We start from the raw sequence: 125719 nt of genomic DNA on the forward strand, positions 1-125719 counted from the left end.
GTGAGTCCACCCCCAGGGGACACTGGGTGACATCTGGGGACATCTGTGGTTCTCACGACTAGGGGGTGTTCCTGGATGAATGGGTGGGGGCCAGAGAGGCAGCTCTACCCTGAAGAGTGGCCTGAACACCCACAGTACTGGTGAGGAGAAAGCCTAGACGGAGATGACCTTCAGATGACAGCGCAATCCGTGGGTCTCAGCACTGGGACCAGAGCGACACCGAGGCACTGGGGCTCTGGGAAGACGAGCTGGGGCAGCTGTGTGCATCCTCGCTCAGCACACTCTACCCTCCGGAGGCCGCAGGGCTGACTGTGCAGGCTCAGGGGAACATGGTTCCGTGAACCCCAGAGCTCAGAGCAGAGGCCTGGCTCCGTCCCATGTGAGAGCTGGGTCAAGATGAGAGTGCAGCCCACATACCTCGGGAGATGGGCTGGCATGCTGCCTGCTGCCAGTCAACCCGACAGTCCCACGCACCTATGATGACATGTGCTCCTCCCGCCAGGGCAGGACTGGCGGGTGGGCAGGGGTCAGACCCCCTCCTGGCCGAGGAGCTGATGAGTCCAGGGACTGGCCTCCTCATCCTGAACCAGGCATAACCAGTCCAGATTCTTTTCACTGCCAGCGAGGCTGCCTCTGCTGTCTTCATTCCTCCAACAAAGTCTTCAGTGAGCGCTCAAGAGTCTGGAAAAACCATGCAGGGCTCTGAGGTGGTGATGGAGGACCTCTGTAAGGAGCCAATAAACTCTGTGAAGGGCCAGCTGGTCCTTTGTAGGCATGAATGTCATATGTTGTTCAGTTGATAAATTGTGTCTGATTCTGCGATTCCATGAACTGTAGCATGCCAGGCTTCCCTGTCCTTCACCATCTCCCTGAGTTTGCTCAAATTCATGTCCATTGAGTCAGTAATGCTATCTAACCATCTTATCCTCTGTCATCCACTTATCCTCCTGCCCTCAATCCCTCCCAGCATCAGGGTCTTTTCCAAAGAGTCGGCTCTTCACATCAGGTGGCCAAAGTATTGGAACTTCAGCTTCAGCATCAGTCTTTCCAGTGAATATTCAGGGTTGATTTCCTTTAGGATTGACTGGTCTGATCTCCTTGCAGTCCAAGGGACTCTCAAGAGTCTTCTCCAACACCACAATTCAAAAGCATCAGTTCTTCAGTGCTCAGCCTTCTTTATCGTCCAATTCTCACATCCATACATGACTACTGGAAAAACCATAGTTTTGACTATATGGACCTTTGTCGGCAAAATGATGTCTCTGCTTCTTAATATGCTGTCTAGGTTTGTCATAGCTTTCCTTCCAAGGAGCAAGCGTCTTTTAATTTCATGTGAATGTCATAGCTGCTATATAAATCAATGGATGTGGCTGTGTTTCAACAAAACTTTACAGACACAAGAGGTGGGCCGGATTTGGCCCTCAGATGCTCACAGGTCAGCACTGCTGCCCCCTCCCCAGGCAGAGGCCTCTCCTTGTTAAATCGTGGTATTGGCCACTCCAGACTACCCCTTCTCTGAGACATCCTCCTGGTCACCAAAGTCTGGCTTTATCGCCTCTCCGAGCCTCAGTTTCCCCATCTGTAGAATGAGGATAATTACACTCCTATGATCCTGTGTGTACATTGTTAGTTGTTGTAAATTATTGTAGGTCAGTGTTTCTCCTCAGGATATCCTGCCCTGGGGGACACTGTCTGGGACATCTGTGGTCGTCAGGACTAGGAGTGCTCCTGGCATCATGGGAGCAGGGTTCAGGGAGGCTGCTCCAAACCCACAGTGCCCAGGATGCCCCAACAGGGAATGACCTGGCCCTAAATGTCTGCAGGGTGGAGAGGGAGAAACCCTGGTCGAGATGAAGGTGTCCAGTAAGTCAGCTTGCAAAGACCAGGATCCATGTCACATCACCCGTCTGTTTGTCTGTCTTTGGACCACGGCTTCACCCTCACGTTCCAGAGCTCTCTATCTGTAAAACCACCACCCTCCCCCAAGCCCAGGCTCTGGCTGTGCACTCAGCAGGCATTGCTCCTGAGCAGATGTGCCTCATTGCCCCTGTCTGCCTGGGACGTTCCAGACATTTTCCTCCTGTGGAGCAGCCCCGGGGCCGGGGTCCACCCTGATTGTCTCGGGAACCACTCAGCCACCTGTCTTTTCTCCCCCTCCTCACTCCTCTCCTAGGAGCCAACTTCCCCTGCTGATTAGCATATCCTGTTTTTAGCGTCTTTCTTCTCTGGGCTTTATATAACCCTGTCATTATCGGATGCTGTCACAGGAACTTAATGTTCCCTCAATCACATTTCAAAGCCTCCTCAAGCATAAGTAGCTAATTGTCGTCACTCCCCTCTCTCCTTTTTCTTCTTAGATGAACTTTTCATTTCAGACTCGTTTTAGATTCACAGGAAAATTGGGAAGACAGTACAGATAGATCCCACATACCCTGTCACCCCTGCTCTTCACATCTTGCATCAGACCTGATACGTTCATCCCAATTAAGAAACCAACACTGATATGTCATTATTATTTTTAATTTTTTTTTGGAGTATAGTTGCTTTCCAATGTTGTGTTAGTTTCTACTGTACAGTAAAGTGAATCAGCCGTATATATACATATATTCCCTCTTTTTTGGATTTCCTTCCCATTTAATTCATCACAGAGCATTGAGTAGAGGTCCCTTGGCTGTACAGTAGGTTCCCAGGTGGCACAGAATCTGTCTATCTATGCAGGAGGCACAAGAGGCGAAGGTTCCATCCCTGGTTCAGGAAGATCCGCTGGAGAAGGAAATGGCAACCCACTCCAGTATTCTTGCCTCGAGAATCCCATGGACAGAGGAGCCTGGCGGGGTGCGGTCCACGGGGTGGCAAAGAGTCGGACACGACTGAGCACAGCACAGCAGAGCAGCAGGTTCTCGTTAGTTTCTATTTCATGCATAGTAATCTATATATGTCAACTCCAGCATCCCAGTCCATTCCCCTCTGCCCCATTTCCCCCCTTGACGTCTGGGTCTCTATTTCTGGTTTGCAAATAGTGTCATTATTAACTAAAGTTCACACTTCATTTGGATTTCTTTAATTTTCCCCTGACACCCCTTTCTGTCCCAGGACGCACACAGATCCATAGGACACTGAGTTGTCACATCTACATCTACACTGAGGTTTTCTCAGTCTCTCCGTCTGCAGAAACCATTTCTCCCTCTGGGGATGGGTTCTTCGGGGCTGTTAGCGGTGGCAGTTTTGCAGATGGTAAACTGCCCTGTCTAGAATGATCGGAAAATAGTTTGCTCACCAGGTCAAGAGCTTTAGGATGCCTTTTGCAACCAAGGTTGATAAAGAGCTTCTATACTTGCTAACAGAGGTTGGCCCATGGATTTTCCCCAAGGTATTGAGAAAGCAGCAGCCCCTTCTCTGAATCTGAGGGAAGTGGTGTCTCTGTGGTGGCGACCTTCTGTGTAGTGGATGGCCTGGGGTGAGGGGCAGCTGAGGGCTTTCTGTTAGGACCCAGGATCCCATTTCCCTTTGCACTGGTGCCCCCATGTGAGGCCTGGTGCCATCTGCTCACAGACCATCTTCCAGTCTCGGGGTCTAAAATTCCAGCCTCCAACCTCTGGGCTGGATCCAAGTCGCCTGGGTTAGTCAATTTCTTTCTTTCTTTCTTTTTTGGCTGGACCTTGAGGTGTGTGGGATCTGAGTTCCCTGACCAGGGATCAAACCTGCACCCCCTGCATTGGAAGCATGGAGTCTTAACCACTGAACTGCCAGAGAACTCCCAAAATCAGATTTCTTTTTTCTTGAACCATGCAGCATATGCAACTTTAGTTCCCCAGCCAGGATCGAACCTGCATCCCCTGCTTTACTGGCACAGAGCTTCGCCCACTGGTCCATGACTGGCTGGTTCAGTAGTAGCGACAGTGACCAAAAACATTTGTCACCTGGTCCTTCACAGAATCACTCTGCTGAGTCCTAGCCTTGTCAACAAAGCAGTTACTAGATGTTCTAGGATTGTGAAAAAGTTCCAATGATAAAGAAGTGATCCGCTATGAACAATATGCTAGGACTGATTTATCCATTTGCTAGATATTCACTTGTTTAATCCAAGAACCCCACCCGCTCAGGGGGTGCCACCTTCACCCCCACCTTGAAGCTTTGGAGACTGAGGCCCTGGGGGAGTTAGTCCATTTCGAAGTTGGGGTAGAATGAAACCACGCTGCCTGTCAAATTCGGGAATATCTGTCCCTACCCACCGCCTTCCGGGGGATGGACAGAAGCTATTTTAATTTCGAGAGGAAAAAGAAATCTGTGCATACACATTTTTTTTTTAATTTGTTAATTGATCCTCTTCCCAAGTCAGTTGCCTGTCCCTCCATACAGGACAGTGCCAGGGGGTGGGAGGTCTGATAATCGATGCCTGGCTCAGCAGGTGATCCTGTCCCCAAGGGGACACTAGTGATGTCTGGCCACATGTGTGTTTGCCACACTGGGGGGCTCCTGACATTGAGTGGATGGGGGCAGGGAGGTTGTTCCACACCGCACAGCTCCCAGGACGGCCCTGCATGGAAGATGATGCGCCCAGTGTCAGCAGGGCTGGGGATGAGACTCTGTGTTCATTATTTGGAAAAATGTTGAGTTTGGTCCCTGCTTACATCATGTTGTTGTTGTTTAGTCACTGAGTCATGATTGGCTCTTTTATGTGACCCCTTGGACTGTAGCCCTCCAGGCTCCTCCATCCATGGGATTTCCCAGGCAAGAATACTGGAGTGGGTTCCCGTTTCCTTCTCCACGGGATCTTCCCAACCCAGGGATTGGACCCACGTCTCCTGCATTGGCAGGTGGGTTCTTTACCACTGAGCCACCAGGGAAGCACTAGCAGAACAAAGCTCCAGTGATTAGAGAGTAAAGCAGGGAGATGCTGAGATTTCCCTGGTGGTCCAGTGGTTAAGACACCGAGCTTCCAATGCAGGGGGCTCAGGTTTGATCCCTGATTGGAGAACCAAGATCCTACTTGCTGTGCAGCTTGGTCAAAAATAGGAAAGTGGGGAGACCCCACCCAGTGTTAGGTGGAGGAGGGTTGAGAGACTCAGGACACAGAGCCAGGGTCAGCACCCTCCTCCCCCTACATCTGCTGGGCTCCTGGAGACCTTTAGCCCCTGAGTCAGCCCTCCGGGCCCTTTTGTCCCATTGGACTGGACTGTGCTGGCCCCTGATCTGGGTCAGTCTCAAGACTTTGGAGTGGTGTGTCCATCCCAGGCACTTCTCCAAGAGACTCCGAGGGCTCAGGGCTGGGAGCTCAGGTGGCGAGGCTCAGGCTGCCGTCCCCCACTCCAGGCTTCTCCTCCTGCCTCATTTGCAATCAGAGCTCCTCGGGGTGACACATTTAGATGGTTGCTGTGGTGATGAGTGAAGGCTGGGGTGATAACTGCAGTGCAGGTCTATATCAAGCCTCCAGCGAGGCAAGGTGTTCCTGCCACGCGCTGGTGGGATGTCGTGTGGGGAGGGAAGGGGGCACAGACATCCCAGGCCCACCTGCTTGGTTCCCAGGAGTGGGGTACTGTACCCCAGGCAGGGGGGCTTCCTGTTGCCAGATGCTGAGTCCCTGCTGTGTCTGTCCATGAGGGATGTGCTTGGAGCAGGGATCTCAGTGGGGGTGATCTCACCTCCCAGGGGACTCTGGACCACGTCTGGGGACATCTATGCTTATTACAATTGGCAGGTGGCTCCTGGAATGAGGGGTGGGGCCAGAGAGGCTGTTCTACCCACCACAGTGCCCGGAAGGATGCCCCCACCTCCAGCAAGGAATGACCAGCCTCCACATCAGTAGCACTGAGGGAGGCCCTGCTTTATTTTTTATTTACTTTAAAAAATATTTATTTATTTTTTGTTTATTTATTTGGCTGCACAGGGTGTTAGTTGCAGTATGCAGAATCTTTAGTTGAAGCAGGTGGGATCTAGTTCCCTGACCAGGAATGGAACCCGGGGCTCCCTGCATTGGAAGCACAGAGTCTTAGCCACTGGACCACCAGGGAAGGCCCAAGACCCTGCTTTAGAAGGAAGCAGATCAAAGTAGTGGATTCGTTTGGTCTCAGAACCAGGCGATGGTATCTCTTGATAATCTGTGAATCCCAAAGGCTTCATTTTCTCACCTTAATTGTTCTACTGCTCCCCCCTTGTTGAATTTACCAAGTCCCTTTAGTCTCTTAAGTCTCCCAGATGATCAGATCTATAGATGGGGGAAAAACCAGAAAGTGAAAAATCCAGTGCTGTTGGTTGCTTGCCATTAGAGAATTGTAGTGGTTGACAAAGAAAAAATAATGTGGAGCTGTCAGGTGGATCAGCCTGGATGACAGGTGTATCAGTTATCTCTTGCTGTGTAACAGATTACCCTGAAGACTTATTTTATTTTTTATTTTATTATATTTTATTTCATTATTTTGACTGTACTGGGTCTTCATTCCACTGCATGGGCTCTCTAGTTGTGGCTTGTGGGCTCAGTTGCAGTATGTGGAGCCTAGTTCCCTGTCCAGGGGTGGAACCTGGGCCCCTGCATTGGGAGCACAGAGTCCTTGCCACTGGACCACCAGGCAAGTCCCTGAAAGCTTAGTGTAAACCACCAGTGTTCCCTTTCTCACAGTTTCTGTGGGTGGGAAACTTGGAAACAGCTTCCCTTGGTGGTTCTGGCTCAAGGGCCCTCGGGAGGTTGTGGAGCACGTGTTAGCCCAGGGCCGCCTCGTCTGAAGGCCCAGTGGGGTCAGAGGAGCCGCTTCCAGGATGGTGCCCCTCGTGGTCCCTGTCCACTACGTCGCTTCCTCACTCCGTGGTGGCTGGCTCACTGAGTGCAGGCAGAAGCCACATGTCTTTTATGACAGATCTCAGAAGTGACCTGCTGTCACCGCAGGTGATCACGCAGAGCCGCCCTGACCCCAAGCGGGAGGAGAACTGATCCCGAGTGGCAAGTGGGAGGAGATAGCACGTAGGACATGAGCTGAATCTCTGGAGGCTGGCGATGTTGGAAACGCTGCCACAGCAGGTGAACGGAGCTCTGGAGATCAGGATGGGGGGGCATTAAGTTACTTGCCCAATGTCCCTAAAAAAAAAACGATGCACCACTGCCACCAAAGGAGAAATGCTCTGCGGAGTGACTGTCTCAGTGATTTCACCAGGAATTAGGGTCACAGTCCGTTCGCGGGCAATCTAGGGAGAATTGCAGTTTCGGGACCCCTACTTGGGACACCTGTGCCCACTTACTTCAGCTGCTTTTACCCTCCTCCCCACAAAGCTTTGGCCTCAGAAACAGGGTGGAGGGACTTCCCTGGAGGTCTCATGGCTGACTCCACTCATCCAATGCAGGGGCCCCAGGTTGGGGAACTAGATCCCACATGCCGAAACTTAAGACCCAGCCAAATACACAAAATATTAAAAAAAGAGAGAGAGGGAGATTAAAAAAGAATGGGTGGAGGACAGATTTCTTCTGTCTCATTTCTGCATTTGCACGCACCTTGGAGCAGAGGGAGGAAGAAGGGCCTGGCCGATGCTGCATGCCAGGAGGTGGAAGGGATGGAATCTCTCCAGGCGGAGTGGCAATGGGAATGGTGAGGGTGGGAATGGTGAATGAGCGGGAAGGAAAGAGGTTGCCTCCTGCCCTCAAAATCTGCAGAAATCGGCTCAGCACCAGCCAGAATATGCTTTCCACTGGCCAAATGGGATTCGGGAGTAATCCCAGGGCACATTCTATTAGGCTGTTGTCTGATCCGCCCATAAGTCCGCCCTGGTCCCCTGGCCTGGGGACAGCTTTGGAGTTGGTTAATCCAGGCTGGAGGGGCCAGGAGGTCTTGATCTGGGCAGTGTGATCCTGTTATGATACTGGCAGGGGCCTTGGGAGAAACGTAGAAAATCCACTTGGCAGGACTGACCAGCTTGTGTCTGGGTCTTGGTTCACAACAGCCTGACCCACCTGCTGGTCATGTGTGTGTGGAGCCTTCACCCGGGCTACGATGGCCTCACTCTTCCTTCCCTCCCTCCTTTCTTTTCCTCTTCAGAATTCCTGGTTCTCAGTATAACTCTCCCAATTCATCCCACTTTTTTTTTCTTCTTTTTAAAAAATGTTATTGATTTACTTTTGGATGCACTGGGTCTTCATTGCTTTGCGAGGGCTGTCTCTAGTTGCAGCGAGCGGGGGTCACTCTCTAGTTGTGGCGCACGGGCTTCTCGTTGCAGTGGCTCCTTGTTGCACAGCGTGGCCTTTAGGGTGTGTGGGCTTTGGTAGTTGCAGCACGTGGGCTCCGTAGTTGTGGTTAGTGAGCTCTAGCGTGCAGACTCGGTAGCTGCAGTTCATGGGCTTAGTTGCTCCTTGCCGTGTGGAATCTTCCCCGACCAGAGATGGAACCTGGGTCCCCTGCGTTGGCAGGTGGGTTCTCAACCACTGGACCACCAGAGAAGTCCAATTCACCCAGCTTTTACTAGGCTGATTTTTAGAGTACTTTAGGGTTATAGAAAAATTAAGCAGAAAGTACACGGAGTTCCTATATACCCCTCCACACACATGGGCACACACACCCACACATACACTTTTCTCTATTATTACCATCCTGCATTAGTGTAACTCAGTTATACTTGATGAGCCAATATCCATATATTGTTACTTTAAAAAAATATTTGTTTATTTACTATTTATTTGGCTACACCAAGTCTTAATTGCAGCACATGGGATCTAGTTACCTGACCAGGGATGGAGCCTGGGCCCCCTGCGTTGGGAGCACAGAGTCTTAGCCACCGGACCACCAGGGAAGTCCCCATATGTTGTTATTAACTAAAGTCCATAGTTGACATCTGAGTCTAGTCTTGGGGCTGTGTGTTCTGTGGGTTTGGACAAATGTATCCATTATCAGTCATTTCACTGCCTCTGGGCCCTACCTGTTTATCCCTCCTCCCCACAACCCCCAAAACCACTGATTCTTCTAGTCTCCAGAGTCCTGCCTTTTCCAGAATGTCCCACAGTTGGAATCACAGTGTATAGTCTTTTCAACCTTTTAACGAATTAATCAACTTTTTTGGCTGCACTGTGGGGCATGCGATATCTTAAGTTTCCCGACCAGGGATTGAACCTGAGCCCCCCTGCACTGAAAGCACTGAGTCTTAACCACTGGACCACCAGTGGAGTCCAGTGCGTGGCCTCTTCTACTGGCTTCTTTCACTTGGTGACTTGTATCTGAGGTTCCTCAGTGTCTTTCCCTGCTTCATAGCTCATTTCTTCTTTAGCACTGAGTAATATTCCTTTGAATGTAGGTCCTCTTTAGTGTGTATATTCTTAATAGTGAGCACCCACAAACTCACCACTGAGCACAAAAACCAGAGCCTTGCCAGCTCTCTTCCGTTCCTGAGACCCTCCCCACCCAGCCCACCCACCTGGCTCCGGTCTCCAAGTCAGCCGAGGTGGAAGCTCGCGTCACATTTCCCGTCCTTTGTCTAATTCTGTCTTGTTTACATGTACTCCTTAACAGCATACTTGGAGTAGATTTTTACTCCTAAAAATCTGTTTTAGAAAGTTGAGTTGTTTTTAGCTTTATAAATAGGATATCATGCTACATTGTACTCTCTTGGGATCTGTTCTTAAATGCAAAGTTCCAGGGCTAGATTCACACATGTCAGGTATTACAGGGTGCAGATGGCAGAATAATGGCCCCCCCAAAGATGTCCGTGCCCCAGTCCCCAAAACCTGTGTGTCACCATACGTGGTAAAAGGATTCTGCAGATGGGAAGAAGTTAAGGCCCCTAGGATGCGGCCAACCCTGGATCCTCTGGGGGGTGCCCAGTGTCATCACAAGGTCCTTATAAGAGGGAGGGGGAGAGTCAGAGGCAGAGAGAGACAGGAGGTGCTGCGCTGCTGACTGTGAGGATGGAGGGAGGGGCCGTGGGCCAGGGATGTGGCACCTCTAGAAGCTGGAAAAGGCAAGAGCTTGTGCTTCCCTGGAGCCTCCGGAAAGACTAGCCCTGCCCAGGCCTGGATTTAGCCCCATGAGGCCCAGCCCATGTTGGAGTCCTGACCGTAGTGCTGTGAGATGAGGGTTCAGCCAGGCCAAGGGTGCTATGTCCTGGCTCTGACCATCCCACTCCTGCTTGGCGTTGCGTGTCAGGCCTCCTGCCCCTGGACACCAAACCATTCCAATCCGCCTCCACATGATGGTCAGGGAAGGTGGTACCTAGGGTGGGCCTCTCCCAGCACCACACAGCTCTGTGTGGGGCCTGCACCCTCTCCCCAGACCCACCGGGCTCCTCACACTGTGCCCTTGGCACCAATTGGATTGTGCAGAATCCCCAGAACTAGCGAGATCCCATCATGGGCCGGCTCAGTGATGGTGGCATGGACTGCATGGCAAGCAGAGCACCCTTGGCTCCTGCAGCCTAGGATCTTGCGTCTCCCTGGGAGCCTCAGCTTTGAACCATGTGATACTGATGAGTGCGACAAAGGTGTCCTGGGATTAGTGTGATGGTTGCAGAACCTGTGATTCTCCTGAAAGCCATCAAACTGGACATTTTATAGTAGGTGAATTCTATCTTAATTTTTTAAAAAGAATAAAGAAAGGAAAGCATGTGGATGAGGTGGGGTGCACAGGTTGTAAAAAGTTTTACTCAGGGGACTACCCTGGCGGTCCAGTGGTTAGGACTCCATGCTTCCAAGGTAAGAGGCACAAGTTCGATTCCTGGTGGGGAACTGAGATCCGAAAGCCATGTGGTGCAGTCAGAAAAAAAAAAGTGCCGCCCACGACAAGAGTGTGCAGTCATCCTATCCTCTTGGGTCCCTGATTGCCACCGTTGTGAGCTTGGCCTCTTTCCTTGCAGTGAAGTCACTTGTCGGCAGTTCCAAGGGCAGGGTATATGTGGGGTCGGCAGGCCCGGCTTCTTACAGCCCCTGCACCCCAGGTCTCTGCTGTCACTGTTTTGAAATTTGTCCTAATTTTTGAATGAGAGGTCCCACAGTCACATTTTCCACCAACTTTTCAGATTAAAAGATGAAAATTGAAAGATACTTGCTCCTTGGAAGAAAAGCTATGACAAACCTTAACATTGTATTAAAAAGCAGAGACATCACTTTGTTGACAAAAGTCCGTATAGTCAAAGCTATAGTTTATCCAGTAGTCATGTACGGATGTGAGAGTTGGAACATAAAGAAGGCTGAGTGCCAAAGAATTAATGCTTTCAAATTGTGGTGCTGGAGAAGACTCTTGAGAGTCCCTTGGACAGCAAGATCAAACCAGTCAATCCTAAAGGAAATCAACCCTGAATATTCATTGGAAGGACTGATGCTGAAGCTGAAGCTCTAATACTTTGGTCACTTGGTGCAAACAGCTGACTCATTAGAAAAGACCCTGATTCTGGGAAAAATTGAGGGCAGGAGGAAAAGGGGACAACAGAGGATGAGATGGTTGGATGACATCACTGTCTTGATGGACATGAGTTTGAGTGAACTCAGGGAGATAGTGAGGGACGGGGAAGCCTGGCGTGCTGCAGTTCATGGGGTCACAAACAGTCAGATACAACTTAGTGACTGAACAAGTGCAGATTCTACAGGAGATCCTCCTGATGGCCACCTCCACAATTCACGGGGGCCTGTCATGGGGGCTTGGAGTTCACCCTGGCGGGAAGGTGAAAACCCAGCGTTTCTGTCGCTGAAGGTCACGGGCACAGCCTGGCACCAGCCGGTGCACCTCGCAGCCTGCTGTCTGTGCGCCCCAGGAATGGATTTTGTCCTCACTGCTCTCTGTTCTAGTCTAAGCTGGTCTGGGCTGAGCATAGCCAGGGTGGGGGGCTCTGTGGGGCTCATCTCCCTGCCCAAGTCCAGCTTCAAGGGCTAGAGGACAGCCCGCAGCTGGCGCTAAAGGGCTGGGGATAGGGAGACTGGCAGATGGTAGATGTGAGGGCAGAGAAAGATGCCGTCTCTGCAGTGATTCATAAGCTGCCCGTGTTCACAGCAGTGTGATTCACAGGACCCAGAAGTGGAAACAACCTGAACATCCATCAGGGGACGGTAAACACAGGGTCCCTCCACGCACTGGAGCATCACTCAGCCACACAAGAGAGAAGCCCCGACACTCGCTACCACGTGGGCAGACCCTGAGAACATGATGCTCAGTGAGAGAAGAAGACACAGAGGGATGCACAGGGTGTGATTCCACTGACAGGAAACATGCAGAGCAGCTGATCCATGGATGCAGAGAGTGGGTTCCTGTTGTCGGGCTGGGGAGCAGGGGAGTGATTGCTGATGGGGACAGGGCTTCTTTTGGGGTAAGGAAAATATTCAAAAATTGGTTGTGGTAATGGTTACACAACTTTGTGAATGTACAAAAAGACCACTGAGTTGTGCATTTTGAATAAGCAAATTGTGTGGCATGAGAATTGTATCTCAGTAAGACTTAAAAAACAAACAAACAAACAAACAAACAAAAAACGGTGCCTAGTTTATCAGTCACTTTCTCCAGTTTGGATAATGTTCCCCAGTTGTGTAAGGAGCGGCCATCAGGGAGCTTGGTGAAGAGTGTTCCCTGGCACCCTTCTGTACTAGTTTTGCAACTTCTCATGAGCCTTTAATTGATTCAAAAATGAAATGAAGAATCAGACGAGCAGATGGTCCCTGCAAGGTTGAGGCAAGTCTTGGCCTCGGGTCTGTGACGTTGCTCCAGCCCTGTCATCTCTCATCCCTGTGGCCCACTGTGCTCTACGCTGTCCAGGGCGCCCCTCTGGCCTCAGTGGCCGGAGAAGCTCCAATCCTAAGGGGCTGGGCCAGGTAGAGCAGATGCTGCTGCTGGCTGAGTTTTTATTAGAGCTGCTTCTAGAGCCCAGAGGGCGTTCCTGAGGCTGCAGCACCACCTGCAGGTGGTGGTGGGGACGTCGCTTCTCCATCCTGGCCTTTAATTGACAACCAGTTAGATAGAGGGCAGGAGGAGAAGGGGGCAACAGAGGGTGAGATGATTGGTTGGCATCACTGACTCAGTGGACATGAGTTTAAGCAAGCTCTGGGACATAGTGAAAGACAGGGAAGTCTGGCCTGCTGCAGTCTATATGGTGTTGCAAAGAATGGACACAACAGCAACTAAACAAAAAAAATAATATAGCATTTACATGTTTTAAATTTAATTTTTATTTTATATTGGGATATAGTTGGTGTACAATGTTGTGTTAGTTTCAGTGTATAGCAAGGTTGTTCAGTTATACATACACATGTATCCATTCTATCTTGTATTTTCCCATATAGGTTGTTACAGAATACCAAGTAGAGTTCCCTGTACTATATACAGTAGGTCCTTGTTGATTATTTATTTTATATATAGTAGTCTGTATATGTTAATTGCAAACTGAATTTATCCCTCCTCCCAAAATCAAAAATTTGTTTTTGAAGTCTATGAGTCTGTTTGTGTTCTATAAATAAGTTCATTTGTATAATTTTTTAGACTCTACATATAAGTGATATCATGGTATTTGTCTTTATGATTCTTCACTTACTATGATAATCTCTAGGTCCATCCATGTTGCTGCAAATGGCATTATTTCATTCTTTTTTATGGCTGAGTAGTATTTTGTTGTGTGTGTATATATATTGGGGCTTCCCTGGTGGCTGAGACGGTAAGGAATCTGCCTGCAATGCAGGAGACTCAGGTTTGACCCCCTGGGTGGGGAAGATCCCCTGGAAGAGGAAATGGCAACCCACCCCAGTATTTTTGCCTGGAGAGTTCCATGGATAGAGGAGCCTGGCGGGCTACAGTCCAAGGGGAAACAAAGAGTCGGACACAACTGAATAACCAACACTTCGTGTATATATATATATATATATATCTTATGTTCTTCATCAGATACACCATATCTTCTTTATCAGTTCATCTACTGATGAACTTTTAAGTTGCTTCCATGTCCTAGATATTGTAAACAGTGCTGCTATGAACACTGAGGTGCATGAATCTTCTCCAACTAGAGTTTCTCCAGATACGTGCCCAGCAGTGGGAGTTTTGGATCCATGGCAGCTCTGTTTTCAGTTGTTTGAGAAATCTCCACACTGTTCTCCATAGTGGCTGTACCAGTTTACATTTCCACCAACAGTGTAGGAGCGTTCCCTAAATTTTTATGTATTTAAGACTTTATTTATTTTGGGGGCACACTACGCAGCTTGTGGGATTTTATTTCCTCAACCAGGGATCGAACCCACACCCCCTGCGGTGGAAGCTTGAAGTCCTAACCACTGACTGGACCATCAGGGAAGTCCCTCCCTAAATTTTTAAACTGAAGTTTTAAAAAAAGTTTTTTAGAATAATTTTAGATTTTCAGAGGTATTTCAAATTACCCATCACCTAATTTCTCCCAATGACTGGGTCATTCATAAGCATAGTGTGTTTGTGATAACCAAGAGGTGGACATGGATACATTTCTGCCACCTCGAGCCACTCTTTATTCAGATTTCACTTGTTTCCCCTAATGTCCTTTTTCTGCCTCAGGACCCCACCTTGCATTTAGTTGGTCACATGCCTCAGGCAAAGCTAGATGACCTGGATACTCCATGGCAGGGAGTTGACTCAGTTCTCTTGCCTTCCTCCCAGGAGACCATGGGGGTCCAATGATGCTGGTGAAAATCTTCTATAAACTATAAAAGGTCATGTGAACATCCAGTCCTTTCATCCAGTTCAGTTTTGGAACACATGGAAACTTCATCACGGGTACCACCACAGATCGCTAGCAAACCTTTCTGGCAAATTGCCGTTATTCTCATCTCTCTGCATTTCTGAAGCATCCTGTCTGTACCATCCCCGATGTCTGGCAGAGTGACCAGAAGGCAGCCCTTCCACACTCCCCACCCCCAGCCAAAGGATTTTTCTATCTCATCATAGTACCGCTGACCCATGTGGCAGTTCAGGCCAAATCAGACCCAGCTAACACGGTTCGTTTTTCTTCCAGGGAGCGGACACTGGGTTTCTGAACCTCGTCGCTGAAGACGGCCAGGACTTAAGAAGCACAGGTTGGTGTCACGAGGTTTTTCTTTTCTCTATGTTTAGAGTTCACTCAGGTGTTTGGCTGGCTGTTTGGAGCCAGGATGAGTTAAGAGGCGACCTCGCTGTGCACGCCTGCATCTTCTTAGCTTTGCTCACTTCTGGGGGTTTGTCTCACCTGCCAAGAGCCTATGGGAGCCACAGGGAATGTCTTCCATCCAGGCTCCGGGGTTGGGGGGACATGGGGCTGACAGGTCAGGTTCTAGCGCACCCAGGATGGGCACATGGCCACAGTGGCACCTGCTTCCCAGCTCTTAGCTTCCTCCTCGAAAGGCTTGATTAGGGTCTGCGGCGCTTCATCCCGTTTCCCATGTGCGTGGAGGGTGACCCATCAATGCCGTTCACTCAGAGCAGAGCCCGTTCATGGGACTGAACAAATATCTCAACCCTATCGCTCCCCTGGTGGGACAGCAGATTGGGAAATGTGCCAGAGGCCTCAGGAAGAATTAAATCAGGAGCAAAATACAACTCAGTCCTGATCTCTCAACTGTTATGCATTTGCTTGTCTCTGGTTTTATTCCCAAGAGGACTTTGAGTGGCTTTTGTGACGCAGGAAGAGGAAACAGCATGGGGATGAATAAGGTGGCTCCATGGCATCCGGTAGTGCCCCGCCCAGTCCATTGACTCTAAGTGTCTGGCGGGGACAGCTGTCTTTAGAATCAGCTTCCAGTTTCTATCAAAAGTTCTGATGGATCTTTGATTCAGATTGTGTTCCATTTAGCAATAAATTCGAGGGAGATCTGATGTCTTTATAACACTTATTTTCATCTAGTGCATGTGTGTGTAAAATAAAAAGCATTAGACAAGAAGGCAGATCCCAAAGACAGCACATCGTATAATTCCATTTAGATGAAGTCAGCACAAAATGTAACTGTGTTGGAACGGAAAGGTGACTTGGGCTTGCCAGGGGTTGGGGGGAATGGGGGTGAACTGTGTTTGGGCCCAGACACGTCTTACAGTGCTGAGGGGACGGCCCAGAACTGTGGGGCTGGGGCGTCAAGCAGCTTGGTGAACTGACTAAGAAGCTTCGAGTTGTGTACTGCCAACCAGCTGATTGTATGACGTGTAAAGCGAACCTCAGTGAAGCTAAAATATATATTTTATCTCAGCCCGGGAGGGACGCTGTCCCCACAGACAGAGACCAGGACTGAGATTGGAGCCCTGTGGTCCATCTGGCTTGTTTATGCTCCTTGAAGGTCCCAAACAGGTTCAGTGTTAACTCTGTGTCACAAAGTCACCAAGCAGGAGGGGGGTTTGGAGAACCACGTGGAGCCGGGCGAGGTCACATAGACTGTATGTGTCATCACAGCATGATGAGTGAGCCCCACTCAACCCTTCTCCAACATGTTAATGTCTGACCAACTGATTGTAAAGAGAAACTGAATGGACAAAGGAGAGACAAGATACCCCAGACCCCACACCCAGCGGGGACCACTGCTCACACCTCAGTGAGCATCCTCCCAGACCTCTCTGAATTCCATTCACTCAAGGGACTTCGGATAAGAAGAGTTTTCTCTTTGCTATGTTCTGGGATGCAAACTTTGTTTGTCCTTGTGCAAACTTTGTTCATCCTTGGTTGGTTGTTGTTTGGGGTGAGTTCCTGGAAGTAAGTTTGCCTTGCCTATGACTTTCAGTCGGGGTGTTCTCATTTTTGTTTTGACCTTTAGCCACAAAGAAATGCACCATTTTCCATCCCAGGATGTGTCTCACCGCCCTCTCAAGTGCAGCTTTATGTCCTGGCCAAGCCAACAAGCCAGGACCATTTTAGTTGCTGTGTCCAGGCCTCCTTTTTACGAGCTCAGCTGTTTCTCTAAGGCAAATGGCCCAGATGCATCCTTTCTGTTAGGGTTTCTGTCCTGTGCTGTGTTTAGTCACTCAGTTGTGTCCAACTCTTTGCGACCCCATGGACTGCAGCCCACCAGGCTTCTCTGTCCATGGGGATTCTTGCTTGGAGAGCAAGAATACTGGAGTGGGTTGCTATGCCCTCCTCCAGGGGATCTTCTCAACCCAGGAATCAAACCCAGGTCTCCCTCGTTGCAGGAGGATTCTTTATCGACTGAGCCACCAGGGAAGCCCTGGTGATGTTTAAATTCTCCCTATTTCTCTGTCTGGACATGGTCCACTGCAAGTGTTTTGTGGAGAGTGTTTCTGCACTCTGCTCACAGTGCATATTGTCATTGGGGATCTGAAACTTTGCACAAACCTGTCTTCTTTATTTTGTGTGGTTGTCTAACACGTCAAGATTATAAAAACACAATCCACCTGCATTTTGTTTTGGATGGTGTATTCTGCACTTCAGTCCTTGAGCCATTTGAAATTCAGCTGTGCTAGGAGGTCTCACCTAGGGGGGTGATTCTGACCCCCTGCTCCCATCTCAGGGGACACAGGTCCATGTTGGGGGACATCTGAGGTTTCACACTGGGGGGGTGCTCCTGGCAACGAGCAGGTGGCTGTTTGCCTTGGCTAGGAAGGTTGCTCCACACACCACAGTGCCCACGATGGCCGAGGGTGACCAGCTGCCTGGTCATCAGTGCCTGGTGAACACTGCTGGGAAAGACAGAAAACACTCCTGAGCTGGTACACATGGCTAGCCTTGAAGTGGTTCCCTGTTCCAAGGGATCCTGCTGTTCTACAAGTGGGGGGAATCAAGGTTTTTCCCGATTGCTTGTTAGTTTCATAGTGACTCGGAGCACTTCCTGTTTGTCAGGCCCCTCACATCCGAGGTCCCTACAGTATGGACTCTCCCATTTCTGGGCCACTGCCTGTCCAGGGGAGACAGAGTGTCACCGAGCAAGGGCCACACTGTCCATCCTGGTGACAGCACCTTGATCCAGTGTGCTGAATGTATGCAGACGCCAGGGCTAAAAGTGGGACCTGGCGTCTGGGGCTCCAGAGGAGGGGTCTGGGGCTGGGGCAATCCCCAGAGTGCTGGGATTCCCACTGATGGCCACTAGGGGGCAGTGAAGGTCCATGAGGTCTCCAGCGCAACTAGCAGGGATGGATGTGAAGAGGGTGCAGGGGTGCAAGTGAGCGCCCAGCTTCTTCAGTCAACCCCTGTGACCCCCTGTCTACATGTTCCAGGACATTCTGGTTCAGCACCCAGAGTCCACTGGCACTCTTTCCTGGGGGCCTTCACCTCACAGACCTGGAGCCTCTGCGAGTTCATTGGATGTAAGAGGAAGGTAGAAAGCACAGACTCTGTGACCTTGGAGAGCTCAGATCCCTGCACCCCCCAACTCTCCCAACCCTGGCACACTCCGGTGGCCAGAGCAGAGCTGGGACCAGAGAATGGAAGGCCAGAGCTGGGGGTGGGCAGCCCTACTGGGATGACTGGATCTTGCTTCTGGGACTCCCCCTCTGTCGCCTGGAACCAGCCAGTGGCTCTGACCCTGGGCAGCAGCAAGGGTGAAGGGCTTCTCCCCAGGCTGGTCTCTTGAAGCACCTCCTTTGGGACTCACCTAAATGCCAGAGACCCTCAAAGCCACCTCGGGTCTCCTGGCTATGGAATCTGCCCAGTGTCTCCTGAGGTAACCTTGGGTGTGTGTCACCTGGGCAGTGACTGCTCGGCCTGGCCAGATGCGGTGACCCTCCCCAAAACGTTCTCCATCCCCTCAGCAAGGGTTTCTGAGTGTCTGCCAGGCCAGGCTCCAGGGGATTCCAGTGTGCACGGTGGATGTTCTAGTGAGAATTGTGCACCCATTCGGAGTCCCTTACATCCAACACTGCTGACATCGGGCTGGGTCACCCTGTGGGGTGAGGTGGGCATCCTGGGTACTGTGGGGGGAGGGTGGAGCAGCCTCCATGCCTCCAACCACATGATGCCAGGAGCCCTCAGTTTTGACAACTGAGCCCACACAGATGTCCCCAGGCATCACCCAGTGTCCCATGGCGGCAGGCCTCCTGCCTCACTGGTTCCTCTCATAATGTCTCTGGATGTGGTTGCCCCCTCCGGAAACCGGATGGATCTTCCCATAAGTTTGGAAGCTCTGGCAGAGGGGAGGTGGGGGGGTGGGGGATAGGGACCATAGCCGGTTGGCTCCCGCCTCGTGGAAGGATGAGAGCATGGGCCTTCATGGCGCTGGCTTTCCTTATGGAGGTGCCACCGCCCTTTTAGCCAGAGCTGGGCTTTCCAATAGGGTAGCCGCGAGTCCCCGGCAGCCACTGAGCTCCTGAAAGGGGGCTCAGATGGAAATGAGTGTATTTTGCACAGACCGGGGTGATGATTCTTAGCTGAGAACGATTTTTCCAGCTTTCCACCAGCCCTCCCGCCTGAGGCAGAGCTCAGTGACCTCCCAGCAGCGGGTGTTTTCCTGATAGCCCCTGTTCTCTGGGAGTTTGTGAACATTTCAGCTGAAAGCGCCTCCCGGATTCTTTATCTCGAGAGGGTGGCCCTCGTGTGAGGGACAAACTCCAACCCGGCGCGCCGCGTCAGAGACCGTTTCTTCCTCCTGGTTGGTCCCCCGCTTCAGATGTGTGTTGAAATGCCCACATTTATCAGTTCTCTCCGCGGACAAGCTGTTCTCCTGAAAGAGCTGCCAAGATAGACAGTTGAAACCTTAAAACGTTCTTGCAGAAGGTCATGGCTGCTGCCGCAGCCTCACGATACATATGTAATTACTGGGTCCCCGCCCAGAAACCCACCAAGGGCACCCCCCCTCCGCAGCACACAGGACCCAAAACCACCCCCACCCCTGTATCCCATGGCTCTGATTCTGGAATCTTGGGGAGAGCAGGCCCCAGGGTGCTTCCCATGGCAGCAGGGGCTGCTCAGACATGACCTCGACCCCCTCCAGAAGGGTCTCACCCTTGTGATCCTGCCCCCAAGGAACACTGGGCAATGTCTGGGGACGTCTGTGGTTGTCATGACTGGAGGGGGCCCTGGCATACAGTGGGTGGGGGGCCTAGGGGTGTGTTCCACCCCCCACAGTGCTCAGGACGGCCCCACAGAGAATGTCCCAGCCTGTGTCAGCAGCGCCCAGCCGGAGTGGGGAGTGGAGACCCTGCTTCCCAAGATTCTTGTTCCCAGGATGAACCAGCATCACTTTCTTTGTGCTCTATGTATGTTATCACACCGGCTCCCACCCTGGCCCCATTATTCCGCATGCTGCAGGCGAATCCCCTCACACACTGGTTAGTGCTGCCACCCAATTGAACCAGCTTGAACACTGAGGCCCAGAGAGGCTCCCATCTGATACCGGAGAGCCAGGCTTCCACCTGTGGGACAGTGAGAACTGTCCCAGCCCAGGCAGCAGCCATGGCTCAGAGACCCACGCATCCCCAGGCGGGCACGTTGCTAGGCAATAGCTTGACTGGTCAGCCTCCCTCAGAGCAGGGGTGATGCACACGCGGTCATCGGTAGTCAGATTCAAGGCCTCCTTTGACTCAGAACACGCATGGGATGACAGTCACGTATGGTAAGGTGGGGGCAGGGGGACAGGGAGCCACGGGGAAGCTGAAAAGGGGCTCATTTGTGGTGGGTAGAAGGAGCCCCTACACCTCAGGGCCCATTCCCACCCCCCGCCACAGTGCACAGACCTGAATTCATCTGAGCCGGTGCACACTGAGGATGTGGTTCTTCCTTTTGTTCCCTCCGCTCTGACTTCATTTGTTGAGTCAGCAGACACCTGTGTGCCAGGCCCAGCTGGCTAAAACACGTGCGTCTGGGTGCAGAAGCTCCCAGTACAGTGTACACGGTGGGTATGTGTAACGGAGGACTGAGGCATGACCTGGGGAGGGCCAGGCTGGGATGAGCTCAAAAGCTGGGGGCAGAGGGAGGGTTCTTGGGGGCTGAAGGTGGGGTGGGGGCTTCAACAGGCACCCCAAATACAGGATGACAGGGAACTGGGGTATCAGGAGCTTGTTTCTAATTGCCACTGGTATCCCCCCAAATTCAAATGTTAAAACCTACCCCCAGTGTGGTGGGAATTGAAGGTGGAGCCTTTGGGGAGTGTGATCTTGGGACTTACATTAATATTAAATACATATTTTGAATTTCAGCCATGGTTCCTAGCTCCCAGCTCTCAAAGCCCTTGGAATTTCTTGAGCCAGTGGAGCATCCCCTGTGTGTGACTAAATGTGACAGTGATTGTGAAATCCCAGGCTCTCTGCTCTGCTATCACACGAGGAGGGTACTGGCTAGCTATTGCTAGCTTCTTGTAATAAACCACCGCAGACTCGGCACCTTATCCCTCCCCTGTCTCTCCAGGCAGAAGTGTGGCTGAGGCCTCTGCTCACAGTCTCCCTGGCCCTGGCCCGGGCTGAGTTCTCTCCTGAGGCTCAACTGGGGAAGAATCCACTTCCAAGTTTGCTCAGGCCATTTGTAGGGTTTGGTCCCTTTCAGTTGTCAGGCCCAGGGGCCCATTGTCTTGCTAGCAGCCCACTAGGGACGGCTCTCAGCTCTTGGAGGCTGCCACCAGGTCCTGGCCTGGCTGCATGATCTCCTCCAGGGGGCCCCTCATCCCTCCAGTCACTGCAGGAAGGGCCCTGCCCTAGGGAGCCAGGGCTCACCTGATTAGGTCAGGCCCACCCATGCAGCCTTTTGATTAACTCAAAGTCAACTAATTTGGGAATTTACTTAATTTGATTTCTTTCTCTTTTTTATTTTTTAAATTATGAAGTTATGATAACACATTTATAGGAGACTTGGAGAATACAGAACAAGGTTACATATAAGTTCCACTGCATATGACAATTATTTTTTAAGTAGATAAATTTTTAGCTGGAGTTTCAATATCAAACTCTCAAAAAGGAATAGAGTGAATATTCAGAGAAGTAGAAGGATACAGTAGACCTGAAAAGCACTATGAAACAATTCAACATAATTAAGATTTATACAATTTTCACAACAGTAGGATACAAATTCTATTCAAGTTTGCATAGATTATAAACTAAGAGACACTGGAACATATCTGGGGACATAAAACAAGGTGCAAAAATTTCATGGTCTAAAGGTATTGAAATGATACAGAGCCTATTCTCTTATCACTGTGGAATTATATTAGAGATCAGTATCAAAAGATATTTGAAAATAACCCCCATATTTTCAAGTGTAATGTAATGTTACCCAGAGAGATCTTTGACTTAGCCATTGAAAGCCTCAATAAAGTTAGAAGACTGAAAAACCACAGAGGATGATTACAGAGAAGAAAGCATTTAAATGAGAAATTAATATCAAAATGAGAAATTAATATCAAAGATACTTTATTTATTGGCTGCACCACACTGCATGTGGGATCTTAGTCCCCTGACCAGAGATTGAACCCACACCCCATGCAGATTCTAACCACTGGGCCACAAGGGTGGTCTCTAATTGGGACTTAAATTACACCCTCGAATTCCTTCCTCTGCAGGAAATCACCTAATCAGGGGAATGGCATCTTATCACCTTCATAGTCCTGCCAACCCCTGGGGCTTGGTCCACCGGGAGCCAAGGGTTTGGGGACTTAGACTCCTCCTGGCCACCAAGGGGCAGCAGGGGGCCTGGTCACTGCAGATGCTGGCACCTGCAGCAGGCACCAGGGCTGGCAGGGGGCCTTTGCACCCTCCTGTTCCTTGCTGGCAGCACCGCAGGCAGGTCAGTGCTGGGTGGAATGGCAGCGGTTGGAGAAGGCATGCCTTGTTTGTCTCAGTCACACCTAGACATACCTATGGGTTCATTTGTTTTTTTGTTTTTGTTTTTTTCTGCTGCACCTCTTGGCTTGTAGGGTCTTGGTTCCCCAACCAGCAATCAAGTCTGAACCCCTTGCAGTGGAAGCTTGTAATCCTAACCACTGAACCACCAGGAAAGTCCCCTCACTTTTTTTTTTAAAAGAAAGCCTATAATTTGAAATAATTCCAGATTCATGCATGCATGCTCGGTCATGTCTAACTATTTGCCACCCAAAGGACTGTAGCCTGCCAGGCTCCTCTGTCCATGGGATTCTCCAGGCAAGAGTACTGGAGTGGGTTGCCATTTCCTTCTCCAGGGGATCTTCCCAACCCAGGGACTGAACTGGCATCTCCTGTGTCTCCTGCATTGGCAGGCGGATTCTTTACCACTGAACCAGCTGGGAAGCCCAATTTCAGGTTCATAGGAAGTTGCAAAAACCATGCAGAGTGATCCCATGCACCCTTTCCCCAGCTCCCCCCAGTGGCCTCATCTTATAAGTAAAGTACGATAGGAAGTGGGTGTGTGTGCAGGCCCCTGCCCTCTGTTTAATCTGTGGGCATGCAGGACCATCACCCATCTACAGAATGGAGAGTTCTTCCATCCTTGAGGTGGGGGAGAGGAGGCGGAGAAAAACAGACACGAACATCTAACCGTGGATGGCACTGGGACCCACGCTCGCTGTGCAGGCCCAACTCTGTGTCTTGTCTGCTACCTCGTGAGGCAGCCAGCCCTTCCAGTGGGTTTATTCTCTTGGGGGGATTCTGCCAGTTTGTGGGGGCTCCCAGCACCAAAGACTCAGGTTCAAATCCAGACACACCCCCACCTGCAGGGCATCCCAGGAGACTCACTTTCGTTTCTGAGCACAGAGCTGGGCTGGCTATCAACCACCACAGTGCTGGCACCCACAGGAGGATCACCAAGTGCTCCCCTTGAGGATTCTCCGGAGGGAGGGGTGACTGTTATTGTGAGGGACCCTAGAGCTTTCTGGAGGTGAGAGTCATCCCCCGCCCTCCCCCAGCCATCTGCCCAGGCTCCGAGGCGGCTGGGACATCCCCACATTGGAGTCAAAGCCTCCTCAACTTCCCCAGAGGTCTCTGCTGTCTTCTCTGTGCTCCACATGGTCGGTCAGTGTTCTGGGGGGTGGGGCGTTGTGTGCTTCTTACTCCCAGGACCCTGGTCAGTAGCAGCATCCCTCACATCTGTGTACCTCCTAGGGGAGGGGGAATTCCAAGATGGTTCTCTAGATCTCCACCCCTGGTGTTGACGCTCTGAACCTGGGATGGGTGGGCTCCCACTCCATGGTTAGGCTCACATGATGTGGCCAAAGGAACGTGGCAGGTGTAACAGAGACCCCGATCAGTGGACTTTGGGGTTCATCCCAAGGGGGATTGTCTGGGTGGGCCTGACCTAATCAGATGAGCCTTTACAAGAGACCAGAGACGTATCTAGAGGAGTCAGATCCACAGAGACAGAAAGTAGATGGTGGGGCCAGGGGCTGGAGGAGGAGGTGGGGAGTTAGTGTTTCATGGGAACAGAATTTCTGTTTGGGAAGATGAGAAAGTTTTGGGTGGTGGTCCAGACAATCATACAACAATGTGAATGTGCTTAATACCACTGAGCTGTGCACTTAGAAATGGTTAAAATGGTAAATTGCTTTTTACCACAATAAACAGAGAAGGAGAGAGAGATCAGAGCAGCAGCAGACACTCCTGCTGACTTTGAAAAAGGCAAACAGCTACGTTGTGTGTGTGCTGCCCGGGGAGAAGGCCATGCAGCTGGGAGCTGAGAGCACCCCCCACCCAACAGCCAGCAGGGAAACAGCACCTCAGTCCCTCCACTGCAGGGCAGTGGATTCTGCCAACCACCTGTCAAGCTTGGAAGGGGGCCCTGCAGTCCCAGATAAGGACTCAGCCCAGCCAGTCCCTGGGTGTCAGGCTTTTGAGACTCCAAGCTGAGAGCCCAGTGAAACCATATCCCCATTTTCTGACAGAGCAACCGGGAGACAACAAAGGGTGTTGTTTTGGAGGCTGTGTTGGTGGTGACTTGTCATGCAGCAGCAGCTGGCTGATGCACCTACCCTGCTGCCTTCCCACACGCTCATTCTGGAACTCACCACAGCCCTGCCAGTTAGAGATGGCTATCTCCACATCACAGAGGAGAAACTGGGAGCAAAGAGAGGCTGAGTAACCTGCCCAGGGCCACGCAGTAACTGTTCTGTGACATTCAGATCAACTGCTTGTATCACCCAGGCTGGACCGTAAGCTCCTCCAGGTCAGGGGTCTTGCCCAACCGCCCAGCCAGATGTTTAGGGAGTGAGTGGAAGAAGGGAAGAAGGAGGCTGGGGGAGGAATCCTCACCTGACCTCCTGCATAGAGAAGTGAGCCTGTGACCGGGGTGGGTGACATGGCAGGGCTGTCGGAGAGCATACTCACCCTACCCGGAGTGATCCCAAATGGTAATCCCTGCGGGCTCCTGGCTGAGTCAGTGGCCGCCCCGAGGTCTGAGCTCCTGAGCCTCCTGGAACGGGACATGCTGTCCCCAGCTATCTGACTAACGTCCCGCTGAGTCACAGTTCTGGCCGGATGAGAGGCAAGAGGTGAGCCAGAGCCCTCTCCCCACGGGAGTCGCAAAGCCAGGCACCCCAGAGTCCCAGAGAGCCAGGCTGCCAGCTCTGGGTTCCTCGGTGCGAGCCAGGGCTGCAGGCTGAGGATGGACTTGCAGGGTAGGCGGTAAGAGAGGCAGCCACACCTGCACACACCCCTGGCAAACCAGCAACCAGATCTCCCTCGTCCCGGGGCCGAGGGGCAAGGCTAGCAAGTCCCCTTGGCAGTGCAGGGACCATCCTGGAAGCTGTGAGGGGTGCCCCCACTCTTAATCCCCCACTCCACTGATGCCAGGAACCCCCAGTCCTGACAACCGCAGATGTCCCCAGACAGCCCAGTGTCCCCTGGGTGACAGACTCACCCTAGTTGAAACCCTGATTGAGGGGCTTCTCTGGTGGCTCAGTGGGCAAAGAATCTGCCTGTAGTGCAGGAGATGCAGGAGACACGGGTTCAATCCCTGGGTCGGAAAGATCCCCTGGAGGAGGAAATAGCAACCCACTCCAGTCTTCTTACCTAGACAGTCCATAGGGTCCCAAAGAGTAGGACATGACTGAAGGGACTTAGCATACATGCATACATGTATTACCTGATAATACTAATAAGAGAGACCCCGGTCAACTGAGCTGATGGTGACAGCCCTGCCTGAGGACAAAGCAAGTGCTCCCTCTGGGGCTTCAAGCAGGGAGGCCTTCCTGGAGGAAGTGACATCTGAGTTGAAGTTGACAATACCCTGGAGTGGATCAGGGGAAAGAGTGGGAAAGACTCTCCAGGTGGTGAGAGTGGTGTGTGCCAAGAACCATCCTGGTTCCAGAATGGTGGGCAGGGATGTAAGGTGAGGGGGAGCAAGGAGGCTTCAGGTGAGACCACTTTATTCTGAGGGCAGTAAGGAGCCAAGGAGGGTTTCAGCCCTACCCATGGCAACAATCAATTGACCTCCTTGTTTTCCGGATTAGGACACCAAGGCACAGAGAAGGTGACGGGCCCTGGTGACCACCAGCAGGGGTGGGCAGAGGCCTCGGGAGCTTCAGGGCCATTTCTACAATGTTTGGGGGTGGGGTGAGCACTGGAGCCAGACCTGGGCTGCAGCACTTCCCAGCTCCAAGACCCCTGGTCAGGAAGGCCTCTTCTCCCACCCTCAGTTTCCCTTCGGTAAAATTCACCCAGGGCTGCTGCCGGAGGGGTGAGGGCAGCGGCTCTGTAGCCCATGTCCTCAGGCGGCGCAGCGAGGGTCCTGGGAGGACGGGAAGTGTGTCCTGTCACCCCGCTGTCCTGGGGTCTCCTGCCCGAGCCCCGCATGCCTCCCTTCTCTGGGCTCTGACTTCCTTCTTCCTGAAGATATCAGGGGTCATCCGGCCTCTCTGGTATCCATGGAAACATGGGCCTGAGTGAGGGACCCAGGCCCTTCAGCAGATTGGTGGTGAGCCCTGACCGAGGGCAAGAAGGAAGCCAGGGAGCAGTGGGGAAACGATATGCCCCTGGCCCAGAGCCCGCACCTCCGGAGGTGACCAGCAGGGGTCTACCCTCCACAGGTCCCGGCCCCACATCCACCAGGAAGGACAGCGGCCAGGGAGGTGCTTCCCTGTCCTGAGCTGAACTTGTTTTCCTGACCTCGGGGCAGGAACTGCCTAGCCTGTGAAGTGGACGCGTACGAGCTCAGTAAACAGCCTGGGAGCCGAGAGTGGGAGCTGAAGTGCGGGGCGCCCTCCCACCCGCCTGCCCTCCGCTCTGTCCTTGGGAATCCTCAAGAACCCTCGGGGAACCTGGTCCCTGCTCCCTTCCCTTAGGACTGAGATGTCAGCCACCTCCTGGGGGGTGGGGGGAATGGCAGAAGTGCCACCTGGGGACGGTCATCTGTGTGGCGAGACCACCAGGACCGCCGTGTTTGCTCACGGGCTACTTGGCTCCACATGCACAACTGGGATGCACACGGGCTCTTGTGAGCATTTGGAGCATCTTTGTGTCTGTGTGTGTGTGTGCGTGTTGAAATACCCATAACATAAAATTCACCCTCTTAATCATTTCTAAGTGCACAGCTCATGGCATTAAGCACATTCACACTGTCGTGCAACCATCCCCACCATCATCTCCAGAACTTTCTCATCTTCCCAAACTGAAACTCTGTTCCCATGAAACACTCACTCCCCGTTCCCTCCCCCAGCCCCTGGCCCCACCATCTACTTCCTGTTTCTGTGGATCTGACTCCTCCAGGGACCTCCTGTGAGTGGGATCAGACAGTGTTTGTCCTTCTGTGTCTGGCTTCTCTCACTGAGCATCACAACCTCAAGGTTCACCTGTGTGGTAGCAGGTGTCAGAATCTCCTTCCTCTTTAAGGCTGCATCATTTTCCACAGTGTGGAGGGACCACGTTTATTCATCCGTCCTTTGCTGATGGACACTTGGGTTGTTTCTATCTTTTGGCTGTTGTGAATTGTGCTGCTATAAACACAGGTGTATAATTATCTGTTTGAGACCCCACCTTTTTTAAAAAAAAAAGTGTTTATTTGGCTGTCTCGGATCTTAGCTGTGGCACGGAAGATCTTCATTGAGTCATGTGGGGTCTTTCGTTGAGGCTCTTAGACTCTAGTTGTGGTGCGAGGGCTTAGTTGCTCTGTGACATGTGGGCTGTTAGTTCCCAGACCAGGGATCAAACCCATGTCCCCCTGCATCGGAAGGCATATTCTTAACCACTGGACCACTAGGGAACTCCCTGTCTGTCCTCCCTTAATAGGGACTGGGTCAGGGCCCACCTTATCCCAGAGTGACCTCATCTCTCTTTAGCTAGTGACATCTGAGAAGATCTTATTTCCAAGTGAGGTGTCTGGACTAGTCTGCTCAAACTGCCACAACCTGATACCACAGGTAGGGACCTTGGACAATGGACACTTATTCTCTCCCAGGGCTGGGGGCTGGATGTCCTGGATCAAAGTGTCTACAGGCTGGCTTCCTCTGAGGCCTCTCTTAGTGTGAGGATGGCCACCTTCTCCCCAAGTCCTCGTGTGGTTTCCTGTCTGTGTGTACCTGTGTCCTAATCTTTTTTTTTTTAAGAATTTTTTTTGGTGTGGACCATTTTAAAAGGCTTTATTGAATTTGTTACTATATTTTATGTAACATAAAATATTAATATCTTCTGTTTTATGTTGTGTTTTTTTGGCTCAGAGGCACGTGGGATCTTAGTTCCCCAACCAGGGATCAAACCTGCACCCTCTGCATTGGAGGGTAGTGTCTTAACCACTGGACCACCAGGGAAGTCCCTAATCTTTCTGATAAGGACCCTTGTCCCATTGGCTCAGGGGCCACCGTTAGGACCTCATTTTACCTTAATCTCCTCTTTAAAGATCCATCTACAAATACAGGGGTTTCCCAGGTGGCTTGCCAATGCAGGAGATGCAGGTTCGATTCATGGGTCAGGAAGATCGCTTGGAGAAGGAAATGGCAACCCACTCCAGTATTCTTGCCTGGAGAATCCCATGGACAGAGGAGTCTGGCAGGCTATACAGTCCATGGGGTCGCAAAGAGTCAAAGACAACTTAGCAACTAAAACCACAGCTCCAAATACAGTCACAGTCCAGGGTCCTGGGGGTCAGGGCTTCTACTCAGGAATTTGGGAAACACAATTCAGTTCAAAACAGTCACCATCTGAGGTTCTGGGTGGACATGAATTTTGGGGGAATTGCTCAACCTACCACGGGGGAGATGGGTTGAACTCAGTAAGAGACTGGGGGGTGGTCACGGGTTTGGGGAGCTTGCAGCAAATAAAAGCACCGTGGATGGGGCCCCTGTTGGCAGCAGCCCTGAGCAAGTCACTTAGTCAAGATATAATCCCCACCCTTGGAGTGTGCTGCCAGCGAGGGAGCCTTCACGCCTCTGTAAACCATGGCTGGAGGAGGTTACCCAAGGTCACGGGACAGCCTCGACTGGAGCCAGCACCTCCACCCTGCAAGGTCATTCCTTGCACGCCGCTAGCTGCCCAGCCAGGGATGATGGTGGCATGGGGACACCCGGGGGTCCCCCTGTGAAGCTGGCACTGTGGTCCCAGGATCCTGCCCACTGCTGGGACATTGCCTTGAAATCTCTTCTGCCTATAGTTGCTTAAAAATGTTGTATTCTTGCCTGAGATCTTTGCAGTTTGCTTCGAGGAGAAACGGCTTTGACTTTTCCCCGTCTTTATACTGTGTTGTGTCTTGCGGTGTGAGCCATCCCTTGGGGTGCCACAGGCCCTGTCCTGGGGTGTAGTTGGGGGAAGGATGAGGCTGTTACTGTGTCTGAGGGGGAATTGCAAGGTGAGGCAGTGGTGGGGAGACCAGGTGTGTAGGAGATGGAACACGGCAGCGTCCGGCAGCCGGAGCAGAGGCCTGTGGGCTCTTTTTCCTTTATTGAGATGTAGTTCACACACCATCAAATTCGTCCTTTAAAGTGTACAATTCAGTGTGTTTTCATGCCTAGTTGTGCAACAACCACCATTAGCTAATTCCAGAACATTCCATCCCCCCAAAAGGAGCCATATCCCCATCAGCAGTCACCCCTCCCCCTCCCCAGCCCTTGACAACCAGGAACCCACTCTCTCTGTCTGTGGGTCGGGCTGTTCTGGACATTTGCCACCAGTGGAATCACACCCTATCTGTCCTTCTGTGTCTGCTTCTCTCACTGTTCTCAGTGTCCCTTCACATGGCAGTAAGTGTCAGGGCTTCCCTCCTTCTCATAGCTGAAAGATAGTTCATGGTGGTGTTTGCTTTCGATTATGTGGTAGACATTTCGATGGTATTTGATGTTTCTGGGGGCTCCACACCCTGATAAGGTTTCGGCCTGATTTTTAACAAGCACTTGCCCCAAACTTGCTATAATGTAGATCAACGGTAGCAAACCTTCTGTAAAGGGCCAGACCTTAAATATTCTCTTGTTTGCAGGTCAAGGTGTCTCTGCCGTAGCTACTCAGCTCTGCCCTTGTATTTTGAAATCACCAGAGACACCACCTGCAGGAACAGGTGTGGCCATGTGCCAATAAAGTTTTATTTACAAAAAGCAAGCAGAGGGCCACACGTGGCCCTCAGGCCAGAGCTTGCCAACTCTGCTTTAGGATGGAAGTTCTCCAGCATTTTGATCCTGCAGGTTCCAAGGAGTTTCTGTGTTTTTTTTTTTTTTCATTAAGAAATATTATTTTATTTTTGGCTGCACTGCATGGCTTTAGGGGTTTTAGTTCCCTGACCAGTGATTGAACCCTGGTCCTCAGCATTGAGAACACCAAGTCCTAACCACTGGGCCACATGGGAATTCCCCACAGAGATTTTTTTTTTTAATTTTGGGTTATATTCATCAAAAGTTACCAGATTCAAAATTAAAACTGAGAAAATTTTTAAATATTTACCAATTAATTTTAAAATAACAATAATAAACCCTAAATGGCATTTTTAAATGGAAAGAAACTTTTTTTTTTTTTTTCAAAACAAACAGTGAGAAGATGGTGAGGAAAACCAAAAGGTTGTCATGACCCAGAGTTAACTAAGGACATGTGACAACTGAACAAAGTGTGGGACCCTGGGGCAGAAAAAGGACACGGTGGGTGGGGGAGCTAGTGAAATCTGGATGCAGCGTCCCCATGTCACTGTCCCAGCTGTGACAGACACGCCCCAGGGAAGAGTGGTCTGGGAAGGACAGATGGCACCCTCTCTACTGTCTTTGCAACTTCTCTGTAAACCCCAGCTCATTTCAAAGTACGTGTTTGTTGAAAAAAAAAAAGGACTGAACAAAACAACTGTTTGGTCTAGTGAGGGCTCCGGCCACATTAGAGGGGGGTGAGGCCAGCATCGGGGGAAGTGGCTGGAGAAGCTGGGGAGTGAGTGGTGGGTCAGGCAGGGGGTCAGAATAGCGCCCCGGTGCCCAGCACAGGCCAAGGGCGATTGTAGGTGCTGGACCCAGTGGTGAGTCTAAGAATGAAGCCCCGCCCTCTGAGGACAGCACTGGCCCAGACACCCAAGCAAACAAGGACAAGAGGAAGAAATCAGGAAAGGTGCCAGGTAGGGCCGAGCAGAGAGATGAGAGCCCGGGGTCCAGGGAGGTCTCCCTAGGAGGCCACATCCACAGCAACCCCTAGGGGTGGGGAGGAGGCAGGCGCTGAGGAAGAGGGAGCTGGGAAGTGGTGGGCAGACTGTGGACAGTCCTGAGGCATGACAGCCAGATGTCCTAGAGAACGGCCTTCTGTCTAGGCTGGTCTCCTGCTTTTTTTTTTTTTTTTTTTTAATATTTATTTATTTGGCTGCATTCAGTCTTAGTTCTAGCACTTGGGATCTCCAGTGTGATGTGGGCGTCTCTCTAGTGGTGTGCAGGCTTAGTTGGCCAACGGCAGGTGGGATCTTAGTTCCCTGACCAGGTATGGAACCCGAGTCCCCTGCACTGCAAGGTGGATTCTTATCCACTGGACCACCAGGGGCGTCCTTGATCTAATGCTTTCTATCAGACCAAAGGAGGGCCACAGCTTGCAGTCTCCAAGGCAGGGTCAGAGCTGCAGTGGCCAGTCGGGCTCAGCCCCAATGTGGGTCAGCTCAGCCTCCCTGCAAGAGCCCAGTACCCCAGCTAGGATGGCAGTTCTCAACCGAGTCTGTTCTGACCCCCCACCCCCATGTCCAGGGCATCTGTGGTCATCATGATGGAGGCATCTGGCATCCAGGGGGTGGGGCTCAGGGAGGCTGCCCCACACCCCACAGTGCCCAGGACGGCCCCCCACAGAGACTGTCCCAGCTCTGAAGTCAGCAGTGCCAGGGAAGACCCTGTGCTAATTATCTGGAAAGAGCATTGAGCCTGATCCCTGCTCATACTGGACACCTGAGTTTAGAGTCAGGTGAATTCGCTCTCTGCTTGCAAATTCAAATGCCTATGGCCCTGGGCTTCCCCGGCCATCCCCTCCCCCATCCTGAGCATCCCCCAGGGGGTTGGTGGCCCACATGGTGCTCGAAGTGAGGAGGCCCCAGGAACTCCCCATCTTTCAACTGCAGCATTGGGACAGAATCTTCAGGGCTGGGTTCGAGAGGAATACCTGGGCCCCTTGTCCCAAAGTCACCCAGAGCCTTAAAGCAAGGGGTTGAGGGGAGCCTTGGGCTGGCGCTGGCTCAGCCCCAAGGTTGAGGCCAGAAGGAGGGGTTGCTCTGGGCCCCAGGCCCCACTCCCTCCCTGGGCAGGGCCGTGTCCCTGGGCTCATCCCCGCAACGGGTGCCCCGCCTGCTCTAGGCCAAGCCTCTGTCCTTGGCGCCCAGCCTGTGTTTACTTCACCCGAGGCCATGCGCTGGGCCGGGTTGACCAGGAAGGGGCTGGGAAAGACGGTTCTGCAGGGAGGCCTCCAGGGCCGTGGCTGCAGACCCGGGGGGAGCACGGGGCCTGGGCTCTTCCTTGTCTTGGCCAGAGCCCCGGATCTATGTCCTCCAAGCCCTGTCCTCCCGGGTCATGAGGGCTGTGGCTTCTCCCCGCCTACCTCCTCCCAGTGTGTTCCTGACGTGTAGATGGGACACACTGCCTAAGTGGGAGCAACAAGAGGCCAGTCCCAGATCCTGGGGTCACCCCAGTTTGTACCGTCTGACTGGCAGGAGCTTATTCTGGGTCCAGCATGAGCAGGGATCAGACTCAACTTTTTCCCAAATAATTAACCCAGGGTCTCCCCCTCGGGGCTGTGGATACTGGGGCCGAGTCATCCTCCGTGGTGGTAGGGGTGGGGCATCCAGGGCATGGCGGGGCACAGAGCGGCTCCCTAATACCCATGCACTGGATGCCAGGGACACCCCTGTCCTGACGACCACAGATGTTCCTAGACTGCCCCCCGGGTAAGAGCCGCCCCCAGTCCAGGACCTTGGAAGGGGAGGCAGTACTGCGGAGTCCCGTCTGCTGGGGCTGCTGGGGCAGCTGGGTCACTTTCTCAGCACCTGCCTGGAACAGGCCAGGGTCAATCAGAGCTGCCGTGGCACACAGTGCCAGGAACGCAGCCCAGCCACGGCCGGGTTTCTTGGCCAAGAAGTAGAAAGGCTGAGAGCTGTGCTTTCCAGGGATTGGGCAACGAGGAGTCTCTGCATCTGTCTTCTCTTGTCAGATACACAGCAGCCCAGGACCCTGCGCCTCCACGGTTCCTCACTCTGCTTCTCACATCTGAGGCCCTGGGCAAGGGGCTGAGCAGCTGCTTCCAGAGTCATTTCTGTTATTAGACCAAGACGGGTGGTCTCATCAGGGTTCATCCTGCCCCAGAGGACACTGGGTGGTGTCAGGGTTTCATCTGTGGTCGTCATGACTGGGGGGCTCCAGGCATTGAGGGGTGGGGTGGAGGATGCTGCCCCACATCCTGCAGTGTCCAGGACAGCCCCCTAGAGGATGACCAACCCCAGGGCTGTCTCTTGGCTCCTTCCAGTCCTGAGAGTTTAAGATTCTGGTCTTGGGCCCATGGAATGACGCCAGGATGCTGGGACAGCCCCGTCTTGTGATGGGGCGGTCACGGGTATGCAGGAAACTCGCCCTGTCTGGAGCTCCTGCACCCCCTGCACAAACAGGGCACTGTCCTCTGGGGGTTATGGGGTTCAGGGAGGTGCATTATCATCCTTACGCCTTGTCCCCATTCCTCAGAACCTTTTCATGGCAGCCCACGTTCTTGATGGCCGTGGCCTTTCATGGTGATGTCAGTGGACCGCTCCGTGGTCACTGGCCTGCAGCTTCCAGGAATCTCACGCCCGCTACTGGGAGGGAGCTGGGAGGGTGGCGGCCGCCTGTTTCCAGCAAGCTACAATGCATAGGGAGCCGGGTGAGGTGGACAGGGCGTCAGGGCCTGGCCCGGACAGTGCCTGCGAATCCCCTCTGAGGTGAGACGGAGCTGCAGGTCCCACAGCCAGGCTGAGTCAGGGCTGTGTCACTCAGAAAGAAGGAACCCCAGCTCAGCACCAGCTCAGGCAGCCTCAGAAGCCCTGTCAGATCACATGACCTCCAAGCTCAGCACCCACCCCCGCTCCATCCCCACCGTGTGCCCCTGCCCCAATCTCCTGAGGGCTAACACTGCCCTCTCGGGGGCCACAAGACCTGTCAGCTTTGGACCTCGCCACTTGCTCCCCCAAAGGACTTCCTGGTAGCTCAGTCTGCAATGCAGGAGACGTGAGTTCGATCCCTGGGTCGGGAAGATCCCCTGGAGGAGGAAATAGCACCCCACTCCAGTATTCTTGCTTGGAGAACCCCGTGGACAGAGGAGCCTGGGAGGCTATGGGGACAGGATGTGATTCCCCCACAGCAGCCGCACAAGGCAGGTGGAGTTCACCGCTGCCCAGCCCGGAATAACCACATTGGGGCGACCATCAGGACGTGAGGGGACGTCAAGTGTCCACTTCTTGAGGGCCCCCCTCAGGGCACATTATTGGACTTTCATTCTTCTAAAAAGTGAATAAAATCTTAATGAATGTATAGTAACAACCCACCGTGCATTCATCTTCACATGCCTGCAGTTACAAATTATCACTTCCCAGGTTACTCGTTGGTGGCAGGAGCCTACGGGGCAAGCCGGCCCCCGACTCCCCACTCCCAGCCACAGGCACCTCCACAGTGCTGGGGACAGTCCCCCACAGAGAATGACTGGGCTCCAAGGTTGGCAATGCCCAGGAAGAAACCCTGAGTTCATTACTTGGAAAGATGTTACATTTGATCCACAGCTCAGATTAGACTCCAGAATAAACCCTTGATGGTCAGACGGTGTAAACCAGGGTGGCCCCCAGCGTGTGTGAGTTACCCCTCCCCCTCCCCCCTCAGGTGTGTATTGAAAGGTGTGCAGCCTCCCAGGACCTCTGAGGTCACACAGTAATGGAACATAGTCTCCTGGGAGAGGGGGCAGTCCGTGGGATCTCCTAGCCCAGGGGGCATCACCTGCCCTAAATCCATGCAAGTTTTTCACACCCTCCCTCTTCATTCTCAGGCTCCTCGGGGGCTGGGACACTCCCCACCACCACCTCTTGTTCTCAGCTGATGCCTCATCACCTGGGGTCCGCCTGCCATGTGCAGTCGCGGTCACCAGGTGGCAGCACAGCCCTCCCGCTGGCTGGCGTTTCTGCACCGCCCCCCTCCACCCCCCATCCTAGCATCCCAGAAACACCACAGTCTAGACGCCCGCCGGCCGGATGCCTCTCCCCTGAAGTCAGTCTGCGGAGACCTTCGCGCTCCTCAGGCTCGGTCACCGTCTCCCACGGTGCATTTCCAGGCTGTCTCGCCAGGGGCCAGATCACTGGGCTGAGCGGTTTCTTGATGGTCTGGGCGGGGGCAGCCCCGGCCGGGCACCCAGCTCCCCCACTACACACCCCGCTTCTTGGAAGGCACGAGGGGAAGGGAACTGGCCCAATAGCAGTTTCTGACCGCCACCAGGGCCAGCGCAACCAGCTGAGCTGGAAGGTGGCGGTTTCTGAGGGCCGCTGTGGCTTTGCTCCCAACTCGCTCTCAGCCCAGCCCGCAAGCTCGGGCCCAGCGCCTGCCCTGGGTCTGTTTGAGTTTCTTCCCTTTGCTGCCTTTTGAGAACCGAGAGTCCCAAACTCTGCTCAGAAGACAGACGTGCGCACCCTTGTGCGTGCGTGCATGCGTGCTGTCGTTTCAGTCCTGTCCGACTCTTTGCGACCCTAGGGACTGTAGCCCGCCAGGCTCCTCTGCCCTGTGCCCTGAGCCAAACCAACCAGGAAGAAGCGTACCCCCAACCCACCTGGCTCCGGACCCCACCTGAAACGCGGAGGCGTCTTGCAGAGCTTACAGCCAGTCTTGTCACCTCTCCCGAGGCTGCTCGAGCCCGCCCCCTTGTGGCTGAGACCCTTGAAGGGTCATCGTCTTTTCTGGGGGTTTGAGGGTGGAGACCAGGAGTTGCCAGGGTCCCAGCAGAATGTTCTAGGGTGGACAGTCTGTGGCTCTGGGCTCTGAAAGCCATTCCAGCGTATGAACCAGCGCGTTGGTTTTCCAGCGTGGTCATTGTGATAAATGTACCATGAGCCGAGTGCCTGAAATAACACGTTTATCCTCTCCCAGTTCTGGAACCCTAACACCAGACTCTGGACTCCAGCCTGAGGGTCCTGGACTGGGGACCAGTGCCCCAGAGACACCTCCTACCTTGCTTCCTGGGATTCTGGCTCCTGGGATGCGGGCCTGACTTGGCCACATCAATGGAGCACCTGTTCGGAGCCAGGCAGGGCTGAGGGAGGTGCCTACTGGTGCCACCTGCAGAACAGATAATTTTCTAAGAAAGTGCTGATGAGCTTCCTTGAAGCCCTGTAGGTTGGCGAGTGGTGGAAAGTTCCCCAAGGGAACTTGTGCTGACTTGAGGTGAGGCCAGCGGCCTCCTCCTTCAGTACACACACGCCAGGACGGTTTTCAAAAGGGCCTCACCAACACAGAACACCCGCAACAGGAGCCTTGTCGTTTTGTTCAGTTGCTCAGTCGTGTCTGACTCTGCAACCCCATAAACTACAGCATGCCAGGCTTCCCTGTCCTTCACTATCTCCCGGAGTTTGCTCAAACTCACATTCATTGAGTCGGTGATGCTATCCAACCATCTCATCCTCTGTTGCTCCCTTCTCCTCCTGCCTTCAATCTTTCCCAGCATCAGAGTCTTTTCCAATGAGTCAGTTCTTCACATCAGGTGGCCAAAGTATTGGAGCTTCAGCTTCAGCATCAGTCCTTCCAGTGAATAACCAGGGTTGATTTCCTTTAGGATTGACTGGCTTGATCTTGCAGTCCAAGGGACTCTCAAGAGTCTTCTTCTCCAGCACCACAGTTCCAAAGCTGATGCTTCGAAGATTCATATTCACATTCTTGGGTGCTCAGCTTTTTGTGGTCCAACTCTCGCATCCATACATGACTACCGGAAAAACCATAGCTTTGACTAGAGGGATCTTTGTCAGCAAAGTGATGGCTCTGCTTTTAATACGCTGTCTAGGATTGTCATAGCTTTTCCTCCAAGTAGCAAGCATATTTTAATTTCATGGCAGCAGTCACTGTCTGCAGTGATTTTGGAACCCAAGAAAATAAAGTCTGTCACTGTTTCCATTGTTTCCCCATCTATTTGCCATAAAGTCTGGGGACTTGATGCCATGATCTCAGTTTTTGAACGTTGAGTTTTAAGCCAGCTTTTTCATTCTCCTCTTTCACCGTCGTCAAGAGACTCTTTAGTTCTTCTTCACTTTCTGCCATTTGGGTGATGTCATCTGCATATTTGAGGTTATTGATATTTCTCCTGGCATTAACATTTTTAAATGTTTACATTTATATATATATTAAATCAATTTATTTACTATTGGTTGTGCTGGGTCTTGGTTGCTGCACGGGCCTTCTCTAGTTTCAGTGGCAGGCTTCTTATTGCAGTGGCCTCTCTTGTTGCAGAGCACAGGCTCCAGGGTGTGTGCTTAAGTAGTAGTGGTGCTCAGGCTTAGTTGCTCCAGGGCGTGTGGGATCTTTACAGACCAAGGATCAAACCCATGTCTCCTGCATTGGCAGGTGGATTCTTAACCACTGTACCACCAGGCAAGTCCCATTTCAATTTTTTACAACAGCATATGAATATATTATTTATCTTTTCTTTCAAATTTTAAACTTTTTATTTGGTATTGGAGGATAGCCAATTAACATTGTTGTGATAGTTTCAGGTGAACAGTGAAGAGACTCAGCCATACATATACTTGTATCCATTCTCCCCTACATTCCCCTCCTATCGAGGCTGCCACATAATACTGAGCGGAGTTCCATGTGGTATACAGTAGGTCCTTGTTGGTTATCCATTTAAAATATGGCAGTATGCACATGACCTTCCCAAAGTCCCTAAGATATTATTTATCTTAATCACTGGGTTTTTTGGGGGGACGCCCTTCCTAAGATCCTCACCTCCTCACCCCAGGTCATGTAGATGCCTATCAGAAGTGCACCTGCCACTGTAAGGAGTTACCTTCCCAAAAGCCAGCTGCAGGATGCGGGGTGAGGAGGCCTGGTCTGGAGCATCTCAGGGAAAGAAAAGTGATAAAGGAGTCAGTTGACCAAGAGAGTCCACTCCTAGGTGTGTATGCAAGGGAATCAAAGAGATACTCAAACATACACACGTACATCGTGTTCACAGCAGCGAAAAGGTGGATCCTCCCAGACCAGGGATTGAACCTGTGTCTCCTACACTGGCAGGCAGATTCTTTACCACTGAGCCACCAGGGAAGCCCCTGGAATGTTCACTTTCAAAGGCTGAATCTGATTTTATACAACCTCACCTCAAGTCTTTGAAAAAGTTTGCAGAAGGAGGTGTGGCTATAGAACAAGCACACGGGTCCGGGCTGTGCTCACAGGCTTGCAGGCATCCGTCGGAGGCCATGGTGCTGGCCCAGAGGGTGCCAGCAGACTGCAGGCCTGGGAGACCCCCGCTCTGCTGTGTCCCTCGCTTCTGTCCCCCCCAGGGGGTACTTGGGGACCCTCCCTCTGAGCTCCTCACGGGAGAAGAGGAGGCCCTGAGCACCTTGGCCCGGGATGTCCGGTGGAAGGGAAACTCCACCAGGATCGCTGCCTCATGACTCAGGGCTGAGTCTAGGACTGCCCAGGTGTGCCAACACTGGGGCCACGTGAGCCAGGTGCTTGCGTCGCATCGCAAACCTGCGTCACTCGGGAGCCGATGCACCGTACCCTCGGCTCCCTCAGTGCTGGCTAGGCTACCCCCGTAGGAGGATCCATCCTCCTCCTACCCCTGCCGTGTGTGTGACTGTGCGCACACATATGCACACGCATGCACACACGCACAGAAAGCCTCCAAGGTCCCGTTTGTCATCTCATTTCGCAAGTTTGCCCTTGCCTGGTATTGGGTTTCTATTTGTCACGGGGCAGATCCTCTGTGGGCAGAGAGCCTTTGCTGAATCAGATCTCGCTCTCGCCTTTCGGTTTTTCTCCTCCTCCCTCCCCCACACCTCCTCCTCTCCACCTCCTCACCACCTGCAAACTGTTCTGACTTTTAGGTGTCGAAACTGAGGTGGTTTGTGTTGCGCGGTGGCCAGGCAGCCAGGAGGCTCGGTGTCACCTTTTTTTCAAATGTCATCTGATCTCAGGAGCCCCTGGAGGGGCTGCCGGTGATGCATCTGAGCCCCCAGCGACCTTCCCGGCCCCTCCTCCGCTGTGTCCCACGTGCCATGTGCATGCATGCTGCCTGGCTGCCTGCCAGGGAGGAACCTGCTTGCTACCATCTGCTGCAGCTGCAGGCTAGGCTGTCTCAGGCTGCTCCCTAGATAACCTCTAGCTTGTTTTTAGTGGCAACCACATGTTAATCCTGACACCCCACTGTCTCCCACTGCAATTGGTATCAGCAAGGGAAGTGAATGGGGTGCTACCGGAGTGGGTCCCCTGTGCCAGGCTGAGCCCTGGATGGGAAGCTGAGCCGGGACACATTTTATTTACCGTCTTCAGTTTTCTTTTCTTTTTTTCTGGCTGCACCACGGGGCATGTAGGATCTTAGTTCCCTGCCAGGGATCGAACCCATGCCACCTGCAGTGGAAGTGCTGAGTCTTAACTGCTGGACCTGAGAGAAGTCCCCTCTCATTTAAAAAAAAAAAAAAAAGTTCTACCATTTTAATCTTTTTTTAATGTATTTATTTATTTGGCTGTACTGGTCTTAGATGCAGCATGTGGAATCTAATTCCCTGACCAGGGGAGCCTGAAGAGGCTGCCTTGGGAGCCTGGAGTCTTAGCCACTTTGCCACCAGGGAAGGCCCCCATTTTGATCTTTTTGAAGTGACAATCCATTGGCATTCAGCACATCCAGAGTGTTGTGCGACCATCATCAGCTGCCTTTGTGCCTGTGGAGCCCACCTGGCTCTGGGCATGGGGGCATTCCTGTCAGCACACACATTTGCCCTGAAAACAGACTTCGGGGTGGGCTGAAGAATGGCCCCCAAGCATATCAGGTCCTGAGTCCCAGGAATCTAAGCTTCCCCGGTGGCCCAGTGGTTAAGAATATGGCTCACAATGCAGGAGACACAGGTTCGATCGCTGGTGGGAGAACCAAGACCCCACATGCCACAGGGCACCTAAGCCTGTACACCGCAACTAGAGAGTCCACGTGCTGCAAGGAAAGATCTCATGTGCTGCAACTAAGACCCAACACAGCCAAATCATATTGGCATATTTCTCAGATGCCATCTGATCTCCAATATATTGGAGATAATATATAGCCAAAAATATTCAATAAATATCTTTTAAAAATAAATAAATCCCAGGAATCCTTGAGTCCGCTACCTGAGCAGGCAAAGATTTTGCAGGGGTGATTCAATTAAGCCTTCTGAAATGGAGCGATTATCCTGGCGGGCCCTTAAAGCAGTCATAAGTATAAGGAAGCTGAAGCTCCAATACATTGAGCGACTAAACAATAGATCATACTCCATTCCTGAACGTGGCGGGAGAAGACGCAGCCCCTTGAGGCGAGAAGTGGAGGGCAGCGGGAGAAGTCTCGCCCTGGTTCAGAGGCTCAGAATAGAAAGCATTCACTTCCTCAAAAAAAGAAATGTCCCTCCCTGGGATCTCAGTGGTTCCTGGTGGGCCAGTGGTTAGGACTCTGCACTCTCACTGCCGAGAGTGTGGGTTCAGTCCCCGGCTGGGGAACTAATATCCTGCAAGCTGCGCTCCATGCCTTCCGCCCCCCAACCACCAAAAAGAAAAAAGAGAAAATGAAACATCTCTCCCTCTCAAGTTCAGGTCCCCACCTGTGAAATGAGTCTCTCTGTGTGCTAAGTCGTTCTGTTGTGTCGGACTCTGTGCCACCATATGGACTGGGGCCCACCAGGCCCCTCTGTCCATGGGATTCTCCAGGCAAGAATACTGGAGTGGGTTGCCATTTCCTTCTCCAGGAGATCTTCTTGACCCAGGGATCCAACCCTGATCTCATACATCTCCTGCATCATCAGCAGGTGGGTTCTTTGCCAGTAGTGCCACCTGGGAAGCCGTGAAATGAATCTAGGTGAGGCAGACTCTGAAATTCCTCCCAGCTCTAATGCCCTACCAAAAAACCAACCAAACAAACAAAATATCTGAACAGTGAGTAAAAACAAATGTACGTTATCCCCCCAAAAGCAGTGCTGTATTCTCCAGATAGTCAGTTTCCTTGTATTTAGCTGCCGCCCGACCAGCGGGAGCCCTTGTGTGGTTTTGGTCCATCTCAGATCCAGGCTCTGAGAACATGGTCCAGCAAGTGCGTTTCCCAGTCCAGGACGGCTAGATTCCTTGGGCTTCTCCCGGGAGCCCCCGAGGTTCCAGCAGCCTGGTGGGGTGGAAAGAAAACAGCGAGCCTGCTCTTGGTTGCAGGATGCCCGCCCTGCCCTTTCACCCTTGCCAACCCTTGACCTCCGACCTCTCAGTACTTCTGTGCCCAGCACCTGTCCCAGAACACAGGGTCCAGGTTCCAGCCTCGATCTGGCCTGTCCTCCCAGGTCCTACCCTTCAGCTGTTGCCACTCTCGCCTTCTAACTTCTTTGGGTTGTTGAGTATCAATCTGGCTATAAAAGGCAATTCTGGCCTAAGGAAAAGTGGAAAAGAGGAAAGGGGTGGCCAGCTGCCTGAGTCGAGACCAACTTCTGCTTGCAGCCTGGCGTCTGGGACTCATTTAGATTCCCAGAATACCGTCGGAGGTGGCTGTTCGTGGTTTGCACTCAGAGTCTCCAGGGCCCCAGCCCAAGATGTCCTGGCAGCCACCCGCGATCTCTGTCCATCTGCTCGAGGACTCGAGGTTGGGGTGACCAGGGCCCCTCACACAGACTGTTCTTTTCTGCCAACTGTTTCTCCCCATGGCCCAGGGGGAACAGAGTGAAGCCGGAGCTGGTGGGTGGTTCAGCCTCCATCAGAGTCATGTCTGGGCCCAGTGGGCTACCTTCCTGGGGATGCATCCCAAGACGCTTCTCACAGTTTCTGAAAGGAGCGTGAAGGATCTTTTGGGATTCCCACTGTCTCTTCTTTTCCTTGATGGCATTTGGCTGGGGCAGGTGACCTCACTCCCTTTTCTGCAGGCGCCTCTTTCCCTGCTGCCCAGCAGTGGGGACGCTGGGGCAGGGCTAGGGCGACAGAGGCGTATCCTGTATGGGGGTGCCTGAACCTACAAAACCTCAGGATGATCCCCTGGAGGAAGGCATGGCAACCCACTGCAGTATTCTTGCCTGGAGAAGAATCCCATGGTCAGCGGAGCCTAGAAGGCTACAGTCCATGGGGTCCCAAAGAGTCAGACATGACTGAAGCAACTTAGCACGCATGCACCTCCATCATGTCACCTTGGAAACACCAGGTGTCAGTGGTTGGCCCAATTGAACTGAGGCATGGTTGGTCTGGGGCTGCCTACCCACGGCCCATGTCTTTAGAGACACAGGGTCCCAGGTCTACCAGGGAACGTGAGCTGCATGTGGTGGACTCGGGCAGGTCTGGTGCCCATTCCGAGCTCGTTTTCCCAGCGGTGACCTGGAGCCAAGATCCTGCAGCCGGTTCTCCCTGGTAGTGTCCCAGGGCTCAGCACCCCTGGCCTGTGTTACCCGCATTTTCTCACATGTGTGTGCTGTTTTCCAGTAGTTACGTGGCTCTGATGTCACAACAGATTGAACACAGGAGCTGGTATGAGAATCCAGCTGTCTTCCGTTAAGCCACACACGGAAGAAATTTGCAAAATGCAGCAAATACCACTATTCTCCCTAAAAAACACATTTTTGTTTTTGAAAGACTTGTCATTTAAAAATGTAGTCCTGCTAGAATTTTAGAGATAGTTTTTTTTTTTTTTTTTTAACATGAGCTGTCTGGGGTCCTCAATACATATATTTTTTAAAATAGACATTTTTGGGGGCATTTTTAGGTTCACAGCAAAATTGAGAGGAAATACAGGGTTCCCAAATACCCCTGCGCCCCCACTCACGCCCACCCTCCCCAATACCTTTTTATCATCATAACAATGTGTGTGTGTGTGGTTTTTCTAGGCAAGTTCCTCATCCAGAGATAGGACTTGCAAATATTTTGTCCCATTCTGTGGGTTGTCTATTCACTTTCTTGCAGTGTCCTTTGAAACACAAGTACTTTTAACTGTGATGAAGTCCCCCCATTTATCTCTTATTTTCCTGGTGTCACTGTGCTTTTGGTGTTGGGTCTAAGAAGGTTTCACCTGTATGTGCTTACATTTTTTTTAATTTATTTATTTTAAAATATTTATTTCTTTAACTGTCCCAAGTCTTAGTTGCAACATGTGGAATCTAGCTTCCTGACCAGGGATGGAGCCCGGGCCCTCTGCATTGGAAGCATGGAGCTTAGCCCCTGGACCACAAGGGAAGTCCGGACTTTTGACTTTTAGATACAGATTTATAGGGAGTTGCAAAGAAGTGGGCAGGAAGTCCTGTGGACTCCTTCCTCCTCCAACTTTTTTTTTTTTTTTTTCCTGGCCATGTCACTCAGCCTGCGGGATCTTCAATTTTCCAACCGGGGGTCAAATCCATGCCCCCAGCAGTGGAAGCTCAGAGCACTAACCACTTAAATGCCAGGCAAGTCCCTTCTTTCAGCATTAACATGTTGAATAAATGAAGTACCATATCAAATCTGGGAAACCGACATGGGTACAGGCCCGCAAAACTCATTCAGACTTCACTGGCGTGTAAACACACACTCAGTTGTGTGTGTAAACACACACTCAGTTGTGCTTGAGAGTCTTGCAATTTTATCACACATGTGACCTTAATCATTTTTTATATTTATTTATTATTTATATGGCTGCACCTGGGTCTTAGTTGCGGCATGTGGGATCTAGTGCCCTGACGAGGGGTTGAACTGAGGCCCCCTGCATTGGAAACGTGGAGTCTTAGCCATTGGGCCACCAGGGAAGTCCTGCCTCAATCATTTTTAAGAGTGTAAATGGGTCCCACAACCAGAAAGTGCAAGGATCCCTGGAATAACAGTTCCAGGAGATCTTTTCCTCATTTGCCTTTTAAGGCAAATGCTGCTACTGGCTTCATTTTACAGGCAAGACGCCAGGAGATTCATTCCAATTCCATTTCCCCATCTCCCACAGCCACTGGACAGCAGAGATTGGACTGGAGAACCGATTCTTTTAGAGTTGGTGTTCTCAGCTGCCAGAAGTGTTCCTCTACTTGTTATCTTTTAAAAGATTAAAAAGGAGATAAGGCAGAATGTCCCAGGACCTGTCATTCAGTGAGTTTGACATGGCCCGTTTTCCCTCCACTGTCAGAACAGTCAGCTGTAACCTCATCTACATCCAGAAGCAGATGGCTTGCATTGAGGGGCTGTGCTGTTAAAAATAGTAAGAATAGAAGTGGTCATCACACGGTGCAAAGCTTTGCACCCTGAGAGTGTCTGGAACAGGGACTGAATGGGGGCAGTTTAACTGGGCATGACCGTCTCACTCTGGGCGTGTCCCCTGTGAGTGCCTTCACAGAATGGCGGGTGGACTTCCTCTCTGTTCCGTTTACAGAATTTCCCTCACGTTGTGCTTTCGGTCCCGCTCACAGTTTTCAAATTGAATTCGTGATGCTGAACGCTCAAATACTGAGACACACCTTAACACCCCCGCCCCTAAACACAAGTTGCTCTCAATTATAGTAATCTGAAATTTTGCAAATTGCATCTTATTTTTTAATATTTATTTATTTATTGGTTTTATTTTGGCCACTCTGCATTGCATGTCATGGCGTGCGGGATTTTGGTTCTCTGACCAGGGACCAAACCCATGACCTCTACAGTGGGATCACAGAGTCTTAACCACTGGACCACCAGGGAAGCCCCTGGATTGCATCCTGTTGTAAATGATTAGGGACTTTCATTAAGCGGTCAGCCCAACCTGAAGGCCACAAAAAGGCCGGACTAGACCTTGGAAGGCATGGAGTTCCAAGGAGAAAATGCTATTTCCAACCTTATCACGGTCTTGGAGGCCACAGTTCAGTTCCTTTGTCAGTCGTTTTTCTAAACTCCTGGCTGACATTTTCCCAAGTCATTTGAAGGCTGCAGATGGAACTTTATCAAGGAGGACACGGATGAGTAACAGGGGGTCATTGATGGCTTCCACGGGTGTCAGCCAGACTTCCCCACTTTGCCGTGTCTTTTTTCCACACTGTTCCTTTGTGCCTTCACCCATCCATGGTGCCAAGTGGCAAGCACCCACTGGGGCACTGACTGCACAGCCCCAGGAGATGCAGGAGGGATTGACTGGCCTACCAGGGCTGGATCACCGGGGAGGAGGAGTCCCCAGACCAGCCTTTCAGCAGTTTCACTGTGGACGTTCCTTGAGCTGAATCCTCAGAGGCCAGTTGCTTGTTCAAGTATGAGTTCTTCTAGACCAGGGCTCTCACCTGGGTGGACTGGCCCCCAGGGGACCCCTGGGCAATGTCTGGGACGTCTGTGGTTGTCATGACCAGGGTGGGCTCCTGGCATCAAGGGGGTGGGGCCAGCGAGGCTGCTCCACACTTTATGGTGCCCGGAACGCCCCTCAGAGGATGACCTGCCCTGAGTGTCCACCTGAGAACACTGTTCCTATCCCACGAGGTGTGTTAACAAATGAAGAAGCCAGTCTTAAAAAATACAAGAGGCAAGGATCCCCGGAAGGTGGGGGCGGGGGTGGGGTGGGAGTGGGGAGACCACCACTTCCCTTCCTTCAAGTGCTTCTGTGTTGCTTCTGAACTTTGATGTCCCAGACTAAACCCTGCTGGACAACCTACTCCACAGCCTTAGAGAAATTCCCAGACTTCCCCGAATTTTGGAACTTTGGTACCCCCGGGGCATGCAGGGCTGTTGAGGGCTAAAGGCCTCTCTGCCAGCTCCCGCATCCTGCATTCCGGAGGCCAGCAGGGCTGCGCCCATCTCCCCTTGAAATGCTCTCAGAAAAGTGGCCTGGTTTATTTGGATGAAGCGAGGAAGGGCTGGGCCAGCGCAGGATTTATTTTGGTGAAACTGAAACCTCAGATCCCAGCGTAGATTCTCGAGAAGACTGACATTCCTGGAGTCAGCAAGGAAAAGTGCAGCTCCGCACGGGGTCAGCCCGGGCCAGCGGGCCAGCCAGCAGAACACCACGTGGTGTTTGAGCTCAGGACCCAGCCCCACCCCCCTCCCCTCCCTTCCTCGTGGCCGCCTTCCTCACCCAAATTCAGTGGAAATGTTCCTTGGAAACTCAACTTCCCATTTTTGGAGAAGCTTCTTAGAAACAAGACATATTCCAGCTTGTAATGAGATGACCTTTTAGCTCAGCCTCTATCTTTTGTTTCCTTCATATGAACCTAAGTTGATACAGAAGTGATACTGGCTCCGTGTAAATCAGTGTCCTCTCAACCTTCTGTTTGCTTTTCTGTTTTTCACTATCACTCTCCACCCCCAGAGCCTTGTTAGACTTGCTTGTCCTAACTGCTCATCAAAAAGAATAATGCAAGGAGTGGATGAGAACGCACTGTATATCTAAATGCCGTGAGTTCATGTGGTGCATTTTTTTATTTTTTTGCCATGAGTATAGCAAAAAAAAAAAAATAGCAGAGAAGGCAATGGCACCCCACTCCAGTACTCTTGCCTGGAAAACCCCATGGACGGAGTAGCCTGGTGGGCTGCAGACCATGGGGTCGCTAGGAGTCGGACACGACTGAGCGACTTCACTTTCACTTTTCACTTTCATGTATTGGGGAAGGAAATGGCAACCCACCCCAGTGTTCTTGCCTGGAGAATCCCAGGGACGGGGAGCCTGGTGGGCTGCCGTCTATGGGGTTGCACAGAGTCGGACACAACTGAAGCGACTTAGCAGCAGCAGCAGCATAGCAAAATAGATTTCTTTAAATTATTTATTTTTAATTGGAGGATAATTACTTTACAATATTGTGCTGGTTTCTGCTGTGTATCAATGTGAGTCAGCCATAGGTATGTATGTCCCCTCCCTCTTGAACCTCCCTCCCACCCCATGTGATACTTTTTAAAACCGTAATTGTCCAACCCTCCTACACTGTTGGCAGGAATGAAAATTGGTGCAGCCACTATGGAGGACAGTATGAAGGTTTCTTAAGAAAGCAAAGATAGAGCTACCACATGATCCAGCAATGCCACTCCTGGATATATTTCCGGATAAAACACTAATTCAAAAATACATGCACCCCAGTGTTCATAGCAGCACTATTCACAATAGCCAAGACATGGAAGCAGCCGAAGTGTCCACTGACAGATGAGTGGATAAAGAAGGTGCAGTATATACACACAGTGAACGCTACTCAGCCATAAAAGGGATGAAATGCCATTTGCAGTAACATGGATGGACCTAGAGTTTCTCACACTAAGTGAATTAAGCCAGACAAAGACAAGTATCAGATGATGTCAGTAATATGTGGAATCTAAAATATGATACAAATAAATTTATTTATAAAACAAAAAAACTCAGACATAGAGAACAAATTTATGATTACCAAAGGGAAAGTGAAAGGAGGGATAAATTAGGAGTATGGGATTAACAGTCACACAGCAATAAATATAAAATACATAAACAACAAGAATTTATTATAGAGCACAGGGAACTATATTCAATATCTTGTAATAACCAATGATGGAAAAGAATCTGAAAAAGAATATATATATATGTATATATGTACACACTCACACATATATATAGCTGAATCACTTTGCTGTATTCCTGAAACTAACACAACATTGTAAATCAATTGTAGTTCAGTTTAAAAAACAAAAACCAAAAAAAACCCTTATTTGTTCTCCTTTGGAGGTTGATCATTATTGGGAAAAATTGAAGTTCTGGTAATCAAAGAGCTGATGAGGGAAAATCCTCCTCATAGCAGACCTGTAAAATGCTAACAGCACAGGGACACTGTATAATTGCTCATGTGCTGTCTGCACAGGTACGCTTCATGCATAAAAAGAGTAAGATTTTTCTCACATCCCCAGGAATCGAGTTCCACCACCCTCCCACCATCAAGAATGTATTTATTGGGCTTCAGGGGTGGCTCCGTGGTCACAAATCCCTGAGTCGGGAAGATCCCCTGGAGAAGGAAATGGCAACACACTCCAGTGTACTTGCCTGGGAAATCCCATAGACAGAGGAGCCTGGCGGGCTACAGTCCACGGGGTCTCAAAAGAGTCGGACACGACTCAGCAACTAAACAAAAACGTTGGTATTAGTAATTTAACACTGTCATAGGCATTCAGAAAGCTGAACAAAATGCCAAATAAAAGATACATATGACAAAGAGCAATCGTTGAAAAAGTGAATCATCCTGACAGTATTCAGAAAATGTCTTTATAAACAACACAGGCATGAGAAAGTGGAAATCTCTAATGGCAAGCCCCGCTACCTGGAATTAACCCCTGTTGAGAGCGTGGGGCGGACAGGACTGACGGTCACTGACGGGGGACAGAGGGCGGGCCGAGTGTCCAGTCTAGAGTTTGCCCACAAATTTTAATTATGAGTCTTGAGCAAGTTTCTTTGTTTTGCTGTGTTTCAGCTTGCTTGTTTGTTCAATGGAATAATAACCATCAAAGAGATGTTGTGAGTGTGAAATTGGATAATTTATGGGAAAAGTTAAGTGGAAGGCCAGATGAGAGTAATGTGTTAACTAAATGCCATCCATCACTGTTCCCCTTTCACCTCTGACCCTTCTTTCTAGACTTCCCTGTGCTCGGGTACCCACGGAGGCGGGGGTGCGTGAAGACGCCAGGTGTGTTGCGCATTTGTGGTCCCAAGCTTTGGCTGAGAGAATCCTGGGTGGCCTGGGCTCAAGAGTATGTCCCGTTGCGGTGGTTGGGTTCTGGTAGCTTCCTCAGATGTTTAGAACCACATTATAGGTTGATTTCTTAGTTCTGGTTTCTAAGCCACCCGGGGGTGAGAATAGAACTCTGGCATCCAATCCTCAGGGAAGCCCATAGACTCAAATGGAGACGATGTCTTACTGCATCTCTGCACGCCCAGGTGGACTTTCTGTCTAATCTCTTCTCCTAAGAATCCTGGCCTTTTAAATATATATATATTAAAATTAACCATCGCAGCACCTAAGCATAGCATCTGGTCCTGGGTGGGATCCTATGACTGAAAAAGAACATTGGGGAAATGCTAAGGAAATCTGAATAAATATGGATTATTGTTAATAATAATGTATCAATATTGGTTCATTCATTAAGACCAATCTACCATGCTGATGCCAGAAATTAACAGTGAGGGAAACTGGGTATGGAGTATATGAAGACTCTATACCATCTTCACAATTTATCTGAAAACCTAAGGTGACAAATTAGAAAGAGAAAGAGATGATAAGCACAGTAGAAACACAAAGGTGGCTGAGCCCAGCTCCCGCGCTCTCGCCTAGCAGTGGGGACACCACTTCCCACCACCCAGGTGCCCAGTCCTCTCACATCTTGAGTTTCTGCTAGTTTTCTTCCTTTCTGTGAGCCCAGGGTGTTAGTTTTCTTTCCTCGAGTGTTGCTTGGGCTTTACAGGAGGGAAGACACAAGCAATGGAGTCTGCCCTGTTGCTAGAAACATGTCCCATGACAGAGACTGATCTTTCTCAAAGCAAAACAAAAATACAACAACTCTACTTTTCTGACTTTAACAAAAATTTAACAGTATATTTTGCCTATCACTTTTTGTCAGTTACAATAAGTATGCCCTATTTTATTTCAGTAGATTTAATTTTTAAGACACTTGTTGGTTCATAGGGGAAGGTGCAGAGGTTTCCGTGTGCCCCCCCACCTTACCTGACACATTTAAAACTGAGTTAGTCATTGAGAAATAACCTTCTACAAAGCTTCTATCAATTTAAATGCCCTTCAACATCACCATTGCCCCCACAGCCTTGCCATGATGGTTAGTAATTAAATGTAAAAGTTTTGCCAGTCAGTGGTGTGAAAAATGATGTCTCAATCATCAACTGATTAATTTGATGTATTAATCTTCATTTATTTGGTCATTAAAAATATTGATCACCTTTTTCTTCCTTCTTTTTCTTTCTTTCTTCCTCTCTCTCTCAGGTATCTGTATCTCTTCATTAAGTATTTTATTTTTCCTGAGATTTTCATCTTATTGATTTGTAGGTATTCTTTACATATGATGGTCACTAACACTTTGTCCATTATATATGCTGTGAGTAATTTTCCCAGTTTGTTCTCTGCCTTAGCTCCCAGATATAAAGAGAGTTTTTAGTCATTAGCCCTGGGGAAAACTTTTCCTCTACATTGGTTCTGTAGCTGAATAGCCCTGTCAGGGAGTTGGGAGAGAGAGGAATTCCAGGTCACATGCTTGGTCCCTTATAATCTCCCCCTTAAAAAAAGTCAATTAACTTTTTTTTAAATGACAATATACTGAAAAATCTAGGATACACCACGAAAACATAAAGAAGAAGCATGTTTTTCCTCTTAAATACCACCACTGCTTTTCAGCCTAGCTTCAGCAAAGCAAAATTTGCCCTGAAGCTCTGCAACCCTGATCCATCCTTGAGAGCCATGAGTTGGGGGCAGTTCATGGGTTTTGTGGAACACCAAGGTTGGATCCTGCTTGCATCACTAGCATCTTACGAGAGAAAGCAGAGTAGGGCGGAGTGGAGATGGAGCAGAGTTTCGGCAAATAGTATGGGCACCTAGGAGTATTCCTTACAAATCTTGTAAGAGATGGTGAGGAGGAATGATTATTTTTGCCCTCTTCATCATTGGTTCCCAACAATTGTGAGTGGAGCATGCTGCGGGAGAATTTTCTGCCTTATCCTCTGAGAGATGTTGCGTTGCTAGGTTACCAAGTGTACCAGGCTTCCAGGGAACAACGTACCAATAAGAATCGTGTTCAACTTTGAAAAATAAAATAGATATTGATATTTTTAAAGGGTAAGAATAGTATTGGAACATGATTTGCAAGTCCTGAGTTGCAATTCTACCATTTCAAGTAAAAATGCCATTTCAAGTGTGTGTGGATGGATGGATGGATGAATAGGCGGCTGGAATGATGAAGAATGACAGCTTTATTGACATACAGTTCACATAATTCTGCCATTTCTAAGCCTTGGTTTTCTCATCTATAAAATATGTGAAAATGATTCTGTGCTCAATAGAGTTGAAAACTGCCCTCCTGTTTTCCCTTACCTGTTCTGATTCCCTCATAGCACATCTGATCTTTTTTTTTTTTAATGATACTTTAAAAGATCAACACGTCCAGAAAATTCATTTGGATAAAGGGCCTGACTTCTTGATAATGTAGTTCCCTATCACTTATTTTCTAACAACATTATGTAGTTTAAATTTATATACTATAGGATTTCCCTGGTGGTCCAGTGGTTGGGTCTCTGAGCTTCCACTATAGGGGACCCAGGTACAACCCCTGATCTGGGAACTAAGATCCCACAACCCACATGGACCAGCCAAAAAAAAAATTTTTTTTGAAAAAAAATAAAACAGACATTAAAATAATTTTTTCCATACTATAAACTTTACCATTTTAAATGTTCAATTCAACAGTTTTTAGTATATTTACAAAATTTACAACCATTGCCACCATCTACTTCCAGCACATTCTCATCATCCCTCGGGGTCTAAAGGAGACCCCGTCCCCATTAGCAGTCACTCACACCCACCCCCAAGGCCCTGGGACTCAATAACCCACTCTTTGTGGATTTGCCTATTCCGGACGCTTCACGTAAATGAAATCACATGCTATGTGGTCCTTTGTGTCTGGCTTCTGAAATTCCCCTGATTTTGTTGTTCATCCGTGCTGCATTGTGAGTGCTGTTACTTTTTAAATTTTAATTTTTAAGATTAATTTTTATTGAAGTAGAAGTTGCTTTACAATGTTGTGTTAATTTCCACTATACCACAAAATGATTCAGTTATACATATATATCAATATATATACATGTGCATTCTTCTTCATATGATTTTACCTTATGGTACAGGATATTGCCTATAGTTCCCTGTGCTAAATGATCATAAACATCATACAACTGTCTGTGCTCAGGGCCCAGGGGGGCCAGATCAATGTTTTATTCCCTTTCCTGCTCCCATGGTCTGGACATGGGAGGAGAGGACAGGATTCAGGCAGTAGAGGCAGGGACGATGCAGGAAGGCTGAGACAGGCGGGAGGAGCCATGTGACAGGAGGCCTGGCAGCAGGACAACACTGAGATGTCAGGGTCCTGCCTAAGACCCCAGGAGAATGATGGTGCCCCCAGCCTGGCGCTGGGAGCCTGGAGGGAAAGGGGATCCATTGGGGGAGATGGTGGGGTGACCACCCACCCTGGTTGGCCACGGCTGAGGTGTTCCCAAGATGTAGGACTTAGAACACTTCAACCAGACGGGCTGGTTCCCTGGAGTTTGGGGTTCCCACGGACCAGCCAAGGTCAGATACGTCAGCAGACAGTTGGGAGCAAAAGTCAGAGGACTATGAAGAAGAAATACAGCCCCGACAGTACAATGTTCCCACAGGGCCGGCATCTGGCTCCAGCTGCCCTCTGTCCCCACCCCGTTCCCAGCCGAGGAATTGGCCCTTTGACCCACTCTGCTGGGCTCTGGGCAGCTGTTGACTTTCAAAACAAAACCCGAAAACCTCATGACGTGTTTTCCGAGGTCTATTTACTACCTGTCCATCTGCAGAGAGCCTGTTGTGGGCCTATCTTGGTAGGACTTTTTCATCTGATGCCCTCTTGGTCGTCCCGAGGGAGTCGAGGAGGCTGTAAAACCCAGTCTCAGTTCTGCAGGACCCCCATCGCCCCCACCAGCCCATGCTCCTGCCCCCACCGAGCTCAGGAGAGACTTGTGGCTCCAAGGGCAGCTGGGTTTCTCTCGGGGGCGGGTTGTGCGCTGTCCACTGCTGTGCAGTTTGTACCTGATCATTTCATCTGCATGCAAACATGCTTTTCCTTCTTCCTCTCCCATCTGGATGCTTTTTATTTCATTTTCCCACCCAACTGCCGTGGTGGGAACTCCTAGTAGACGTCAAATAGAAGTGATAAGAGTAGGAATCCTCCGTTTGCCCCTGGTCTTGGAAAAAGGTGTGCAGTCTTGAACTGTGAGACCATGGTGGCTTCAGGGTCTGCACAGGTGCCCTGGTCAGGCTGAGCAAGTCCCCTCCCAGTCCTGGTCCTGGTCTAGGGAGCGTTTTTATGACAGAGAAATGTAGACACCTGTTCCATCATCCTCTGCATCCTACTGAGATGATCTCATGGGTTTCACCCTTTATTCTGTTGACCTGTAGTGTGTGCCCTGACTGTCAGATGTTAAACCAACCTTGCATTCCCCAACATGTAGAATCATTTACATATGTTTCATGCATTTGGTTTGCTAATATTTTGTGGAGGAAATCACTGCAAATGGTGACTGCAGTCACCAGAAATGAAAAGATGTTTGCTCCTTGGAAGGAAAACTATGACAAACTTAGGAGAAGGCAATGGCACCCCACTCCAGTACTCTTGCCTGGAAAATTGCATGGATGGAGGAGCCTGATAGGCTGCAGGCCATGGGGCCGCTAAGAGCGACTTCACTTTCACTTTTCACTTTCATGCACTGGAGAGGGAAATGGCAACCCACTCCAGTGTTCTTGCCTGGAGAATCCCAGGGATGGGGGAGCCTGGTGGGCTGCCGTCTATGGGGTCACACAGAGTCGGACATGACTGAGGTGACTTAGCAGCAGTAGCAGCAGACAGTGTATTAAAAAGCAGAGGTATCACTTTGCTACCATAGTCCATATAGTCAAAGCAGTGGGTTTTTTCTAGTAATCACATATGGATTTGAGAGTTGGATCATAAAGAAGGCTGAATGCTGAAGAATTAATGCTTTTGAACTGTGGTGTTGGAGACTCTTGAGAGTCTCTCAGACTGCACGGAGATCAAACCAACTAATCATAAAGGAAATCAACCCTGAATATTCATTGGAAGGACTGTACTGAAGCTGAAGCTGCAATACTTTGGCCACCTGATATGAAGAGCTAACTCATTGGAAAAGACTCTGATGCTGGGAAAGATTGAAGGCAGAAGGAGAAGGGGGTGGCAGAGGATGAGATGATTAGAGAGCATCACTGACTCAATGACAGGAGTTTGAACAAACTTGGGAGATGGTGAACCCCAGGGAAGCCTGGTGTCCCTGGGGTCACAAAGAGTCAGACTTGTCTTAGAGACTGAACAACAAGTAGAGGAAGAAAGACCAGAGCTCTCTGCTGTGCAAGTTCACAGCCGGAAGTTGGCCATCTGTAGGCCAGGACACGGGCCCTCACCAGGAACCAGCCATACTGGCACCCTGCTCTCAGACTCCAGCCTCTGGAACCAGAGAAATGACTGTGCTTTAAGCCCCCAGTCTGTGCTATTATTCCTGCAATCCAAGAGGATGAACACACTAATCATGATACTAACTATAATTGTAAGCTGTTGCTACTGGGAGAGGTGGGGAGAAGGGTCCACAGGATTTCCTGTGCATGGTTTTTGCAACTTCCTGCGAATCTGTAATGATTACAGAAGTTCTTTGAAATTCCTTTTTTTAAAGCAGAAATTAAAAACAGAAAAGACAGTGAGGAGCTGAGTGGAAGAGTGTGGCTAAACCCATACAGAATGGGCAGCCTCCATGGGTGGCCCTGGGCCCAGAAAGGGACCGTGTGTGTGGAGGCTTCTACCTAGGACAGCGCAGGGTGGGGCCTCTGGCTTGTCCTCTCTCTGAGCTCAGTGTGGCAACACCGACTCTGTAGTTCCCTTGTGAACCCAGAGCAGAAGTGCCAGAAGCCTCCAGCAGAAGAGGAACAGTCATGCTCTCAGCACCCTTGAGAGCTGCCAGCCACCCCGAGGTCCACAGAATTTTCCCATAAAAGGCGAGGTAGCAACTGATTTTCGTTTTGGAGATGAGGAGGCCTCTGTCACCACTATGCAATTCTGCCATGTAGCCTCCAGAAACCTCTTGTAAAGGAATGTAGACAGCTGTGTTCTAGTAAAACTTTATTTACAAAAGCAAGCAGTGGGCCAGACGGGGTCCAGCCTGGGCTTTCCCCTGGCATTCCCCTCTCAGTTGAATGTGGGCACAAGCAACTTGTCAAGAATCACCTGAGTCTCCCGTTTTGCTGGGTGTTGGTGAACAAGCAGTGAGACCTTCTGGCATGTGGTCAGAAACCTATAACTAGATGCAGAGAAAGACAGAGGTCTGCTGCTCCACGGGCACAGGATCTTCTTAGGGGACTCTTGTGTCAAGTGGAAGAGTCTCACAGAGATCATCAACCTGTGTGTGGGGATGGACCAGCCTCATCGTGTGCCTTTGCGGTGTCATGGCTTCTAGGTGGCTGGTTGTGTCTACTTACCTATCTGTCTATTGGTCGTCTGTCTGTGTATGTATGCTTCTCTATCTATTAATATCTGACATATATCCATCTATCTATATCATCTATTTATCTATCTATCATCTATTATTCAGCTATCTATTTATCTATCTACTGTCTATCTATCTTTGTTCAGCCGCTGTCCTGTCCAGCTCTTTGTGACCCCCATGGACTGCAGCACACCAGGCTTCCCTGTCCTTCACTGTCTCCTGGAGTTTGCTCAAATCTGTGTCCATTGAGTCAGTGATGCCATTGAACCATCTCATTCTCAGTCGCCCCCCTCTCCTCCTGCTCTCAATCTTTCCCAGCATCAGAGTCTTTTCCAATGAGTTGGCTCTTCACATCAGGTGGCCAAAGTATTGGAGCTTCAGCATCAGACCTTCCAGTGAATATTCAGGGTTGATTTCCTTTAGTATTGACTGGTTTGATCTCCTTGTAGTCCAAGGGACTCTCAAGAATCTTCTCCAGCACCAGAGTTCAAAAGCATCAGTTCTTTGACACTCAGCCTTCTTTATAGTCCAACTCTCACATCCATACACGACTGCTGGAAAAACCATCTATCTGTCTGTCATCTACCTATCATCTACTGTCTATCTATCTATCTACCTACCTACCTGCTAGAGGAGCCGTGCATTCACACTGAGATCCAAGTTCTGAGCCCATCCCTCCTCACTTCTTGTCACCCCACCTTCTCATGCTTGCAGACATCTCCTTCAACCACAAGAAACAAGACTCTGAGCATCCCCAGTGTGTCTCTTTCTTTGCTCAAAGATACCACCCTCTGGATCTTGCCCATCCCTCCCCGGCTGCCCCACTCTGTCCAGCACCCCTGCCCTGCCCCCTGGTCCCAGGAAGCATCCCGCCAGCTCAGTGCTCTGGGAGCTAATTGAGCTTCCCACCCCCTTCTCTGCCAGGTGGGGGACCCCACTGCCTACCCTGAGCCAGGAAGTGAAGATGGGGGGCCTGGCCTCCATGGTTCTTCCTTCCTGAACGTTTACTCAGGAAACAGATCAAAATGGCAGAGGAGAGTGAGAGGGGGTTATTGATAAGTGTCTGCTAACCAAGTGGGGTGCTGCCCCGAGGCTTAACAGTGAGAAGTGTGTGTGTGGGAGGGGGACCAAGAAGGAGATGCTGATCTAATCAAGCTCCCCTTCCACGAAATCCTGCAGTGAGGGACCGTCCTTGTCTCCTTATCTGGGGTTGATCTGCACTTCTGAGTTTTCCGGGAAGGAGCAAGCAGCACTCAGGTCCCCAGAGAGGAGCCAGCGGAGCCTGTTGGCAGAGCACACCCCGCCTCCCCCTCCCTGCACTTTCTCTGAGTCATCGAGTCTTCCTGACCTTGTTTCCTTCTGAGCCCAGAGCCCAGCATCAGGCCCCTCGCCCTCCCTCTGACCCTGATGTGTTTGATCCAGATGCTGACCCAATTCTCAGTGCATGTGGTAAGGGAGGCAGGGCAAGGTGAGGGGAGGCTGGCCGTCACCTAGCAGGAGGCTTGCCCCAGACGACTCTCTACACCAGGACACTGGGCAGTGTCTGGGACATCTGTGCTCATCACACTGGGGGAACTGCTGGCATCGAGGGTGTGGGGCTAGGGAGGCTGAGCTAAACCCCACAGAACCCAGGATGGGCCCCCACAGAGAAGGATCTTCTGGTCAGCAGGGCCTGGCGGGGACACCCTGGCTAAGATTGACCCCCCTCCCGCCAGGAGACCAGCATGGAGCCTTCCTGGCATCTCTGAGTCCTGTTTCGTGAGCAGCAGTCAGATGCTCCTCCCACAAGCTCCTGGAAGCTGAGATGGCCTCTTGGTCCTTGTACACCACAGTGACTGTCATGGCGCTGCCTCGAGTTAATAACCTTGGTGAAATGCCACGAGCCCCAGAGTGACTCAGCAGCCCTGCTGTGCTGCCCTTCCTCCAGGGCAGGCTCTCACCTGCAGCCCCCAGCCAGTCAGTAGTCAGTGGGTGGCGGCTGCACATCCCATTCCCCAGAGGCCCAGCTCCCTGTCGACATAACAACCCAGAACCCGGCCCCTGGCATTCCCAGGCCCAGACGATAGCTCCTCTGGGTCCCCTGACACTCCAGGACTTCAGCTGCAGCTCCAAGGCAGCTGGGGTTCTTATCACAGAAATCCGTCCGTCTGTCTGCTGAGGACTGGGGCAGCAGGTCAGCACCAGAGCCCTCCCCAGGTAGAGGAAGCAGCACGGGGATGCACGTGAGGTCCAGGGGCAAGAGAGACCCAAGTCCCATCAGGAAAGGGTTTGGTCCAGATCGGGAAGCCCGGAAAGGGTCCAGTCCCAGTCTCCTCCTGGGTCTGTGAGTCAGCCATGGTGAAGCCCCCAGCTCTGTGTGGGCCTCACCCAGAGATCCTGAGGTGGCTGAGATGCCCGTGCTCATCACGACGCCAGGGAGGGAGGTGGGGCTCCTGGCATCCAGTGGGGGGAATGGATGCTCAACATCCTACAGTGCCCAGGACACCCCCCAGAAAAGGACCCACCCCTGAATGTCCAAAGTGCCAAGGGGAAGACAGCCAGGAGCACACCCGAAATGTATGGAGTCAGGTTCTGGGCCCAGAAGGATGGCAGCGTGTGGGGAGGGTGCAGAGGGGCCAGGCCAGAGCGGTGAGTAGCCCTGGAGGACCTACAGATGTGACAGGACAGTGCCCAGTGGGGGCTGGCAGAACACAAGGCCTCATCTCTCATCTATTTATCTCTGTCTCTCTGTCATCTGTTTGTCATCTATCTATATATCATCTATTTTTAAAATAATTTTATTTATTTGGTTGTTCCAGGTCTTAGTTGCAGCATGTGGGATCTAGTTCCCTGACTGGGGATCGAACCTGGGCCCTCTGCACTGGGAACATGGAGTCTTAGCCACTAGACCACCAGGGAAGTCCCTATGTTCATTGTTAACAGTTCATTTTGAAGATTTTGAGATAGTTTGTTTGTGCCCTCCAAAAGTGTCTGTTTGCCCCAGTCCTTTGGAAGCTCTGTAATCAAATCCCTCTGGCCTTCAAAGTCGGATTCCCCGGGGATTCCCAGTCCCCTGGCCGGATCCCCAGGCTGGGAAGCCTAATGTGGGGCCTAGAACCTTCACAGCAGTGGAAGAACTTCTTTGGTATTATTGTTCTCCAGTTTTTGAGTCGCCCACCCAGCAAGTATAGAATTTTATTTTATCGAAATTGTTCCCCTCCTACCCCTGGTGGCTCAGATGGTAAAGCATCTGCCTGCAATGCAGGAGACCCATGTTAGATCTCTGGGTCGGGAAGATCCCCCCAGAGAAGGAAATAGCAACCCACTGCAGTACTCTTGCTTAGAAAATTCCATGGACAGAGAAGCCTGGTAGCTATAGTCCGTGGGGTTGCAAAGAGTCAGACACAACCGAGCGACTTCACTACACTACCTACCACTTCACTGTGATTTCTCCTTTGTCCTTGGATGTGGGATATCTTTTTTTGGTGGGTTCCAGTATCTTCCTGTTGTTCAACAACTAGTTGTGATTTTGGTGCTCTGGCAGGAGAAGATGAGCACATGTCCTTCCACTGCACCATCTTAATCTCATCTCGAGATAGTTTGCAACTTAGAGAAGAGGTGCAGAAACAGCGGTACAGAGGGCACCCTTACACCCTTACCCAGCTTCCCTGGGGCACATCTCTTCCATCGCCATAGAACATTGATCAAGGCTGAGAAGCTAGTCTTGCTGCAGTGCTACCGACTAAAGCATAGAACCAATTCAAATTTCACTGGTTTTTCCACTAATGAACTTTTTCCGTTTTCCATCCTATCCAGGACCCCACATTCATTAAGTTGGTTTGTTCATCTCTTATTGATTAATTGAAAATCTTTATATATGAAGGACCTCATGGTTTTGTCCCTCGTACCTGTGACAAAGTATTTCCCATTTTTCCATTTCGTTTTGTTGTGGGGAACTGGGAATCCCGTAGACCAGTCCTAACTCCAACCAAAGGGGATGGGAGAGTCCCCTAGGAAGATGCCGCATCCCACGTTAAGGAGAGTTATGGGAACATCAGGCGCCCAGCAGGGCACTAGCCACATGCCGGGCCCTCCACAAACTGTTCCCACACCTTCCCATCCCCCTAAGCATTCACTGTTGCCCTAGCACGTGTTGAACAGCGACACAAGAGCATGTGAAAACCCTTAGGATTTCACCCTGCAGAGCTGTGCTGGCCATGAGCAGAGCTTCATCCCTCTGAGCCAACATCTGTTGAATGAGGAGTCAGTGAGGGGACCTCACCAGGCACGCGGGGATGCAGGGTGTGTCTCAAGGATCTCCAGGGAGGAGCAGAGGCCAGTTCTCACCCTCCTGTGGTCTGGGAACTCCGCTGACCTCTCCGGGGAGCCCTCCTGGGCAATTTGCAAGTGAGAAGATTGGCACCTGGTATCCAGGCCGCCCCCTCCGTACCCTTCTGTGACCTAGATTGTCCTTTTTTTTGGTTGTTTTCTCTCTAGTCTCATTAAGGGGGGGATTCTCTGTCCTTAAGACGAACCCTGTTGGGAACAGATAGAGGCCGCACCATAGATTCACGACTTGTGAGGCTGGGATTGTTCAAGATTGCACATTACAAGTTGAATCTTCCTCATGTCCTAATTTGGGGCTACAGATGGGATGAGAAATGGACCCCGAAGAACTGGGGAGGGGCGTCTGAGCCAATGAGAGCTCTCCCTTGCAGACAGGGGCAGAGGTCACGGGCTGAGGGCCGAGGCTGAAGATGGGATCAGGGGAGGGGGTGACATCAGCTGTGGCATGTGTTACCCATCTCCTCACACACATCCCTCCCACTCCTTGCTTCATAGTTTGTAAAACACTTATCGAGTGTCTGCTCAGGACACCAGGGGTTCAAAGATTGCTTAAAGCCCTGATATAGCCTAGTGGAGTGGCTGGAGAGGCAGTGGCACTCAGGCAGTATGACCAGGGCAACACAAAGCCAGGAAGGCTTCCTGGAGGAGGTGGCAGCCAAACTGAGTTTGAAAGAAAGGCAGAATAAAGGCCATCAGCAGACTGGTGGGTGGACTGGGAATCAGGTGGGGGAATCCAAGAGAAGTTCTCCCAGCTCCGAGGTGATGAAAACGTTAGGAACTTTTCTGTTTTTTTTTTTTTTTTTTGATGTGGACTATTTTTTAAGTCTTTAATGAACTAGTTATAATATTGCTTGTGTTTTTTGTTTTATTTCGGTTTTTCGACCCCAAGTCATATGGGATCTTAGCTCCCCAGCCAGGGATGGAACCTTTGCCCCATGCATTGGAAGACTGAGTTGTAACCACTGGACTGCCAAGGAAGTCCTGCTTCTCTCTGTTTGAGATTCTTCATTTGTAATATTGGAATCTCATTCTCTCCTGCTGCATGATCCTCACCAGCTCTGAAAATGGTACCTGCTGAGCTGTCTGGGGCAGCCCAGAAGAGCACCAGGAACCCAGGGACTTAAGGAACAGGGACTTACCACCCCCCCCCCCCCCCGCAGGGCTAGAGGCTGAATGTCCGAGGTCAGGGTGTGGGCAGGGCAACTCCTACTGAGGTGGGGTGTCTTCTGTGCTCCCCTGCTTCTTGGGGTGCTGGCAGTCTGGCATCCCTTGGCCTAGAGAAGCACTGCCCACCTTTGCCCCCCGTGGAACCACTTGCATGCTCGCATCCCAGCCCTGAGCCTGCTGTCTGGCTCCTGCCAGATGTCCACCCTGTGACTTGCCCATTCTCCATTCTCCCTGGATGCCTGGCTCCCAAAACCAGCCCCACAGCCAGAGTGAGGGTCAGGGTCCTCCCTGGGCCCCCCGTGAGTCACCACCCAAGGGTATGAGTGCCAAACCAGCCACCCCTCTGCAGGACGGGGACCTGAGGCCCAGGAGGGTGGCCCCCTTTGCTGTGGTTAACGTGACACGTGTCAGGTGTGTCCAAGCAGCCGTCTCCCAGGCCTCTGTGTCTGGCCCTGTCCAGGCAGGGGCAGGACCCCAGAGTGAAGGTCCCTCCAGAGCAGGCAGGGAGGGCGGGCAGGCAAGCGCCAGGGTAGAGGAGCAGCTTACATTCTCGGGATGTTTGTCCAGTCCACCATCCCTCCCAGCCATTTCCTGGCCCCTCTCAGACAAGCGGCGCTGGCATCCAGCCAGGGCTGGTGGTTTTCCATGCAGGGGATCAGTCTGGGTCCACAGTCCCAACCTGGGAGGCAGGACACACAGGTTCCAGGCCCCCACCCCACTGCAGCGCTTCCCAGCGTGTGACTTGGAGTTCCTATGACACCTGACACTGTGGACACTGGGGCTGTGTGATTTCCAGGGGGAGGGTCAGGGATGCTGTAACAGTCCCAGCACCCTAACCCAGGACCACCCCTCACAGAGAAGGACTTGCCTGGCTCAGCAGCACCCAGGGGTCTGTAGGCACAGCAAACAGGGGCTTCTGTGTCCAGGTCTCTGGATCCTGGAATACCAGAACCAAGGGTCCTCTTCACCGGACCGGGTGGTCCTCACCAGCGCTCTCGCCTGCAAGAGTTGAGTCTGTCACCTGCTCTCTGAGCACTGTTTCTGTGGAGTTATTTACATTCTGCCTCATTCCACAAAGAACTGAGGTGATGTTCAATCAAATAGAAAATCACAAATAGCTTTATAAAATCAAGTTGGGGGCTAAGACTCTGTGCTCCCAATTCAGGGGCCCAGCTTTGATCTCTGGTCTGGGAATTGGATCCCACACACCACAACTAAGAGACGGTGCAGCCAAATAAATAAATGAATAGATATTTTTGAAAAATCAAGTAGGGGGCGATGCTATGGGGCCCTCTCAGAGCTCCAGTTCTGGCACTGGCTTCTCCCAGCTCTGCCGCCAGCCGACCCTCAGGGAGTTTCAGAACCTCATCTCAAAACCTCCACCCTTTGTGATGTGATGCTGCACTCGAATTCCATTTGTTTTATGTGGGAAAGCCCTACTTTCTTTTTAGATTTGTTCGTGAGTATAAATATGTAGTATGCATAGTATGTATGCATAAATGTATAATGTGTTTGTGTGCTCAGTCGTATCAGACTCTGTGCAACTCCATGGCTGGTAGCCTGCCAGGCTCCTCTGTCCACGGGATTCTCCAGGCAAGAATACTGGAGTGGGTTGCCATTTCCTCCTCCAGGGGATCTTCCCGACCCAGGAATCAAACTTGCACCTCTTTCATCTCCTGTATTACCTGGCATGTTCTTTACCACTGGGTCACCTGGGAGGCCCCTAAATGTGTAATGCATGTGTGCAAGGTCGCTTCAGTCGTGTCCAACTCTTTGTGACCCCATGAACTGTAGCCCACCAGGCTTCTCTGTCCATGGGATTCTCCAGGCAAGAATACTGGAGTGGGTTGGCCATACTCTGCTCCAGGGGATCTTCCCAACCCAGGAATCGAACCCTTGTCTCTTATGTCTCCTGCATTGGCAGGCAGGTTCTTTACTGCTAGCGCCACCTGGGAAGCCCATAAATGTGTAATACATGTATAGAAGTATATAACACATGCATACAGCACACTATATACATGTGGTATATGTACACGTGTATATGTGTGTGTATATGTGTGTTACACACACGTTATATGTGTCTACAATACATGTAACAGCAGATCCACTGTTGGAGGCCCTTCCCCACTTTAGATTCCTCCCCTTGGAGTCCCGGTTCAGCTGCCTTGAGAACCATAAACCTTCTCCGTGTCTGTTCTCAGCTCTGGGGCCCAGGAAGGTGGTCTTGGGCACATGCTGACTTTGTATCGAGACGTCTACCCTGCCCTTCCGCTCCCATGCCCTGTGTAGTCCCCTCTCCCTGAGCCTGAGTGAGACCACCACCTGCTTCTCCCCAGGAGAGGGTGGCAGAAGTGACGGGCTGTCAGGCCCGTGTATGGGGTACATCCTCTAGGGCTCCCTGAAGCAGGCCTCCTCGACACCCCCTCTTGCCAGCTTCGATGAGATCAGTTGCCACGTGATGAGAAGGTTTGTGAAGGGGCCCACATGGCCAGGACCTGGGGGCAACCTATGGGATCTGAGAGCTGAAAGCAGGGACCGCAGTCCTGAGCCCTGAGGAGGCACCTATAGCGACAGCCTGAAGGAACTCAGAGGTGGCCCTCCCCAGTCGAGGTGCTGATGAGCCGACAGCCCCAGCTCCACCTGGGTTGCAGCCCTGGGGGCCCTGGGGCCAAGCCCGGACTTAGCTGTGCCTTGACTCCTGAGCCCCCAACCCTGAGACACTAGATGGTGGAAATTCGTCACTCAGCGTAGAAAATGAACCTGCTGCCCTGATGCCCCAGCCTGTGCCCTGCAGAGGAAACACAGAGATGCCAGGCTTTGCACACATGCCAGCAGCCCGCGTGACCGTGTGCAGAGCCAGTGAGCTCAGGACAAAGGGAATGCCCAGGCTCCCCATTCCCCAGACGATGGGGGCTCACCTGAGGCTGCTTCCAGGCCCTGCCCCACCTGTGCCGGTGACCCCACCCTCCAGGGGGCTCTGCACGTGTCTGGGAGCCATGCTGGCCCTGCAGGAAGGGCTGGACCCCACCCCGTGCCGAGTTCCAGCGCCCCACGTGCAGGCTCGGACGGAGCTAGCTGCTGGAAGTGACCCCAGCGTGTTTGTTTTTCTTGCCGGTCTCCCTGGCCCTCCCGGCTGTATGTCTGCACGTCATGTGGGTTGGGAAACTCAGTCTCGGAGGCCAGCAGCCCTGTGACCCCTGCTCTAGGAACATGCATGCCTGCAGCGTGTATCCGTGTGTCTGCGTGTGCGCGCGTGCATGTGTGCGTGCCTGAGGGTGGCATCCCTTCTCCTGGGCTGATCATATCCCAGCAGCTTTCCAGATGGGTTCCCAGGGAAGGCACACACACTCACACACAGACACACACAGACACACACACACACACACACATGCAAGACAACCCAACCAGCATTTCTTCCCTCATTCCCCAGCAGCCCAGGGACAAATGTTGTCCCCCCCAAAGCAAAACAAAGCCTAACATCCAAACATCATCTTTCATGGGACCACCCAGCAGGCCTTTGGGAGGAGCCACGAACCCACTAAATAGGTATGTGAGTGTGTTCAGTCGTGTCCTACTCTTTGTGACACGATGAACTGCAGCATGACAGGCTTCCCTATCCTTCACCATCTCTCGGAGCTTGTTCAAACTCATGTCCACTAAGTTGATGAGGCCCTCCAACCATCTCATCCCATGTCACCTTTTCTCCTCCTGCCTTCAATCTTTCCCAGCATCAGAGTCTTTTCCAATGAGTCAGTTCTTCACATCAGGTGGCCAAAGTATTGGAGCTTTAGCTTCAGCATCAGTCCTTCCAATGAATATTCAGTACTGATTTATTTCCTTTAGTATTGACTGGTTTGATCTCCTTGAAGCCCAAGGGACTCTCAAGAGTCTTCTCCAGCACAATTCGAAAGCATCAGTTCTTCGGCACTCAGCCTTCTTTATGGTCCAACTCTCACATCTGTAAATGACTACTGGAAAAACCATAGCTTTGATATACAGACCTTTTGTTGGCAAAGTGATGTCTTTGCTTTTTAATATGCTATCTAGGTTTCTCATAGCTTTTCTTCCAAGGAGCAAGCGTCTTTTAGTTTCACGACTGCAGTCATCAAGGACGTGGCTGAAGACACTGAGGCTCAGATAAGAATGTAACTTACAACAGGTTTTCATGTGAAGACACTGAAACCCTCTTGCCCTGTCGATGGGAATGTGCCTGGGGCAGCCACCGTGGAGAACAGTCTGGTGGTTCCTTAAAGAACTTAGCTTAGAATTACCGCTGGATCCAGGATTGAAACCAGGGGATGGAAGGAACACGTGCACACCCATGTACACAGCAGCGTATTCACAGTAGCTGAAGGGTGGAAACACCCCAAGTGTCCATCAGTGGATGGTGGGTAAACTAAATATAATGTATACACACTGTGGGATGTTACTCGGCCTTATATAGGAAGGAGATTCTGACACCTGCTACAACATGGATGGACCTTGAGGACATGATGCTCAGTGAGAGAAGCAGCCGCAGAAGGACAGACACTGTCTGATTCCACTCACAGGAAGTCCCTGGAGGAGTCAGATCCACTGAGACAAGAAGATGGTGGGGCCAGGGGCTGGGGGAGGGGATGGGGAGTCAGTGTTTCATGGGGACAGAGTTTCTGTTTGGGAAGATGAGAAAGTTCTGGAGGTGATGGTGGGGATGGTTGCCCAACAATGTGAATGTGCTTAGTGCCAGTGAGCTTAAAAATGGTCAAGAGGGTGAATTGTTTGTTAAGTATATCTGCGTGTGTGTGGGCTCAGTTGTGTCCGACTCTGTGACCCCCATGGACTGTAGCCCACGAGGCTCCTCTGTCCAAGGGATTTCCCAGCCAAGAATGCTGGAGTGGGTTGCCATTTCTTACTCCAGGGGATCTTCCCAACCAAGGGATCAAACCCATGTCTCTTGCGTCTCCTGCATTGGCAGGCGGATTCTTGACCAGTTGTGCCACCTGCTGCTGCTGCTAAGTTGCTTCAGTCGTGTCCGACTGTGCAACCCCATAGATGGCAGCCCACCAGGCTCTTCTGTCCCTGGGATTCTCCAGGCAAGAACACTGGAGTGGGTTGCCAGTTCCTTCTCCAGTTGTGCCACCTAGGACAGTTTTAAAAAAATAAAAGCTCTCCCAGTGCCTCTGCCCTTCTGTCCCCACCCAACCCCGCAAGAAGGCCCCCTTCCTCCCTGACACACACCTCTCTCTCTCACTCCCCACTCTGAACCTTTGCTGTAGTCGTTAGCCTCCCGGAATTAATTTTTTTAATTAAAATTTGAACAAAAATCAGGCTTTCCTGAAGAGGAAGCTTAGACTCCAGCTTGGCAGGCACTGACACGTGTCCACAGCAGACCCTGATTCTGGTTTCTTGTCACCAGCCCCTCCCCACAGTGTCACACCAAGCCAGCACCCAGGGGTGTGTGTGAGTCCCCCAGGGCTGTTGTAACAGTTACACACAACAGAAACATGTCTTCTTGCAGCTCCAGGGGCCAGAAGTCCAAGACCAAGGTGTCAGCAGGGCTGGCTCCATCTGAGGCCATGACAGAGGGTCTGTCCCAGGGTTTCTCGAGGCATTGGTGTACACCTCGCCTGACCTCTGCCTCTGTCTTCGTGTGCATGTTTGTGTCTAATCATCCCTGTCTTATCAGGATGCCAGTCATGTTGAATTAGGACCCCCCTTGCTCTGGTGTGGCTCCACCTTCGCTGATTGCTCCTGCATGTGTGTGGGCTAAGTCGCTTCAGTCGTGTCCAACTCTGTGCCACCCCATGGACTGTAGCCTGCCGGGCTCCTCTGCCAATGGGATTCCTCAGGCAAGAATACTGGAATGGGCTGTTGTGTCCTCCTCCAGGGGATCATCTTGAACCAGGGATTGAAACCACGTGTTACTCCTGCAACGGCCCTGCCTCCAAATCAGGTTGCATTCTGAGGTCTGGGGTTAGGGCTGCGACATCTGATATGGAAGAGACACTATGTTCCCCACACCAGGGTGTGGGGTTCCCCCGAGTGTCTTCCCTGAATCTCGAGAGGAGTCTTCCAGCTCAGTCAGTAAGTGTTGTGGAGGAGACGCTATTGGGTGATGGGCCTGGGCAGGGGGATGGTGGAAGGCCACAGAGGGTCACAGGAAGGCCCACTCCCAAAGCAAGCACATTCCTGAGGCTGGCTCCAAACTCTTCTTCACTGAGAGCCGGGGTCTCCATGACTCCCTCTGCCCCCACCCCCAGCCCAGAATGCACCCTGCTCAAAGGCTGGGCTCTGCTCCTCTGGCTGCAGTGACTTCTCAGAAAAAAGGATGTGTCTGGGGGTGGCCTTGCCTGACAGAGTAGACACCCCTATCTTCCCAGTCTCAGGACCACCTTCTCCTCTCCCCTGCAACCTACACTTTCGTTTGGGTGAGGAGAGCCTCCCAGAACCTCAGATCCTCGTTGATCCCTCCCCGACCTTTTCAACCACTTAAGTTCCTCTCCTTCCCCACCATGGCCTCCATCCAGGCCCCCCTCATGGTTCTCATCCAGGCTGTTCCCACCTGGGCTCCAGGTCTGCTCATCCATGAAACCCATGAGAATGCTTTAACGTAACATCAGAAGATAACCACGAATATGGTAACCCAGCCTGGATGCATCCATCTTTATACCAATGTGGTCATAAAGTGTGTTTAGTTTTTTTTTTTCTGGAGAGGGACCTCAAAAGTCATGATGAGACCCTGCTTCTTATCCTCCCACCCTAAACCCATCACTGCTAGCATGGAAACTTCCCTTCACCCCCAGGAAGAGGCCCAAACTCCCTACATGGCAGGCATGTCCATTTTGGGCCACACTTGTGTGGCTTGAGTCATTGGCCCCTTGTCTTCTCTGCTCTGATCACCCACATCCTGGCTTGGACTCTGGGGACCGTCCAGCTAGGGCCTCTCATGGAACCCCCAGCCCTGGGGTTACCCATCCTCAAGCTCTGGGCCTGGACACTGTATACTGCAGGAAGCTTCTCATACTTAACCCCCCCCCTTTTTTTTTTTTTTTAGAAAATGAGATATAATTCACATACCATAAAATTTGGGCTTCCCAGGTGGCTCAATGGTAAAGAATCCACCTGGCAATGCAGGAGACACAATAGATGCAGGTTCGATCCCTGGGTCAAGAAAATCCACTGAAGGAGGAAGTGGCAAGTCACTCAAGTATTCTTGCCTGGAGAATCCCATGGACCGAGGAGCTTGGTGAGCTACAGTCCATAGGATTGCAAACAATCAGTCACAACTGAAGTTGGACACGATGCACGCACCATAAAATTTACCCATTTACCAATCCAGTGTTTCTGGTACATTCACAAGGTTGTACAGTTATGACCACTACCTAATTCCAAAATATTTTCTTCACCCGCATAATAACCCTAGACCCTGTTCTCTCTTCCCCAGCCCCTGACAACCAGGACCCACTCTCTGTGGATTTTCCTGTTCTGCACGTTTCCCATCAGTGGAGTCACACCCTGTGTGTCCTTCTGTGTCTGCTTCTCCCACTGAGCATCGTGTTCTCAGGGTCTGTCCATGTGGTAGCGAGTGTCAGGGCTTCACCCCGTTTCATGGCTGAGTGATGCTCCCATGTGTGGAGGGACCACAGTTGTTTATCCATTATCCGTTGATGGACATTTGAGTCCTGTCCGCTTTTGGCTGTTATAGATGTAGCTCTGGACATTGTGCACGCTTTTCTGTGTGGACATGTGCTTCCATGTCTCCTGGGTACATGCCTGGGAGTGGCATTGCAGGGTCAGAGGGTGATTCTATTTTAACCTTTGGAGGAACTGTCTGTCGTTCTTTTATCTCAGAGGCTGTTCATCTCTCCAGCTCAAGGTTCTGCAAACTGCAGCCAGGGGAATGGAATCTGGCCCTCTGCCTGTTGTTGCAAATAAAATTTTATTGGCACACAGCATACCCACAACGTGTTGTCTGTGGTAGCTGCCGAATTGAGTTTTTGCCACAGACACTCTGAAATATTTCCTATTTGGCCTTTTATAGAAAAACGTGTGTTAGTAGGTAGCACTTATATGATATGCTATGAGCGTCTATTTCTGCATCTTGAGAATCCCTCCCTTCCCCCATCCTCCCCTCAAACAGAAAGTTCCCTAAGGGCGGGAACGGGATCTCTCATTCCTGTTTCCTACCATCATTAAACACGCAGATGCACTACCCCACCCTCCCATCCGGGAGCACTGAGCCTGTGGATCGCCTGAGCCTCTCTTTCCTGTGGATGTGAGCCAGCCTCACTCGGGGGTCCCACCCTGGCTGCCCATGGAAGTCGCCTGGGGCCCCTCCAATGGGCCACACCCCAGCCAGCTGCCTCAGCTCCCCCAGATGGGTGGGGCATCACCCTGGGGGATTCCAAACTTTGGGAACCCTTGATGACTGGTTCCTCATCCCAGATGTCTGCAGTTCTTGGGGATTTAGTCCTAGAGGGTAGGAACCAACAGACCCTTTCTCCCACTCAAACAGCTTCGATTTATCCACCCAGATGGCTCAGGGGTCTAAAATCTGCCTGCCAATGCAGGAGACACAGGAGACTCGGGTTCGATTCCTGGGTGGGGAAGGTCCCATGGAGGAGAACATGGCAACCCACTCCAGTATTCTTGCCTGGAAAACCCCATAGACAGAGGAGCCTGGTGGTCACAGTCAGACATGACTTAGTGACTAAACAACAGCAAAGTATTCTCAGTGGAACAGAGGTGGAGGCAACTTTGCCCCCCAGAGGACACTGGCCCGTGTCAGGGGACATGTGGGATTGTCATGACTCCGGAGGGAGCTGCTCCTAGCATCAAGGGGGTTGGGCCAGGGATGCTGTGGATCTCCTCACAGTGCCCAGGATGGCGCCCCCCACAGAGGAAGAGCCAGCTCCGATGTCAGCAGAGCTGAGGGGGAGAGATCCTGTCATAAATACTGAAGATAAGGATAGCTTTCAACTGAAAAAAAAAAAAATATATATATATATATATATATAGTTTGTTATTTTCAGCACCAGCTGTAGGTGTGTCCCCTGCAGCCGTAAGGAGTTGGCCCCTGTTGTGCAGAGGACAGGCTGAGGGCACGTGGTAGCAGCAGCTCCTGGGACTCAGCCTACTGTGAACCTTCTGAATCGCTGGATTTTTGCTTCAAAGCCCCAAGCGGGTGGAGGGCATGAATGCTCACCCTGGAGCCCAGTTTCATTCTAAGAAGTAGAATGTAGAGAAACTTCTAAGAGAAGTGCCCAAGGAAGGGGATTACCCTCCTCTCTCCCCAAAAGAGTTGGTGAAAATCTATGAGAAGCACTTCTGGTTTCTTTCCCTGCCAAGGCAGCTTCCTCCGCTGGATGCTGTGCTCTTAGGCATCTCTGAGACAAAAAAAAAAAAAAAAAAAGCAGGTGATCTCTTTTTTAACCCTTCTAGGAGAGGCTCTTGGAGGTTGAGCAGCTAAGCTAAGAACAGCCAGGATGAGAGCTTTAGGCAAAGGCACCCAGAGGTGGAGCCCAGAATCCCAGGCCAGGAGGAGCTTGTGCAGAGACTGGGACTGGGTCCCCCACACCCATCCCTCTACCTCCCCTACCTAGGCCTGCTGACCTCAGCCAGTCATCCTCTGGGGGTGCTGTCCTGGGGGCTGTAGGGTGTGGAGAAGCATCCCTGGCCCCCACCCACTCGACACCAGGAGCCCCCCAGTCCTGATGACCACAGATTTCCCATGGTGGGCAGAGCTTCCCTGGGGAAGATCCCCTGCCCTAGTGACCCACTCCCCCAACTGCGTGCGTGTACGCACATACACACACACACACACATATGTGTGACCATCTCCCTCCACTCCTGAGTATACAGCAAGGCCCTGCTAATGAAAACTCACAGTCAAGGAGCCAGGCTTTCTGGAATTTTCCTCCCTGGCTCATGACTGAGCCAGGGAGCAGCCTGTCTCCTGAAACATCAGGGACCCTGCAGACTGGGTCTGCAAAGCAGCCATAACACCTTTCTCAGGAGAAAGAAGGGAAATTTAGTTTCTGACCCAGAGTAAACACTCAGTGAGCATGACAGTCCCACCCCAATCCCATGTGACCCCAGCCCAGCCCCTCCCCCACCAAGGCTCCACCATCCAGGAAGCGAGGATCTTATCAGTATGACCCAGAAGCCGGGCCTCCCCAGCTGTACCCATGCCAGCCCAGGACCCAGGGCCTTCCCACTGACCCAGGCTACTCTGCCCTTAATCCCAGAGCCACAGCTCCTACTTCTCAGGATTCGGGTTTAGTTAAAAAATACTTTGTTGCTTTAAAAAAAAAAAAAAAAAAAAAAAAAACCACTAGCCATCATCTTGCGCCTTCAGTGAGTTCTAATCTTTTTGCTGGTGGAGGGTCCTGCCTCCTCATTGTGGACGGGGGAGGGGGCCGTGGCAGTTTCTTAAAATAAGACAACAATGAAGTCTGCAGAATTGATGGCCTCTTCCTCTTATGAATGGTTCCTCCGTCATGTCCAATGCCCTTTGATGGCATTTTACCCACAGGAGAACTTTCTTCACAGCTGGAGTTGATCCTCTCAAACTCCTTATCAACTAAGTTTGTGTCCTGCCTTCTGTCCTTTGTTGTCATTTCAACAGTCTCCACAGCTTCCTTACCAGGAGGAGATTCCATCTCCACACCCACTTCCTTGGACTCAGTGCAGAGCAGCACTCTTTATTCCTTGCAGGAACGTGTTGCCACAGACATGCAATTTGTAAAAAACAAAACAAAAACTCGATATCCATGAAGTGAAATAAAATGAGGCATGCCCACGTATTGTGTGTCACATCCACTGTGTTATTTTTATCATTAGATCGGTGCTTCCCGCCTCAATGGGCACTGTGTTTGTCTCGTTTCATCCTCACCTTGACCCTGAGAGTAATGTTGTGGGTCATCATGTTGCAGATGGGGCTTTAGGGTTCAGAGAAGCAGAGAACTGATGTCCAGACAAGTGCCCAGAGCCAGGGCCAGAGTTTGCTCAAAATCCCCTCCCTGCACCTCAGTTGGGCCAGAAAGACCGACTCCTCTCCCTCTCTGAGCAGATGCTGGCTGTCTGTCTTCTAGAACCTTCTAGGAAGTTCTTCCTCTCACCTAAGTGGGCACCTGTGGTTAGAATCTGTACCCTCTTTCCCACCTTCAGAAGTAAAAGTCAGGATGATGATGATAAGAAGAATGAAAAGTAATTCCATCAGAATAGTGATTCCCTTGGGGAGGAGGCCCTGGGATGCCTTTGGGGACCCGGAGATGTTCTGTCTTGATGCAGGCGATGGCGACCCAGGTGCACACACTTTTTAAATGCATGGTCTATACATGAGCCATCTGCACACTCTCCTGTAGGCATGTCCTACGTTAATAAAAAAGTGTAGCGGGACTTCCCTGGTGGTCCAGTGGTTAGGACTCTGAGCTTTCATTGCCAAGGGCCAGGGTTCAATCCCTGATTGGGAAGCTAAGATCCTACACATGTCTCACAGCCAAGGAAAAAAAAAAAAGTGTGAGAAAATAACACGTGTCTGAATCTGAGAAAATAACTTGGTGCTCAGGCCTGCTGAGGCAGTGGGTGACTGAGCAGCCTGGTGGCCCTGCTGGAACCATTTTGCCATCTTTTTGAAGGCCAAGCTGGGAATCGATCAAGTCCTCTATATCTTTAAACTCAGTAAAAGTTGCTCAGTCATGTCAAACTCTTTGTGAATTCTCCAGGCCAGAATACTGAAATGGGTAGCCTTTCCCTTCTCCAGGGGATCTTCCCAACCCAGGGATTGAACCTAGATCTCTCACGTTGCAGGCGGGTTCTTTACCAACTGAGCCACAAGGGAAGCCCAAGAATACGGGAGTGGGTAGCCTATTCCTTCTCCAGGGGGATCTTCCCCACCCAGGATTGAACCAGGGTCTCCTGCATTACAGGCGGATTCTTTACCAACTGCACTATGAGGGAAGCCCTTAAATTCAGAGTTAACTCTTAAGAATTCATCCTCGAGCAGGAGGGAAAGAAAGGGGTACACAGAATTTCGTATGCTTGGATATTTGTTTCATGTGCATTTGATTTTTGTGGTATAATGATTTAAGTAAAGGAAAGAATCACAAACAACCTAAACATCCATGGGACTTCCCTGGTGGTACGGTGGCTAAGACCCTGTGCTCGCAATGCAGGGGGCCCAGGTTTGATCCCTGGTCAGGGAACTATATCCTACATGCCAAAACTAAGAGTTTGAATGCCACGACTAAAGATCCCACATACCACAAAGAAGATTAAGATCCCGAGTTCCACAACTAAAGCCTGGCATGGCCAAATAAAATTAATTAATTAATATTTTAAGAAAGAACAATAACCAACCCTAACATCCAATAATGGGCAACAATATGTATGCACCATACTTGTTCAGTCGTTAAGTTGTGTTCAACTCTCATGGACTGCAGCACACCAGGCTTCCTTTTCCTCCACTATCTCCCTGAGTTTGCTCAAACTCATGACCAATTGAGTCAGTGATGCCATCCAACCATCTCATCCTCTGTTGCCCCCCTCTTTCCTGCCCTCAACCTTTCCCAGCATCAGGGTCTTTTCCAATGAGTCAGTTCCTCGAATCAGGTGGCCAAAGTATTGGAGTTTCAGCTTCAGCATCAGTGAATTCATTCCAATGAATATTCAGGGTTGATTTCCTTTAGGATTGATAGGTTTGATGTCCTTGCAGTTCAAGGGACTACTACTAATCATATAAATTACGGTACATCCAAAAAGATCCTGTTTCTAAACGTAGTATTAGTATTATAGATGGGACCCCAAAACAGAACAGACATAGTTTGGAGGGTGGAGGGGAACAGCGAAATCCAGATAAAGCCTGGAGCTGAATTTAAAGCAAGGCGCCTGTGTTCATTTCTTCATTTTGGCAAGATGGCAACCTTAGGAAGAGCTGGCTGAGGGCAGGTGCAAGTTCTCCATGCTGTTTTTGTCACTTTTCGTTCCATCTAAAATCATCCCAAAATCAAATGTTAGAATTTGTGATGGTATGGGGAAATACAGTAAGTCCCCACTTATGAGTGAGTTCCCTTCCAAAAGCACATTCATAAGTCCCATTTTTTCGTAATTCCAACAAAGTTAGCCTAGTACGCAACTTTTACAGATAATGCCAGACAGGTGAATTAGCTTATGTGATTGGACATGTGAACACAAGTTTGAATCTTTTTTGTTTGTTTGTTTTTTACTTATTTATTTCTGGCTGAGCTGGGTCTTTGTTGCTGCACTTGGGCTTTCCTCCAGTTGTGGCAAGCAGTGGCTACTCTCTAGTTATGGTGAGAGGGCAGTGGCTTCTCTTGTTGCGGCCCACAGGCTTAGTTGCTTCTCAGCATGTAGGACCTTCCCGGACCAGGGATCGAACCCGTGTCTCCTGCACTGGCAGGCAGATTCTCACCCACGGACTGCCAGGGAAGCCTAACATTCGCATCTTTAAAAGTCTGAAGAGATGGGGTGGAGCATGGTGGGGAGGCGCTAACTGTAATGGTTCCCTCACAATGTGATATTAAGCAAATTAAGAAAAGTTTTAAAGGCAGGTAATCAAATAGTATAAAGGACCTGAATTTGTACAAATGGATAGATACGTGTATATGTTTTTTTAAAAATCAAGGTGATAGGATTATGGATGATCTTTGTGACTTTACCTAATCTCTAGATTTGGGAACATGAAATTGTGTTCCCTCTGTGGTCGTAAAGAAGAGAAAACATGGAAACAGTAGATTATCATCATTGGCAGCAGTTCTGGGCCAAACAGTTGCCACAAACACTGAATTAGTGAACCTGGCACGCCGCTTCTGGGGACACTCAGGGCCAGGCTCCCAAGAGCCTCTGTCGCCTTGTTGTCACGACCAATCCCCACTCAACCTCGTGTGACGTGTGTTTCTGTTTAGAGACACCCGATCTGACACCAGTTCTTTGATTAAGTCACTGCGGGGGCTGTGACCCTTGCCTGAACGAAGCTGGTTTGATACACTTATTGTCTCCGTGAGTGCCTCACTGCCCTGCTGCACTTGGATCCTGGCCAGCTCTTCAGCTTTATGCTTGGGGCCATTAGATACAAAATCACCCAAAAAAACCCCCAAAGCCAAAAACGTGGCCCTGAATGGTGGAAAAGGACCCTGGTTACCGCCTGGTTCCACCTCAGATGGGAAAATGCTTCTTGTTGACTCAAATTGTTTCACTGCTCTGCCTGTGTCCTCGAATGACTGCACACCCCACCCCCGAGTATCAGTATGGGGGTTACAGATACCTTCTAGCCCGTAGGTGGATTCCCAAGCACAGAGTCCACAGGTATCAAGACTTTGCCCTGTTCTTAGGGCAGGCTATCAGGGAGGGTCCCAGCCCTCGAGGGGAGCATGGGTTGGTGGTAAGGGGCCACCTCTGCATCCTGGAACCCCAGTGCCTCAACACACTTGGCCCAGCAGTGGTGTGTCTCCCCACCCCACAGGCCACAGGAGAGCGCAGTGTTGACCTTTAGCAGGAGCTGGGGACACCTCCCCACCTCCCTGGATCGAGGCAAGCACTCCCGCTGCCGCTGCCGGGTGCCTCCCTCTATGTCTGTGCGTCTCACCCAGCGCTGCCTCAAGGCAGAGGTCTCACCTGGGGCTGATTCTGCCCCCAGAGGACACGGGGCCCTGTCTGGGGATGACTGTGTTCATCAAGACTGGGGGAGCTCCTGGTGTTGAGCGGGTGGGGGCCAGGGATGCTGCTCCACACCCCACGACACCAGGGACGGACTACAATGTCAGCAGTGCCAAGGACGGAAACCCTGCTTTATAGAAAGCTGCCAAGTCCCCTCCTTCCTGAGGCTGGGACCCAGCTGGGTCTCCCTGGTGGCCTCTTATGCCAGCCCCCTGGTCCTGGGGCCACTGAGAAAGGCTCACCGTGGCCCAGGAATGACAGCAGCGGCATGTGCCTTTGTGTAGGTGGAAAAAAACACTGTCAGTTTTTGGAAAGAGCTAATGTTTGCAGAAAAGAGGGGCCGGCTCTTGGAAACCACCGGGGACCTTTGGAGCCAGGGGGAAACAGCCTCACCCGAGGCCAGCCTGCAGCTGGGGAAGCCTGGCCTGTGCTGAGCAGGGGGCGGGGGCTTCTGTTGGCCTCCCCAGGGCGGGCCTCCCTAGAATTCAAGAGTCGGCTAGCTGCCGGCTTTTCTGTTTCTTTCTCTTTTTTTTTTAATTTATTTATTCAGTTGCACCAGGTCTTAGTTACAGCTCGAGGGATTGTCATTCTTTGTTGCGGCTGGTGAACTCTTAGTTGAAGCATGTAAGATCTAGTTCCCCCACCAGGGATCGAACCCGGGCCGCCTGCATTGGGAGTACAGAGTCTTAGCCACTGGACCACCAGAGAGGTCCCTAGCTGCTGGCTTGTGAGGTGTAGTTGGTGGCCTGGCAGCTGCAGGGGTCCCCGGGAAGCCCAAGCTGAGGTACCTGTGTGGCCGAAGAGGACGGGCCTCTGTAGCCCACAGCCTCCTCCTCCTCCCATGGGAGGTTGGTACCAGCTGTGTGTGGAGGGGACAGGTGACTGTTTGCCTCTCCCCCTGGCCTTGGCGAGTGCCTCCCTGGGCAGTCTGTTCTCAGGGCAGTGCGTACAGCGTGGGGAGCAGCGTGGAGGCTGGCATTCAGCCTCTGGGTCACGCTGACAGCTGGGCGTGGCTGCCCGGAGCCCCTCTTGCCATGCACACCAGTCATCAGACAGAGGCTTGGCTCCATCCAGGGTTCCACTCGGAGCAGCGGGTCCTCTGGAGAATGACGGCTCTAAAGCACCAGTGCCCACCCCGCCCCCGGGGTCCTCTCACAGGGACTTCCTTTCTTTCCGGGTGACCTCTCAGCCTGGGGCGGCCAGCTTCAGATCCCTTAGCTTCCTGCCCCCATATACCTGTCACCTCTTCCACCCCGAGGTTAATTGCTTTGCCCCCAGATTGCATTTTCCACCTCTCCCTTTTTTTCACCCTGGCACGTGGCTTCCATCAAAGCCGAAAACCAGACATGGAAAAACCCCAAGCCTGACACGCGTCAAGGCTGGGTTCCGTATCAAGGCTTGGGGTCCCTGTGTCCCAAAATGGAATAGTACAATTTCCAGAAGAAAACTCGACGCCCCTCCCCTGCCCCCAGAGAAACACCATTGTGTGTCCTGCATGGATTGGTTATAAAGAATGAAGTGGAGGGGACTTCCCTGGTGGTCCAGTGGGTAGGACACCATGCTCCCAGTGCAGGGAACCTGGGTTCGATCCCTGGTCAGGGAACTAGATACCACATGCAACACATAAGACCTGGCACAGCCAAAAAATAAGAATATTTTTAAAAAAGAGAGAATGAAGTGGATTCTCCAGAAATAACCCCCCTTTCTCTGGAGGACACGGCCTGTTTCCACATCAAATGCCACATTTTCGGTGACAGCCAAGTATTTCTCTGAGAAAAGCTGGAGATAATTAAGTTAAAAATATTTAACCAGGATTTTTTTTTTCCTCCCTGTCTTTCTAAACAGGCTAAAGCAGTGCTGCTTCTTGGAAAAACTGAAAAAAGGTATGTCGCGTTTTCTCTTACTTCACGAGCTTGGAATCCCTTGTTTTTCAAAAAAAAGGAACAAACAAGTGGGAGTATTTGGTGCGCATATGACACACTGGGGATTGTGTCACCGGGAACAGAGCTCTGGGCCACCCGCCAGGAAACCTGAGTTCAAATCCCAGGCCCGCCTCTGCCGTGTCTGGGCAGGTCCCTTTCATCTCCCTGCAGCGGAAATAACATGCTGTGACTTCCCAAGCGTGGTCGTGTCGAGATGAAGGGAGGGAAGCTGTCAATAGGAAACCGGGCGTCGAAGGGCCTCCAGCCAGCAGGCAGGAAACATGGGTCTTTCCAGGAACTCCGTCCCTTTCGTGTAGATTACCTAATCTACTGCTTACCTCTCTCGCTCCATCCGCAGCCTCCTCCTACAACCCTCCCCTCCTATAGCCCTTCCCAGGTCCAGGAGTCCGGCAGGCACATCCCCCCATGGTCCCTGGCATCTTCCCCCAACTTTCTCCTCATCAGTCTGGCTGAATGCCTGTCAGGGTGGCCCCTCTTGTCAAAGCACCAGTTTCGGTTTCTCTGGCTTCCCTTTCATTTCTCTCGGCTATGTCGTTTATCTCAGGCTGTGTCACTTCCTTCCCCCTGCGGGCCTGGGGTTTCGCTGGCCCTTCTGGTCCCTGTTCCTCCAGGTGTCCAATCGGGTCATGGATCTGGGAACTTCCCTGACGTGCCATCTGCATCTGGCACTTTTCCTCCCACGCCCTCATCCCACAGGTTTCAGCAGGTCTCATTTTCACACCGAGCGTTTTCCACCTGCCCCCGTGGTTGCTCCATAGCCCCGTTGGTCGTCTGAGAGCGTGTGAGTTAATTTCCACAGGTTCCGTGGCTGCTTAGAAAAGAAAGCACATCGCAGTGCCTCTCTTGGTGAAGGATGTTGATGGTGGTGTGGCTCAAAGAGGGTTCTCTTGGGACCCTTTGCAGGACTTGCTGAAGATGCAATGGGAGGGCTAGTTTGAGGTGGGGGGCTTCACTCTGGACCCGGCTTCTCTGCTTCCTCTCTGAGCCTTTTCTTGGCCAAGTCATGCAGCATGTGGGATCTTAGATCCCTGAGCAGGGGAAATGCAGGGACCCTAACCTCTGGACCACTAGGGAAGTCTTGAGATTAAAATTTCAGTTAAAGAGGGAATTGTTTCAAGCTAACTCTAGCCCTATTAGATCATGTCTCTAATGAATGAATTTTTTAATTTTTAAAATTTATTCATTTATTTACTTTTGGTCAATCTGGGTCTTCATTGCTGCATGGGATTTTCTCTATAGTTGCACTCTGTGCGATGTGCAGGCTCCTCATTGCCGTGGCTTCTCTTGTGGAGCACAGACTCTTGGGCGCACAGGCTTCAGTAGTTGTGGCTCCCGGGCTCTAGATCATGGGCTCAGTAGTACAGGCTTAGTTGCTCCACAGCGTGTGGGATCTTTCCAGACTGGGGATCAAACCTGTGTCCCCTGCATTGGCAGACGGATTCTTTACCACTCGGCCACCAGGGAAGTTCTAAAGAAAATCTTGACATTTGATTCCTTGTGGATATTTTGCATTCATTTTGACTTCTTAAAAAATATCACATGAAGATACTGATCGCGGTGACTGAGTTTCCTGTGTCCCTCAGATTCTGTGCCCAAGGCAGGCGCCGTGCTGTCATCGGCACAGTCTGGCCGATGGGAACTGTGATGATGAAGACAGTGCTCTGAAACGAGGGTGCTTCCCAGTGGTCACCGATCCTCTCGTCTTGATCTTTTCACATTGTTCATCAGCAGAGCATGGGTCCATGGCCCCTTTTCCTAACAGGGAGGCCAGACCTCAGGTGCACCTGGTCCCCCAGGACACACACATGTCTGGAATCATGGCAGAGCCACCGCTGCCAGGCTCAGGTGTCAGGAGAGCCAGGGCTGCAGCCACGTGGCCTCGTGCTGGGGGATTAGGTCCCCGCCCTGCCTCACCTGTCAGCCGGCAGGATACCGAGCTACAGCCATGACGTCAGCTCCACCCAGGCCCTGGCCCTGCTCCCAGGCACCTGGCCAGCCCCTGCTGACAGCCTCTGCCCACCTCCTCCCCTCCTGCTGCAGACCCCACTCGGCAAGCTGGCTGGTGTTTATCAAGTGCCTCCTCTGGGCCAGGCCCGGCCGCTTGGTCTGATTTCGTTCTGGTAGGAGCCTGAGGGAGCAGGTTTCCTTGTCCTCATTTCTAGGTAGGGAAACTGAGGCAGCAGAGAGGCTCAGTGGGACCCAGGGCTGGTGGACCACGAGGCTAGGGTTCAAGCTCCTTTCTCTCCACCCACAAGGCACCTGGCGGTCCGTATTACTCAGGGTTCTCCAAGAAACAGAACCAACAGGGTGTGAATACAGAGAATTACTTTCAGGAATTGATTATGGAGGCTGCAGGGTGGAGACCCAAGAGAGCCAATACCAAAGCCCATCACTGGAGGGTTCCCTCCTGCTCAGGGGAGGCCTGGTATTTGTTCTGTTCAAGCCTTCCTGTGAGTAGAAAAGCTCCCCTGCCACCTCCCACATCCTAGGGAGTAATCCATTTGACTCAGTATCCATCAGTTTAAGGGCTTCCCTGGTAGTTCAGACGGTAAAGAATCCTCTTGTCAATGCAGGAGAGGCGTGTTCAATCACTGGGTTGGGAAGATCCCCTGGTGGAGGAAATGGCAACCCACTTCAGTATTCTTACCTGGAGAATCCCATGGACAGAGGAGCCTGGTGGGCTACAGTCGCAACGAGTTGGACACGGCTGAGCAGCTAACAGTTTCACTTTCGACCAGTTTAAATGGCAGTCTCACCCATAAACACCCTCACAGAAGCATCCAGAAGAATGTCTGACTGCATATATACCTGGACATGCCATGGCCCAGCCAACTGACTTGAAATTAGCCATCAAAAATCTCTCTCTCTGTTTTTTAATACTTATTTATTTGACTGCACTGGGTCATAGTTGCAGCATGTAGGATCTAGTTCCCTGACCAGGGATCAAACCCAGCCCCTCTGCATTGGGAGCTCGGGGGTCTTAGCCACTGGACCACCAGAGAAGTCCTTCTTCCTCTTTTTTTTAGTTTTTTAATGACAAAGTCACAACTTGGTACCAGGTCTATTGACCACCAGCCCAGGGTCCCTCCCACCCACCCACCCAACAGGTTTGAATTGGTAATGCATTCTGAGGAGATGGAATTCTGCTTGGTTGGATTGTACTGAATTCTTTTTTATCTGCCTGTCCTGGGGTTTCCTTGCTGCATCTTGTGGGCTTTCTCTGGTTGTGGTGAGCGGGGACTACTCTCTAGTTGCACTACGCAAGATTCTCATTGCAGTGGCTTCTGTTGTTGCAGAGCACTGACTCTAGGCACATGGGCTTCAGTAATTGTGGCCCACCAGCTTAGTTTCCCTTAGCAGGCAGATTCTTAACCACTGTACCACCAGGGAACCCCTGTATTGAATTCTTTAATTCAAAGACAAAGTGAGCACAGTTCATCTCTTTTCTAAGAGCTGGGTTTGGGAGAATTGGGGCTGTGCCAACTTTTCTCTAAAAAACAGTAAGATGTCATTTGACCAGGTTCCTGCTGCACAAAGACTAGAATTATCAGATTTTTCTTGGTTGGGTAATGCAGTGAAAATGGTTTTTAAAAAGTCTCCAAAAATATCTGGGCAGCCCATGCATGAGCGTGTGTGCTAAGTCACTTCAGTCGTGTCCTACTTTTTGAGACCCCATGGACTGCAGCCTGCAGGCTTGTCTGTCCTTGAGATTCTTCAGGCAAGAATACTGGAGTAGGTTGCCATTTCCTTCTCCAGGGGATCTTCCCAACCCAGGGATCAAACCTGTGTCTATGGCCCAGCCAAACTGACACATAAATGAACCATCACACAGTCTCCAGGCCCCTTGCCCAGCCCACTTGGGTGGGATCGCCCTGAGCCCTGTAGGGCCATCACCACTTTCTCTGAGCATCAGGGCAGGGCCAGCAGCGGGAGTTCAGTGAGGTGAACTGAGGAGGCCAGCTCTGAAAAGCCACATACTCAAACAGATGCTTGTTCAGAAATGTCCACAGCAGCAAAATTCACCTATGCAGAGTACATCACGAGAAATGTTGGGCTGGAAGAAGCACAAGCTGGAATCAAGATTGCCGGGAGAAATATCAATAACCTCAGATATGCAGATGACACCACCCTTTTGGCAGAAAGTGAAGAGGAACTAAAAAGCCTCTTGATGAAAGTGAAAGAGGAGGGTGAAAAAGTTGCCTTAAAGCTCAACATTCAGAAAACTAAGATCATGGCATCTGGTCCCATCACTTCATGGGAAATAGATGGGGAAACAGTGGAAACAGTGTCAGACTTTATTTTTCTGGGCTCCAAAATCACTGCAGACGGTGACTGCAGCCATGAAATTAAAAGACTCTTACTCCTTGGAAGGAAAGTTATGACCAACCTAGATAGCATATTCAAAAGCAGAGACATTACTTTGCCAACAAGGGTCCATCTAGTCAAGGCTATGGTTTTTTCAGTGGTCATGTGTGGATGTGAGAGTTGGACTGTGAAGAAGGCTGAGCGCCGAAGAATTGATGCTTTTGAACTGTGGTGTTGGAGAAGACTCTTGAGAGTCCCTTGGACTGCAAGGAGATCCAACCAGTCCATTCTAAAGGAGACCAGTCCTGGGATTTCTTTGGAGGGAATGATGCTAAAGCTGAAACTCAAATATTTTGGCCACCTCATATAAAGAGCTGACTCATTGGAAAAGATTCTGATGCTGGGAGGGATTGGGGACAGGAGGAGAAGGGGACAACAGAGGATGAGATGGCTGGATGGCATCACTGACTCGATGGACATGAGTTTGGGTGAACTCCGGGACTTGGTGATGGACAGGGAGGCCTGGCGTGCTGCAATTCATGGGGTCACAAAGAGTCAGACACGACTGAGTGACTGAACTGAACTGAACTGAATGGTGGGCACAGCCCCACTGTCCAACAGTTAGTGATGGCCACACATACCATATCTCTTCACAGATGGGAGCATGGCTTAGCCACGAGAAAGAGAGATACACTGACACTTGCTACCACGTGGACGGACCCTGACAATAAGATGGTCAGTGAGAGAAGCAGACACAGAAGGACACAGGGTGTGACTCCACTGATGGGAAGCGTCCATAACAGGCAGATCCACAGACACAGAGAGTGGGTTCCTGGTGGTCAGGGCCAGGGGTGGGGATGGGGGTGACTGCCGATGGGGACAGGACTTCTTTGGGAGAGATGATGGAATGTTCTGGAATTAGGTAGTGGTGATAGCAGCACAATAATATTAATGCACTAAATGCCAGTGAGGGGTATGCTTAAAATAGTTAAAATGACAAATGTTATGTCATGTGAATATATTTTGTAATTTTAAAAATCTAGTAACATAATATATCAAAAAACTATTGAATGAGTGAACACTTTCAGTGGTGAACTGTTTGTTTTCTGACTTGATGTCTCAGCGAAGCTGCCGAAAGGGAAAAGAGGAGGAAGTACTGCAATGTGCGTGCTGTGGGGGCGTCAGAGCAGTTGAATCACAGAGGTTGGTTTTCTTCCCCATGTTCCCAGCATCTCATGGCTGGGGTAATGGGGACATTTGCTGGGGAGGCGTGAGTGGTGAAACACAGGGACGGAATCCTAGTCCTGCCAGCCTCTGCCCCAGCCAGTGGATGGTGGGGTGGGGTCACGGTCCCCATAGTGCCCTGTGTGGGACCCACCCGGGTGCAAGTGAGACCCACTGGGCGCGTGCAGTGAGTGCTGGAGGGAGGAGATGCTGGAGGGCTAGGGGAGGGATTCCAGGTGATTTGTTTTAAAAGTGCAAGAAGAGGACTTCCCTGGTGGTCCAGTGGCTGAGACTGCTCTCAGTACAGGGGGCACAGGTTCAATCCCTGGTCTGGGAACTAAGATTCCTGCCTGCCAAGGAGCAGCGCAAACCTCAATCTTTTTTTCCCAGCTGTGCCTGGCTCTCCCGTCCCCACCATCACTCTGTCGCTCCCCTGCCGTCAGGGGAGCCTGGGGGGGGCTGTCTTTTCAAAGCAGGATACACAGCTGGACCTTCCTAGAGTGGTCATTTTAGTCAAAGACCTTGGGGCCAGGAGGGAGTCATTATTTCTTGGACACTCATGTTATATTTTCTTTTTTTTTTTTAATGGTACTTTGTTTTGGGGGAATGAGGGACAAGCCATGCAGCTTGCAGGATCTTAGTTCCTGGAGCAGGGATATACCCCATGCCCTCTACAATGGAAGCACCGAGTCCTAACCACTGGACAACCAGGGAATTCCCAGTGTTATATTTTCTATTTATATTATTTTCACAGTCATGTAGATGAATTCAGGAGCAGCAGGTCCAACTGACATGACAATGTAGGAAAAAATGAGGGAACCTCAACAGATGACCTTAGTCCATATCCCGTTCTATCTCCTCTAGGCCTGGGCCCTCTCTGCAGGTCCTCTGATGTGTTAGTCTGTGATGCTGCATAACAAATACCCCCAAGTTCCACCCACTCATCATCTCATGTGAGTCAGGGCTCTAGGCACAGCCTCACTGGGTCCTCTACTTGGGGTCAGAGCAGGCCACCATCCAGGTGTCAGCCAGGCTGCACTCTCACACAGAGGCTCGGCTGGGGGAGAGTCTGCTCCAGGGTCCCTAGGGGTGTTGGCAGAATTTGCCGTGGCTGCAGGACTGTGTCCTGGGTGCCTTCTGCCTGTCCGCTAGGGGCTGCCAGCAGCTTCTGAAGTTCACCCCCACTGCTCCCAGCTAAGTGCGCTTCTTAAACACAGCCACCTGCCTCAGCAGGCTACCAAGGAATGTCCCTAGGGGCAGGGGCAGAACTCTGAGCAGCCACCGGCACCCCCCACCAGTCCCTGAGGGTCGCACAAGGTCACGTCCATGCATTCCATGTACCCTCTCTACTTCCAGGGTCCAGTGGGCCCCCAGCTGCCTCTCCTAAGCCCTGCAGAGACTCCTAGAACCGGGCACCCAGCCCTGCGGCACAGTTCCCCTTTTTAGCCAGGGCCACAGGAGACCTGGGCGCTTCCCAGGCAGCCCGGCACTTGGCCAGGTTTCTGCATTAACGAGAAAAGGCGTAATGGAATTTGGATGGCCGAGAAAAAGGATGTCAGTGTGAACAGATCCAGACACTCGATCTCATTGTTAGAAATTCCTCACGGGTCACAAAAACCTCATCTTGGGGCAGAGGCCACTGGGAAGCTGAGATTAGCTCACTCTCGCTGGGAGTTTCTGCAGACCGGGCGCTGGTCTCCGCACCCCTGCTTCCCACCCCACCTGCGGTCACCCAGCTCCTGCAATCCCACCTAGTCATTGGGGCTCAGCACTCCCCAGATGGTCAGCAGGGGTAGCTGCAGGGGTAGCCCTCTCTGGAAGGTTCCACAGTGTCCCCAGATGAGAACACAGCCAGACTACACCCTGGTCAATGCCGAGACTTGCAGTCTGGATGGAGACTGCTGCTTCTCTGCCCGCCCCCCACCCTTCATCCCCTGCCACCCTGTATTTGAAGGTCAGGCTTCCAGCTGAGACACACAGGAGTCAGCACCCGAGTAGGGCTTCCATCCAGACATCCTGATGCTGTGTCTTACTGCAGGGCAGCCTGAGCTTTGACCCCAGACCCCCCTGTCTGCTGGGCACCTGGGGCCCCTTGGAGTTGGACACTGAGGACATATGGTGTTGCCTGGAGCAGGTGCCTGGGAGCCACGTTGGCCCAACCAGGCTCCTCGATGGACCAGAATCACATGTTTATTTCACAGGAAAGGGGCTCCTGAGCTGACACACTCCTCAGCCACTTGTATAGGGGTCTCCCCCAGACCCCAACTGGGCACTACTGACATAGACCAGCTGTTCTCTGATGGGCCATCCTGGGTGCAGTGGGGTGTGAAGCAGCCTCCCTGGCTCCATCCCCTCGATGCCAGGAAGCCCCAGAGGGAAGACCACAGACCTCCCAGACGTGGCCCACAGCCCCTATTCTAGGGTCTGGCTCCCCACACAGGCATGCCTCTAAATTGTGCACCTAATTGCACTGTTTTCCCCCTGCCTTTTTAATATAAAAAATATCCCTGGACTTGCCTGGTGGTCCAGTGGTTGGGAGTCTGACTGCCAATGCAGGGGACACAAGTTTGATCCCTGGTCCAGGAAGATTCCACCTGCCAAGGGACAGCTGGGGCCATGCACCACTGCCGAGACCGAGTGTCACAGATACTGAATCCCACATGCTCAAAAGCCCGTGCTCTGCAACAAGAGAAGCCACCTCAGTGAGATTCCTGCACGCTGCAACCAGAGAGTAGCCCCAACCCACCACAACTAGAGAAAGACCTGTAGTGACAAAGACCCAGCGCAGACAAAAAAAATTTTTAAAAGAAAGAAAAATGTCCCTGACTGCAGCTAACCCTTAGGGTGAGTCTCTCTGTGTGTGCGTGGTTCCAGGAATTTGTAACCACATCAGAGGTGAAGTAACAGGTGCTTAGTCACCATTGGTCATTCTGATGCTGGGCTGTTTCGCCTTTGGTCCCACGGGTGTTGACCAGCGACCCAGGGCCCAGAGCAAAGAGCTGGAGCCCGGCACCCAAGCCCCAGGTCCGTCCACAGCAGTGCCTCTGCGCAGGAAAGGCCGTCTGCACTCTGCCCTCCTGGGCGCCTGCCCTCGAGTGGCGTCAGCTGTGGACGTCAGATGTGGCCAGGTGCGCTCCTCTGGCAGCCTGATCCTGGGGCGGGGGGCCTGTCCTGGCAGAGAGATTGGCCCTGAGGACAGAGTGAGTGCCAGGACGGAGCCCCCTTGGTAAACGCCCTGCCCTGCAGCCACCTGTCCCTTTCGTCCAGACGCCACTCTGGTGCCCAGCTTCCCAGCCACAGCCCCCAAAGACGCCCCTGTCCTGGTCCCAGGACTTGTGGACACTTCACCTCATTGGGCAGGGGCGACTTTGCAGGAGGGATTATTTAAGGCCCCTGAGATTGGGACAATCCAGGATTCCCCCAGGAGGCCCAGTGTCATCACGGGGTCCTTATAAGAGGGAGGGGGAGGGTCAGAAGCAGACGGGAGATGCTGCTCTGCTGGCTCTGAGGGTGGAAAGAGGGGCTGCAAGCCAGGGATGAGGCGCCTCTGGAAGCTGGAAAAAGGGAGAGCCAGTGCTCCCCTGGAGCCTCCAGAGGGACCAGCCCTGCCCATGCCTGGATTTAGCTCCATGAGGCCCGAGTCAAACTCCTGACCTCCAGAACCACGAGATAATCACTGTGTGTGGTTTTAAGCCAGCAAATTTGTGGTGATTTGTGACAGCAGCCACGGGAAATGCAATGCCAAGGAGCATCCACAGAGCTGTGGCTACCCCAAGGAAGGGTCCCAGTGCAGCCTTGTGCATAGATGGTAGACCAGGGGCTTCTCAGAGGGGGAGGACACTTCAAGGGGCTTTGCAGGATGTGGAGGAGGTTGTCCAGGCTCAGGTGGGAACACTGCCCTGCCCTCTCCCAGCCTCCTGCCCTTTGGATCCGAGCTGCAGCCTCCCAGGGCCAGGGTGACGGCATTTCCTGGGTGCCAGGAAGCCGAGAACAGGGCTGACATTAGCCACAGGCGCTCAGCACGCTGGCCCAGCCGGGTTACCCGCTTGCACACGCTCACATGATTGCAGTCATCCTCTGGGCGGACAGAGAAGGCCCTTTCTTCTGCTCCCGCACCAGCCGCACTGTCAGCCCTCTGTCACCGGGGCACATTGTCCGCCCGCCTCCGGGCTCAGCTGAGGGCGGCCACTCGCCCTGCAGCTCTGTTTTTCCCTCGCCTGTGGGCATCTCATTCATTCCCTTTTTTTCCTAGCCCTTTCTAAAAATAGCTGCCAAGGGACCCGATTTAGCCCATGCATGAAAGGACCAGCTGACAGCAAGTCACAAGACCCTGGTCTCCAGGGGGTGCGGGCCTCCTGTGGGGAAGCATCTGCCTGGCGGAGACCCAGCTGGTCTTTCATGGCCCCTGCGGCCCACCAAAGGTCACCATGCTCAAGGTCACAGAGGCCGTCACATGGCTGGCCCGCCCCACGCCAGGCCAGGGTGTCCTCGATCCTGGGGAAGCTCAGGCCCAGATGCGAGGCCGGGAAGGGGGATCCCAGAGCCAACCTAGCTGGAGATGGGGATGGGGGAGAGGTGGGTGGAGGGGGTGGGGATGGGACAGGTTGGGGAGAGGTGGGATGGGGGATAGTTGGAGGCAGGGTGGGGATGCTGGGGAGTCAAAGAGGTTTGGTCCACCTCCTACTAAAGTCCAGGTGCCGGTGTGGTGCCCGTGGCCCTGTGCACGCGACCCTGCTTGGGACTGGGAGCGAGGCTAGGAGGCCCCCACGTCCAGCTGCTGGGGACACTGCAAGGCACCCTCCCCTCCCTCTGACCTTATCACCCTAAGGGCCAGTGTGTGCCGTTTCTGTGGAGTCTGGAGCAGGTCTCTCCCCACCCCCAGGCACAGTGAAGGAGAGAGGGCCAGGCCATCCTCTATGAGGGCCCGTCCCCGGCACTGTGGGGTTTGGAGCAGCCTCCCTGGCCCCACCCCCTTGATGCTTGGAGCCCCCCGAGTCGTGACAACAGATGCCCCAGACATCATCCCTGTGGAAACACCCTACTTAGGGGCTTCTATGCCGTGGATTGTGGTGCAGGAGGCCCCCCAAAGGCAAGCAGAGCCAAGGCCTCATGCACACAGTAGGTGTGTAAGAAACACAGGGTAATCAGCTTGCATGTGGGCACAGCTGGTGGCCAGCCAGCCCCCCAAGCCCTGCAGGAGGGCAGCCTGTTCTTAAAAGAAGCCCAGATACTGTTCTCTCAAACCTCATCTCGTTCTGTTTGGCTTTGGGATTTTTTTCCCTCTTTCCACACAGCGGCCTGCCTCCTCTTCTTCTGAACATCGTGTTCTGGGGGGGCGGTTACCCCCGGGATAGGGAGCCTGCTTTCTCACCCAGGCCTTGTTTGTCCTCCTGTCCAGTCTGGCTGGAGGTTTGTGTTTGGTGGGGGTGGGGGGGTTTGTTTTGTTTCCTTCCTGTTTCATGGCAGGCAGGGAGGGGGGTCGAAATTCAGAAGCTCGGTGAGCTATAAAGCTACCAGTTCTGGAAGTGTTAAAGCAGAATGAAGGCTGTTTCTGTTCTCTCTGAGGACGCGGACTCGCTCCCGCCTGCCTCCCCTCCCCTCCCTGCAGGCCAGGGATAAGGCCTGCGACACAGGCTCTGGCTGCCCGCAGCTCCCCTCCCTCTACAAGGCCACCTTCCTGGGCTCTGACTCACCCAGCATGGCCTCATCCGCCTAGATGAGGAGGTGGGGAGGGGGCTTTCAGAACCGCCTGGAAGCAGCCGGCTTTGTCTGAGCTTGGATTCACTGAGATCAACTTCCTGTGCCTTCAGAGATGAAATGCATGTGGCACTCTTGTCCCAGGGAGCAGGAACCTCAGGGAACAGGCTGGCTGCTGATGGAAATACTGCCAGTAATTCCTCTGGCTTTAATGCTTCGCCAGCATCTCAGGGCCATTACAAAAGAGAACGCGCGTCCTGTGCCTGCTCAGCGGGAGGAGTGGCTGCCAGCTGGAATTGTCCAGCATCTGGAACAGAGAGTGCTAGAAAGAGGCCAGGCCAACGGTCAGGAGATCCCACTTGGGCCTCACCCGGCCAGTGTATCAGCTGTCCATGCCAAGTAACGAGCCAGCACAGACTTTGTGGCTTCCAGCTCAAGGCCCTGAAGGTCGTCAGTAAGACCGTGGTGTGGCTGCCCCCTCTGCTCAAGATCTCTCCCGGCTGCTGTCAGAATGCTTCACCTGGGGCTGATTCGGATTGTTCCAGAACTTGGTTTCATGCAGCCGTAGCAGGGGGTCCCCCTTCCCTCGAAGCTGCCCCTGTGTCTTGCCACACATCCGCCTCCAGCTTCAAAGCCAGTGACAGAGGGTTTCCCTTGTGCAGAGTCCCCTTCACACTCGCTCCCCTAATAAGAGCAGGCCCACCAAGGTTCTCCCCCTCCTACATTTGTGCCACACGACACTGCCCCGCCCAGAGCTGAACCCCATCCTCTCCTCAGGTCCTGCCCGCACCCCAGGAAAGGGGATTCTCCAGGTCACTGGGGGTCATCGTAGAGGTGTGCACAGCCCCAAGGACCCCTGGCTAGGTTGCTGGTGAAGGTCGGGTGTGACAGATGCATTCTCATCAGTCAGCCCCCACCAAGGAAGTGGGGTCCAGGGGTCACTCCCGGCCACAAGTGAGATCAGGCACATTAGCTCTGACTCTGGATGGGCCCTGAAACCAACGTGTGTGTGCCTGTGTGTGTTCAGTTGTGTCCGACTCTGCAACTCCGTGGACTGTAGCCCACCAGTCTCCTCTGTCCATGGGATTTCCCAAACAAGAATACTGGAGTGGGTTGCCATTTCCTCCTCCAGGAAATCATCGAGGGAATCATCCCTCGTCCCATCCCAGGGATCAAACCTGAGTCTCTTGTGTCTCCTACATTGGCAGGCAGATTCTTTACCACCATGCCACCTGGGAAGCCCTGCCACACACAGAAAAAAAACCCTCCTTCCATTTCCTGTGATGCTCTTTATTTCTTTTTTTTTTTTAAGGTGACAGTCCCCGTACATTCTTTTAAACATTTATTTATTTTTTGGGGGTGTGTCGGTTCTTAACTGCAGCTTGTGAACTCTCTAGTCGCAGCATGTGGGCTCAGTAGTTGCGGCCCATGGGTTTAGTTGCCCCACAGTATGTGGGATCTTAGTTCCCTGAACAGGGATCAAAGGCCACGTCCCCTGCATTGGAAGGCAGATCCTAAACACTGGACCACCAGGCAAGTCCCATCCTTATTGTCTTTAATAGTAAAATCCAGGGCAGAAACGTTGTGAGAACTCCACTGGGAGATTCTAACCCGATTCTTCTCAAATGAGGGGTGGTTCTCCCCTGGGGACACTGGGCCATGTCTGGAGATGCCTGTGGTTATCACAACTGGGGGGCTCCTGGCATCAAGGTGGGGGGCAGGAATACTGCTCCACCTCCCAACAGCTCCCAGGACAGCACCAATGTCAGCTGACTTGTCTGTCCTCCTCAGGACAGTAGGTGGCCTTTTGCGGGGGCACTCTGTCTGAGAGTCAGGGGGTCCCAGCCCACCTTCTCTCAGGCCTGGCATCTTGTGCTTATGGAAGTTGTAGCCGAGGCTTTCCAGGGAGTAACTTGTCTCACACTGAGGCCCCGGGGCTGCAGATCCATCTTCAGTGCATGGAATTCAGAGCCAGGCTGACTCATTGGAAAAGACCCTGATGCTGGGAAAGATTGACAGCAGGAGGAGAAGGGGGCAACAGAGAATGAGATAGTTAGATGGCATCACTGATGCAATAGACATGAGTTTGCGCAACTTCTAGGAGACTGAAGCACAGGGTAGCCTGGTGTGCTGCAGTCCATGAGGTCGAAAAGAGTTGGACACGACTGAGCAACTGAACAACTGGGGCTGTGCCTGGGTGTCCACCCACTGCGGGCAGACACTGCACCCAGGGAGTGGTCCCCAGTGGCCCCCATCACACCTCCTCTTGGACCACCAGGACCAGGAGCAGCCAGTCTTTCAAGGCCCTGCTCCTTGCCTCTGCCCAGCCAGCGAAAAGAATTTTTCACATTCTTTTCCTTTTACGCAGCTTAGCCAGCCAACTTTCAGAAACGTCCCCTGGCGTCCTATTCTTTCTTTTCTGGTAAGAGAGCAGCCCCAGCGGCTGGGTTTTGGTTTATCGCGAGCAGGCTGGGAGTGGAGCTCTTCCCAGCTATGAGAGCTATGCGCGGAATTCAGAGGAATCTCCTGCATTTTTGTGTCTCCCTGTCACTGCTTCCTGTGCAGCCGGAAAACACCTCCAAGGGTGGAGATGGCATCACAGGCTGAGCCAGGGAGCACGTCTGCTCTTGCCGGCCTCTGCTTCTGCCCACCAGAAACATGCCCAGCCAGTCAGGGCTTCCCTCGATGCCTGGGTGTGTGCCCAGTCCACTTTCCCATCAGCCCTGCTGCTCAGGGTCCCTGCAAGGCCTGGGCCACCCCAGCCGGCTGTCTCCTTCTTGGTTTTGTTCACGAGGTCGCTGAGGCTCAGCCCGCCCATCCCCGTTGAGGTCTTGGGTACCTATTTGCCATGCATCCTCCCCACCCCCACCCCGTGAGCGATATGCGCACACTGTCGTGCTGAGCATCTTGGCAAGACCCAGAGGCCAAACGGCATCTTAGAGCTCCTGCATCCGCACCCATTACTCCATCTGACTCTCTGAGGCAGAAGGAAGCGGACTCGACCACCAGGAAACTCCAAGCCTACATCACCAGGAACCAGGGGACAGAGACGTGATCTTGAGACGCCTGGTGGGGGTACAAGGTGATGATGCAAAGGTCTCCCCGGCACACGTGTGCGGCCCCATTGGAAGCCGACGTGACAGTCTGCTCCAGGTCTTGGGAAAAGCGTCCAGGATTCCAGGAGCCCCAGGGTCACTTACAGACCACCAGACAGGAGGCGCCACGCTCAGGCTCTCCGCTGTTCCATCTCACTTGGGGTTTTCTCTAACCCTGATGGCTACACAGTTGTCGTCAGCATCCCTAGCATTCTGCACATTCTGCACATTCTTCCCTAAAGAAAGAAGCCACATGAGGATCCTGACACCTCCCCTCATGTATGGATCCAATCCCTCAGATCCAGGATCACTGTATATCTAAACCCTTTGCCAAATCCACTGGGCCATGGAGGACGCAGATACTGCATCCCTCGGCCTCCGAAGCTTGCCTCTGGGTTCAGAGCTTTATGAAGCTTTATGAGCTTTATGTTGGGACCTGCCTTTTCCAGGGAGCTCTGGTTTGGGAATTAAATGCAAACCCTGGCGCAACCTCCACCTGATGCGTGGTCTCGGGAAGGTTATTAACATACTCACGTCTTTGAGGCTCCGTCTCTCTCCTCATCTGTAAAAAGTGGGCACAGTAACACCTTCATGATGCCTGACATGGGGTCCACCCCTTGCACTCTGTCACCTGCACATCAAACACAGTGCTCAGCGCTCCAGTGCACTTGTCCACAACCCAGAAACACAGCCTGTATCCCTGAGTCCAAGGCAAATAAACCACTGATTTGTACCATCTTCCACTTCCTTCCTAGTTAGGAAAATATATGGCTACCATTTCTCCGCCTTTTGGCTGAGATCAAGTATAGTATGGGGGCTTCCCTGGTGGCTTAGTGGTAAAGAATCCAGCTGCCAATCCAGGAGACACAAGAGACATGGGTTCAATCCCTGGGTTGGGAAGGTCCCATGGAGAAGGAAATGGCAACCCATTCCAGTACTCTTCCCTGGAAAATCTCACGGACAGAGGAGCCTGGTGGGCTACAATCCATAGGGTCCCAAAGAGTTAGATATGACTAAGCAGCTGAGCACTTCAACAACAGCGAGGAGGGCTTTTCTTTTGAAAATGTGTGCTTAAAAATGTTATTCCATGCACACAAGGAAATATTATTCACAAAAAAGAGAGAAGCCCTGACACTCTCTACTGTGTGGACAGACCCTGAGAACACAATGCTCAGTGAGAGAAGCAGACACAGAAGGACGCACAGAGTGTGATTCCATTGGTGGGAAAGGTCTTGTTTCTTCCTGGGGCTGCTGAGGGCTGGACTGAGGAGAAGTCACCAGGGACAGTTGGCCTGGTCCCCATCACTCTGGCCTTGAGCCAGTTGCAGTAGACAGAGAAGTATACGTGTTTTTTCAGATGTTGACTTTTTTTTTTGGACTGGGTGGAGGTAAATATCGAGTTGATGGCTCTTGTGATTCTTTTGTGGTCCAAGGGCTTTTAGGGTTTTCACTTCCTGTTGATTTTCCTATGAAAATTTTGGAATTATTTTATCAAGTTCTTCCCCTTCTTCGATACTTTGGTTTGGTTTTGTTTTTTACGTCCTCTTAAACCTCTCGCCTTCCACCTGGGGTCATTTATCTCTAATATCTTTTTGTTTTATTTCTAATAAGGAAGTTCTGCTGGTGACAGTCTGTCTGAAAATGTCTTTTGGCATCGTTGCCTGCGTGCTCGGTCTTGTCCAACTCTGCGACCCATGGACTGTAGCCCACTAGGCTTCTCTGTCCATGGGATTTTCCAGGCAAGAATACTAAAGTAGGTTGCCATTTCCTACTCCAGGGGATCTTCTCGATCCAGGGACTGAACCTGCATCTCCTGTGTCTTCTGCACTGGCAGGGGGGTTCTTTACCACTGAACCTGTGAAGTCTGAAAATGTCTTTGTTTTACCCTAATTCTTAAAGTTTGTTTTCACTACGTCTAGAATTTTCACTGGATCCGTAAAATTGTTAGTCCTTTTTCCTCCAGCACCTTATGTTTGTTCATTAGTTTTGTAATTAACTGATTTTATTTCATTTTTAAAATATTTATTTATTTATTTGGTTGCCCTGGGTCTTAGTTGCGGCCTATGGGATCCTAGTGCCCCTAGCAAGTATTGAACCCGGGTCCCCTGCATTGACAGCGTGGAGTCTTAGCCACCAGAACACCAGGGAAGTCCCTAACTGATTTTATTGAGGTATAATTCCTCTTCAGTAAAATGAACAGATCTTACATAAGTAGTTTGATGACTTTTGACAAGTCAATACACCTGTGTACACTAATACCTCAGTCAAGATAGAGAATATTTCTAATGTCTGTCTTCTTTCACCTGACCAAGCATTTTGAGAGTCACACACATGGCTTCATTTGCCAGTAGGTTCTTTCCATTGTGTGAGTATCCATGGTATGAATTACCAGTCTGTTTACCCATTCTCCTGTTGACAAGCATTTGGGTTACTTCCAACTTCTGCTCTTATAAATACAGACATATGAACATCTTGTACAAGTGGGTAAATCTCTAGGAGTGGAATTGCTGGGTCATAGGTTGAGTATGTGTTTAACCTTATAAAATCTGTCTTTGCTGTGCTCAGTCATGTCTGACTCTTTTTGACCCCATGGACTGTAGCCCACCAGGCTCCTCTTTCCATGGGATTGCCTCTTTTCCATACTGGAGTAGATTGGCATTTCCTCCTTCAGGGGATCTTCTCAACCCAGGGATTGAACCTGTGTCTCCTGAGGCTCCTGCATCAGCAGGTGGATTAACCTCATAAGAATCTGCTAACTCACTTTCCAGAGCGGTTGACGCTTCTGTCGGTAACACGTGAAACTTTCTGTTTCTTCATCCTCCCCAGGACTTGGTGTTGTCGGTCTTTTAGATTTTTGCCACTCTAGCAGCTGCGAAGCAGACTCCGTGATGGTTTTCAGTTATTCTTGCCCTGATGACTAATCATTGAGCACTATTTCATGTGCCCATTGGCCATTTCTCTGTCCATTTCTAAAATGTTTCTCCAGCCTGAGGTTCTAGAGCTTCTTGAATCTGTGGCTTAAGAGTTTTTTGTTTTTGTTTTTTGTCAGTTTTGGGAACTTACCAGTCACTATCTCTTCAAAGATTGCTTCTGTTCCATTCTCTCTCTCTCCCACTTCCAGAGCTCTGACATGTGTCAGACCTTAGTAGAGCTTCCAGGGGGCACTAGTGGTAAAGAACCTACCTGCCAATGCAAGAGACATAAGACACACACGGTTCAATCCCTGGGTCAAGAAGATCCCTGGGAGAAGGAAATAGCAACCCATTCCAGTATTCTTGCCTAGAGAATTCCATGGACAGAGGAGCCTGATGGGCTACAGCCCATGGGGTCTCAAAGAGTCAGACACGACTGAAGTGATTTAGCACACATGCATGCCTTACTGCATCCTGTGTCTCTTCCCTTGTTTCACGTGGTCCATGCTTCGATCTGGATATTTGCTATTGTCTGGTTCACTAATTTTCTCCTTAGTTGTCTTTAATGATAGTGCTGCTTCTGTTGTGTTCGTTTCATATATTGTCAGTTTCTACACACTCAGTCTTTTTCTTTAGTTTCCAATTTTCTGCTAAAATTCCAGCCTCATTTATTTAGCATGGTTAATATCGTTATTTTAAACTCTGTCGATTTTAGTGTATGGAACCCCTGGGGGCCTGTTGGTAGAGCCTGTTATTTCTGCCGATTTTTGTTTATACGGTCCTGTCTTCTTGTGTGCCTGGTCATTTCTTCTTTTTTAAAAAATATTTATTTGGCCTTAGTTGTGGCACCTGGGATCTGCAATCTTCACTGCAGCATGTATACTCTTATTATAGTTGCGTCACGTGGGATCTAGTTCCCCGACCAGGGATCAAACCTGGCCCCCCTGCACTGGGAGTGTGTGGTCTTAACCACTGGGCCACCAGGGAAGTCCTGCCTGGTCTTTCCTGATTGTGTGCTAGATATTGTGCCTGCTGACTCATTGTAGAAACAACGTGAAGCCTAAGGTGATGCTGTCTTCCCCAGAAAGGATGGACTTCCATTTACTTCTACTTAGCATTTAGGGTCACGTCAATCTGGTGTTGGGGACTGAGGTTACTCAGAACTCAGCTGCAGTTGCCGTGAGCGCCTGTCTGCTGCCTGTGGACCTTTTCCTTAGAAGGCAGCACTCTTATCCCAGCTCATATCAAGGAGGTGGGGGCTCCCCAATCTGTCTCCCCTCAGGAGGCCCTGGATCTCAACCTCTGTGCCCCTAGCCTCATGAGACCCCCTCAGCCTCTTGGCAAACCCTCCACCCCAGGAAAAGGCAGCCCCAAGCCAGACTCCTGGGCTTCCATCCCCCTCCCCAGATTCGGGATGGAAATCCTTCACTCTCTCAATGGTCCTCCAGCGCCTTTGAGCATCTCTACCCTGTGCAGCTCTGCCCACGGCCCTCATCAGAAGGGTGTCCGCACTAGCTGGCCACCATTGTGCGAGTGGACTCTGCAGAGAGAAAGGTTTATCCAAGGTCCAGATGGCTAAGGAGGAGGCCAGGGACATAGATCATTGTGATCTTAGAGCCACAGAATGACCATTGGGGATCCAGTCTCAGCTTTTATTATTTTTTTAAAGTTTACTTATTTCTTTGGCTTGGTGGGTCTTTGTTACAGTAAGTGGGGTCTGCTCTTCATTGCAGTGCACAGGCTTCTCACTGAAGTGGCTTGTCTTGTTGCGGAGCATGGGCTCTAGGGTGCAGGGGCTTCAGTAGCTGTAGTGCATGGGCTCAGTTGCCCTGAAGCATATGGGATCTCCCCAGATGAGGGATGGAGCCAGTGTCCCTTGCATTGCAAGGCAATTCTTAACCAAGGAAGCCCTTGGCTTTTACTTTTTATTTTATTTATTTCTGGCTCCACTGGGACTTTGTTGCTGCACGTAGGCATTCTCTAGTTGTAGCAGGTGGGGGCTACTCTCCAGTAGCAGAGCACAGGATCTAGGGAGTACAGACTTCAGTAGTTGTGGCTCGTGGGCTTAGTTGCCCCGTGGCATATAAGATCTTAGTTCCCCAACCAGGGATCAAACCTGCGTCCGCTGCGTTGAAAGGTGGAGTGTAAACCCCTGAACCGCCTGGGAAGTCCTATTCTCAGCTCCTAGAACATCCACCCCCTTCTCCGGTTGAGGAAGCCCAGCCCCAGGCCAGGGCAGAGCCAGGCTGTGAGTCCAGGGTCTCCTGTTTCTAGACTTTATCTTTAGGAACAGGGAGACAGCCTCGTCCCCTGGACTGAGACCAGAGACTCTGTGGACTTAGCAGGAGAGTTTCACAACGGAGGATCACCTACCAGTAAAAGGCCACTAACCATGTCCAAAAATGGCAGGAAAGTGACTGGACGTGACCAGTGTCGTGGGCTCCGAGCCCAGCTGGAAGTCTCACCTCAGTCTCACCTCTGCTTCTGGGCTCAAGGGGAGGGCCCTGCAGGCATTCAGTCTGGCGGAGGAAATAGACCATCTACATCTCTCCATCTCTGACTCTGCTACTGATTCCATCCACTCCTAGTTTTAACTCAATTCACTTCAAACTCTGCCCCTCTCTCTCCCTCATCCTTTGCGATATCCCACCCTGCCTGGCCCCTGGGCAGGTGAAGGGAGTGGCCACCGAGCTGCCAGCAAACTGCGCAAGGAGCAAGATTTCTCAACAGCTTCCAGCAAACCTGCCGGTCTACGTTGGCTGGGCGCAGCAGGTCTAGGTCACCTTATCTCTCATCCCATCTCCCCGGCAGCTGTGTTTGTAGGGCAGGCCCACCATGGCTGCCAACCTCAAGGGTCCCTGACCCCCAGAATAGGAACTTGGGGACCTGGAGTTTGGCCAGGCCCTGTGCTTGAGACGGGGTGTCGCTCTGAGTCCTGAGCAGAGCTAACTGGAGCTCAGAGCCACACAGCTTAGGAATCTGGGGCAGAATTAGGGTCTGCTCTTTCTGCAAGACCTCTGCCTCCCACCCTGCCCCCACCCCCACCCCCACCCCCACCCCCACCCAGAAGGCTGTGCTTGCTCCCACTTCTGTTGTTGGTTGAGTTCAAGGGAACCTCTGACCCTGTGTGACTTCTCCCAGCCAGGTTGTTGGATACTAAGAAATTTTGTTTCATATTTTGCTGTTGTTGCCAGGCTGAACCACTTGTGGGATCTTAGTTCCTCGACCAGGGATTGAACCCACCCACTCCACAGTGAAAGCGTGGAGTCCCAAGTACTAGAACGCCAGGGAATTCCCAGATGCTAAGAAATTTAAAACCTGTTTGGAAACAAACTTCTGTTCTGCTTAGTACCACTTCACTTCAAGCTGAACCATCTCAGTTCCCCAAAAATTGTATTTTCCTAAAAGAATATCTTTTAGCTACAGAGAGTCTTCTGATAAGAGAGTTCCACAAAAGCTTTAAATCCTGCTCCCAGGAGACATTGGGTGGTGTCTGGGGACATCTGTGGTTCATCACAACTCGGGGGGAGGGGGGACTCCTGGCATCAAGGGTATAGGGGCCAGGGAGGCTGCTCTACTCCCCACAGCTCCCGGAACAGATCCCCACAGAGAGTGATGCGGCCTTAGTGTGAGCAGCGGCTGAGGTGACCCTGTTCAAACTAGGTGTTCCCCCATCCAGCCATCCTACAGCCCACCGTGGAGAATCATTGCCCTCCCCTGGCTATGGTTGATCCTCATGTGCACTGGGGTCTGGCAGCCGGGTTGGGGTCTGTAGCGCTCAGGGGTGACCCTCTGTCTGTCATCAGCCCAGCTCACAAAGCATCCTGGACGCTCCGGCCCACACGGCCCTTGCCTCTCCGCCACACGCCCTCAACGCTTCTGTGGGAGCCCGCCTGACCCCAGTGACTTCCTGGCCCTTTACTGGGAGGCCAGCCAGGGCCCAGTGGCGTCTGTTAAGCTTCTATTTTTAGGCAAACCTCACCCCCAAGTCATGCCCCCAGCCTCGCCAGGCCTGAACTGGCCTCTCCCCAGGCGGGAACCTGACCGCGGCCTGCAGCTCCAACTGCCTCCTCACTCCCTCCCAGAGGGCCCGCTCCCACCTTCTCCCCCCGCAGCTTCCCAAGGCCCTGCCTGGTGTCCAGGGCCTTCCAAGGCTCCGCTGGGCCCAGGCAGGCCCAGCCAGGTCAGGTGCCCAGGGCATCACGTGCCTCTGGAGGAGAGGCCGCTGGTGAGGAATGTTCCTGGGCTGACTCAGCGCCTGTGCCTGCCCGAGGGAGTTGACCTAACCCTGGGGGCACGCAATGAGGCTGGGCTGGCCCTGCCTCTGCCAGGACCAGGCTTCAGTCTGCTGTCTATGTAGCCATGACATGGCCACGTCTGGTCTCAGCCGCTCAGCCCACTCATGCCCACACATGGATACGTGCTGACACACATGCATGCACACAGAAACTCATAGACACATAGGCATGCATGCACAGACACAGACACACACTCACCCACACATGTGTGCACACATACCTGCACACAAGCACACAAAACCCAAGGGAGCCCCCTGTGACCGTCCCCAGGTGCCCGGGGTTATAACCCAGCCTGGAGGGCACCTCTTAAGGGCATCGTGTCCAGAAGAGGAAGCCAGCAGCGCTGAGGGGCTTAGTACCCACGAGGGAGGCCATGGTTGGGGTGGCCCCACAGGGTGTTCGGGGCTCCCAGGGTCCTGGTGGACATTCCAAGTGTGGGTGCTGAGCAGTACTCCCCAGCCTTCCAAGGAAAACACGCCATGGGGCCACCCCGTTTGTTCTCTGTCAGCGTCTATATTTAGCACTGAGTAATTTCAGTATTTTTAAGTTGAACCAAGGGCAGTTTTCCCTGAGCTGGATGTTTTGTGGCCGCTTTGAAGCGCTGTGCTGAATCAGAGCACTCTGGGAGCCCACACGTGGGCCCCGCGCGCCCGGAGCAGACACATTCAGGCCTTTTCTGGCCCAGAGAGGGGCCAGGATGTCTGGCAGAGAGGTAGGTAGGCAGGCAGCAGCACAGAAGGGATTTTTTTTTTAATGGAAACTTGGATTGAGATCACTATAGATTTACACACGGTTATATCAGATCACCAACAGAAAGGCCCTGTATCACCTGTTGACACAGATTCCTGAGGTTTGACGTGTGTGCATGTATTAAGATCTTTGCCAGTTCATCCCCCTACCCTGGCAGACCTGTGAACCTCCCCCCCCCCGCAACACACACACACACACACACAGTCTGGATACTTGGCTCTTGAGTGAGGACCCCTGGTGTGCACCTGTCTCCCCAGACCCTTCCCCAGGGCGCCGCCCCCCTGAAACCAGGAATCCCTCCTTGTCTCTACTACCTTGACATCTCAGAGATGTTCAGTATGCAGAACCACACAGCATGTGACTCTGGGGGCTGCCCTTTTCACTCTGAGTGATTTCTTGGAGGGCCATCCAGGATGTACACTTCCACAGTCCATTCCTTTTGTTGTTGTTGTCTTTAATATTTATTTGGCTGTGCCGGGTCTTAGTTTGCGACACTCTGGGTCTTCAGTCTTCGTTGCAGCACAGGGGATCTTTAGTTGCAGCATGTGGGCTCTAGTTCCCTGACCAAGGATCGAACCCAGGCCCCCTGCATTGGGAGCACAGTGTTGGCCACTGGCCCACCAGGGAAGTCCCCAGTCTATTCCTTTTCATTGCCCAGTGGGAAATTTTTTGAAAACCTGGAATCTGCCTTTCCTTTTCGGCAACTGCCCCTCTCTACTGACTGGGACACAGACAGAGGCGCCGTGTATCATGACAGAAGCACGCGCTTCTGCTGAATGACCTGGGTCAGTGCCAGCCTGGCCAGGTGGCTCCCTGGGACCCATGAATTTGGGTTCCTGAACCTGGGCTCTACCCACTCCATATCAAACTAATACTATGCAGACCCACTGGGCGCTTCCTCAACCCGGACAATGCGCTCACTGGGGTTAGGTCATTTTCTGCTCTGATCTCAATGCCAGAAGCCCCTCCCCAGTCATGACAACCACAGACACCCCCAGAGGTTGCCCAGTGTTCCTGGGGACAGGATCTCCCTGGGTGAGAGCCCCGGACTAGGGATCCCATGGACCCCACAGGACACTGGGTTCCTTGACCATGTGACCCCTGAGGTCCTCAGATGCTGCTCACACCTAAATACACACCTTGGGGATTCTCAGGCAGAGTCCAGTGGCTAGGACTCTACACTTTCACTGCCATGGGTCCAGATTCAAGCCCTGGCCCAGGAACTAAGATCCTGCAAGTGTACAGAGGAGCCAAATAAATAAATACATGTCTGAGTGGGAGGGAGGGGAGGTGACTCACAGACGCTGGAGTCACCCTGGTTCACACCATCTGACCATCAGGGTTTATCCTGCTGTCTAGTGTGAGTTGGGATCAGATTCCATTCCACAGCCTTGGTGCTGTCAACGTTTGGGGCTGGGTCACCCACTGTGGGGGGCCGCCCTGGGCACTGTCAGTGTTGAGCAACATCCCAGGTCCTGACGGCCACAGATGTCTCCAGACGTCACCCAGTATCCTCAGGGGACAGGATGATCTCAATTGAGAACCTCTATCCTAGGGCTCACTAAACGTGGATTGATGGAATAGGTAGGATTTTTAATCACCTTAAGGAAAAGAAAAAAAAATTCGCATGACCAAATTATAAAAATAAATTAACATCACTCATACATGACTGGTGAGTACATACAATGGTGCAACCACTCTGGAAAACAGTCCTCAGCATTTATCTCTGAGAAATAAAGGTTCATGTTCACACCGAAGCCTGCACACAGATGCCTGCTGCAGCTCTGTGCTGACATGGCCAGAACCGGAAACTGGAGCAGGTATCCTTGGACAGGTGAAGGGTCCACACCATGGACCTCCACTTGGCCTGCACGTGAGTGGACTCTTGATGAGCACAGCTGCCGGGGTGGGGCTCCAGATCATGAGGCCAAGTGAAAAGCAAAGCCAGTCCCAAAAGGCCCCATACCGTGTGTGTGTGTGTGCTTAGTTGCTCAGTCCTATCTGACTATTTGCAACCCCATGGACTGTAGCCCAGCAGGCTCCTCTGTCCATGGGGATTCTCCAGGCAAAAATACTGGTGTGGGTTGCTGTGCCCTCCCCCAGGGGATGTTCCCAACCCAGGGATCGAACCCAGGGCTCCCACATTGCTGGTAGATTCTTTACCATCTGAGCCACCAGGGAAGCCTTCCATACCACATGGTCCCATCTAAAGAGCATTCTCATAACTAATTGAACATGGATGTAAGTCAGGTGGAAATGGGTATTTTAAAAAATATTTATATATTTGGCTGCTCCAGGTTTTAGCTGCAGCACAGGGGCTCTTCGATCTTGCTGCAGCATGCAGGATCTTTTTTATTTAGTTGCAGCATGAGGACTCTCAGTTGTGGCATGTGGGATCTAGTTCCCTGACCAGAGATCTAACCCAGGCCCCCTGCAATTGGAAGCTAGGAGTCCTAACCACTGGACCACCAGGGAAGTCCCAAGACATTTTATATTTAATTACATTTCAATTCACTGGACAAATGACCAAATGAAGGCAGGAAACTGGCCCAGGCCCTCCAGAGGAAGAGTAGGGTACTCAGGACCCATGGGTACAGGCTGCTCATGTAATCTGCCTGCATCTAGGGCCAGGGGTCGAGTCCTGGGCAACTCCACCTCCATCGGACACTGGGCCATGTCTGGGGACATCTCTGGTTGTCACATTGGAGGTGCTCTTGGCATCCAGAGGGCTGGTCTATACCCCACAGGGCCCAGGACAGCCCCCCAGAGAGAATGACCGGCCTCAGTGCCAGCCATGTTGGGGGAGGAGCAGGTGCAGGAATCAGACAAAGCCCCTCCATTCTGAGCCAGCCAGGAGTGGAGGCGGAGCTTTTGTGAGCTCTCCTGGGGCCCTTGGGTGGTCACATCCGGGGAGCACTCAACCCCAACCAACCATGGAGGGGACTGTGGGAGAAGGTGCCCTTGGCCAGACCTCTCACCAGGGCTGGGTTCACTCCCTGGGTTGGGAAGGTCACCTGGAGGAGAACATGGCAACCCACTCCCCATGGAGAGAGGAGCATGGGAGGCTACAGTCTATGGGGTTGCAAAGAGTTGGACATGACACGACTGAAGGACATGCACGCACCCACCACGACCCAGAGGACATAGGCATCATGACTGCAGGGTGGCCAGGCTAGGGGCCCCAGAAGGCTCCAGAAGGGGGACGCATCCCTCCTTGCCATCCCCTACCTGCAGTCCCAGGACTTTAAGAGTCAGCTCATGTCCATCTGTTCCCCACCCAGCTCTCTGGACGACGGGGGCCCAGAGCTGATGGCAGACAATGTCAGCCACTAACAACATAGCCCAGGCTCGGAAGCTGGTGGAGCAGCTCCGCATCGAAGCTGGGATCGAGCGCATTAAGGTGAGTAGGGGAGAGGCCGCTGGACACACCAGCAGCAAAAGGTGGGCACGGAGGCTAGCAGGACAGCGGGGGTTTGCACTTGGCTGTGCCTCTTGCTGTGTGACCTTGGGCCACTTGCCTAACCTCTCTGAGCCTCCATTGTCTCAGCAGAAAGACACACCACCTATTAAGCTAAGTTGTGGGTTGTTGTAATGGTAGATGTGCCAGTGTGCTTCATAAACACAGTGAGACCAAAGGCAGGCCTCAAGGTCTGTTGTGAGCCCTTCAGCCCTTGGGGTCCATCCCTGGATAGCCCCAGAGAAGGCCGGATGGGGCCCCTCCAAGAGCGTGAACGTGAGGCAGGCACTTTCTCTTCTGGCCCCTCATCCTCAGAGCTCTATGCCACTCCCTTGTTATGACAGATGCAAAGAAAAGTCAGAGACCTGGCCCTGGGCAAGGGAGGACGTGGGGCCCTTCAATGTTTACTTTTGCCACTTCTGCATGGATTGCATTTTTGGAAATAAGCATGTTTGATTTTTATGCTAAAAAAAAAGAAAAAGAGAAAGACAAGCAGTTACTCCTCACAAATGCTTAACCCATCAGAGACCAGGAACATGCAAAACAAAATAAGATACTGCATAATTGGGCAGTCAGCTTGCAGGCTTTTTTTTTTTAATTATTTGTATAAAGTTAACCATTTTTAAAGTGTACAATTCAATGACATTTGGTGAACTGAAAATGTTGTGCAACCATCATGACTAATTCCAGAACATTCCATCACCCCAAAAAGAAATGTTCCCGTTAGCAGTTACCCCCATCCCCTCCCCAGCCTGACAACCAGGAACCCACTCTCTGTGTCTGTGGATCTGCCTGCTCTGCACGTTTCCCATCAGTGGAGTCACACCCCGTGTGTCCTTCTGTGTCTGCTTCTCTCACTGAGCACCATGTCCTCAGGATCTGTCCATGTGTTAGCGAGTGTCAGGGCTTCTCTCCTTTTCATGGCTGAGGGATGCTCCCATGTGTGGAGGGATACATGTATTTATGTAGCTGAATCTTAAGTCCATAAGTGGACATCAGGATGACATCCAGCCCTTTCAAAGAATAAGGACCAATGGGCCAGTCATGGCCTCTTACACAAGAAAGGTATCTGCCACTTTTCAAAATCATCTTCTCACCAAACCCGTCCACTTTGCCAAGGATGCCGGGCTGCCTCCAAGCAGCTGACTCCTGCCACAGACCCCAGCTTGCAGGTGGCCGGGCGAGGGCCAGGGAGTATCTGTCTGGAAGACACTGGTGGTTTACGCTCCCTCATTAGCCAGGCTCCAGCTGCCCACTGCATTAGTCAGAGATATACGATGATATATTACAGAGAGAGAGGGAGCGTAAGAGGCAGTTTAAAGCACTGGGTCACGCGATCGTGGAGCTGGCAGTTCTGAAGTCTGCAGGGCTGAACAATGGACTGGAGACCCAGGGAAGAGCTGCTGCAGCTCGAGTTCCAAGGCCATCAAACAGTCTTTTTCCTTAAGGTCTTCAACTGATCAGATGCGGCCCACCCACATTAGGGCATGTCATCTACTTTATTCAAAGTCCATAAATTTAAATGTTAATCTCGTCTAAATTTAAACGTTCATCTCATCCCTGGTAGCTCAGCTGGTAAAGAATCCACCTGCAATGCAGGAGACCCCAGTTCAATTTCTGGGTTGGGAAGATTCCCCTGGAGAAGGAAATGGCATCCCAGCCACTCCAGTATTCTTGCCTGGGAAATCCCATGGACAGAGGAGCCTGGCAGGCTACAGTCCATGGGGTCTCAAAGAGTTGGACATGACTGAGCAACCAAACAACAACAATAAGAGACATCTAGGCTGGCCTTTGACCAGACAACCAGGTACCCATGGCCGAGCCAAGTGAGCACATAAAATCAGCCATCACCCATGTTTTTGTTCACGGCTTGCTTCCCCCAGCACCGTCATCCTCTGTCATTGCTCAGTGCAAACACTCGCCCCGTGGCCCTGTGGTGGGAGGGGGAGGATCTTTGAGCGCTTTGCACCTCCAGCCCAGCCAGGTGGAAGGAGGTCGCTGCAACCCCCGGGTGGGGTTGGGGGCCCCCCACGAGGCGTCTGAATGTTCCAGGACTCTGAGCACTCAAAGCATTCCTCAAGGCTGAAGACAGAGCAGCCCGGTTGAAGTGGTTTCCTCCGCCAGTCCCAACCCTGGCAGAGATCGCTGACTCACCCACCCGTTTGATGTTGGGAGGGCTCCCTGGCAGCCTTTGAACATGGGGAGGAGCAGAGTCAGGCATGACCCATCTCCCTCCTAGTGCCTCCTGAGGTTTTGTGGCCCCAAGACAGCGACCAGGGACCGCAGGGCCAGCCCGAGGGAGCGGCGGGGAGATGAGGCTGAAGGCACATGGCATCCTGTCTGCAGGGATCCAGGCGGAGCCATAGAATCCGAGCCAGGGCCCATGCAGAGGCTCCTCTGAAGACTTTCCAGAGAACCCCTGCTGCAGAGGTGTGCCTGCGCCCCAGACTCAAAACGGGGCTGGAGCGGGCAGCCTGGACAGTGCAGCCTGCCCCCACCCCTCCCCTCCCTGCACCGGACACCAGCCACTGCTCTCCCCAGGTCTGCTTCCCCAGCGCCGGTTGGGCAGTCCCTTCCTCTCCTCCCTCCTATTCTGGGGACCCTGATGCAGGGGGTCCTAAGTGTCAGCTTCCTCACCATGGCCACGGCAACCCCACTGGTCAGACAGCACAGGAATCAGCCACTGAAGGGCCTGTCCCCCATGCCGGGCCACCTGCCAGCTGGGCTGTCCCCCATCAGGTCCTTTCTTGGATGGACATGGAGACTTAGACCCAACCCTCCCCTGACCTTCCCTTCAGACTCCACACAAGCTCTGCTGGAGGGGGCTCAGTCCTGCAGCTGCTTCTTTAATCTTAAAATTCCAGTAAAATACACATAAAATTGACCACTAATGATATTTTGTGTGTTGACAGTGCTGTGTAACCATCACCACCACCTAATTCCAGAACATTCCATCACCCCCAAAAAGAAGCCCCCTCTCCGTTAACAGTCACCGTCCCCCTAGTACCCCAGCCCCTGACAACCAGGAACCCACTCTCTGTGTCTCTGATTGGCCTGCTCTGCACGTTTCCTGTCAGTGGAGTCACACCCTGTGTATCCTTCTGTGTCTGCGTCTCTCACTGAGCATCGTGTCCTCAGGGTCCGTCCACGTGGTACCAAGTGTCGGGGCTTCTCTGCTTTCTGTGGCTGAGTGGTGCTCCCCTGTGTGTGGGACACGGTGTGTGTCTTCAGGTGACGGGCACTAGGGTTGTCTCCATCTTTTGGCTTCTGGGGACACGGAGCCTCGGCCCTTTCTCATCTTTCCTCTCTCCTCCTGTGCCCATACCCAGGTCTCCAAAGCCTCCTCTGAACTCATGAGCTACTGTGAGCAGCACGCCCGGAACGACCCCCTGCTGGTGGGAGTCCCCGCCTCCGAGAACCCCTTTAAGGACAAGAAGCCTTGTATTATCCTATAGCTTGGTTGTCTCGCTCGCTCAACTCCTCCACCCCGCTCCCCTTCCCCCAGCCAGGGCGTCAAATCAAGGAAAACTCTTAATTCCGAAAGAAATGCAAACAGTCACCACTGCCCAGATGGGGTAAAATTTACCGTCTGGGTTCAAATGGATTACCAGACCCAGTATCGCAGCCCCATCAGGGGCCGGGCTTCACCGCCACTTCCAACGGGGAAAAACTGACATGCCCCAGCGATGTGGTGACAATTTCTGAAAACTAAACTGCCATTTGAGTCGTGGTTGGGGCGGAACTGGGCCGGAGTGGGGAAGGGAAGGAGGTGGGTGAATCCGCCACTGGCGTGGGCGGCCCAAGCAGGTGGCAAGTCTCACACCTTTGGCTGCTGGGAAGGCTTCTGCCAAGTGGATGATGCGATGCTTTTCTGGGGAGGTGGGAGGCTGTTCAGTGGAGTAACATTGGGTGGGAGTTGGGGGGAGGGACATAATGCACCCTTTTGCGGAAATTTTTCTCCTTTTCATTTAAAACCTTGTAATTCCATACCACTAAGATCAGGCGTCATCAGCTGAGTCTGAGGCAAAGCCAGGTCATGTAACAATGCACACGTGGATGGTAGGGGCCAGGAGGGGAGCTCTGCCTGTGAAACACTGTCCCCCAGGGCCACCCCGCTGCGTGGCTTTCCTGTGGCCTGTGTCACCCTCCAGCCACGCTGAGGCTCCCGCCCACCCCAGAAAGGGATTTTCAGCCTGTGGCCCCGGTCACTGTGACGTCCAGCTGTGTTTTCTTTAGTTTTAAGCAGGAGACTGGCACTGGCAGTTAAGAGGCCACGGCCCTGTTTAGCTTCTCAGTGTTTTGTTTTGTTCCACTTTCTGCATCTCCATGGCCGTTTTTCCAACAGAAATGCCACCTGGGGAGACCTGCCCGGGGCGCCTGGTGCTTCCGGGTTTGAAAAGGTGTGGGATTTGTCTGGAAGTCGCTGCAGAAGCCGTGGAGATGGGAGCCTCTGCCCGGACACAGAGAGGCACTCTCTGTGCTCCACTCCCACTCACACCCGACCACCCGGGGTGTTTGTAAAGTGTCCTGGAGTGGCCAGTGAGGGACGGGGCGGTGGGCTTTTTATAATGGCTGTTTCCTATGCTGTGATATGGACGGTTCAAGGAGCAGGAAGCTGGAGGACTGGCCGAATGCACACCTGCCCTCCTCAGCTGCCGGGGCCACCTGCAGCTTCCAGGACCCCACGGCCTGAGCTCCAGGGGCCTCCCGCTCCTACGGCCTGGGGTGTCAGGCTCCCAGGCTGAGCGCGAGGGTCCTGGGCAGCCAGCACAAGGCACGTGGGCTGGCAGGACCCAGAGCCTCCGCTCCTCTCGTGCCCCTGGGCTCAGACCTCGCCTGGCTGCACAGGCTGGTGGGATGCCCAGCACCCCCAGAGTGCAGACCCAGGGCCACGCTCCCCTCACCCAGCACCCAGCTCTCTCCGGCTGGTCCGGGAGCACCTGGGGCCTCAGGGAGCCTGGCTCCTCCGCACCTGCAATTGGACTGGGAAAAGCCCCCGAGCCCCTGACCCCTACACTGCAGCCTAGGGTGGGGAGGCCCCACCTGCCCACCCCTGGCAGAACAGCAGGATGAAACAAAGCCTATTCCAGAAACCCTGGGCACACCCCAGGGGTAGGGGTTGGGGCAGCCATGGCACAGCGGGGCTCAGCCTGAGGGGCAGAGGGGCAGCAAGGGCAGCCTACGAGCCATCTGCTAACCCGTCACCCTTTGCTCTGGGACAGAAGCCTTAATCCCTTGAGCCAGAGCTCAGTCCGCGCCCGCCCAGCCTTCTTCCCGAGCCCCCACTGACCCAGGCTCCCACAGCCAGGTCCCAAAGAGGACAAGTGGTCCTGATCTCATTGGGAGCACCCGGACCCAGACCTGCCTCTCTCTCCAGCCCCTGCCCTGCCAGCACCATCATGTGTCCCCACCAAGTGACCCTGGAGAAGCCAGCAGAAAGCAAAGCTCAGGACCCCTGGCAGAGGGGGTGGGGGGAACCTGAATTCAGCAGCCCCATCGCTGGCTCCAGGCTCAGCCAGCCGATGGCCACCCACCGCCTCAAACCCTGAAGCAAAATCAGACCTGGGCTAGAGCTTCCACCCTCCCCCCTGGTTGAGACCCCAGGGATTCAGTGGTCTGGGTAAACTGAGGCCCAGAGAGCATGGGGACCACTGTGCCCCCACCCCATGGCCACACCTGCCCAGCTGCCTCCCAGGTACCCACCCACAGCCTCTGAGCTCGGGAGAAGGCGGCAGCAGGAACCCTGCTGTGGACTTCCTTCCAGCAGAGGAAAAAGCGCTTTTTCCCTTTTTTATTTTTCCTCTTCAACATCAGAGTCCCTAGGGTAGGCCTGGAGCATCGGGGCACACAGGACGCTGTTCTGCTTGTGCTTTTCTGGCATGCATGTCAGCAGGAAAACACGGCTTTCAGGGTGTCTTGGAGACTGTAAGAGCCCCACAAGGCCAGTGCCTCTCAGCCACGTCCCGAGGGAATTAGGGACACACACACACACACACACACACACACACACACACACACACACACACACACACACGGCGGTGCTGGGCAATGGCTGAGTCTCCTCTCTGGAGCCTGCAGTGCTTCCCTGGGCCTGGCCCAGCCCCCATTCCATGCCCCTGCCCCATCCTCCCCAAAGGCGACCCCTAGGCCCAGAACGAAGTAACTTGGTTGTGACCTCCAGCCCCATGGAAGTGCAGAAGGTGCTTTTTCTTTCTCTGATGTCCTGACTGCCTTGTCTGGTAGTCACTGGGCCTCCAGGCAGCTCATGCAGCTCCAGCCCCCAGGTGGGCAGGAAACAGTCATTAGACCTCCGCCCCGAGCCTGAGTGATCAGGGGCAGTTTCGGGGCCATGGGGAGGCCACCACAGGTCGCTTGTCCTTCAAGAGCTTGCGGCTGGGTCCCCTGAAAAGCCATACATCGACACCCCGCCCACTTCCCCCCCACCTGCCCCCGTCCCTGGAGACTATTGCCAAATGTTGTAAAGACTGGTCACCAGGTTCTCAGAAGCAATCTGTGGTTCTAGCAGGTTCTACCCCATCTGTGTGTGGATGTCCAGTGGTTTTTATTTCTGATTAAAAAAAGAAAATTCCAGGTGTGCCACACCCACTTTCCTGCAGTGTTTTAATATTGTGTGGAATTGTTACTACCGAGTGAATTAATCCACAATAAAAAGGCTCACTGCTCCTTTCCTCCCGCCTCCGGCCCTTCCTTGGCTCCCTGGCTACTTCTCACGGGGACCGGGAGGGGTGTGCGGGCTTGGCTTCCACAGTGGTGACAGTGGTGATGGCTGCCCTGCCACCCCAACTCCTCCTCTTCCCCCCACACCAAGAGGCAGACAAGTCACCTTCAGTTTCTGATCTCTGGTTAGAGAATGTACTGTGGTGTTTAGTCACTAAATCATGTCCGACTCTTGTGACCCCATAGACTGTAACCCACCAGGCTCCCCAGTCCACGGAATTTCCCAGGCAAGAATTACTGGAGTGGGTAGCCATTCCCTTCTCCAGGGGATCTTCCCAACTCAGGAATCAAACCCGCACCTCCTGTACTGGCAGGTGGATTGCTTACCACTGAGCCACCAGGGAAGCCAGTTAGAGAATTCAGTTAGAGAATTCAGAGGGAAGCTATCTGAAGTTCTGGCACATGTAAGCCATGGGTCCCAAGGTTTGAGGGTCGTGGGAAAGCACCATGCTCCTATGAGAACTTGGAGCCCGGGAAAATCTTAATCTGGCCCCTTCCTGCTCTCCATCACCCAGACTCCCAGGAAGAAGAGGGGTTTTTTTGACTGTGGTGGGTATTTGTTGCCGCGTGCGGGCTTTCCCTAGCTGTGGTGAGTAGGGGCTGCTCTTCATCGCAGTGTGTGGGCTTCTCACTGCAGTGGCTGCTCTTACTGTAGAGCACAGGCTCCAGCGTGCCAGCTTCGGTAGTTGCAGCATGTGGGCTCACTAGTTCCGGCTCATCGTCTCTAGAGCACAGGCTCAGTAGTTGCACCACTCGCGCTTAGTAGCTCTTCGGCATGTAGGATCCTCCCAGACCAAGGATCGAACTGGTGTCCCTTACGTTGCAAGGCGGATGCTTAACCAGGGAAGCCCCAAAGTTCAGAGTCTTAACCTCTGGACCACCAGGGCTCATCTTAACTCAGATGTTCAGGGATAGAACCATCACATCGTCATGGCAGTCTCCATAGCCAGGTCCATAACACAAGGTTCATTCAAACACATCATACTTATTTGTTCTTTTGATTTATCAACACAAAACACTGAGTAGTACAGAATGGGACATGAATATGGAGGCAAGAACACAGAATTAAGGTGCCAGACCCTACATCCACCAGTGTAACTGGCCTTAGAGCCTCTTGAGACCCTGATGCTCTAGTCAAAAGAAACTGGACGTGAGAGGCACCAACTGATGGGACTGAAAGACCAGATCTGGGACTTCCCTGCTGGTCCAGTGGTTAAGACTCTGAGCTCCCAGTTCAGGGGGCCCAGGTTCCATCCCTGGTCAGGGAACTAGATCCCACATGCTGCAACTAAGAGTTCACAAGCCACAGCTAAACGATCCCATGTGCTACAACCAAGACCCGGTGTAGCCAAATAAATAAATATTTTAAAAAAAGAAGACCAGATCTATCACTCAATTTTAAATCTGCTGCCAGTCACCTGACCATAGTTCAGTGAATTCCTATGTCTGCTGTATCTATGAATCCTCTCATCACTTCTTGAATCGTGTATTCCAATTTTTCTACATTTTTCTCTTATACAATTTCTTCACCCCGTTTTTACATTTCTTCCTCTTCGTCTTTTTGATACATTGAAAAACCTCAACAAGTGGAACCTGCTTGGCCTCCTGGGAAGCTTGGGCAAGTCACTCTAACTATGGGCGCTTAGTTTTTCAGAGCTGAGAGCAAGACCAAAAACATCAAGTGAGACCTTTAGGGTTTCTTCATGATGATAAGAGGCACAAGCCACAACCGAGATGAAACTCACACTGATAACACTAGCTCAAAATGTCAAAAGAACCTTAGGGGCTGTCAAGATCCTGTGATAGTTCTGGAAGACGAGTGCTATTATTCTTTCAACATTTTTTTGTCAAGTAAGAAAATAAAGTAAATTTTTTTATTTTTTAAATTAATTTTAAAATTTTTAATTAATTTGTAAATTACTTTTAAAATTAATTTGTATTGGAGTATAGTCACTTTACAATGCTGTGTTGGTTTCTACTATATAGCAAAGTGAATCAGCTATACATATACATATCCCCTTTTTTGGATTTCCCTCCCATTTAGGTCACCACAGTGCACTGAGTAAGGTTCCCTGAACTGTACAAGTTTTTAAAAACTTTTGTTGTAGTTGACTTACAATGTGTTAATTCTGCTGTATAGCAAAGTGATTCAGTTATGTGCGTGCTAAGTTGCTTCAGTTGTGTCTGACTCTGTGTGACCCCATGGACTGTAGCCCACCAGGCTCCTCTGTCCTTGGGATTGTCCAGGTCAAGACTACTCCAGTGAGTTGCCATGAGAAGTTCTCTAGGGGATCTTCTGTCTCCTGCATTGGCAGGTGGGCTGTTTATCACTAGCTCCATCTATACACACACACAGACACACACACATATATGTTCTTTTTTAATATTCTTTTCCATTATGGTTTATCACAGGCTACTGAATATAGTTCTCTGCGCTATCCAGTAAGACCTTGCTGTTTATCCATCCTACATGTAATAGTTTGCCTCTGCTAACCCCAAACTCCCAATCTGTCCTTCCCTCCACCACCTCCCCCTTGGCAACCACAAGTCTGTTTTCTGTGTCTGTTTTCACCATTTCCATAATGTCAAGTTCATGCACACACACATACACACACACACACACACACACATATGCATGCACAGTTGTCCCTGTGTTACAGGGGCAGGTTGGGTTCTCATGGAAACAGTCTACCTTGTGTTCACAGTGTTTATTAGAAAGGACTTCTGGGGTCACCACATGTGGAGGAGAAAGGAGGGGGCCTCAGGCTACTCCAGAGGAGCCCTGGAGCTAGGACAGTCTTGCAGAAACTCCTCTGTTGAACCCAAAGGCAGGCCTCTCTAGCTCCATCTGGATCAGCCATTGGACAGGCTGCCTCCAGGACGCAGGGACCTGGGGCCGGGCAGCTCTCTGCATCTCCTAAAGGAGCTGACAGCTGAAGGGTGTCCACTGACAACACTCCAGAAGCCAGGGTAACTCGTCCCTTTCTCCTTGAAGGGCTGCAGGCAGCACATCTCCATGCCCACCTGCCCCACAGCCCCATCCCTCTTGAGTTTTCACATCCAACATTCTATGCATGAACCAGTAACCTCTACTTAAGAGAGACTTTTGGAAACTGGTTGACATCAATGAGAGAAAGATAACAAGTCCTACCAGCCAGACTTCACGTCGCACGCATGTTACTTATGATTAGAAAGTTTGTTTTTGTGCTCAGGAAAGTGTAAGCAAGCCTTCCAGGAGGTTGTGGTGCAGAAGCAAAAGTGCTTATCTAAACGATGACTCGAATCCTGTTTATCTGCACTTCCGCCTTTGACTCGCGGCCAGCCTCAAGCCCCTCCCCCTGAGGTGGTCCCGCCTCCGAAGCCCGGCCCCTCGCCGGTTCCCAGCCCTGCTGAGTGGTCTGTGCTAGAGCCCAGGCAGCCAATGAGGTGGCTCAGGATGCAGTCTCCCCACCCAGAGTGCCCAAGAGATGAGGGACCAGCATCCCACATGACTGGGGCCTTTGGAGGAGGCGGCAGCAAAATCTCCAGGACGAGGGTGATGCCCCTGGGTGGCCACGTCAGGCCCAGCCCTTTCTGCGGTACACGTGTGGCTGATCAGGAGAAGCCAGCCGCACAGTTTACAGTGGAAAGAATGATGCAAGGCCTCACTGGAGAGCCAGCCCTAAGAACGTAGGGCTCTTTCTCACTAGAATTTATCACTCTGGGAAGAATTCCAAAGCCACGGCGGACAAAGGTATTTTCCCCGTGGTCAGAACGCAGTCTGCGTCTCGCACCTAAGCGAAGTGGTGGTGTGGCGGCTGGGCCAACCAGCAGGTGTTTAGGGTCCCGTCTTTCTTATACATTCGGTTTCCATAGTCAGTCTCAGTGATGCCTGTTAACTCGCCTATTATAAAGAAAACGTATTACCACAAATTGAGCACAAGTACGTGTGACACACCCTCTTCAAGAGCCTCCAGTCCTAAGTAGGAGATGAGCTATAAGCAGAAGAGGGAGTTTCCACTCGACAGAACATTAGGGGGAAAACTCTGCATTCACAGCCCCCAACCCACTCTCCATGTTATCAGGAGAATCTAGATGAGTCTGGCAAACACTCACGTCCCCGTGCTCAAAGCCACGTGCAGCTGCCCCAGAGAAGAGGAATTCTCAGACCAGGGGCTCAAAGTTTCACAGGATAGTCTGGGCACACTGTCTGGGGTCAGAATTGCAACCTGGGGTCAGAATTGCAGTCCCTCATCTGGTGCAAGGCTTAGGGGTGAAAGAAAGACAAAGCTTGAGCCTTGGGTCAAGCAACTGCTCTCCCAGCATCATCCTTCCACTGGGAGGAAGTAGTGGAAGCCCCCCTTCCCCCAACACTCCTGTTTCCCTTGACCTTCTGCCAGCCTCCTCCCGGCCACCTTTGGAGCAGAGAGGAACTGCCCTTCGTGTCTGGTCTCCTTCCTGGCCAGCACACTTTGAGACATTCCCTCTGTGGACTCCTGGAGGTTCTGTGACTTCAGAAGGAACCTCAGATCTGGAGGGCCCAAGATCCTGGAACCCAGTATCTTCCTGTAACTGTAGTGACTGTTCGGGAGGGTGGGGACAGGGGCACAGCTGGGCAATGGGTCTGCACGGCCTCGGAGAGCAGCCCAACCAGAGGCAGTGCCCTGAGATGAAAAACAAACAAGCAGGGCAGGTTCTACCACAAGGTTAGATGCAGGACTTCAGCAGCTCAATTCTCTGAGTCTCCATTTCCCTGCCTGAAAAATGAGGATAATTAATAGCATGGAGGTTGTTATGAAGATATTTAATAGGTGTACATAGTAAGCCTCCAACACATTGAACTTCTGGCTGACAGTTTAAGATGCTGTAATGCCCTTGACATCCCACTGGCTTGTGGGACAAACGAGACAGGCAGGGATCTGTGATTTGAACCTGGAAAACTGTCTCCTATAGCAACACAAGACAGAGAAACTACAACGGACTAAAAATTAACTGTACACATGTGCAGCTGGGAAAATTAGGAACAAAAAAGTACAAAAAGGACAAAAGGCAACTGCCACTTCTGAGGTGCTAGAGAAAAGGGGGTCCTGTTCAGGATCCCTGCACACAGCACCACCACGGGGGTGGGCAGGCCACCTAAGTCACACCTCCTGCATCCACCCCTACCTTCACCCCATTTGAAGGACCAGTTCACCCCCTCGGGGATCCTGCAAAGGAACTGCTACTTATTCTCCCTGCCTGGGGCTGCCGCACAAGTCTCAATAAAGCCTTGCCTGAATTCCTCCTCTGGCCTCTTATCAATTTCTATTGACCAGAGTCCCAGGACCCAGGTCGGTATCAACTACGTGATCACTGTCTCTTTTAAGCCCCGGGGCACTTCTCTGTTCCTGGGCCTTATCTCCCCTGCCAGACTCCCCTCAAGAGGCCTGCAAGTATCACTCAGCACCACAGGAAAAGTAAAAAATAAACATAGGAGATCGCCCGCTGTCATGGCCGCCGTGATCGAGGGGGAAAGTCAGGGAGGGTGAGTTTAGGCAGCGCCTCCTTCCATCCCAGCACCTAGGCCCCCCTGGCCCACCGCCACTTCCTCTCCATTTCCTGCCCATTTCTCCGAAGATGGGCAGCCGCATAGGAGGACCCGGCCTCTTCTCAGAAGGGGCGCTTTGCCTTCGCCCTGCTTCCTGGGCCTGGGGACCGCCGACCGGCCTGAGGGGCCGAGCCCTCCGGCCTGAGGCCTAGGAGGGGCCTTTGCGGGCGTCCACCGCCCCAGGCTCCAGCAGCCCTTGCTCCCCTCCAGTGCCAGGGCCAATTTCGCGGCAAGCCAGAGCGAAACCCCACCTCCCTCCAGGTCCCACCCCTTGGAGGCTGCGCAGAACAAACCAGAGTTAGGGGGCACGCGCATCCTCAGACCCTGACCTTAAGACTCGCCTTCTGATTGGCCAAGCCTCTCAGCGAGGACGCGCCTGTACAGGCTCAAGGGGCGGAGCTTCGCACAGGGCCCACCCACCCCGAGGCTGGGCAGTGCTCTAAGAAACCTCTTACAGTAAGTGAGCTCCTGGGTGCGAAACTTGCGTCTGTACCTGGTCTCTTTCTCCACACCCAGGTCACTGTCATTCTAACACACGTATTGGATTATTTGTTAGCCTTAAGACCCTTCCCTGCCAAGTTATAACTTGTGGTCTAATCACCCATCAGAGTACTATAGTTATTTTTTTATGAGTCAGATATTAAATGAGAAATACATATATACTTTTTAAAAAATTATTTTACCTGTAAGTATGTCCCAGATCAGATCAGATCAGTCGCTTAGTCGTGTCCGACTCTTGGCGACCCCATGAATCGCAGCACGCCAGGCTTCCCTGTCCATCACCAACTCCCGGAGTTCACTCAGACTCACGTCCATCGAGTCAGTGATTCCATCCAGCCATCTCATCCTCTGTCGTCCCCTTCTCCTCTTGCCCCCAATCCCTCCCAGCATCAGAGTCTTTTCCAATGAGTCAACTCTTCGCATGAGGTGGCCAAACTACTGGAGTTTCAGCTTTAGCATCATTCCTTCCAAAGAAATCCCAGGGCTGATCTCCTTCAGAATGGACTGGTTGCAGTCCAACTCTCACATCCATACATGACCACAGGAAAAACCATAGCCTTCACTAAATATGTCCCAAGTACTTTATTAAATATACTAGTATTATATGAAAAAAATGTTGCTTATCCATAATGCCAAATTTAACCAGGTGTCTTGTATTTTATCTGGCAAGCCTATTTATAATCACGTGTTCAACATTGTGACCACCTGATGGATGTTGCCATGGATCCTGGTGATCCACCAGAGCAAGCATCTGCCAGCTTTTGTGTCTTGTTGTCCAGCACCCAGCAGAGTCTGGCCAAAGACAGATAACTGTGATAGGTTTAATAAGCCCCCTCTCTGCCAAGATGTCCTATTCTATTGCCAGACTATTTTCCAGACTTTGCTGATGGGATTAAATTAAAGATTCTTTGAGATGGGAATGATCCTGGATTCCCTGGAGGAGCCGAAGTCATCATGAGGTCCTTATGAGAGAAAGAGAGAGAGGCAGGTGACTCAGAGAAGGTGATATGATGCCTGAAGTAATAGAAAGAGCATGTGTTCCAGGGCTATGAAGGGAGAGATGGGACCCTCTCTAGAAGCTGAGAAAGGCAAGAAAATGGATCCTCCCTGAGAGCCTCCAGAAGACACGTGGCTGGCCTTGCGGAAACCTTGATTTTAGTCCAGTAAGAGGGACTTCCAACTCCTGACTTCCAGGACTCTAAGAGAATATATCTGTGTTGTTTGTGGTGACATTACAGTAGCAATAGGAAACTCCTACAATGCCCAACAAGTATTTGCTGAGTGAGAAAAGGAACAGATGGAAGAATGCAAAAGGCAGCTTTGGAATAAGGCCTAGGTCAGAGCCCAGAGCATCAGGACATGGCTCTGGACTCCCATGTATCATCCAATCATGAGACCCTTGGCCCGTGAAATGATCCCAGGGCCTCAGTTTCCTGATGTGTAGCATGAGGTCACTCCTGAGACCCTCAAGGACTGTGAGCCAGCCAGAACCCAAAATGTTCCTGTTGGCTCCAGCCATCCCATCACCACATCTTTTCTGGGGCCACCCGCTCCATCACCTGCCAGAACTGTTCTACGCTCTTTCATCTCTTCACTCACGTTTTTACAATAACTCTATTGTGGTTATTACCCTGTTTTCCTGAAGGAGGCAACTGAGGCACAGAGAGGTGAAGTCACTACTCCAAGGTTGCCCAGCGGTTAAGCTGGAGAGAGTAAAACTATCAGGGAAGGAGCCTTAGATGGGTCCCACTCCTGCCCTGGGTCCTCTGTACCTCGGTGTACGCTCCCCAAGCAGATATTCCTCTTGGGGACATGAAAGTCCCCCTGCCAGAGTGTGGAGATCAAGACCTATTCTCAGCAGAGCAGACACGTCACAACCCTGAGAGGAGGTGAAAGGTGAGTGTGGGGAGCCCCACCCTGTCCTGGAGATGGAATTCAGATGAGGGATGTCATAGATTCCGAGAGCCCGGAACGTCTGGCTCACCTGGAACGTGGGAACGCCCTTGAGAGGCCCCTCCCCCACAACCAGGAAACGGGAGGGGGGTGCGGAGTGTGGAAGGAGGGTCCTCTCCAATCCAGGTTTGCCCCAGGGGAGGACCCCCTCCCCCCAACACACACACACACACACACACACACACACACATTCCTGCGGGCTATGTGTCCCCGTCTGCCCTTTAAAATCCAGGCGAGCCTTGGGTCAGCCAGGAGGAGGAAGAGGAGGAGGAGAGGCGGGGCGGCTAGCCTGGGTGGAGGAATCCCCAAACCGGCTATTTTTAGCCGGGGAATTTATTCCAACACCTTCCCAAAATAGAAAGCAGCCTCCTCGCCTAACAAAAGGCTAGGGCGGCTCGAGAAGGGGGTGGGGCTTCAAGAAAGGTGGCCTCGGGCAACCCCTCCCCACCCCACCCCCGCTCCCCCCTTCCCCGCTGTAGGTCCAATTTCTTCCCAGCCGGTACACATAGGACTGGCTGTGCGCAGAAGAGGCTTCCCTGGTGGGTGATCAAGGGACTTAGAGGGGTCGGGATGCCCAGGAGCCGTAGGGACCCTGGAAACTGGAGTCCCTCACCCCCCCTCACTGCCATGGCCCGAGGGCTGCTGACCCGGGAACTGGGAGGGCCCGAGCCACGTAGGCTAAAAATAGCCCTCGCCTCCTCCCAGGCTATTTTTAGAGTCCATTCGTCCTGTCCTCAGCACAGAGGCAGCCAGCCGGTGGGCACACCCCGCCGGCCAGCCGGGGCGCCCGGGCTCAGACGCGGGCACCGCCTCTGGCCACCGCAGGGGCCAGGACTGGAGAGAGACCAACAGCGTGGACAGATCTAGCTTGACTGCCAGACTTGTTGGGTGGCGCCAGGATAACCAGGCCTCTCTGAGCCCGCTTGCTGCGGAAAAGAGAGGGAGACGAGCAATTGGGGGTCCGGACCCCAAATGGCCCTAGGCAAAGGGGTCTTCCAGCCAGGGACCCTCACTCCAGACTGAGCCACGGCCTATGCCCCAGGCAGGCAAGTCTCACAGATGAGGGCCCGCGGGCCTCAGTTTCCGCATCTGTGAAGTGGAGACCTTGGTCGCGCTCAGGGCCGGTCGGAGCCCAGCGCTCAGCCCGCGGCCGGGCAGGTACCAGGCGCGGCGCACGTGTCACTTTCATTTCTCCGGTTCCCCCTCCCCTCCCAGGCCGGCTCCACAAACGCTGGGGCTGATGTCATCCCAGCCGGGTCCAGCCTCCCCGCGCGGCCGACGCAGGCCGGCGCCGCCGTCACAAGCGTTTCTGCGCCAGGGAATCCCGGCCCCCGCGCGGAGGCCCCAGTGGAAACCCGTGACGCCAGCGCCCGCTGCCGCCGCAGATCTTCCGGCCCGGGCGGCGGGGCGGGGCGCGGCGTGATCCTGCTGGGCCCCTCCCATTCCGCCACCCCTACCGCTGCCAACGCGGGTCCGGGGAGCGAGAGTGCACGCTCCCGGAGCGCAGAGTGCCCGGGCGCCCGCAGGGACGCGCGCTTGCGGGGTGCGGGCGTGCACAAGTTCACGGGCATGATCTCGTGTGGAAGGCACCGTAGGCCTGCGTGCGGGAACCCGGCTAGCTCTAGGGAGTGGGTGGGAATCCCTCGCCTGGGATCCATCTCATACATAATATAATCCACCTCATACCAACCAGGGCCTGTCCGTGTTATCTGGCGTGGGGAGGTGGGGGCTTAGCCTGGACACACACTCACTGTCGAGTGCCGGTGGCCTGTGGGCGTGGGGCCGCCGCGATGACTCTGAGCCTGTTCACCGTCTCCGCGCCAGTCTGGGAGCTAATTACTGTCAGGACTAGACGGGTTGGCTGGAAAGATGAACAAATCGCAGTGTGTCTGCAGCACGTCTGGGTCTGCAAGCCCCACCGGCGTCTGTTCTGGGGGTGTAGGGCGTGACAACTACGCTGCCTGCTGTATGCGCCGTGGGGAGCCCTGGACATGTGCGTGGGACCTGGCGGGTCTCCAATGGGTGCTGGAGGCAAGATCCCAGCCAGCAGGTGTGTGTGTGTGCGCGCGCGCGAGTGCAAGTGTGAGAGATCTGTCGAAGCGTTCACTTCCCTTATGTATGAGATGGATCAATAATAGTTCTCACCTCCTATACTATGAGGAATAAATTAAGAAATGTGAGGTGTTTACACACGGGAGGCGGCCCAGTGACTCCACTCCTGGGTCTATCCAAGAGAAATGATTACTTGGCTCCACACCCAGACCCCACTAGCAGCTTTATTCTTTATCACCAGAAACTGTAAACAACCCCAGTTATCTGTCCCAAGTGAACAGGTAAACAGGTCAGGCCATACATACAATATTAGCCAGCAATAAAACAAACTGACTTTGAAATATTGACCCTCAGTAAGAGAAGCAGACCCAGAAGGCCACACAGGATGCGATCCTTTTGATAGGAAATGTCCAGAACAGGCCAATCCACAGACACAGAGAGTGGGATTCTGGTTGTCAGGGGTGGCGGGGAGGCCTGGGGAGTGCCTGCTTGTGGAGCCAGGCTGGTTCTAGAGGGTGATAAAAATATTTTGGAATTAAAGATGATGGTTGCACAAGTCTGAATCCACTAGAAGCCACTGAATTATACCCTTCAAAGGGGTGAATTTCATGGCATCTGAATGGTAATCTTTTTTTTTAAGGGGACAAACTGCTTACACAGGCAGCAACGTGATGGGTCTCAGCTGCCCTGTGCTAAGTTCAAGGGCCAGACTCAGAAGGCTGGATACTGTGTGATCCTGTGTATGTGACTTCCTGAAAAAGGCTGAAGCCTAGGGATGGGGGAGATGGGTGGTGGCAGGGGCTGGTTGTGGGGGAGGGTTGGACTATGCAAAGCGCAGGAAGGGAAGGAAGTCTGGAGTGTTGGCCTGCTCTCAGCCTCTATTATGTAAGGGTTATACAACTGTATCCTTTTGTCCACACTCACCAAATCACACACCTAAAAAGTATAAACTTACTGTTTACAAGTTAGATTTCTATAGACTTGTCTTCAAAAAAAAAGTTAGATTTTTTTAAAAGGTATTTTTTAATGGTCCATTTTTAAAGTCTTTATTGAACTTGTTACAATATTGCTTCTGTTTTATATGTTTTGGCCCTTGTAGCATCCTGCATTGGAAGTCAGAGTCCTAACCACTGGACCACCAGGAAAGTCCTGAAAGTAAGGTGTTTAGAAAAGTGCCCATTACTTAGTAAAGCAACAGGAGATGCCAGCTGTTACTATTATTCCCCTTGTTGTTGCTGCTTGTATCTGTGCATGTGTCTGTGCGTGTGCAAGTAGCCTCAAACCCCAGGTCCCCAAATATGAAGCTTGGGTCTTGGGGACACCTGGAGCACTGGAGCCTCCCTCTCCAACACACACACATCTGTGAGCACATACACAACACACAAACACATGAGCATGAAAGCACGTGTGTGGACATAATACAAAAATACGTATGCACATGGACTTCCCTGGTGGTCCAGTGGTTAGGACTCTGAGCACCGCAGGGGGCGCGGGTTCGATCCCTGGTGTTGGGGAACAAAGATTCCGTAAGCTGCAAGATGTGGCCCCTAAAAATATACATGGGCATAGAAACACACACAAAACACATCCACACAAACACATGCATGCACACTTATAAATACACAAGAAGCACACGTGTGTTCATACAAGTGCACACATGGGCACCCACAAAAACATGCACACACAGCTAAACAAGTGTCCACATACACAATTACACACAAAAAAACCACAGGTACACTCATACACACAAAAACATACACATGCATGTCACCTACACACACACATAGACACACTGCCAGGGCAGGCACCCCAGGAGCCCCATCTGGAGGCTGGGGAGGAAGCCTCTGAACCAAGACAGGAAGGGGAAGCATGTCTGTGTGTCCCAGATTGGGTCTCTGTCACCGTGAGTGTGTCTGTCTGCCGAGGTGGGCGTTTCTGGGCCACTAGCCTCACTCTCTGTCTCCAGGACGCAGACAGGCCATCTCCCCCCAGGCTTCCTCCCCACTTCCCCCCGCATGGTCCCCACCTTCCTGTCCCCACCCTGGCTGCTGGCTGTGGGAACCTACTGTTTGGGCTGAAAGAGGGGCAAGAGGGGACCGGCGGCCTCATCCGCTTCTCACAGTTCCCCCTCCCCTCTGGGCCTCAGTTTGCCAAGCTGAAAAATGGAAGGATGGTTTCTGGGGGATCCAGGAGCCACCTCTCCAAGCTCCCCCAACTCCTCACAGCTCAGATCCTGCCAACTCTGACTGTGTTTTTCTGGAGGCTTCTGCAGACATAACCTAAGACTAAGAAGAATTTCAAAGGGTGGAAATCCAGGCCGCGGTGCCACCTGGTAATAGATGTTCAAAAGGTCAGGGGCAGGGTTCATCGTGCCCAGAAGAGCCCCTCAAAACCCAGGTGTGGACACCCAGGGGCCTCAGGAAGGCAGGTCCGGAGCAGGCTGGCAGATGGAGAACACAAGCAGATTTCAGGCAGAGAAGAGGGGAAACTGTGTGTCCAGGAAAGCATTTCTCCACAAGGCCAGTGTGTGCATACCTGACTCTGGTTTCTGCAGATGAATGAATGAAGGTGGCCTCAGGTGTTTCCTCAAAGAAGGTGATGGCACCCCACTCCAGTACTCTTACCTGGAAAATCCCATGGACGGAGGAGCCTGTTAGGCTGCAGTCCATGGGGTCTCGAAGAGTCGGACACAGCTGAGCGACTTCACTTTCACTTTTCACTTGCATCCATTGGAGAAGGAAATGGCAACCCACTCCAGTGTTCTTGCTTGGAGAATCCCAGGGACAGGGGAGCCTGGTGGGCTCCCGTCTATAGGGTCACACAGAGTTGGAGACAACTGAAGTGACTTAGCAGCAGAAGCAGCAGGTGTTTCCTGATCCATGTGCATGGTACCCCCAAGTGTGCACAAGTGTGAACTTGTTCACACCCTGCATATATGTCTAGAATGTCAGTCCAGGGATCTTTCTGTTCTTCCTGGAGGTACAAGTGCCCAGCACTTGATGAACACTTGGTACATCATTGCATAATGATGTTTCCACTTACTATGGTTCACTCCGCAAATACTTAACTGACACTGGAGACACACAGGAGCCTAAGGCCGAACACAGACCTGGGGGCCATCGCCTGTGTCTTGTGGTTAGCATACAACCCACAAGTGAATGCAAGCCTGTGTGTGTGCACAGCACACATGTTGGCCCGTGGGCTACAGGGTTCACACATGCTGGCACACAGGGTGTGTGTGTGTGTGTGTGTGTGTGTGCCTGAGCGTCCCCAGTGGCTCCTGTGCAGGCATGTGCAGGCCAAGCCAGGCTCCTCCTTGGCATTGCCTGCAGGCCCCACCCATCTGCCGAGAGTGCCCCCGGCCAGGTGGGGCCGGGCGGGCCCGGAAACCTCTCCCAGCTGCTGTGCCCAGTTTCAGGGAAGCCACCCGCTGGCGAGCTGCCTGCGGAGCTTGCCTGCCTTTGCACCTGCCCCCTGGGCTTCCAGGAAGCTGATTAGGAGAGGCCCTGCCCCCAGCCTTGCCGGCCTGTGTCCACTGCCCAGACCCACAGGTGGAGGGGGGAGTGTGCAGCTGGCTTCCTCTACTTCCTTCGGAGCCCCTCACAGCCAGAACCAGTAGAGACTCTGGAGGGGAAACTGAGGCACACACAGGGGCCCCTTGCAGAGGGTCCCAGCTCTCAGGGAGTGCCCCCCCCAAATCCGCCTGGGGTCGGAGGTCTGTACAGAGAATGTTTGACCTGGGGAAGAATTTGCAGTCTTGGGGCCCTCACGTGGTGCTTGCCTGTGAAGGTATGCGACAGGAGGGTTTCCATCTGCTCCTGGAGCCTGCACAGACGCGGGTGTTGGAGGGCACAGTCGTCTCAGTGCCTGCTGAGAGGCATTGGTGAGCCTGTCAGTGCCTGTGCACAGTGGATGCAGGCACGCACTCAGGTGCCACATACAGTGCTGTTTAACGTCAGTGTCTGCACACCGTGGGCGACGCACGCACGGAGGGCGGTCCTCTCCGCAGGTGTTTGCAGGCAGGTGGGTACCCGCACGCAGTAAGCCTTGCGCTCAGAAGGAGGGCCGCCCACAGTAGCATTTGCAGGGAGGAGAGGGGGCTGCCCAAGGAAGGCCCTGCACGCAGATCGGACCGGGGCTGATCCCCGTGGGCGTCTGCAGCCGAGAGGAGCTCCGCACGGCAGGCCTCACGCGCGCAGCCCTGCGCCTCCGCGGCCGGCTCCCCACCCCCGCGCCTGGCCCGGCAGGTCAGGCGGCTCCGGCGGGGCGTGGGGCGGCCGGCGGGGCAGGGAGGCTATTCCGGGGCTGGCGCGGTGCCCGGGCCCTGCGCGCCAGGCCGCCCGGGGAAGGCGCCGCTCACAAAAGGAGGGTCTGTGCAGACGCCCCGCCCTCGGCCCGGCCGCCCGCCGCCAGGGCCTGAGGGGGGAGACGCCGCTAGGGCAGCCGCCGGCCTGGACACCCCCCACCCACCCCACCCCGCCTCCACGCCGGGGCAGCCGCAGACACCGCGCCTGGCGGGCACCACAGGAAGGCTGGCACCGCGGGGGACAGGAGGGGGTCGGCGGCGGGCGCTGAGGCTGCGCGCCCAGGACGCACCCGCGGGGCGCTGGTGAGGGTCGGGACGTGGGGAAACTCGGGGGACAGGTCTCTGCATTTCGCCCACTCGGGAGTTTCTGTCTCACACACACCCTCCTCTGTCTCCAATTATCCAATTTAAGGATCGAGGAGGCCGGGACTCCTGCCTGCTGGGAAGGGAGGGGCGTCTGGGGCCTGGGTCAGCGCCCCCCGCCCAGTGTCTGGCGGGAGGGCGGGGTGGAGGGAAGGGGTAATAAGCGTTCTCCCGGCCGGGCGCTCTGGTGTATTATCTACTTCGCCTCGCCATGTGGGAGGGTGGTTAGACTTTCCCTTTTGCGGAGGGGGAAACTGAGTCAAGCTTGCGCACACCGATAGCTGGTTAACCGCCAAAACGAGATTCGAATCCCGAGCTCTGCGATTGCCCTTCCCCCTCGGGCCTGAACTCTGCCCTTCCACTGCCCTGCCAGCGGACCCAAAGGCACTTATGGTGCTCCTGCTGTGTACGCGTTGGTACAAACGCCATCCCGCGCCTGCACGCAGGCAATTGCACGCTCACGCCTGGGGCAGGCGCGCACACGTGTGCAAGAAGGTCGTAGGCTCCTCCGCGACGCCCCTCACCCCACTCCATCCCAGAGCAGCTGCGGGAGCTTGGGAACCTGGCACCCGGGAGCAGGGGATGGGTGGGAACGAGGAAGAACAAGGAAGCAGGAAAGAATAGGGAGGGACTGCAGACTGACCCCCGCCCTCTTCAGATGGAGCTGCTCTATGCGTGTGTGTGTTTGCATGCACGTGCTAATCCCCGGGCATCCTAGGGGTAGGGGTGTCACTCAGGCTGTGTGTCACTCTGGGTCTCTGCAGGCGATCACCGTGGGTCCCTGGGTACCCATCTGCAAGGCTGTGGGGTGATGGTGAACTTGTCTACCTGGAGCCCCCCTCTCTACACTGGAGGGTGGGTCTGGGGCCCGCAGGCTGCGGGTCTTCCAGACACCTT

The 125719-nt window shown here is 52.2% G+C and overlaps 1 protein-coding gene across 1 annotated transcript; it reads left to right on the forward strand.

The window, feature by feature from the left end:
- Window positions 1-14916: 14916 nt before the first annotated feature.
- Window positions 14917-110031, forward strand: GNG7 (G protein subunit gamma 7; the record flags this gene model as incomplete). Its single annotated transcript, NM_001113314.1, is given in 4 exon segments — window positions 14917-14980; window positions 77508-77545; window positions 103168-103286; window positions 106673-110031. Coding segments are annotated over 2 exon segments (207 nt in total). The 3' UTR covers window positions 106799-110031.
- Window positions 110032-125719: the final 15688 nt, after the last annotated feature.

The sequence above is a fragment of the Bos taurus genome, chromosome 7 (assembly GCF_002263795.3).
Source record: "Bos taurus isolate L1 Dominette 01449 registration number 42190680 breed Hereford chromosome 7, ARS-UCD2.0, whole genome shotgun sequence".
Lineage (NCBI taxonomy): Eukaryota > Metazoa > Chordata > Mammalia > Artiodactyla > Bovidae > Bos > Bos taurus.